Consider the following 144,179-nt stretch of genomic DNA (forward strand, 5'->3'; position numbering starts at 1 on the left):
GGAGCTCTCGGCCTAGCGAAGGGTCGAAGGTGGTGAGTGGGATGTACAGTAAGTGAAGACTAGTTTGGGAAGACATCCTGGAGATGAAACCAAAGAATCTTAAACAGAAAGACTTCATCATGCAAAGAAAGAGGTAAGGATAGTGAAGAGTATTCCAGTTAGAAGTGCAGCACCAGCACACAGAAATGTCCAATGGTTTGGGGTGCTATTGCTAAATATGAAGTAGGAGGACTGTCAGGAGGTGGGGGGGGGGGTGCGTGCAGAGGCAGGCACGCAGAGTCTTGGCTTTGGCCTTTGGGTGATGTGGCCACAGTGGGTGTTGCGAGGAGTCATTCTCAGATTTTCATTTCAGAGAGATTACTGGGGTGGCAGCATGAGGTTAGATGTGAAGAGGTGAAAGGAAAAAGTGTAGCCAAAAACGTAGGCCTGCAAACAGGACAGTAGTGGGCAGTAGAAACAGGTAGTAGGAATAGTTTCAAGAAATTACTTGGAAGTCAAATTGGCAGTACTGGGTGGGTGACTGGATGGGGAAGGTGAGGGAGGAATCTAGAATAGTGTCCAAACTTCTGGCTTGGATGATGAGGTCATTAGCCGGGGTAGAATAAACAGGAAGCATCACAGGTGGGCAGTGGCGGGGAGAGTGGGAAGATCTCCAGTTCAGTTATAGTGAAGTGTACTTTTTTTTTTTTTTTAAACGTTTTATTTTTATTTTTGGGACAGAGAGAGACAGAGCATGAACGGGGGAGGGGCAGAGAGAGAGGGAAACACAGAATCGGAAACAGGCTCCAGGCTCTGAGCCATCAGCCCAGAGCCCGACGCGGGGCTCAAACTCATGGACCGCGAGATCGTGACCTGGCTGAAGTCGGACGCTCAACCGACTGCGCCACCCAGGCGCCCCTGGTGAAGTGTACTTTAAGGTACCTGTGGGACTTGAAAGATCAGATGTGCAGCAGGTACTTGGATATTGAAGCCTGCAGCTTAAGGCAAAGGCTGAGGAGGGAGTGGCATGGAGGGAGCGGACTGTGAGCTTAAGAGTTGGCTGTGGGGTACGCTGCGAGGGACCACCGTTGGCAGGGTGGCCCTGCTGACATTCTTTGCCTTCCTACCTCCCTTGGTACTTCTCTTCACCTCCTCTCCCTCCTCCCCTAAAATGTGGTGTTCTCAGGTGATTGCACCACCTGGGTCCCCTACTATGCATCCATCAAGGCTTTATCTCCAGCCCACAATTCTTAGGTACAATTAAGACCCATGTCTCCAACCACTTTCTAAGAGAAAAGAGGTAGTTGGCAGTGTGGACCGATTGCCCAAAGCACCACACAAAGGCTTTGTGCTCTCTGTTCTGTTTAGTTGTGCTCAAGATTGGCACTGTGAATTGGAACTGGCTGTGACTATCTCTTGTTTCTCTGAAAAATCAAATTTGGATATCAGGGGTCAGAGTTCAGATCTGTTAATATGCATTCATATGTAGAGTACCTCCCCACCCTACCTTAATCCTGTACATGCCTTTCTTAACTTCCCTCTTACACCTATTTTTTTCTTTTCATCAGGAATTGAAATCTAACCAAAATAGAATAAATTTAAATATTTGTGATATAGAGGCACCCCGCTGGCTCGGTCAGTAGAGCATGGGACTCTTGATCTTGGGGTTGTGATTTTGAGCCCTATATTGAGTGTAGAGATTACTTAAAAAATAAAATCTTTAAATATTTCTGACATAGAATAAAAATAACTGCTCAGATCGTAAAAGAGGAAAAACCGTTTACATGGATCCACTTCTATAAAACAAAAATCACAACTCTTATTTTTGAGAAAGAGTCCTTTTTACTCTGTAATACCTTGTTTCATGATCACTGTTTCAATGATGAAGGGACTCTGAACTCATAAGCAAACCATGCCCTGATTGAAGCTTTTTATGTAGAGAAGCTGGTTAGAACACAAAACCAGTATTTTGATAAATTCACTTTAAAATGTTTTTCATACCCACTTAAAACTAATTACAACAATATGGTCTTCTACTCCCAAGGACTTGGACTGGATTAGGAACATTGAAAACAAACACACAGAACCAGTGGGTCTGGCTGTGTGATCTACAGAAATACTTCCTGAGTGTGTGTGAGGTCAATCTGTTGACCATCAATTGTGCCAGAGTTCACCAGCAGCTACAGTGTTGTTCTTTCGTATGTTTCCATTGTGAACTTATTTCTTTAAGTTTAAGTCTTTGGGATGATTTCTGCAAGATGAGTCTTTAGCATCTTGAAATTTTTCAGAGAAGAGATTAAGAAAGTCTCAATTATTCCAGAAGCCACTGGTATAAAAATCATGTTTATTTTATCAGATCGACTGCTCAAAAGCTATAAGGTCCTCACTCGGGTAAGCTGCATTAAGTGGCCCTCAGCCCAGGGCACTTTATCCCCACACACTCAAGGGAGTTGGCTTGAATGTCAGGAAACACTGAGTTGCATAACAACAAAGGAGGGCTCAGGAAAACTGGGATTCACTTGACTGGTACACACACCCTCGTAGATAGACCCACACAGACAGATGCTTAAGAATAGAATCATTTCTGTTCCTCACAAAGTACTCACAACTTCAACAAGAAAAGTCACAGGTTTATATAAATGCCCATTTTCATATCAGTTTATGAATTCAGAAGTTCTTTCAAAAAGAATAGGAGATACTGCTTTTAGTAATCAGTTTGGGATGAGAATACTTCTGACACCATAGGAATAATAATGGTGTTCTCCCTAGGTTTAAATTCCTCTTATCCATTTATGACATTTTTCTCCATCATGTACTAAATGCTACCCATCCTCACAGTAACTTACTATTATTACCAACATACTTTTAAACTAGGTGTATACATACATATACATGTACATACATATCTACTAAATTGAACCTTATGAAACTGTTAATACTTGACCTTTTCTGACCTATGAAAACAGCTTTTTTTCACATGGTTGTACCTAATAAAATATGAGCTTTCGTTGGAGGACTATATCTCCATATATATGTATAAACTATCTCTCCCTCTCTCTCTCTCTGCACACACACACACACACACACACACACACACACACACAGTGCAGGACTTTCTGTTTACTTCAACAGGAAGAATGAAAATGCTTCCTCTATTCACCAGTTCTAACACAGCCTTGCAAAACTGTACTTGGTGACTACTGGTAATTTTTAATGAAAATATTTAGAGGTGTAGTAATTTCCACAAATTTTGTATTTGACCAAATAAAGTCTGGTCCAAACTGGGCTTGTGGTCTTTGAAAGTACATCACCCAACTACTTAACTGGAGTAGTCTACCCTGGAAGATGGCTTTTGCAGGCTTATGGTCAGGTCTAGAATCAGCAGGCCAAATAATAAAATACCAAAGCATTTTCAATTCTTCCTCTGTGTCCTCAGTAACATTTCACATAGTGCCTACCATGAGACGCTATGCTAAGCACCAGTAAAACAGATATGCCCCAGACCTCGCTTTCAAGAAACTTAACATCTTTCAAGAAATATAAAAATATAAATAATGAGAGAATATTCTAAGGTTTTAAGTTTCAAACTGGGATAGAGTAAAATGTAAAAAGAAGATAGCACTTGAGAAGTTTCAAACTGCCTTCAAACACCAAGTGGCAAGAAGCCAAATACAAATGTGTACTAAGTTCAATGTCAGTCCGTATGATAATCACAGGTGTCCTCCTCCATGGTTCTGGACCCAACAAGTCCTTCATCACCCCCAGAAACAGGGACTAGAGATCCTCTAGGTCAGTTAAATCCACGGCCACTTTCAGGAACACGGTGTCATCTTTAATGTAGGTGTTCTTGGCGCTCTCCAAAGTGGAATGAGCCACGAAGCGGGGGCAGCCAGACGCAATGTTCATCTCTCCATCAGGTCTTTTAAAGCTACTGCTATTGGGGTCAGCCTTGAAGGTCTCCATAATGTGGTTCTTTTTGCCACTCTGGTCCAAAAGCATCAGGGTCACCCTCTGCCTGAATGGCCACTGCAACAGTGAGTCAAACTCCCCTCGCATCACCACGAAGTACAGTGACAGGTGTGTCCCCTTCCCGGACCCATCCCCGTTTAGGTATGCTCTAGCACAGAGCCGGTAGCCGCACCGGCTGGTGTAGAAGGGCTGGCTGAAGATGGACACCGTGTGCCCATCGAGTGCCTCCCTCTTCTTCGTCTTATAGTCTGTCACCTTCCAGATGAGCTTTCCATTATAGCAGGCACCTTCTAGCAGTTTAAATCGCTCTTCGTTTTTATTCAGCTGTGCTTTATGAATATTAATGTGGGCATCATGTTTGTTAGTCTCCCCTTCCAAAACAACTGCAAAGAAAGAAAGACAAAAAAAGATTCCATAGGCCTTAAAGTTGTCTTTAGAATTTGCCCAAAATGGAATTGTGTTATCTGAAGAGAAAAATAAAATTCTGACATCCTAAAGATGAACTGAACTCAATGTCCACCAATGGATCATTTATATGAATAATTAACTCAGTGACTCTCATGTCTTGGCAAAAGTAGCACCAAGGAAACCCAAATACATACTCTTGAACTGAAGCTCACCAAAGCATATAGAAGACACACAGCATTTGACTCATGTGCATTAGCATGGTGAGGCCCATTATTTAATAACTGGGATGCTTTTAAATAGCCAAACCCTTTCAGATTTTCCTATACTTCAAACAATGTTTCCACCACATCTCTCCCTTAGTTTTTTCATTATTTTCCACTCTTCTTAAAAACCACCACTCCCTGTGTTTGGAATTTCCTGGCCCATTTCTACCCTTTGCCTGTTCCAGCCCCTGCTCATCGCCGTCCATCATTTTCCCCCGAGTGGCCAGAATCTCATGCTGCTCTGTTTCACAAATACCAGATTCGACCATTGTTTATCCTGGACAGCTGCGACTCTCCATCTGGCCAGGTGTTTGCTTGTTCCAGAAACATATGCAGACAACAGAGTCATCCAAAGAGAAGTAAAATACGTGCCATACCTAGTCTCTGATCATTGGTTTCTAGCAGAGTAATTTTCTGCTTCACTGTATCAATCGCTTCCACCAAAGGCCTCAGATCAAATTTATTTTGTTGCTGGTTGGCCACTTGTAATAACTGACGCACTTGAGCTTCTAGCCAAGCGGACTTGTCAATGAGACTGGCAAGAGCCTTTCAGTACAACATGGATCATAATGTAAAAAAGAAAAAAAAGTTAATATCTTAGTAATTCATTGATATTGAATTTTTTCAACCCAAACATTTCACATTTAATTAATCAATTAATGCAATGAAAAATGCACAGTCTGGAAGAGAAAATTCAGTGAGGTTCACAGAGAGATGAACTACCTAGTATCTTCCTCCTCCTTCCGGTCACAGCTCCTGTTCCAAATTTTTGAACTTCTCTTCATCTGACTTCTACTCCTCCCTCAATTTCTATCCATTTGGTGCTCTAACCTATCTTTATATCTTTGTTCTCCTGTTGTCTCTCCTCTTGCCTTAATCACTTCCTTCTCAGAGGCTATTCTGATCCACGCCTGCTCTGTTAGAAGGCAGAGAATGAGCTGGAAATAGACCCATCCGTTCTGGCCTGAGCCCTACAAGTGGTCCAGAAGTGCAATGAGGTAAGGCTTGAACTTTAGATTCTCTGCCTGGGTAGAAGAGAGTAAATAAAACTAGACCCATACTTCTCTTCCACACTTGCCCCTCAGGACCTTAACTCTGACTGGTTTTGTGTTAGAAAAAGGTCAGAATTGAGATAATAACAAATAAAGATTTCCTTTTTTTCTACACACACACACACACACACACACACACACACACACACACACAGTATGCTGACAAAGTATGGGGAAATTACATGGCCTGCATTTTTCTGGGATAGTCCACATTTCAAAACTGCTACCCATACCACAGGTCTTAAAATCCTTTTCACCACAGGGGCGCCCAAGTGGCTTAGTCGGCTGAGCGTCCAACTTCGGCTCAGGTCATGATCTCGAGGTTCGTGAAATCAAAGCATATCCCCCCTCCCCCGATCAGGCTGACATGATGACAGTGCAGAGCCTGCTTGGGATTCTCTCTCTCTCTCTCTCTCTCTCTCTCGATCTCTCTCTCTCTCTCTCTCTCTCTCTCCTTCTCTCTGCCCTTGCCCCACTCATACCGTCCTTCTCTCTCAAAAATAAACATTAAAATTTTTTTTACCATAAATTTTATAACTACAGTAAAGATACTATTCATTAGAAATTTGTTTATGGTTACTTAACATTCATGATTTGCAAGTAATTTTTGATATATTTTAGTGTTTAAAGCATTTTATTCCCAGGGCACCTGGGTGGCCCAGTGGGTTAAGAGTCCGACTTTGGCTCAGGTCATGATCTCACAGCTCATGAGTTTGAGCCTTGCATCAGGTTCTGTGCTGACAGTTCACAGCCTGGAGCCTGCTTCAGATTCTGTGTCTCCCTCTCTCTCTGCTCCTCCCCTGCTCATGCTGTTGCTCTCTCAAAAATAAACATTAAAAAAATTTTTTTAAATAAATAAAGCATTTTTTTTCCCAAGGGAATTAATATTTCACTTTGTTGACTATGGATACACTCAATGAATCTTACATAAAGGAACTAATATTGGCCCAACATCAATTATAACCCTAATTGCCATAAATTATATAAAGTATTATGTCAATTCTGTTAATACCTTAGTTATATTATTATAATTAAATATAACATAAATAAATATAATATTATAATTACATAATTATATTAGTTAACTTACTGACATTGTTAAATGTACTGGGGTTATGTAAAAGAAGATCTTTATTCTTATGAAATACATAGTTTAGTGTGTACAGGTACAGGGCCATAATATATACAGCTTACTCTCAAATGCTTCAGAAAGTACATACACATACAGCAACAGAGATGTAGAGAGATATGGGACAAAATACTAACAATGGGTGAATTTGAGCGGAGAATGCACAGATTTTTTTTTTTTTTTTTTTTTTTTTGAGAGAGAGACAGAGAGAGAGAGAGAGCATGTGCACAAGCAGGGGAGGGGCAGAGGATCCAAAGCAGGCTCCATGCTGACAGCAGAGAACCCAATATGGGGCTCAAACTCACCAACTATGAGATCATGTCCTGAGCCGAAGTCTGACACTTAAGCCACCCAGGCACCCCAAGACTGACTGAGCCACCCAGGCACCCCAAGAATACATGGGTATTTTTAAGCACTATCTTATTCTTACAGCTTTTCTTTACATTTGAAATTATCTCCACTTAAGAAGTTATAAGAAAAACCCTGACTGCCAATTGAAGGCCAAATCTTGGCTATGAATAGAGAGGCCATTTCTCACCTGGATGTTTGAGAGGAAGCTTCCATTTTTGCCGAGTAGCTGTGCAAACTGCTTGAACTCCTTTTCGAATTTCTTTACTGTTTCTGCTAACTGCTGGATTTTACTTTCTTTCTGTTCTAGGCTCTTATATAAATCAGAAATCTAATAACAGAAATGGGAATGAGATCATTTAAGTGTATGTATACAAGTTAAAATAATTTCAATACAAGTCTAGAAAAATATTGCAGTAAGAAAGTGTTTCTAGAAAAATAAATATACATGTAAGTAATGAGTCACTAAATTCTACTCCTGAAAGCATTACTACACTATATGTTAACTAACTTGAATTTAAATAAATTTCAATAAATAAATAAATTAAATTAAAAAAAAGAAAAATACATACATGTATTTCTAGGAAAATATTTACAGGTAGATTTCTATATAATATTTGTAGGTGCTTCAAAAAAACCAGGTCCACAGATTTCTCATCAGTCTTTTTCATAGCTTAACCAGCTATGATGGTTCATCTAATGATAGTGACATCACTTGACAAAATTTACTGAACTAGTTCTCTTCATTCATTCAGAATGCACTTATTAAACAACCACACAGTACTGATCATCACAGCACAGCAGATGCTATCTGCACAGTATCAATAGTAATAGCTGACATTTGCTGAATGTCTGTCATACCCTTGTATTCATTAGCTCTCTTAATTCTCAAAAAACCCTATGAGTTGGGTATGATGATCAGTTCCGTTTTATAGATAAGGAAACAGAGGTAGAGAGTTTAAGTGACCTGCCCAGCAGACAGCTAGCTTAGCAAGTGGTAGGCAAAACATGATATGCTCTTAGAATCTGTAATTATTTCAGGGAAATAACCAAAAGCTTTCCTGTGAGCCTAGACAACCCTCCTCCTATCGCCTCATCCATTCAATCAGCAATACTTACCAACTTTAAACTCCCGACACACAACAAAACAAACGATTCTTGTATCTACTTCTCATTTCATCTCATTTCGTTTCACACTCACTGTAGCCTTATTTCTCACCTGGGCTGCTACAATAGCTTCCCACCTGGTCCTACACCATCCCTCGCACTCCCGCCAGATGGGAAGCTCTATGGGAATTGGGACGCATGTCCCACAGTCTGCTGTAACCTTGGCAACTGGTCTGGTGCCTGGCATCAGCAGGTATTTGATAAATATTTTTAGTATGAACGAATGATGCTCTCCCTTTCTTTACACTTGTTTTTCTCCAATTCATCCTTCATGCTGTAACCAGAGACAAATCGGTCTTGTCACCCCCCCCCCCCCCCCACCACCTTAACCATCCTTAGTGGCCTTCTTTTACAGACCCTACAGGGTCCTACATGATCTGCCCCTGGCTACTTTCTCAGCCTGCTGCCTATTCCCATCCCACCTGTGCCCTGCCCTGCAAGCCTACACACTTCTATTGTCCATCGAGTCCTGGTCTCTCACACACTTCCTCCTCCATCTAGAAACTACCACTTTTTAAGCCTCTACTCAAGGACACTTTCTCTCAGAAACACTTCTTCACTAGTATCACCTACCTAGGTCATCTCTCAAGTTCTAAGACCCCCTGACTACACTCTAGCATTTAACTTACCTTCATTACTCTTATTGCTTTTTTGGGTTGTTTTGGTCTTTTCCTCCACTAAACTATTGAGGCTACATCTCCCTTATTTCTTCATCCCCAAAGCCTTGCACAGTGCCTGGCACACAGAGGGCATTGGATATGTGTTTTATAAATGAACAAATGGTTGCAACAACCATCTGCTCTCTGGCCCCAGAATCTTCCATTTAGATCCTGAGAGCTGATTTCCACCTACATGGTAGACATATCTCCCTGATAAGTGTCTTCTCCCTCCACCTTACCTCTACTTGTCCTGCAGTGTCCATCTCAGATAATAATTCCATGTTCTCCACCTTCTAAACTTACAGCTTGCCATTGTGACCTTGGAGTGTCTCTCAATGCCCTTCCCATCCCCAGACACAGCCTTGGCTGAGCCACCAGCACCATCACTTCCAGTATCTTGCCTTCACCTAGTACTGAACTGCTTATTACATTGCCACTGTGCTAAGAGCTTAAATATATTAGCTCATTTAACTCTTCCAACAACCCCATTTTATGAATGAGGAAATTGGGGAAGAGCGGAGTTAAGTAGCTTGTCCAAACTCATACGGCAAGTGTGGGGCCAGGTCTCAAAACCAGGCATTCTGGCTCCAGAGCCCTCACTGTTCAATTGCCAGGCTCTACTGCTACATTGCCTAGTTCATGACAACATCCTTCTGCCTGGTCCCCCTGTCCTCATGCTCTCCTCTCCCTCTATCCATCTTCTGTGCTACCACCAGCTATCTTACTGTTTAAAGCCAAACAATTAGCCAGCCAAGTAGTGGTCTTCGCCTGCCCCCACCATCCAAAACTTTGCTTCACGCCACTTTGCTTTCATGAAAGACCTGCGTTAGTGCCTGTTTCACTAACCGAAAGAAATCAAAGAGGATCTTCGCTTTTATGAAATGGTAGTTGCTTCTTTGCTTTACACGACATTGGCTTATGAAAGGTTCCATAGGATTGCTCTGTTTCCCATTGTGTGGGAAACTTGTATTTTCTTATCTCGAAACCTCCATTAGCTCCCCTATTACTGACAAACATTAGTTCAAACTTTGGCCCTTAAATCCTTTCTGAAACAAAGCAGATATGAATGAATAAAAAATAATAATTGAATGTACAGTATCTGCAACCTCTTAGCTTACATGGACGGCCACTGCAATCTGCACCCAGCACACCAGTCTCCAGCTCTTTCTGGCTCATGTTCAGGAGCCTCACCACCCCAAAACCCCAGTTCCCTGAACCATCAGCCTCTCTCATAACTCCTGGTCTTGGCACAAGCTTTCCTTTTCTGGAACGTTCTTTCCCCACAACATTTAAGTTGACAAATCTTTTCTTCCTTCAAAATGAAGCTCGGATGTGCTACCTTGAAGAGCTTTCCCCAAATCCCACAGAGCAAACTGCTGCAGCCTCTGTACCCCGGACTGAGTAACAGCATATCCTATGGCACGGCAACTTATCTATTTGCATTTTTGCGTTGTGAGTCCTTCAAGGGCAGAAGCTGTGTGTTTCTTGACTCAGAGCCCCTAGCAACGCACCTCATAGCTGATGTATGGCAGGTGTTTGTTGAATGAGTGGATGGATGGATGGATGGATGGATGGATGAGGCAAGTGGTACAGAAAGAACTTAGGAATGGTTATCAGGCAGTGTGCCCTCTACCAAAGTCACGGTCTGAGTGGTCTTCGCACTTTTCTCCAGGGTCTGACCTTGGAACTCACATACCTACTTTAATATGGAATTAGACACCATAAACTAATTGGCAATAATAGAATTCAGCTCCCTCTCTTCCTGACATGGGCTTGAGAAGTCTGATCCTCTGAGATGTTCTAACAAAATAATTAACTTTTATAATAATTACTCAATAGAATCAGCATTTGGAGTCCATTATGAATATTCCAGGGACTGTGGCAGGCATTTGCACACATAATTTCACTTGGTAATCACAACTCAGTGAAAAACATATGTATGTATGCATTTATCAGGCTGCAAAGCTTTTCATAGGCAGGAGTTAAGACTTACTACAAAATATATAAAACCCAAAATGCCTAGAACAGATAGTTAACTATTGCTTCATGGTAAGATTGGTCTAATTAAAAAACATCAAGCACCTGCTAGTCATCTACTAGGTGCCAGATATTAACCAAAAGGCGTGTGGATAGGCTGCAGAGACAGTGTGGTATTTCTAGACTAAGAATCAGGGGACATGGGTTTGAGAGTAAATTCTACCACTTACAAGTTACAAACACATCAAAATTTCTTTGAGCTTAGTTATTTCATCTGCTGAATGAAAGGGTTGGGTCCAGAGATCTCAAAGGCACCTTCCAGTTCTAATATTCTATAATCCTATGGGTCTGCCTGGCCACTTAGTAGAAAACCATCTACCTCCAGTAGACATGTACTCAAACAGAGGAGACTATAAAAAGCCAACGATTACCAGCCCCAGTGGTTGTGATGCCTCCCTTATATCTGAATTCTTGAATATTTACCTGCTCTTCTAACTGGAAGTTCTTTTCTAAAACCAGAAGCATGTGGTCCCGTAAGGCTGAATGCTCATGCTCCAGCAGGTTCCCCCGTTTATCCTTCAATGTGAAGAGGAAAGGAAGTCAGGCTGCTGAAAAGCTCCAAACATGAAGGTGGTGGCGAGATATTCTGCTAAAGCAGACCTTAACAATTTTGCTTGCTTGTCTGAAGCTGAGTTGCAGAAGAAACAGCCCCTCCAGGTCCCTTTCCCAGCCACAGGATTCTACAGTGCCCATGAGACAATTTTAAACTTACAGAAACAGAGAATCGGGCCACTGTCAAAATTTCAATGCGGATTTCCTTCCTTGTGCTGGGAATGTGTGACCGTGGGTCAAGTGTAGTTATCCTCTGTCAACTATTCCCACACAAAACCTATCTCTTTGGCGGGTTAGCTTCAGATCAGTTTCAAGCCTAGGTTAGTTCTCTCTCCTACCAAGCACACATTTTCATGCTGTCTTCTATCAAAGGCCACAGGCATGCAACCTGATTGTAATTTCAGCCCAGGCAAATTTGTTGCCCTCAAAATCAAATAACAGGTTTATAAGAATAAAGGGTTACTTCTTCCCTGATTATTAAAATACCGAATTGCAAACTGCCTATATTACTAGTAAAAGCAAATGGTAGATGTTCTGGGTGATCTGTGGACCAAAGCATACATTTATCAACAATTTTCCTTCAGTTTAGGATTGGCCCCTTTTCCAGAGAATACCTTTCCTCCTCCTTTTCTTCCTTTTCATCCTGGAAGGTCTAGACTACAGCCCAACTGGGAGTTTAGGCCTAACTATTAGGAAGATTCCTTTCAGAGCTGGAAAGCAATGCCATATTTCATGCACTAAAAAGGTAAACCTTATCCTTTTTGTAGCCAAGACTGTCACTGGTTTGATATGTGAAAATCTGTGGACTCCGATGATTTTTTTTTAAAGGTTCCCACAATATGCATTTTTAAAAATAGGTTCTTAAGATAAGAGAAATGTAGGGGCACCTGGGTGGCTCAGTCAGTTGGGCATCTGACTTCAGCTCAGGTCATGATCTCACAGTCCGTGAGTTCGAGCCCCGCGTCAGGCTCTGTGCTGACAGCTCAGAACCTAGAGCCTGTTTCAGATTCTGTGTCTCCCTCTCTCTTCCCCTTCCCTTCTCATGATATGTCTCTCTCTGTCTCTCAAAAATGAATAAACGTTAAAACAAAATACTACATGGCAATGAGAAAGAATGAAATATGGCCTTTTGTAGCAACGTGGATGGAACTGGAGAGTGTTATGCTAAGTGAAATAAGTCATACTGAGAAAGACGTACACCGTATGTTTTAATTCTTATGTGGGTCCTGAGAAACTTAACAGAAGACCATGGGGGAGGGGAAGGAAAAAAAAGGGGGGGTTAGAGAGGGAGGGAGCCAAAATATGAGACTCTTAAAAACTGAGAACAAACTGAGGGTTGATGGGGGGTGGGAGGGAGGAGAGGGCGGGTGATGGGCATTGAGGAGGGCACCTGTTGGGATGAGTACTGGGTGTTGTATGGAAACCAATTTGACAATAAATTTCGTATTAAAAAAATTTTTTTAATAAAATTAAAAAAAAGAGAAATGGATGCTCATGTGAAACAATACAGCAAGATATAGAATGAAAAGCAAAAGTCCTCTTCTTTCCAGCACCGCATCCAATTTGCTAAGTCTCTCACTCACCAGAGTCAGTGAAGATATATACACATTTTTAACTCAATGAGATCATAACCATATTTAATTTTTAAAAATACATACCTCATTCTTTTTATCAGATGCATGGTATTCCAAAATATAAATAATATATTATAATATATAATAAAAATTATATAGCCAGTACTTTAGTGATGGACTTAGAGGTTTTTAGTTTTTTGTTGTCTTTTGCTACATAAACAGCTTCGTGTGAGGGTTTGTATATGCGTGTAATCATTGCATACTTATGAAAGAATTTCTGAGATAAATTCCTAGCAATAGAATTACAAGGCCACTGTATGGGCTCACTGTTTTTTTTTAACAAAAAATTTATTTTATTGTATTGTATTTTTTTATTAAAAAAATTTTTTTTAACATTTATTTATTATTGAGAGACAGAGACAGAGCATGAGCATGGGAGGGGCAGAGAGAGGGGAAGGCACAGAATCTGAAGCAGGCTCCAGGCTCTGAGCTGTCAGCACAGAGCCCAACGCGGGGCTCGAACTCACAAACCATGAGATCATAACCTGAGTGGAAGTCGGACGCTTTACTGACTGAGCCACCTAGGTGCTCCTGTATTTTATTTTTTTTAAACTAAGCTCTGGGTGCCTGGATGGCTCAGTTGTTAAGCATCTGACTTCCACTCAGGTCATTATCTCATGGTTCATGAGTTCAAGTCCCACGTCAGGTGAGCTCATGCCCCGCTTTGGGTGACCCCTGCTTCTCTCTCTCTCTCTACCTTTTGCTCACTTGCACCCTCTCTCTCTCTCTCTCAAAAAAGAAAAGAAAAGAGAAAAGAAAAGAAAAGAAAAGAAAAGAAAAGAAAAGAAAAGAAAAGAAAAGAAGTAAGTTCTATGTCCAACGTGGGGCTTGAACTCACAACCGTGAGATCAAGAGTCACATACTCTACCAACTAAGGTAGCCAAGTGCCCCTCACTTTTCATAGATATAACTAAACTATCCTCAGAAAAAGCTGGGATATTGTAAGTTGTTTTAATCTTTGTCAATTTGATGGTGAAAGTTATATTTCTTGTTATAATATACATTTAGGAGTGAGATTGAGTGTCTTTTCTTACATCTGTTAGTCAATTGAATTTTTTTCTGAAACTACTCATATATTCCTATGCCTACTGTAATGATTCTTAATATATTAAGGAAAATATCCTTTTTTGTCTTGTCATATGTTGTAAATATTTACTTCCAGTTTGTGGTTTGCCATTTGATTTTATTTATGGTATTTTTAAAAATCATATAAAAGTTTAAAATATTTGTGGTTAAACATCAAAATTATAGCTCCTGGTTTTGTGTTAGTCATCTAAGAAAGACTTTTATATCAAGAATAAAAAAATCCACTCACCTTTTCTTCTAGTATTTTTTATGATTTTTAAAATAAACTTTTTTAAAAGTTTATTTACTTATTTTGAGAGACAGAGTGGGTGGGGGAGGGGCAGAGAGAGAGAAAGAGAGAGAGTCCCAAGCAGACTCTGTGTTGTCAGTGCGAGGCTCCATGCAGGGCTTGAACCCACAAGACCATGAGACCATGACCTGAGTCAAAACCAAGAGTCGGGTGCTCAACCGAGTGAGCCACCCAGGTGCCCCTAAAATAAACTTTTAATTTGGAGTAATTTTAGATGTACACAAAGTATGAAGCAATACAGTGCATGGTATATCTTAATGCCTAAAAGTTTGATCCATCAAGAATCTGTTAAAATGAGGTAGAAAGCAAACTTTCTTTTCTTTGTATATTTTATAAATTTATTAAATAACATTTTTAAAGGTGTTTAACAGGTAATAAAATACATTTTATTTTTTTATTTAAAAAATATATTTTTTTAACATTTATTCATTTTTTGAGAGATAGCACAAGCAGGGGAGGGGCAGAGAGAGGGGGAGACACAGAATCCAAAGCAGGCTCCAGGCTCTGAGCTGTCAGCACAGAGCCCGATGTGGGGCTCGAACTCATGAAATGCGAGATCATGACCTGAGCCGAAGTCGGACACTTAACCGACTGAGCCATCCAGGTGCCCCAATACATTTTAAAACATGATTTCAAATCAATTCCATCTCAAAATATGTGGTAATAGAAGGGGTACCATAAAACCAAGATTTATAATCATCAGAAGGATGACTCCAGAAAGTCTCAAAATCTGGTAGAGGCAGTGGAGTCTGAATTAGAAATAATTACCATGATGGTTAATTTTATGTGTCAGCTTGGCTAGGCTACGGTGCCCAGTTGTTTGGTCAAAACTAATCTAGATGTTACTGTGAGGAACTTTTGTAGCTGAGATTAACATTTACAAATCAGTTGACTTTAAGTAAAGCAGATTACTCTACGTAATGTGGGAAGTCCTCATCCAACCACCTTTTAAGAGCAAAGAATAAGGTTTCCTCAAGAAGCACTTCTCCTCGGGGCGCCTGGCTGGCTCAGTCGGTTAAGCGTCCGACTTCAGCTCAGGTCACGATCTCGAGGTCCATGAGTTCAAGCCCTGCGTCGGGCTCTGGGCTCAGAGCCTAGAGCCTGCTTCCGATTCTGTGTCTCCCTCTCTCTCTGCCCCTCCCCCGTTCATGCTCTGTCTCTCTCTCTCTTTCTGTCTCAAAAATAAATAAACGTTAAAAAAAAAAAAAAAGAAGCACTTCTCCTTAAGACTGCAACATAGAAACTCCAGCCTGAGTTTCCACAGTGTTGGTCTGCTCTGCAAATAATCAGATTCACCAGTTCCCACAGTCACATAGGCTAATTTCTTAAAATAAGTCTCTATATGTATATGTAGGTATGTATCTCCCATTGGTTCTGTTTCATTGGAGAACCCTGACTGAAATGGCCAGTCTAAAAGTTCTCCGAAGTGAATGTCCTTCTGCATCCTGAATGGAATCAAAGAGTGAAATAAGCCCGCCAAATAAACGATACAGTAGAAGGCAGGGGCAGAAACAAACCGGCATTCCATACCTTTACAGTACAGCCATAGTGCTTAAAAGGACAGTCTTGTTCAGCTTCAGGACACACAGCGAGGTGTTCATCCACCTACGAAACAGACAGCCTCACGCCACAGAAATTCATCACCAATTCTCCAACTGCCTGATAGAACTGCAGCGTGCAGGGGACCAAGGGTGGCTTGGGAAAAAGGGAGGGAACAGAACGGGAAAAGCCATGCTGAGGCCTGGCAGAAGGAGAGCTGTGGTAAAAACCGAGAAGAATTCTCAGGGAAAAGGGAAGGGAACACAGAGATATGGCTGTCGTGGGGTTATTTAAACCTTGGGCTTCTGCCTGTGGGATTTTATCAAACACATACCACGTTGGTTACTAAAACTTTACCTTACGTAAAATCTAAGAGAATCATTTACAGTTACCTCAGATCTTGGAATCATCTGCAAACACTTGTTAGGACAAGATACTGGGTACTCAGGACACAAGTTTTCCTCATGATTCTGAAACAGAGAAAGTGTGATGAAACAGAGCCAAACTGTGCTTCCCAGGGTTCCCTACTGTGGCCTCACAGGGTTTATGCATAGGTCTCTGGGGATCTGTGTTATGTGGCTTGCCCTCTACAGGAAGGTACAGCCTAGTTCCAAAAAGGACTAAATAAAGATGGCCTCTTTCTTCACGTAAATTAATTCAATTTTCCAATTATTCCAAAAGGTCAGAGGGCGCAGGACTCACTGAGGGCAAACTTTGTGAGTCATCAGTATGGCTCCTCTGGTACATGTGAAAAGTACAGCACACTCTCTTTTTCTGCCTACGTCCTGCCACTCCAGATGGACTGAAGCACCCTGAGGACACAATATCGTCACCTCCTCATGACCCAGCACCTAGCACTGCTCCTTGCACAATCACACTTAGTAGGTGTTCAAACAGTGCTTTCACCAATGATAAATGAGTAGTGTCCTACCAACAAGGTTTTCGGCTTTTTACAGAACTCTAAGATAATTCTTTGGACCTATTTCTGTACAAAAATAAATTCACTGTGACCACTCAGGTAGAATTTAGTCCCATAAAAGACAATCTTTCTTTCTTTCCCTTTCTTTCTTTTCCTTCCTTCCTTCCTTCCTTCCTTCCTTCCTTCCTTCCTTCCTTCCTTTCTTTTTCTTTCTTTCTTTTTCTTCCTTCCTTTCTCTTTCTTTCTTCCTCTGTCTCTTTCTTTCTCTTTCTTTCTTTACCTGTAGATTGATTACTATCACATCTTTTTTGCAATAAAGGCATTTTTCCTCTCGAAACTGGCAATATGCGCTCAAATGTTCTTTCAGATCTTTCCGAAGGACTGGCTTCTGACAGTTCTCATTAGAACACTGCACGGCTTGAAACGGGCATTGCTGGAGGTGGTCCTGCAACAGATAACACAGGCCAGTGGGCCCCGCTGACCAGGGCGGCGGGAGGGGAGCCAGCTGGAAGCCTAGAGAGGGAGGGAGGACACTGGGGGCAGCTGGGCAGACAGGGCTGCAGAGGAGAGGGCACAGATGGGGCTGCCCAGAAGGAGGCTGTGATGGCTAGCCTTGTTTGGTAGGAGTTAGGAGGACAGGGAAGATGGCTGAAGAAGGAAGCAAGCTGAGTCTATTTCAGATCATCTAGTAACATGCCCGAATTTGCAGGGTAGTTCCTAAACACTTTCCTTAGGCTTGCTGAGTAATTTACCAGTCCTGCAAGGGCATTTTTAATTTCTTCTGTGCACCCTCCATCCCCACTGCCAGCACCAAGTACTAATCTCTGCATGGCAGATGGCAAAAGGTGGGACGGAGGGAAAGAGCAAATAAGACTGGGGCATATCCTAAGTACATGAAGGAAGGAAAAGGATTAAAGGAAGAAAGGGGAGGGAGAGAGAGCTGTTCCAGAGTGGTCAAAAAAAGCAGATGGGGAAAAAAAACAAAACCAGAATCACAGGCCCAAGAGAAGCTGAGAGTGGTCAAGCTTGTTAGTCAGGAAATGTTCTTAATCAGAATACGAGACAACAATAACATGGACAGTGTTCGTTCCAGTATTCTTTATGGTATCAATTTTGAAAAGCAGGTGGTATATCTTTTTTTTTTTCTTTTTGAATGTTTATTTATTTTTGAGAGTGAGGAAGGAAAAGGGAGCTAGTAGGGGAGGGGCAGACAGACAGCGAAACAGAGGATCTGAAGCAGGATCTGAGCTGACCCTGACATGGGGCTCAAACTCAGGAACTGTAAGATCATGACCTGAGCCATAGTTGGACACTTAACACACTTAGCCATCCAGGCGCCCCCAGCAGGAGATATATCTTAATAAACACTTTGGATCACTGCAAGTTATTGTGATGCTAACAAGTTATCAAAACCCTATTGATGTTATTCCCAGCAAGACCCCTTACAATACTGTTGGCAAGCTCCGGCCTGTGGGGCAAATCTGGCCTGTTACTTGCTTTTGTAAATAAAGTTTTTCTGGAGAACAGCCATACTTATTTGTTCACATACAGCCAGAGGCTGCTTTCCATCTGAAATGGAAGAGGTGAGTGGCTGATACACAGATTGTATGGCCTGCAAAGCCTAAAAAATCTACCGACTGGCTTTTGACAGAAACACTTTGCTGACCCCCTTCCTAAAGGAGAAAAACCAACCAGTTTTTCTACAGGAGGTAAATGAATATTACAGCTACTCTCCTTTACCTTTAGTAATAAGAAACAAATAGTGACCGTTGAAATCCGTATCTTCTCCAAAATTCACTGCTGCTACCCCTCCGCTCTCACCAGAATAGTGAACATCCATCAGGATTCTCCTGCCTGAGAACCTTCACCTCACCTTTGGAAGCCAGCGTGGTGGTGGGGGGAGGCAGGAATGAGGGGAAATACAAAAGAAACAGGTGAAAAGACACCAGCCACTCTTCTCTAGAAAGTGTGGATCTGGTCACAAAAGCTGATGGATGGATGGTCCATTTGAGCCTCATTTCCTTTTCAGCCTTAGTGACAACAAAGCTGGAAAAGAGGCCTTGCTCCAGGGCCTATCAACCCAGGAGAAGTTCAGTGAACCTCCAAAGAAATCCTGGGGTTAACAAGGAAATCATTTACTCATTTATAAGCTCAGTGCCCGGGGGGTTCGGAGGCAAGGTGGAGAAAAGGCTGAATCACCTGAAATGTGTTCCAAAAGATGTGGGTGGGAGAGCAAAATTTCAGCAGCCCCCAAGCAATTCTCTGGAAGCTAGAGATGCCCGCTTCTTATTCCTGCACAGTGTGATCAAACCTGATACGGGCCGGCCGTGGCACAGCCACATTTCCAGCTTCCCATTTATCGAGCTTCCCCAGCTGGCTGGAAGAACCAGGTAGGGCAGTTCCATGTGAGAGAAACTCCCCTTCGCTACCCCTACATCTTGTGTGTTTGCAGCTCACACCAACGCTTCCCCTTTAAATCACATCCTAGTTCTGCTCTGCTCTATGTTATATGCCTTGGATCATAAACCAACGGGCTGGGGCCCACAGCTGCTGGAAACACCCACCAGCATCTGCCAATGCTTTGGGGCAGGGACCCTTGTAAACGTGTCTTTGTGCAGACTGCCCTGGCTCCCACCCTGGGGACCCCAAATCTTTTACAGTTCCCCAGAACTGGCATGTCCTTTTGCTCAGCATGTCCCACAGCTTCTCTTTTGGGTCAATGACCCCTAACCCACAGTGTAGGTCTAGCCCATATAGTATGCCCTCCGTGCATTCCATATGAGATGGACCTCTTCACCCACACTTAGCTCTTGGAGTGCTGCACTGTAGCCAACTGTATTGCTAGACAGGAATTCTCTGAGGGCAACCCAATGAACCCCCTATCATGCTTTGCCCAGTAACTGTCATATAAAGGTGTTCAATACATGCCACTGGAAAGATAGCCAAAGCAAATATTGCTCATGAGTAACACCCACCTGGTATCGCCCCAGAATAATCTTGGCATTACATGAAGGAGCATTTTTGCAATACACATATAAGTTCAGGACTTCTCTTTTGCAGCAATTGTCTTTAAACACCTAAAAGAGAAACACAACAGGTCTCATACACTCCAAAGCTTCAGAGCAATGTGAATGAAACTATTATTAATTTGGTCTTCAGATACATCTCAAAAGTCAGGTGGAGGGGCGCCTGGGGGGGCTCAGTCAGTTAAGCATCCAACTTTGGCTCAGGTTATGATCTCACTGTTCATGGGTTCAAGCCCCATGTTGGGTTCTGTGCTAACAGCTGGGAGCCTGGAGCCTGCTTCAGATTCTGTGTCTCCCTCTCCTCTCTGCCCCTCCCCAGCTCACACTCTGTCTCTCTCTCTCTCTCAAAAATAAATAAACATTAAAAAAAAAAAAAAAAAGGGGCGCCTGGGTGGCGCAGTCGGTTAAGCGTCCGACTTCAGCCAGGTCACGATCTCGCGGTCCGTGAGTTCGAGCCCCGCGTCAGGCTCTGGGCTGATGGCTCAGAGACTGGAGCCCGTTTCGATTCTGTGTCTCCCTCTCTCTCTGCCCCTCCCCCGTTCATGCTCTGTCTCTCTCTGTCCCAAAAATAAATAAACGTTGAAAAAAAAAAAAATTTAAAAAAAAAAAAAAAAAGTCAGGTGGAAACTTCCAGACAGTGGTTGGAATGGAAAGATCAGATTCGCCACCATAAAAGAAAAGGCTTTCTCAGATACGTATTTCCAACAGGCCACTGAACATACAGGCCAGGAAATTCAATGCTCAGCACAGTAGGCTGCAAGAGAATCTCATGGTGCACTTGACCTCATATGCTCAAAGGTCAGAAGGTGGGCTGTGGATGAGGGTGACGCTTTCAGCTTCCTGTCACAGTATAAAAGTTTGTATTAGTCATCAGTTACTGTCACTGAAGCTGTGAGGACTTGCTATTTCAGCACACACCAGGGGTTGGCAAACTTTCTCCATAAAGGATCAGATAGTATTTTCAGCTATGCAGGCCACAATGCAATGTTTTCTTTTGCAACTATTCAATTCTGCTGCATACAATACTTAAATGGATGAGCTTGGCTGTGTTCCAATAAAACATTATTTATGGACACTGAAATGTAAATTTCATGTAATTTTCACATGTCACAAAACGTTATTCTTCTTTTGACTTTTAAAATAAATTTTTTGTTGGGGTTTCTGGGTGGCTCAGTCGGTTAAGCATCCGACGTTGGCTCAGGTCATGATCTCGCGGTTTGTGAGTTCGAGCCCCATGTCGGGCTCTGTGCTGACAGGTCTGAGCCTGGAGCCTGCTTCAGATTCTGTGTCTCCCTCTCTCTGTCCCTCCCCCGCTCAAACTCTCACTCTCTCTGTCTCTGTCTCTGTCTCTGTCTCTCTCTCAAAAATAGATAAACATTAAAAAAATTTTTTAATGAAATATTTTTTTGTTTTGAAATAGTTTACACACTCATGAGATGTGCAAAAGTAGCATAGAGTTCCTGTGTACACTTGTTTGGATTTTTTTCAATGATTTATGTGAAAACCATTCTCAGCTCATGGGCCAGACAAAAACAGGTGGAAGGCTGGATTTGCCTCAACATATCTCATGTTGTAGTATGTCAACCCCTGGTCTAGTGCGTGAGGCAAACACAAGCACGGCACTGTCCTCTACTAGGCCTTTGGAAAACACAACGTAAGAGCATAGACAAGGAGCATGTACATTAGACCAGTGCTCAGGGAGCTTCCTGGAGGAGGTGATGCTTGAACGTCCTGTAACAGAATTGTAGAGGAAGAAAACTGAGCTTAAAAGAAGTTTTTTTTTTAATTTTTTAATGTTTATTTATTTTTGAGAGGGAGAGGGAGAGAGAGAGAGAGAGAGAGAGAGCACACGTGCACAAGCGGGGGAGGGGCAGAGAGAGCGGGAGACAGAATCTGAAGCAGCTCCAGGCTCTGAGCTGTCAGCACAGAGCCTGATGTGGGGCTCGGACTCACAGACTGTGAGATCATGACCTGAGCCAAAGTCAGATGTTCAACTGACTGAGCCACCTTAAAAGGAAGTTTTAAGGTAGAAAATCTTCATGATCAGGGGTTAGGTAATGGTTTCTTACATGCAACTAAAAGAACAAGTGACCAAAACAAACAGAAGACAAGTAAGTCCTCATCAAAATGAAAAGCTTTCATGCTTCAAAGGATACCACCAAGAGTGAAAAGACAGCTCACAGAATGGGAGAATATTTGCAAATCATACATTCGATAGGAGCCTTGTATCCAGAATATATAAAGAACTCCTAGAACTCGACAATAAAAGACCAATAATCCACTAAAAAATGGGCAAAGAAATTGAGAAGGCACTTCTCCCAGAAGATACACAAATAGACAAAAACATGAAAAGATGCTTAATATCATTAATCATTAGAGAAATGCAAAGCAAAACAGGTACCCACTAGAAAGACTGTAATCAAAATGATGGCCATTAACAACTTTCGGCAAGGATCTAGAGACATTAGAATCTCACAGTCTGCTGGTAGGAAGGTAAAATGGTGCAGTTGCTTTGAAAAATCGTCTGAAGAAGCTCCTCAGAATGTTACACATAAAGTTACCATTATGGCCCTAAACAAAATTACCATATGACCCAGCAATTCCACTCCGAAGTATACACCCAAGAAACATGTACACTTTACTTTATGTTATTATTTTCCAAGAAACACATATACTTTAAAGGTAAATGTTATGGCATATGAATTATACTTCAATAAAGCTATTGTTAGACATAATAATAAAAGGAAGTTTTAGAAATTAACTAGAGGAGAAAGTGAATTCCAAGAAACAGGATGTTTAATTTCTCCAAGCAACTTAATGTACCTGGAGCTGGTGTTGGAAGGGGGTAAGGAGGGAGCAGAGTAGAAATTTGGTTGGGGGCAGGGGGAGAGGCATCAATAAAGACCCAAACAAGCCTCTGAAACAGTGGTAGGAGTAGGGTTTGGCCTGACCCCACACCAGAGGAAAGTGGACTCTAAGAAAGGCCCCCCTCTCCCGCTCTACTGCTCCAACCTCTATATCCAGTTCAACCCAGGACACTGATTTCTCCATCACTCAGAGAGCTGCTAAACCAAAGCGGTGATTTTCTTACCTCCTGAGATTTGATAACCTCCTTATCTACAGGGCAGAGTGGGACTGCATTTAATTCTCTGGAGAGAAAAATAAAAATAGAGCTGGAATTAAGAGTTGACCTCAAACGCTCTTCCAAGAGCAGCCCCAGCACTCCAGCCATGCTTGATCCCTTTCAGCTCCCCCGAACAGACCTGGCCCTATCTTTCCTCCTGCTGCTCCCTCCCCCAAGAAGGGCTGTATCTCTCCCCCACCTCCCACTGCAGTTTCAGCACCTTCCCAGTCTGCCAAAAAACTCCCATTCATTCTCCAAGATGCAGGTCAAATAGTCAGTCCCCCAGACAGAGTTAAATGTCCCCTGCCGGTGCTCCCATGGCAGTCTTTTGCTTATCACACTGTGCCACAACCTGTCTCTTCACTAGACTGGAGCATTCTGGAGGGCAGAGAGTGGGTCCTGTTCCACACTGACCTCCAGCTCTTCCTCTCTGTACACTGAAGCTTAGTTTAGCAAGGTGCCTGGAACACACAGGTGCTGAATAGACAAACCCATGAATAAACGAGAATGTGCTGTAATAACCCTCTTTCCAAGCTTGGTAGGAAACAACCTACTTAGTGCCCTAAAAAAAACCCCAAAGCCTGCTTCCATAGCTTCCCTGGTCTTCTCCCTCAAAATGGTATGACCCAGGTTTTCCCACTGCCCTAAGTGGACAGCATCCATTGCAGAGAGGTCCATTCTGGATGCGACACCACCTCTGCCTTAAGGCAAGGAAAAGTCGGAGCAACAACTACACGACCCCTGTGAGATGCAGGTCCTTCCCAACACAGACTGTGCATCAAGGTTTGCCTCGCATGTGGTCTGAATGTCAAGAAAAGGTGACTATCACGAGCCCTGAGTAATGTAGGGGATTGTTGAATCATTACATTGTACACCTGAAACTAACAGAACACTGTACGTTAAGTATGCTTGAATTTTTTTATCTTTTTACTTATCGTTCATTTTTCATTATTTTTTCACACCATCAGACTTATTATTCTTGCTGATTTAAGCAGAACATAAAACAAATATGGATCCCAAGGCTTACTTTCAGAGCTACCAGCATAGATAAATTACTACAGCGATCCAATCTGGAAATCCCTAGTTACCAGTAAATCACTGCATGAAAGAGTAAATGAGGCCCTCTTTCCTCACGGGTAGGATTATAATGTTTCTTAGATTTTCTTGAAAAAGACTTCACATTTTCTCAAATATACAGGAGAAACATATTTCCTCTCTAAGCCCTACAGTACCATTTATGTGCTTTCGTCTGAAATATAGAAAAATTACAAATTTTGAAATTGATTTTATAAATGTCCATATTCTAGATAGAACTCTCCAACCTGTACAATATTAGATATTAAACATGGATTCAAAAGAAGTTAGTAGGAATTGAATTTTTTTTTAAAGGGAAAAAAAAGGTGACTATCAATAAGTGAGAGGCCAAAAAAAAATGTTATTCCTCAGGCTCTCAGAGAGAGCCCCTGGGAGAGCCCCTCCTCGCGTTCGCGGTTCTGCGGCCAACCACAGCAATTCCAAAAACCACAATGACAGCCGAGTGGCCACGTTCGACACTTCCATCCCAGGAACAGCCACGCCTGGTCTGGCCAGAGCTGCAGGCCCTGCCCACTCACCTCAGGGACAGGATGCAGTGCTGACAGAAGCGGTGCCCGCACCCCGTCTGGTGCGGGTTGTGAAGCACTGAGTGGCAGAAGGCACATTTGTAACGTTCTTCCAGCTGTTCCACAAACCGGTACTCCGTGTTGGGCTCAAAGTCCAGGGAAATGGAGTTGCCGGAATTCTGGCGGATGAAACCACAGGGGACCCCTCCTTGCTCCTCAGAATAAGCCATTCTGGGGGAGGGGGGGTCGAGAGAAGGAAAGTTAAGTGTGCAATTACCAAAACAACTACAGCCATCAGGTGTTGTAGTGGTTGGTTTCCTAACTAGTGCACTGTCACCCACATGGTCATTCTGTTATGACTTTGTAGCAACAGTGACGACCTCCAGCCACTGGAGGGCTCCTGCACAGGGGAGATGTCTCCGGGGGTGGTCAGGAGGGAGGCTGGACCAAAAGACTTGTAGCAAGATTTTATGAGACTTCAGCCCCTCGTCCATCAACCTTTTCCAGATGTTAAATTATCCTGTCAGTTTGGCCACATGCTCGGACCAAATAACTGTGTTCTAAGCAAACTCATTATGGAATTTTCTTCCGCTCAGTTGAGAGAACTGAAACAAATACTTTGTCAACATTTTTCAGAAGCAGGAACCTTTTATACCAATACATTTCTTGCAATATATGTAGCCACATCATTTCTCACCTGCACTAAATAAGCACATTAACTGCTCTCTCGTCCAACCCATTCTCCATACTATAGCCAGAATAGCATTTTCAAAATGCAAGTATGATTGAAGGTTCTCTCCTCTCATCATTCAGTGGCTTCCCAGGATCTTAGGGGAAAGTCCACAATGCTAAGAGAGCTACAAGACTGCATGCTCCCCACCCAGCATCATCCCAGGCCTCTCCTCCCCTTGCTTTCTGCACTCCAGCCATATAGGCTTTCTTTTCATTTTTCTAATACATCAAGCTGTCTCCTGCTACAGGGCCTTTGCATAAGCTATTGCCTCTATCTAAATGCTTCCCCTAACCCTTTGCAGTCTTCTTCCCTTCACATTCATGCTTCAAACTTCAAGCATCATATCCCCAGGTAACTTTTCTCCTTTCCGCCCTCCTCTCCCCTCCCTCCGTCTAACAGCAGAACACCCACTCATCAATCTATAAAACATGCATGGCCTCCAGGGAGAGGCTAGGGAATAATGGTAGGTGGGTGGCCAGGGGTGAGTGTGTTTCACTGTATAATTCTTTTGAATTTTTGAACATGAGTATATTACCTCTTCAGAAATAAACATTCAAAAACAAAAACTAAACATCCACTGTTCTATCTGTCATAGAATCAAGTTCTGAAATTCAGAACCGCATTTGATTTTAAATCAGACATGCAGGTCACCTGGGTGGCTCAACTGGTTAAGCGTCTGACTCTTGATTTTGGCTAAGGTCATGATCTCATGGCTTGTGGCTGTAAGCCCCACATGGGGCTCTGCGCTGACAGTGTGGAGCCTGCTTGGATTCTCTCTCTCTCTCCCTCTCTCTCTGCCCCTCCCCTGCTTGCACTCTCTCTCTCTCTTTCTCAAAATAAATAAACTTTTTAAAATAATAAATTAATAAATAAACAAGTAAATGAATTAGACATGCATTTGTGTATTTCATTTATATCTGTGCCCTTCAATGACACATAGGTCACATCTGATCTTACTCATTGTTGTGTCTCCAGCCCTTAGCACTGAGCCAGGCATGGAGAACTCAACTCTTTGTCGAATTATTATCATTGGAAGGACTCTTTGAAACTCTTCAGCAGGACAGTTATAACTAGTGTTGCTCTCTAGCACAGTGATCCTTTTAACTTTTTATAAGGATTTTCTCTACGTTTGAAATCTGATGAAAACTCTAGACCTTCCCCCCAGAAAAGAGCACACATACCTGGTCTCGGGACCTTTAAGGACCCTCTGAACCCACCAGTGGTCCCCAGGTTAACAACAGCCTTGCCTCCCCTCAAGGCAAGCCTTGCCTCCCCGGGAGTAAGAATACTGTCACTTTTGGCACAGTGCGGGGAGTGGTGCTTCCAGGGTGCCTGGCAGTTGGCTAAAGGATGGGAGGCAATCGAGGGCGGTCCCTGGAGGTGACAGCCTTCCACATGGCTAGGGAACAGGAAGGCTTGACCTTCAGGCTTGCTTGCTTTGGCTTGCTCTTGAGATCCCTCAAGATTTCCCTGCAGCTGATGAAGTCAACTGGGCCTGAGAGCAGCTGTGCGGCCTGACTGTGCGGGTGGGAGATGGGTGCCGTCCAACACCCAGCTCGGCTTGAGTCAGCTGCGGGCCTCTCCCCGGGCTGGAGCGGGCTGATATGGGGTGTGGCCGCCATGAATGGAGCAGAGTAAGCAACTGGCCTCTTTCAGCAAATAAAGCTTTCTCTTTGGAGGAGCCCAGCTCAGCAGAACAGGGTTTTTTTTTTATTTTAATCCTGGGGTTTGAGACCAAAGCCCCACCTTTTCCTCTCTACGTTTCCTGCAGAACTTCAAAGGTGGTAGGTAAACAGCACAAGATGTGATTGTTCCCCTTTTAACAGGGCTTACTCTTGAGATTTCACAAGCCTTAATTATGAAGGTGAAAAGGCATAGTACTTGATTTACATGCACAACCCTAATCCCCAAGACTCACCTTTCTCTCAGAGAAATGGAAAAACCAACTCCAAACCTCCCTAATCTGCCCTGAGTTCTCTGGTCCCAAGGGAAGACAACAACTCATGTCCCACGCCCATCTAGGATTCTCTCCTAAGACCAGGCTCATGTCTGTGTCACAAAGCATCTAAATTTGGACTCTCAGAGATGTACCCTAAAGCAACGGGCTTGCTCAGCTCCCAAAAGAGGGCAGTTAAGATGTAGTCTGAGTTCAGTCTGAGTTCCCTTCCACCACATTCTATCCTCTTTCCTAACAAAAAATTTAATACACTCTTCTGTGTGTCCATCTTTCTCTACAATAGCAGTTCTCAAACTTTTTGGTCTCAGGACCCTCCCTTCCCTGCCCCCCCCCCCACTTTAGACTCTTAAAAACTGAGGACCCAAAGACCCAGAATAGCCAACACAATATTGAAGGAGTAGAACAAAACTGGAGGATTGACACAACCTTACTTCAAGACTTACTCTAAAGCTATAAAATCAGGATGGTGTAGTAGTTGTGACAGAACAGACAGATAAGTGGAACAGAACAGAGAGCCCAAAAATAGACACACATAAATACAGTCGACTGATCTTTGACAAAGAAGCAAAGGCAATACAGTGGGGCAAAGACAGCTTTTTCACAAGTGGTGCCAGAACGACTGGACATCCACATGCAAAAAAAGAATCCAGGCACAGACTTTACGCCCTCACAAAAAGTGACTCAAAATGGACCACAGACTTAAATGTAAAATGCAAAACTTTTAAACTCCCAGAAGACAACAAGGGAGAAAACCTAGATGACCTTGGGTATGGCCGTGACTTTTTAGAGACAACACCAAAGATGCAAACCATAACAGAAAGAATTCATAAACTGGATTTCATTAAAATTTCCTACTCTGTGAAAGACACTGTCAAGAAGACGAGAAGACAAGCCACAGACTGGGAGAAAATATTTCCAAAAGACACATCTGATAAAGGACTGTTTTCCAAAATGCACCTCACCCGGGAAGAAGACAAAGAAGCACATGAAAAGGCACTGCACGTCGTATGTCATCAGGAAAATGCAAATTAAAACAACAATGAGAGGGGTGCCTGGATGGCTCAGTCCACTAACATGGTTAAGCATGTGACTCTTGATTTCGGCTCGGGTCATGATGCTGTGGTTTGTGGGATGAACCCTTGCATCAGGCTCTGCACTGACAGCATGGAGCCTGCTTGGGATTCTCTATCTCCCTCCCTCTCTGCCCCTCCCCCACTCGCCTCTCTTTCTCCCTCTCCCTCAAAATAAATAAATAAACATTAAAAAAGAAAAGCAATGAGATACCACTACTCAACTACTAGAATAGCCTCAAACCCCAACACTGTCGATCCCAAATAGTGGTGAGGATGTGGAGTAACAGGAACTCTCACTTGCTGCTGGTGGGGATGCAACACTTGGGAAGACAGCTTGGCAGATTCTTACTAAACATCTCTTACCATCCAGGAATCCCTCCTTGGTATTCACCCACAGGAGCTGGAAACTTATAAAACCCTGCACACGGATGTTTATAGGGACTTTATTCCTATAAACACATAAAACCCTGCACACGGATGTTTATAGGGACTTTATTCCTAACTGCCAAACCTTAAAAGCAATCGAGGTATCCTACAGTAGGCAAATGGATAAATGGTGATACACCCAGACAACAGAATATTCTTCAGCACCAACAAGAAATGAGCTACAGCGGTGCCTGAGTGGCTCAGTTGGTTGAGCATCTGACTTTGGCTCAGGTCATGATCTCGCGGTTTGTGAGTTCGAGCCCCACATCAGGCTCTGTGCTGACAGCTCAGAGCCTGGAGCCTGCCTCAGATTCTGTCTCCCTCTCTCTCTGCTCCTCCCCTCACTCGCACTCTCCCTCTCTCAAAAATAAATAAACATAAATTTTTTTTAATGAGCTATTGAGCCATGAAAAGATGTGGAGGAATCTCAAATACATATTATTTAGTGAAAGAAGCCAATCTGAAGAGCCTACATACTGTAAGGTTCCAACTATACAACACTCTGGAAAAGGCAAAATTATGGAGGCAGTAAAAAGATCAGTGTTTGCCAGGGGGAGAATGGAGGCAGGGAGAGATGAATAAGTGGAGCACAGGATTTTTAGGGCAGTGAAAACACTCAGTATGATACCATAATGGTAGATACATATTCTACAATTGTCCTGAAACAACACCTTATCTGACTAAGGACAAATCCTCCAAGAGAAACTCAATTATTATAAACCATCTCTCCAGAAGTTTCATCAACCAGGAAAGAGTAACTCATCACAGGAGAAGAAACTAGAAGGTGATACCCAGACAAACCTGGTCACAAACTATCACAACTCTTCTAAGGGATCATTCATCTTTTCCTAAAAATCACTCACTCCCCACTAAAAAGCCTTCTTCCCCCTCCCTTTTCCCTCTTACAATGAATCCTGAATTCCAAGCCACCTCAAAGAGCTATCCATTTTTCCCTGGGTATCTCCCATGCATACATGAGTTATATATGTTAATAAACTTGTTTGTTTTTTCTCCTGCTAATCTGTCTTTTACCACAGGGGTCTCAGCTAAGAACTCAGAAGAGTAGAGGGAAAATTGTTTTTCCTCCCCTAAACAATGTAGGTTCATCAGCTGTGACAAATGCACCTCTCTGGTGGGGGATACATGCACAATGGGGGGGCTGTGCATGTGTGGGGCTGGGAGATCTGTAGGAAATCTCTGTACCTTCTGCTCAATTTTGCTGTGAATCTAAAACCACTCAAAAAAATAAAGCCTCTTAAAAAATTGAGGACCCCCGAGTTTTTGTTTATGTGGGTTCTCTCTATTGATATTTACCACTTTGAGATTAAAACTGAAAACTAAAAAAATATATTTCTTGGGGGGCCCGGTTGGCATCTGACTCTTCATTTTGGCTCAAGTCATGATTCCAGGGTCCTGGGATCAAACCCTGCATCGGGCTTTGTGCTAAGCATGGAGCTTGCTTAAGATTCTCTCTCTCTCTCTCTAAAATAAAAAAATAAAAAATAAAATAACATAACATAACATAACATAAAATAAATAAATTTAAAAATAAATATTAAAAATGTCTACTTCTTTATTAATTCACTTTAAGATAATGAGCCAATTATATGTTAACATAAAACATTTTTATGAAAAATAGCCATTTTTCAAAACAAAAAAAAAAGTGAGAAGAGTGGCATTGTTTTACATTTCCACACATCTCTGGGCTTAACAGAAGATAGCTGGGCTCTCATAACCAATTCTCCCACGCGCAGTGTATTACAGAATCACACATCATGAAGCTTTTGCAAAACACCACTGTATGCTCAGGAAAGCAGAGTAAAGATGGCAAATGATATCTTAGTAGTATTATGAAAATAGTTTTGCTCATGCAGATCCCCGGAAAGGGTCTCAGGGAGGCCAGTTTGTATAATTTGCCAATTTCTGTGCCCGAACATACCTGAACTAAGTAAGAGCCCATTAGCTGCTTTCCTGCTAAGAATTGCCCCAGCACCCCCAGGGGCCCTTGCTCTATCAGGCTGCTGGGTGGGCCCATGTCTTGTCAGTCTCTGTGCTGGGCGGCCCAGCACAGTGACCTCACAGACCATCTCCTTGCTCCTGCTGATTGACCAGCAGAGTCCTGAGGACCCGATGCCCCACGCTCCCTCTCCCCACCTTTGTGTCTTGCTCAGCTGTAGTCAGCACGCAGAGGTCATCTACTGACCCTGTGCACTCTCTAATCTGTTATCTTGCCCAGTATTTGTTCTTATGAAATTGAGTTTTTATCTCATTAGATATTTTTTAAAAAATAAGCACTTATGTTTTGCTACACCATAGGCACTAGATGTTTTTGGACAGTATTCTTGTATATAAACTGAACTGTGGTATCTCCCAGGACGGGGTCTGTCTCCTGCCTCTGAAGCTTTTTCAGGTGCATGACCAGTCCCCAAAATGGAATCAATTCAAGGTGTTTGTTCACTGACACAAGACAGTCCCAATAATAGAACTATGAGGGCTGCTGTTTCTTTGTCTAACAAATATATTTCTCTAATTAATTGAACATTTCCAGTGAGTACTCTGTCATTCCCAGGCAGCTATTTAGTGGAAATAAATAAGAGTTACATTTTATTAAAATCTTTCCCCTTTGGGTATAATAGCTTATGTAACAGGAATAGTAAAAAGAGTTCAGTTCTCGCAAATAAGAAAAGAAAAGTCATCAACATCACTATCAGGGCTTGTATACCTCCTTATTGGAGTAAACAGTGCCTTTTTCCTTGGGAGAAGATATTTGCAAATGACATATCTGATAAAGGGTTAGTATCCAGAATCTATAAAGAACTTAGCAAACTCAACATCCAAAAACCAAATAACCCAGTGAACAAATGGGAAGAAGACATGAATAGACACTTTTTCAAAGAAGACATCCAGATGGTTAACAGACACATGAAAAGATGCTCAACATCAGTCATCATCAGGGAAATACAAATCACAACCACAATGAGATACCACCTCACACATGTCAGAATGGTTAAAATTAACAACATGAGAACAACAGGTGTTGGTGAAGATGTGCAAAAAGGGGAACCCTCTTGAACTGTTGGTGGGGTGTTCTCTCTCTGGAGAATAGACTGGAGGTTCCTCAAAAGACTATAAATAGAACTACGCTATGATCCAGCAATGGCACTATTAGGCATTTACCCAAAGGATACAAAAACGCAGATTCAAAGGGGTACATGCACCACAATAGCCAAACTGTGGAAAGAGCCCAAATGTTCACCAACTGATGAATGGATAAAGAAGATGTGTGTGTGTGTGTGTGTGTGTGTGTGTGTGTGTATACATACAATGGAATATTACTCAACCATCAAAAAGAATGAAATTTTTGCAATGACATGGATAGAGCTAGAATGTATTATGCTAAGCAAAATAAGTCAGAGGAAGAGAAATACCATATGATTTCACTCATATGTGGAATTTGAGAAACAAAACAGATGAACATATGGAAAGGGAAACAAACCACAAGAGACTCTTAACAACAGAGAACAAACCGAGGGCTGATGGAGGGAGGTGGGTGAGGGATGAGTGATAGGTATTAAAGAGGGCTTGTTATGATGAGCACTGGGTGTTGTACGTAAGTGATGAATTGTTGAATTCTACTCCTGAAACCAATATTGCACTATATGTTAACTAACTAAAATTTAAATATTAAAAAAAAAAAAAAAAAACAGTGCCTTTTTCCTGCCATTGATGGAACTCACAGTGTGGGCCTCCTGCTGAAAAGTTATTTACTCAAACCTAAAAAGACAACAGAAAATCACATACAATATGCCTTATAAACCTCATTTTTTAGCTTCATAAATTACTGCATCTTTTTCTCAAGAATTTTCTAGATATTCCAAAGGCAAAGCTGTAGATGTCAGGATTTAAGTTCTTTACTTACAAATTTCTTCTGATTCATTTTTGGGGAACACATAATGAGCAGTCTAACATTCTGAAGCAACAGGAGTTTAGGTTCTAGTTACAACAGAAAGGACACACATCTAGCAGAATTCAGTCTCAGGTTTAAAAAAGAAAAGTAGGTCCTTGTCTACTTTTCTTTAAAAAAGAAAAGTAGGTCTGTCTGTCTGTCCACACTACTTCCACAGGACCCCAGACATCTTGTTTAGAAGAATGAAAGAATGTTTTTATAAATCATTTCAGACTTTGTAAGATATAAGGCCAGGAGCTATGCCTCCAGAGTTTTCAAGATCTGATTCTTGGGAGTTACTAGTTACTATGGATGAAATTCCAGAGTGAAAATGGCACAGGCCCAGAGACCTGGGCTCCATCCCTGCTCTGCCACTCACCAGCTACACAACCTTGAGCAAGACACCCCGCAAAGCAACCTCATTTACACATCCCTGCATGGATTCAGCATGCACATGTCCTGGTTTGGGTCCCAAGAGTGCAGAGATCTGTGATACTACATCTGCCGTTGGAGGGTCTCCAAGTCAAGCAGAGGCAAACAGACACAAGAATGATGCATTATAACACCCTTGTAGCAAGTACCACAAAAGAACTGTTTGAGCCCAGGTGAGGGGTAGCTAATGCTTTCTGAGGTGCTGATTTCACAGAGAAGAAAACATCTCACCTGGTCTTGAAGAAGAGGGGAAACATTTTCTACATGAAGGAAGATAAAAGAATTTTTCAGAGGCTATCATAAAAGCTCTGGAATGGTTAATAATTAACTGTAGGTGAAGTGGAATTAAGGGAACATGCCAGTTATTTGCCTATTGGTTCTCAGGTCCAGTCTCTGCTCCCCTGCCCTGGTCTGCATCACCACGTGGGGTGAGGGTTGGCCCCCAATGCTCCCTGGCTTCTGGCTAGATTCGGATAATAAGAGACACTGTCAAGACATTGAAATGTGGAGGGAGAAGCCAGAGTATTTCTCTCCCATCTCTTGGAGTTGGGTAGCATCTCAACAGTGACTGAGTCTCCTCCATGGCTGAGGGTGGTCTCCAGCTCCTAAGCTCTAGAGGGGGTGGGCAGCCTCCCGCATGACTCATCTCCAAGTTCCCTCACCCCGAGTCTCCTGTTCGGCTTCCCAGCTTACCTGTATAAGTTGATTCCTGTGTAACTAAATTCCTGTCAGAAACCCCTAAAAAAGTCGCTGTGAGATGTAAGTGTGGAGAGAGAGGGAGAGAGAGGAGGAGCATGGCATGAAGAGCCCTTAATGAATGCCAGTCAGGAATTCCAAATTTTACCCCAAGGTTTAGATCTTTTTAGGGATGCTGAACATACAGGACAGGCCCAAACAGGGAGTTCAGGGGAAGAGGCTGATCTAACAGATGAAGAAGGATGACAATGGCCTGATCCAAGGCAGGGGCAAAGAGAAGCCATGTTTGTGAGGCATTTCTGAGATAAAATGCAGAGAAATGGGTTAGAAATGGGTTCCGTGGAAGGGCCAAAGGAGAGGACAGTGGAGGATGACTCCCAGGTTCATCTGATGACACCAATGGGAGAGGATGAAGGAGAGAAGCAAAGAAGCAAGGATGTGGGTAGGGGGTATATCCAGGTTGAGGTCCCTTAGGGACAGTCTTAAGAGAGTAGAGGTGAGTCAGAAGACAGGACAACTAACATCTCTTCCAGAATAAATGACGTGATTCCTAGGAATGGCCACATTTCCTTTGTGGTATCAATAAGTGGTTTTAAATTGCCCAGGGTTGGGGCGCCTGGGTGGCGCAGTCGGTTGGGTGTCCGACTTCAGCCAGGTCACGATCTCGCGGTCCGTGAGTTCGAGCCCCGCGTCAGGCTCTGGGCTGATGGCTCAGAGCCTGGAGCCTGTTTCCGATTCTGTGTCTCCCTCTCTCTCTGCCCCTCCCCCGTTCATGCTCTGTCTCTCTCTGTCCCAAAAATAAATAAACGTTGGAAAAAAAAAATAAATTAAAAAAAAAATAAATTGCCCAGGGCATTAAATTTTTTTTTTTTTTTACTTCACAAATAATTCAGTTGTCATTTTAGTGATGGCATTTGACATAATAGGTTTAGATCTATGTCAGGAAAATAAGATCTGGAGAGAGAAGACATCCCAGAGAGACAGCAATGGGAAAATTCCTTGGAGCCAGTATTGAAGTCTGCCCTTCCCACTTATACCTGTGGCTACGGCGCAGACCTTGTTTCCTCCCTCCTTGGGATTGAACGGGTGCTAGTTCCCCCAAAGTAACCCCTGTTCAGCCTCATGTGACCCTCCACACCTTACTAGGTCTGAGATCCTTCCTGCTAATGACTTTTGGGGTCCAGGGGGGTTGATAAGTGTCTAGCAGTGATGGGGAAGGGTTTGAGGACTGTGGGAGAGGCCTACAGCCTTCCCCAAGGCTCCTTTGTAAGGGAGGGTCCTGAGATCTGAAGAGTCAAGAGAGGCTGCCTTCTCTCACAGGTGGGACTTACAGGGCCAGGTAACAAGGTGGGGGCACAAAGGCTGGGCAGGAGCCTCAGGATGGTCCTTGAGCCATGGGCAATGGAGGGGTAACACTGCACTGGCCAATGAGACCTACCAGTCATAGGATGGGCTGCTAGAAGGCAAACTGCCCATTTCTCAGCTCTGTTCAGGCTTCACCAGCATAAGGAGCCAGCTCCCTGATGGATGCTCACATTCAGCAAGAGGGGGCAGGTGCAAGGATGTTATTCCCCAAACCCACCTGAGAGCCAACAAAGTGTCCTGGGCTAAAATTAAAGGAGAAGAGATGTGGTTAGTAAGGAGGAAAAGTTAAAATGTCAAATCCCAAGACGCAGCAACCCGAGGAGACTCTGGAATCTGTGCCCTGGCTCAGACAGCCAGGTGCCCACCAGTTAGAAGGATAGGCAGCTCCCTCTCTCAGTCACCTGGCCTTTGAATTCTGAGATTCTGCTCTTCCAAGAAGAACAGCTACTACCAGGAAAGTGAAAAAAGAAGAGGAGGAGGAGGAGGAGGAGGAGGAGGAGGAGGAGAAGGAGGAGGAGGAGGAGACCAAAGAGGAAGAAGAATAAAGGCATTTTATCTAGTACATTATCCTCATTGCACGAGGGAGAAGTGAGATGGATTTCAAGTGCTTACCAAAGCCTGCATCTTCAATGGCTCAGAAAGATCTTTCCTTGGAAGATGAAACCCCTCAAGAAAACTGCTCAGCCTCAGCTCCAACCCCTGATCTTCTCTTCCTCTCCACTGTTTCCATAGCTTAACACAACAACAGTACAACTGCACTGTGACCTCTGGGAGAAACTGGTTTTATTTTCATTGACCTTTCACCATGCAGGCTAGGCAAAGAGGAAGGGCCTTGGAGAAATACAGAAGTAATGAGGCCATTTTCCATCAGGCATAATGTGGGAGGGAGACCATGCAGAGGCCAGGTGACACCACAACAGCCAGATAATTTGTGACAACAGCTCACCAAACCCACCACCGATCCACGTGACGGCTGGCGTTGGCACTGCAGAAGCAGAAGCAGAAGCAGCGTGTATTTTCTTTTCCTTTTCTTTTCCTTATGCTTTCCCAGAAGAGGGTTTTCTTGGATACAGGATGAATGATGTGGGTAAGATTTTAATTCCTGTGAAGAGAAGTATGACTTCTCTCCAAGTTGTCAGGAAACTCCTGGTTCCTTGTTTTCCTGGGAGTGCAGCAAAGCACCGCTGGTGAAGAAAAGGGGGTTCAAGGGCTGAAGGGCATCCCCGCGCCCTTCCTGGGGCACCCATCTGAAGGTACCCTGTGGCAGCTGCTCCCTGAACATCAGTCTCACTCACAGGGAAGCCTCAGAACCCTCCAGAGTCCACCTGGCTCCAAATGATGCTGAAGCAGACCTTTCAGATTTGCTCTCAGAAACTTAGACCAAGAGAAAAAAAATAGAGAAAACACTACTGCTCTTCCCACGTGAAAGCTTCCTCTTTAGGAAGCTTTGACTCTATCTCTCTGCCCCTAGCCTCACCTCCCACTCTTTCAAAGCCCTCCCTGCTGTCGGGGTTCAGCTCCTGGGCGAGCTCCTAGGGAGAGCTGTCTTCATTGATCCCCAGATACTCAGAGCTAGCCCTATGCCTGGCACACAGCACTCAGTGTTGGCTAAATAAGGGACATCTAAGATTAACGTGAGGCCTTATTGGAAAGGGGCTGTCAGAAGGAGGGCCACAAAGACAACCTAGGACAAATCTGAATGAGGTAGACAGAGGGCAAGGGGACAATATGAAAAGATATGAATGGGACCTAAGGGCTGGAATTGGATCTGGGTCAGGATTACACGCAGTGAGGCTATGTCTAGGCTCAGAGCCAGCTAATTTACATGCATAGTCTTGTTTTAATCTTGACAGCAGCCCTAAGATGTACGTACATCATTAGCATCCCCAATTTGTTGAATGAGGAAACTTGAAGAGGTCCTATGGCCAGGAAGCAGTAGAGGCCTTCAGGGGATAAGGAGGAGCTGGGGGTTCCTCTCTGCTTCTCCAAAGTCTGACAAGAGGCAGTGTGGTATGTTGGCTAGCACCATGGACTCTGGAGTCGACCTGCCTAGGCAAAAATCTTGATTCTATCCCTGAATAGCTGTATGACTTCAGGCAAGTTACTTGGTCTCTACACTTCTCAGTTTCTTCATCTATAAAATAGTGATAATGATAATGATAATTACCTTGTAGAATCTTTAAAGATTAAATAAGTTAATACTATACATTAAGGATCAGCTGGCCCCACCACTTGTTTTTGTGAATAAAGTTTTATCAGAACACAGCAATGCTCATTTGTTTACATATTGTTTACGGCTGGGGTTTTTGTTTGTTTGTTTGTTTGTTTGTTTGCTACCACAGTGGAATTGATCAGTTGTGCCACAGACCACATGGCCCAAAGCCTAAAATATTTACTATCTGGTTCTTTACAGAAAAAGTTTGCTGACCCCCCTCTGCATGAAGAGCTTATAACGGTGGACACAGGAAATGTTGTGATGACTATTATTATTATTAAGCATTTGTTCCCAGAGTCCCTCCATCAAGGTCCCCTACCCTGGGGATGATCTGACTGCCTGACATGTGGGGCACAGTATCAGGCTCTGGGAGCTGGGGAAGAACAAGACAGAAAGGGTTCAAGCCTGCTCCTGTGGGGCTTACAAGCTAATGGAGGAGACAAGGGAGTAACAAACTACAGTGAGTCCTTTGAAGAAAATAAACAGGATGTTGAGATAGAGAAACAGGAGCAGCCACTTGGACAGGAAGGGCTCACGGAGGAGGGGATACCTGAACAGCGAGGGGAGGAAGGGGAGGAGCAAATGTGAGGAGTAGCAGGAAGGACTCTGCAGGCAGCGGGGACAGCAAGGGTAACGATCAGTTCTGGGAAAGGCCTTGCCATGTTCAAGAAACAGAGAGGCCAGTGTTGCCTAATGTCAGGGACAAGAGGAAGAGCAGCAGGAGATAGGGCTGAAGCCAGATCACATGGGCCTGGTCGCCCACGGGAAGGAGTTGGGTATGTTCTAAGAACACAGCAATGGGAAGCAGCATGAGTACTTCAAGGAGCCAATGGCAGTGTCTGCTTTGGAGCCTAAAAAGACCATTCCAGATGCTGCACGGACAATAGACTTTGAGGCTGGGGACAGGGGTAAAGCAGTCAGGAGGCTGATCTCTATGTGGGGACACTGTAGCCATCAGGGAGAGATGACACAGAACTATGGTGGTGGCAGGGAAATGGAGCAAATAAATGACTGCATATGAAGCTTGGAGGCAGGGAGGACTGGAGGCTTATGCCAGGATTTGGACCTCAATACCTGGGGGGAGGTGGTTCTGTTCAAGGAGATGGGGAAGAATGAGGGCAAAAGGAGGGACATGAGGAGTTGTTTGGGACCAGAGGGAAAGAACCTCATCCCTTTCCTGAAGACAACCCTGCAGGTAGGAGACAATGACCTCAACCACTCCCCAACATCTCTTCCCCTCCCCTATGCAACCTGCCTAAATATTCCCATTTCCTTCCCACGTTTTTTCATGCTTGTGTGTGTTCCCTCACTCACTGCTTTTCTGTGAATGCACTTTGCTTTTGTTGTATCCCTATATTCCTACCCCACTCCAGTCCCCTTGTCTAGGCACAGAAGTGATGGTGATAAATGACAGTTCTGATCACAGAGTTGAGTCTGGAGAGCCCATCCCCCCCCACACACCCCACTGTCCCCTCACCTACAGTCAGCACTCCCATTAAGGCTTGAATCACAACTACTCCCTTGCAGGTGGGCACAGCACCTTGCTGATTCATCTTCACTTACATGCGTAAGTTGAACCCATTTCCATGATTTCTTCAGATACCACGCCCTCCCCCAAACAGGGGGCTACTCCCCCTCATCGAGGACCCTTCACTAAGCTAACTGCTCTCTCTCCACCCAGAGCTGCCTTTCTGTTGTCATTTTTCTCACTTCTCTATTTCCTCCTCCAAACACATTTTCCTCCTCACTTCACCCAGTGCGTTATTCTGAACTCATGCTTACACTGGACTATCTCCCACTAAATGTTCATTCATTCAATCACTTTGTGTAAATCTTTCCCTCGCTGAGGACCTACTGCATGCAGACACTGATGGGGAAGCAGAAACGCAGCACGGTGGGCCTGGATTCCCTCCACCCCCACTCCCACCAAGCAGCACCTGCATGGGCCACTTAGCCCCCTCCCCTCCCTTCCATTCCTGGCTGCAGCAGTGCCTGCAGACCTGTGTCCCTCCTAGGGTCCCATGGGCACGTCCCTGAAGCTTGCCTGCTCTCCCAGTTCATCTGTACCCTGCCCTTGAACAAGGTGGGGTCCCCGAATCATCTGAGTGTTGGGCGGGGACTGGGGGAGTGGGTAGGTAGTTTGGAAAAGCATATTATATTCGTTCCATGACCTAAACTGTAATCACACAATCAGAGCTGCTGATTAGTCTGTTCTAAATCATGGCCGTCCTGCCCTTTATGTGGCATTTGGTACTTCCTCCTTGAAACCCCCTGATCCCTTGGCCCTGACCCCCCCACCGACCACACTTCTGCAGGGCTCCATGTGGGAGTCCCCTGAGACTGGATCAGCCTCTGTCCCTCATTCTTGCCAAACTCCCACCTCTCCTCATGGGAAAGGCCTCCTCATCCCAACCGGACTTACTTCCACATGTGGGTGGGGATCCCCACTTCATCACATGCTGGGGTGTCAGCTCAGCCTCACAGCTCTCTCGCCCTCTCCCTTCCCAACCATCCTATTTTCTCATAGACAGGGAGACCGCGATTCCAGGGGCCGGACAAGCAGAGCCGCATGGCAGTCTGGATACATGGCCAACAGACAATAGTTTAGATCAGGCTGGGAATTTAGAAATCTTCACCTGGCCTCACCCTTCTTAGCCCAAGGGTGCTCAGAGGAAAAGGGAGGGACCTGAGATCATCCTAGACAGGCTACAGAACAGACGTGCCAAGCCACCTTGGCTTGACCTTTTAGTGATTTTTAGCTACCAAAGGCCAACATCATTCTAGCCATGCCTCATCTCCCACACATGCTTGCGCACAACTGCCTCTGTGCGAGGTTCACATCTCCAAAGCTGACCACAGACGTGTGATGCACTGCCCACTGTCTGAGAGTTGGGTGAGGCTGTGGCCGGGACATGAGCTGATGTTCTGTGAGAGGCAGACAGAACAATCTCTCCTGATCAGCAGTGAGGCCAGCTCTGGCCCAGGCCCAGGGAGGAAGCAGATGGGACCAGAGATGGCCCTCTCACCCAAGCTTGAGGGGAAAAGCTTCCTGAGGTCTGCTACCCCAGGTATACCCCAGTTGCCCCACCCACACATGGGTGGGCACCCTAGAATCTTGGTCACAGAATGCTGTAGTCCCTAGTATAACACTGGACATCAGGTTCTTGAGATCAGGACCGCAGAAGAGGGAGAGAAGGAAAGGAGCCCAGGGAGGAGACCCAAGAGAAAGAGAAAGAATTTGAAAGAATGGCTTTCCCCCACAAAACCAAGCCAGTCAACTGTGACAGGGTTTAAGAGATGAGTTAGACAAGAGTGTCACAACCTTTTAAAAACAGTGAAACTCATCAAACCAAATCTTATGCAGAAATATCAGTAAATAAAAAAGTATACAGGGGCACCTAGGTGGCTCAGTTGGTTAAGCATTAAACTCTCAATTTTAGCTCAGGTTGTGATATCCCAGAGTCGAAGACAGCCCCATGATGGGCTCTGCTTAAGATTCTCTCCCTCTCTCCCTCTGCCCCACTCCCCCACTTGCACTCTCTCTCTCTAAAATAAAAAAAATAAATAAAAATTGTACAGAGGAACTATTTTGGTTGAAGCAAGGCCTGTGGGGTTTCCTGTGGTCTATACCCCTCTGGCAACTTTTTTTGGGCAATCTTAGGAGTTCCACAGTTTGATTTGTCAAGATGATAAAAATAACACCAGTTACACACACTCTGGTACTTAGCAGTTTCTACTTTTTTTTTAATTTTTTATTTTTTTAATGTTAATTTTTGAGAGAAAGTGGCAGGAAGGGGCAGAGAGACAGGGAGACACAGAAGCCGAAGCAGGCTCCAGGCTCCAAGCTGTCAGCACGGAGCCCGACGCAGGGCTTGAACTCATGGACTGCAAGATCGTGACCTGAGCTGAAGTCGGAAGCTCAACCAACTGAGCCACCCAGGCGCCCCAGCAGTTTCTATTTTTACATACAACATCATACCCAGTCTTCACACTAACGCTGTGGCAATATCAGCACATTTCTGATGAAGTTCCTGAGGCCCCAAGCTGTCAATCGAATTGCCCCAAATCACACGGCAGGCACATAGTGGTGCAGGAATGTGAACCTAGGCTTCCTGACACCAAGTCCAGTGCTCTTTGCTCTGTGTCATAGCTAGAGGGAAATGGACCACATCCCAACCAACACCAAGATGGAGGTCTCGAGGAGAGGCAGGACAGCCTAGAGACCAGCTCTGGACCCAGACCGCTGGGTTCAATTCCTTCTGCCATTCACTTACCTGTGTCCTCTTTTCCTCATCTAGAAAATGGGAGAATAGTAGCTGCCTCTATGGCTTGGAGTTAAGATTGAAGGTGTTGATCCACGTAAATTACTAGCACACAGTGCGTGCCACGTAAATAAGCACTAAATATCCATGCATGTCCATCCTTCACTCCTAGTCAGCACTTATTCAGTGCCTGCTGTGTGCATAGGCCTGTGCCTCATTCTACTGTGGGAGAGGGTGGAGTGGGGGTCGACCCCCAGTTACCAGACAGTTCCTGTCCCCAAGAGGTTTTCAGTCTAGGTGGGGGCCATGCCTGTATACAAAGTACACCAACAATGTGCTCTAAGAGTGTGCCCGGGAGCATGACAAAGATGCTGACTTGGATACTTTACCCCAGAGAAACAGACCTCTGTTTCAGAAGCCTATTTGTTACAATCTTTTAGCCTACCCTAGTTAACATATTTCAGAATCAGGATCTCTCAGTAGTAGCCAGATTCTACAGCCAGTACCGTGTGAAATGCACAGAACTAGACCATTGGGCCAGCTTCTAGACTCCTCCTCCTCCTCGGCACTGGCTACTCCTCATGTCCCCATCTCTCAGAGGGCCCAGGCTGGTGCTGGACCTCTTCTCTCTGGTGAGCTCATCTTGGCTCCTCCATGAGATGCCATCCCTGACAGTGCCCTGATGTCTACCTGCAATCTGGACCTCTCCTCATTCCAAGTGCCTAGTCCATACCTCTGTGTTTGTTTACCTGGCGCCCCACCCAACCTGCTCCTCCCATGGCCTTCCTCCACCTCAGTAAAATGCTGTCACAATCACCCCATTGCTTGGACCAAAACTCGGGAGTCACTCACCCTTGACTCTTCTTACTCTGCACCCCACAACACAAATCCTCTCGGCTCTTCTTCCAAACATACAAACCCTGTTCCCTACTTTCAGCACAACCGCCCTGGTCTAAGCCAGTGTCATCTCCCAATGGGGAACAGCATTAATCTCTTAGCTGGCCTCCTGCCCCTGTCCTTCCCTATACAGCCCAGTCATACCCCAGCAGCCAGAGCTATCCTTTTAAAAACAGAAGTTAGACATGCCACTCCTCTGGGCTCCAATGGCCCCCATGTCACTCAGGGTTAAAGCCAGTGTCCGTTGAGTCCAATGCAATCTGGCCTGTCCTCATTTTGTAGCACTCTCCACCTGTTCACACACTCTAGTCTCATGGCCTCACTTTTTCTTGACTAGTGCAAGCGCCTTAACTTGCTGTCTGTCCCCCTGACACCTGAATGGCTTGTTCCTGCACTTCAGGTATCTGCGCAAACGCTCACTCTCAAGTGAGGTCTCCACTGATCTCCCCAACTGCAAACACAACCATCCCTGACCACACGCGCCATCACCTGATGCATTCTTTTCCAGAGCACTCCCCACCATCAGGCATGTTGAGGTTTACTTCTTTACTGCCCGTCTTCCCCAGGCAGAGCGCAAGCTCTCCAAGAGGCAGAGGTGTCTCCTTTGTTTACTGAGGTGCTAATACTTAGAAGGGCGCCCATGACAGGCATACCATAAACACTCACAGAAAGACTGAATGACTGCCTTACCGTATTCTGCAAAAAGCAGGAAAGCTTCTCTCCTACCTATGCTGCTTCCCAGTACCTAAAACTTCCCATCTTAACTGTTTATTAGTCCTAAAATTCCACCAGTTACAGCTAGACAGAGGAAACTTGAGGGGAGCCTGGGTGGCTCAGTCAGTTAAGCATCTGACTCTCGGTTTCGGCTCAGGTCATGATCTCGCAGTTCGTGGGTTCGAGCCCCACATTGGGCTCTGCACTGGCAGTGTGGAGCTTGCTTAGGATTCTCTCTCTCCCCCTCTCCTACTCACACTGCCTGTCTCTCTCAAAACAAATACATAAACTTTTAAAAGATTAAAAAAAAAAAGGATGGCTGACTTGGGGAGAGGTAGTCAGTGTCAGGAGGGGAGGGTCTAGCCATACAGGGCTGGAAGAGCCAAGTCTGAGCCATGGTCCTTAGTCCTACTAACATGAACCCGTCCCTGGTGAGATGTCATAGGGGAAGCCAGGTACCTGGGAAGGAGGGGAAAATGTTGAGGAGGATTTTTAAAGGTAGACAAGGCCAACAATTCAACTGAAGAAATATGTATAGGGCCCTCACCCAGGTGCCTCACAAGGTGCTAGACAGGTGAAATCTCATTTGCCAGAGTCCTTTTCTGGAGGCTTCACCATGTGAACAGGTAACAGAGTTGGAGGCCAGGTTTTCCTTTTCAGCTCACTCTCTTGTTTTCACTATCTATTTCAAACCTTTCTCTTCTCTGCAAACCGTGACCACGCCCCCCCCCCAGGCCTCACCCAGAAACTTCACTTCCTATTGCACACAGAAAATAGAAGTCTTCAGACCAGAAAGACCTCCACTTCCTGCCACCAGACCTATGTGTCTCCCTGCACGGGGGCCCCTGCTCTGCCCTCTCCCTCTCAGAGCGTGTTAGAGGTGACCTCTGAATGAAGCCAGCTTCTCCACCTGTCCTGGACCCCTGCCTCCTCAGGGAGCTTCACATCCACTGTCACCCACCCCCCTTCCTCATCGCCAACCTCTCTCTTTCAGCTGGCTCCTTCCATCACTCTCACACAACCACGATCTCTCTAGAGATCAAGCAACACTAAAAATCCTCACTCTCACATTTCTCGAAAGTTCGAGCTCTCCTTCCTCTCACAGCCAAACTTCTTCACTCACCCTCACCCTCAACACAGTAGAGGGACTGTCTCCACTGGCCTCTCTTCAGTCCAGTCCTCAGCCAGCTCGGGCCTGGCTCACACCCTCACCAAGCCACCCAAATCGGTGACTGCTGGCTCACTAACGCCAATGGTCCGTTTTCAGTCTTCATCTTACCTGGCTTCTAAGCAACATCAGACATTGTTGCCCCCTCCATGCCCTTCCCCAAATACACACACTCTCCCTTTAGCTTCCCTGAAACCACACTGTCCAAGAACAGAGACAATGTATGAACTAACAACTCCCAACTCTCTCTCTCTCTCTCCAGCCCAGACCTCCTCTGCATCTAGACCCACATGAAGGCTGCATGCTGAGTGCCTTCTTCCGATTGCCTTGCAGGAACTCCAAAGCCAAAGCATCTCAAACTGAACCGATTTCCCCTCTCCTAAGTTGCTCTCCCCAGAGCTACCTCTTGGTAAAGACCCAACTCTTTTATCTTCCTGCTGTTGCCAGATAACTGGCATCATCCCGGCGATGCCTTCTCTCTCCTCCCCCACATCCCATCAGTCACAGAGGCCCCCTGAGTGTACCTGACAGAGACACTCCGCCTCCTTCTCTCCACCCCCATGACCAACACCCTGATTCAAGCCACCATCCCTCTCACTTGGGCCACAGCACAGCCTCCTACAACTGGTCTCCCTCACCCACTCACTCCTCCAGAGCATTTTCCACACACCGCCTGACTGAGCTTCTGAAAACACCAAGCTGTGTCACTCACACGATCTTTTCACAGCCTCCCATTCCTCTTAACGTTCCAAAGCCCTAATGCATGCTGCAATGGTCCTGTCCAATCTCTAGGGTCATCTGGAGGCCCCCCTCCTCCCCTACCTTTTATTCTCCATTCTCCCTGGTCTTTTTGCCATTCTTTTTTTTTTTTTTTAAGTTTTTATTTATTTATTTTGAGAGAGAGAGAGAGAGAGAGAGAGAGACAGAAAGAGAGCAGGGGAGGGGCAGAGAGAGAGGGAGACAGCAAATCCCCAGCAGGCTCCTAACAGTCAGCACAGACCCCAACCCGGGGCTCGAAGTCACAAAATATGAACTCATGACCTGAGCTGAAATCAAGAGTCAGATGCTTAACCAACTGAGCCACCCAGGTGCCCCTGTTTGCCATTCTTCATACAAGTGGCAAAACTGCCCTCTTTACAGCGTTCACCCCTAAGGCCGGTCTCCCTTTGCTCAAGCTGCTGTCTCCACTGGAAACATCCTGTCCTCCCCTTCCCCTAACCTCTTTCTGAGCGAAACTCACTGAGGCCCAGCTTAAGCATCACATATTCAGCCAGGCCTTCACATGCCTCCTCAGCCACGCTAGGTCCCCTCTTCCAAATTGCATGCTATTTACCATGCTGTACTTCTCCTTCATAGCATTTACTATGACTGCAATTCATTTTTGTATGTCATTATCTGTTCACTATTAACCTGAACCAGCAAACAGAAAGCAGGCCTGGGGCCACGTATTTTTCAAGTTGCTGGCACACAGCAAGCGCTCAACTATCTGAGTGAATTAATAGCTGCCATTTTGGGGGCCTACGACGTGACAGATACTGTGGCTAGAAGCTTTACATGGGTTGTTCCACTGTGCACAGCAACCCATTGAGGTGTGGGCACCAGTTTTATTTTCCTATTCACATTCTACTGATCAGGATTATATAACGTGTTCAAGGTAACACAGCTGGTAAGTGCTGGGTTTAATATCAGACTGGTCTCCTCTCGAAGCCACTACACCACACTTCCCTCTGTACTCCCACAGTGTTCACTCAGTGCCTGACACACAGTAGGTGCTCGACCAAGAGGGATAGATAGAATAACCCACTATCAAGGGTGTAGGCCTCACCCTTGAGGTCTACAAAGAAGAATTACAATTCCCCTCTTCCACAGGAAAGAAGAAAATGGAGTGAGAGCTTCAAAGGGTCACCCAGCAGTAGGTGGCCATGCTGGGCTGGATCCTAGGTCTCCTGGCTCCTATCTAGAGTGATTTTCTCTACAGCATAAGCATAGCTAGGCACTATCGGGTGGAATTATGCAGGCAAGCTGTGCAGAAAAGAGGTAACATAGCAGGCCTGAGACTGCCATCCTTGGGAAGTTCTGTTTCCAAGGATGGCCCTTGGTTAACATCTTAGAAGGTGGATTTGGGGCCAATTCTCCTAACTAATTAGGGTGGCTCACTGTCCCCAAACTGTTTTGCAAACAATGTGGTTATTCCTAAGCACCTGTTTTTCTTCTGGAAGTCTGGAATGTTGGTATACGTTAGGCAGAGGGTGCCTACATGACCAGTCCTCAATAGAAACCCTGGGCACCAAGTCTCTAATGAGCTTCTCTGGTAGACAACATTTCACATGTTGTCACTATTCAATGCTGGAGGAATAACGTGACCCTATGTGACGTCAGTGGTGGAGAGGACTCTTGGAGCTTGCGCCTGGCTTCTTCTGGACTTTGCTCCATGTGCCTTTTCCCTTTGCCAATTTTGCTTTGGCTCCTTTCATTGTAATGAATCATATCTGTATAACTATACGCTGAATCCTGTGAGCCCTCAGAGAAAATCATCGAAGCTGGGTATGGTCTTGGGGAAGCCTTCTTAACAAGAGATGAATTCGGGTTTTCCTTCAAAGGCAGGGGGCATGAATTAGTAGATTAATACAGGAGGCACTCTAGGCAGAAGAAATGATGTGAAGAAAGTTAGGAACAGGGAAGTCAGGTGTAAAAGGCCTTACAGCTGTTTAACACAGCCTAAGCAGAGCTGACATTGAGAGAATCAAGCACTATGATTGTAAGGTGGAAGAAATGGATGCTAGAGAAGTCACATTTGCTCCAATGATCCAGCATCAATGAAGTGAATCAAGTGAAGTCACACATATGGAATTAATACCAAGAAAAGAATGAAAGAAGGTAGTGTCTGTCTGTCCACGGCTAATATCCATGGCATTGGACATTTCTCAGAAAGGTCTGCCAGAAGTGTCACTGAGCAGTTGAAGTAACAATCCAAATTATTGGCTTTTCAAATAAACCACTTCAATATGGGGGCTCCAGAATAATCTACTTCCCATCCATTAAAGGCAACTATTCACTCCTTCCTTTATCCCTTTCAAATGCCTTTGCCCAGGGTCCAATATCCCCTCCCATCTCTCTGGCCCACTTCTCCTCACTCCTCAGGAGGGCTTCCTGGAATAACCCCACCCAACTGGTGAATCACTTCTTTTATTCTGCAACTACTGAGCACTTAGGCCTTCACTTTATGTTAAATTATTTGTCTTTAACCCAGGGGAGCAGGGTAAATTTGCTAGGTTGTAGCGTAGGTATCTGCCCAGCCTCTTCCTCAGAATCTTAATGTCATGAAGGCAGAAGAGGGACTTTCATGACTGTTTAGCTTCACTCCACCCACTTGCCTCCATCCTCTGGCCTCAAGGGCCCTCTACAAATGCAAATGGAAGGCTCAGAACACAGCCTGGCTGTTCCCAGCCACCCTCCTTAGTAAGGGAGTGTGGAAAAGGCTCTGGCTGGCAGTTCTGTACCCAGTCAACCTCACTCCACATTTTGCTCTGCTTGCATAGTTGGATCCCATTAAAGGACTTCTCTGCTCCTGGTGATCAAGCCAGTGCCTGTATTTTGCTTCCCAAATCCATTGTATTTCTTCTGCCGGGACCCTGTGTCACCTTATTACCAGCACAACTATCCCTCCAAGATGGCGGCTGCTGTGCCCACACATTATTCTAAAGGCTGAAATCCTGCCCCTGAAACCCTCTCCCTGGGCCTGGGCCTCCATTATCTTATGCCTCCTGCCCTCCTCTCTGCCTTCTGCCTGCCAAGGGCTTGTCCCAGCTTATCCCCACCATGTCCAGTCCCATCCCAGCCCACCTACCTGGCTGCTGAGCTCTGCTCAGTCTAGATTGCCAAGTGTCAGCAACAGGCTAGTTTAAATGATGGGCTCCCTCGGAACTTGGCAGTTCTTTTGTTTGTCTGTTTTTAATTTAATGTGAATGCCTTTAGGCTCCACACACATTTTCCACCTCCCCAGAGACCCCACAACTCCCTATTGCTATCAAACACATAGAAGAAAAACAGCTTTACTGAGTACCCGCCAGACACTAGGCTCTGTGTATATATTGGCTCATTTAATCCTTCCAGCAACCCCAAGTGGGTGACATTACTATCTCTATTTACCATTGGAAACAGAGCCTCATGGAAGTTGGGCAACTTGCCCAGATCATGCAACTACAACCAGCAAGTCATAAATTCAGATTTGAACACAGCTTCTGAAGTCCACACTATTTCCACTATGCATTTAGGCGGCCCCTCTGCAGCAGTGCAGGAGAGGAAACGGAAAGGCAGGAAAGTGAGTGAATGCACAATCAAGGTAATACAGGAAAGAGGTCGAATGGATGTGTCGAATGGATGTGAACTCAGGGTGCCGCCCTGGGGACCAGAACCGGCCAGGGGAGACAGGCCAGAGGTGACTGTGGGAGAACAGTGATGTCTGCACAGGTGAGGGAGAACTCAGAGGAAGGCACGGCTTGGGATGCATGTCTGAGGGGCTCCGGAAACATCACAGCGAAGATTCTGTGTGTCACAAATCAAACTGGCCAGGAACAGAGCTGGGTGAGAGACAGAGCCTTTCCTGAAGAGTGTTGGTTTGAGCCATGGGAGGACAGGAGGGCTCTAGGGAGAGGAGCACAGGGGTTAGAGGCCCAGCCTGAGGACACAGCCTGGTCCTCATATGGGCACTTGCAGGGAGGGAGGAGGATGAGAAGCTCAAGGTCAATGAAGGGAACGTCAGTGGGGAGAATGGGGCACCCTCCAAGGAGATGGGCAACAGCTGCAGAGCAGGCTGGCGACTGAGGATTACCAGGCCCCAGAAACCTTCGGGCAATCTGAGCGGCAGGGCAGGTGCACAGCGCGGAGCGAGGAATACATAAGTGCAAGTGCTGGCTGCTCTTTCCAGAAGCTTTTCAGTGAAAGGGAGAGAAGAGGGGTTGCAGAAACATGGGCTGTTCCTGTTTAACAGAGGCTGAGCTAGTGGGGCAGAGGAAGAGGTCAGTGGTAAGGGAACGATGGATGGAGCCCGTCAGAGGGAGAAGAGGGCTGCATCAGGGGCATAGGTGGAGAAGGTGCTCTCCCTCCCATGGGTCAGGAGAGTACCTCTTCCCTGAGAGGAAACAGACCATGGGGGAAATCCCAGGGATGTTCTGGACTGGAGAGGAGAGAAGCTGGTGGAGCGCATGTCCAGCAATGAGGCATGGGCAGCTGCTGAAAGTGAATGGGTCCCCCTTCCCTGTTCACACACTCCGGAAGGGGCGCTCCCTGGGCTCTGTCATTCAACACGGGGACCACAGACCCTGCAGGTACCTGCAGAGGTACCCAGTTCTGGCCACGGCACCATCTAATCATGTGTCACCACCTGCCTCCAGATAACAATACGCAGAATATACTCCTCACTGCCGCTTCAAGCTGACTTTGAATTTTTCTGTCAGGACTGGTGAGTATTTTCACTTTTATTTCCTCTCTGGTCCTCCAGTCCACTTCCTCACAAGACAGGGCCTGCCAGGGGCCATGTGGGTCAACTACTGTCTGACCCTCCAAATAAAGCTTTCCTCTGGGCAAAGCAACAAGCTCAGTGGGGCCCAACCCTGGCCTCAGCAGGGGCAGGAACCCTCCAGCCCCGAAGATCGCTTCTGCCCTGGTGCCCTCTACCCTCAGCACACACACAGATGCCCACCTCGCTCTGCTGGGGTGATGACTCCTGCCCCAGAGTAGCCCCAGTAAAAGCCACCATCTGCACAGAAAAAGCTCCTCTGAGACTGGGTCTGCCACAGCTCCCCCCTACCCTTGGTCTATTAGCCCTTAAAGACCCCCAATCAGTGACAAAGGTGTCAGGTGGCCTTTGATGAATGCCTTTCTGGTTCCCTCACGTTCCTCCTGCCCAGAATTCTGGCTTCCTCTAGCCAAAATACCAGGAGCAGAGCACAGGAATTAGAGTCAGGAGACTTGGGCTGGGGTCCTGGCTGGTCCCTACATTCTGTGAGATCTTTCCGGTCACTTCTGTGCCCTAGCTTGCAACCAGGGAAGTGGAAGGAACAGCAACCTGCCTTTCCCTTCTCTCAGGGAGGCCATGAGAAGTTAATCAGGTCAGAAACGCTATTTTCAAATCAGGGCTGTTCTGATTCCTGGGGTCTAAGCAAGTCCTGCTGACAGCTCAGCCTCTCTGTCCAGAGCCCCACCAAGCACATGTTCCCCAGCCATCAGTCCCAAGGGAGACACATCTCAAATGAATTCGACACAGACATTTGTTTAGGCCTACTCTGTCAGATTCCAGGACCCAAACCAGAATAGACACAGGTCTTGCCCCGAGTTCACTGAGTTGGGGTAGAGCTAACAGAGCAGATGTCTGTCCATGTGGCGCCCCAGGCAGAGCCTCCAGGGGACTCTGCTCTGTGTGGTTGGGAGCACACCAGACATGTGTTACCAGAGTCCAGACTGAGGAGGAGGTGGGTAGATTTAGTTGTCTGAGAAACCAGGGTGGGGGCCTGGAGCAGAGGAACCAGGCACCTTAGAGACACAGGCCCGGCCCAGCAGTGGAACCTAAAGGGTTATTACACTCGGGACTTCACCCTCACCATCTGGGAGACGAGGAGAATAATACTGCATTGGCCTGACTCACTAGAATATCAGGGAGAACAAAATGAGAACAGCAATGAGAAGACGCTTTAAAAAGGAAAGAGCTTTACAAACATGGAATTATTTTTTCTTCAGGGTCCTCTGCTGAGAAGCTGAGATAATCACAGAAGGTCTGATTGTCTAAAAGCTGACGAGCCTAACGGGGCTGACTCAGAGGCATCCAGCTCCCTCGCTCTGCAGATCGCCCCCAATGAAATATCCCAGTTACAGACTTAGTACTTCAGTGGACGGGGCCTCCCTCTCCTTTCCGTACTCTTTCCACTGCCCTGCCACCCATAGCCAATGGGTGCTCAGGTGATGCTTGCTGACAGATGGAAACGCTGCCCATCCTACCCTCACGGCCACGGACCTCAGCCCAGAGGACCTGACAAAGTCACCTCCTCCATCATTGCCCCTCCAGCAGGTCGTCCAGAGCTGGGCTCACACAGGTGACTTTCTCCTGCTTGTGTCCAGGATCTGAGGGCCTACCCATCCCACACAGTTCAAAACAGAATGGTAACGAAAACAAGAAAGCCTCGACAGGGGCTAGATATTTTCTGCTTCCATCTCACAACCAGCTTTCCTGCAGCAGTGACTTTACTATGCAAATCAGAGTAGACCACAGGGAGGAGTGGTCAAATAGTTTTCACCTGACCATCAACTGCACTAACTCCCTTTCATCGGCCATGTGACAAGGGCAGACAGCCAGCAGCAGCACCCTGGGTTTGAGAGGCCCTACCCAGCCTTTCCCGGCCTAAAATTCTCTCTCACACACGTAACTGTTCTATTCCCAGAAGCACCTCCATTTCTTTGCATTTTGTCTTCCAGAGCTCTTTTAAACCGTGAACGTCTCTAGAGGAAGAAACCATATTCCACTGGCCTTAGTCACACAGCACCTGTGCCCAATAAATATTTACTGAATTAAATTGGTTACTAGATGCCTGTCCTTAGGGACACGGGTCACGGCCCAGGGCTGTGGAGGGTGGGGTTGCAGGGGCAGCCTTTTCCCAACCTCACCGCTGGCCTAGAGCAGCCCTGCTAGCCACGGGGGCGATAACTGAGTTCGAGAAAGTAAATCTGAAATAGCCAAATATGGAAACTCTGCAGGAGGGGGCAGAACCAGCCGAGAAAGTCGGCAGCGGGCAGAGCAGCCCAGTGGAGTCAGCGACAAGAGTGAGGCCCCGGTATTCACAGAAAATCTTCAGAACTGCCAAAACCCTGCAGAGCGGCGGCAAGGGGGAAGCGATCTGTTCTGGAAAACCCAGATTCCACCAATCCTCTGGGTGTCCCAGGGCAACTCACCTCCCTGAACCTTGGTATCTTCCAAGACCCCTCCGAGCTCGGCTTTGGGTGGGTGGGTGTGTGTGTGTGTGTGCTGTGTTGTGTGCTGTGTGGTGTTTCTAAATGAGCACGCTCAATCGAACAGTTCGTGGAGGTTTCCATTCATTCCAATATTAAAGTTTCATTCCAGAGGGCTCCGGGTGGAGAAGTCCTGCAGAAGTGGAGGGGGCGCTGAAGGGTGCGAACGGAGAGCCTGGGGTTTGCAGTGCGTGCGTGCAGGGCACGCCTGGAAATCACCCCTCAACCTGAACCTGGTCCTTCCAGGCCACAGCCGCGCTCTGCAGCAGCTCCCCAGCCCAGACCCCCGGTCTCCGTCCACGACACACCCTTCTCCTGCAAAGAAAACCCGCTCGGAGCCGCGGAGCCTGGCTCTGACCCTCAACACCCAACTGCACCCCCTCGCCCGCAGCAGCGGCCACCAACCCAGCAGGCTCCCCCGGTCCCCCAACCCCCACCCCGCGGCCGCCCGGCGCTGGTCCGGGACGCGCTAGACGCGAGCGCGGCGGGCGGCCAGGCCCGGGACCCCCACAGCCGAGCGCCAGGCGCCAGGAGGTGGTTGCGGGGCCCCTGCCGCTGTGGCGCTTTCGGTTTCAAAGCAAACGGGACGAGCCGAAGAACGCTCCTCGGTCCCCTCACTCCAGCTCTACAGCCTCGGGGCTTATCACCGCGGCGCGGCCACCGCCCCGGAGGCGACCTGCCGGGACTCACGTGTGGCTCGGCGCGGGGGTGCTCAGCCGGCGCTGGTCCGCAGGCTCGCGGCTACTCCAGGCAGTGACCGGCGACGAGGCGGGGGCCAGGCTCTCAGCCCCCCAGCCCTGCTCGCGGAGCCAGACCGGGGGAGGAAGGAGGGCGGGCCCGGGACCCGGGAAGGGAGGGGCCTGGGGCGGGGCCCGAAGCAGTCCTGGCGAGGGGCGCAGGCCCCAGGGGAAGGGCGGACGGGCAGGAAGGTGTCGGGTAGGACGCGGAGAATTACTGAGCAGTTAGAAATCTAACCTAACCACACTGGAATCACAAGTACCTACAAATAAAAAGCATCTCAGATTTTCCTCAAGTGCCTTTGAACTGTACACATCTTACCCTTCAACCTGGGACAACCAAGCTGAGCCAGTCCTTTCCTGCTTTGACTCCCTTAGCTCAAGGTCTCAGGTCTGGTTGGAACCAGTCCTTCCCCATCTTCCTCAGCAGTAGCACAAATTTGTCCGCCCTCCTCCTTGCTGCGTGTCTAGCAATCCTTTAGAATTGTTGAGGTTGACCTTGGACCAAGGGCTCCCCAGACATCTCTTTGGATCTTCAAAACAACCTTGTGAAGTAGGCCTGTTCCTCCTCATTTTACCTATGAGCTGAGGTCCAGAGAAGTGACCTGAAGTGAGGTGCCCGAAGGTGGACACTCAGCAAGGGCTGTAGTTACAACTTAAATCCAGCTCTCCTGACTCCTAGATACAGGCCTCTTTCTTAGAATACTTCTCTCCAGGAGCGTATGTTCTGAATGGTATTTGTAGGCTATATAAATCTCTGTGGAGGTTGATGGAGCATGAAGAGCGAGATTTTGGAATGAAATAGATCAGAAGTCCAATTCTAGCTTCCTCACTTTCAGTTAGGCAACCGTGGGCAAGTACTTGATTGCCCTGAGCTTTGATTACTCATCAGTAAAAGGGGAGAATTAGTAAAATGCACAACCCAGAGATGCATGGGAGCCAGGCAGAAAGAGACAGGAAGGAAGCCCAAGGCTGCAGTCATGGAGGAGGGGGAGGGACACTGGTGCACTACAGAGCTTGTGTGGGATCTGGAGGAGCAGCCAGGCTCCGGCTCAGGCTCAGGTTCCATGCCATCCTGTCCTCCCGTGGTCTCCATTTTTCAACAAGAGCCAGAAATCCAGATTCCAACTTTTGGGTTGGTGAGCCAGATTAACCACTCCAGTGGGCATTGCTTTGGGACTCTAGACCCACCTCACAATCCTGTGTGAAATAAATGAGATAGCATTCCTATATTCCTGACACAGAGTAGGCACTCCACGAACCTTACTGTCTCTCCCTGTTCCCTTATACATCTTCTCTTATCGTTGCCTACTTCCTGACTCATTACCCACCACCCCCCCATACCCTGACCAGCATCTACAAGTCATTGTTGATATGTTTTGTAAGGGTATATCTCCTTTCACTGGCTAGAAACATTTGCAGGTGCGCACTGGGCTCCTTGTACTGTCATTGACTATGATTCCATGGTTTCTCCCCCCTCTTCTTCCCTATCAACTGAATAAAGCAGGCAATTTGTCCCTAGAATCATATCTGAGCTTTAAATACAATGAAATCAGATGCTGGGACAGATAGAGAATCTTTAGTTGTGGGGAGTTGGGGCTGCATGACTTCAGGGCTAGGAAGTTGAGAGAGAGGAATTTTCAATAGGTGTTACTGTTAGTCAGAACTAAAGGTCATGTTCCCAGCTCCCCATGTTGATCACAGAATCCTGGGCAGGGTGTCTGGGAGAATAGAGAAGACAGACCCTGGGAATAGACCAGTCTGATGGAAGAGATATGATCCCTTTCTTCAAGGATCTTGAGGATGGAGGGGAAGGACAGAATGTAAATGTACATAGAAAACCAATATTAAATACTTGCAGGTTATAGCTAACATTTATTGTCTTATTATACACCAGGTACTGTGCTCAGTGCTTTGTTGATATCAACCCATGTAATCATCAGCCCTATTTTATAGATAAGAAAACGCATGTCTTGAATAATTTGCTCAATTGCAAAATTCTTAGTTTGGGAAAGGTGGGATTTTAACGTTGGAAGTCTCGTTCTAGGGCTCATAACCACTACACTGCATGTAAATTCAAACAGAACAATTTTTAGAAGGAGATGAATGTTAGCAATTTTATGTTCTGAAAATATTTGCAATGTTACAAACAGAATCCAGTCTTCAAACTAAATCCATCTAATAAAAATAAGGGCAAGATTGGTATATACCAACTTTTTACACCGAATAAAAGAGCTAAACTTTTTATCTATCTCATATAAACACTCTAAATTTACACCCAAACTTCAGAAAGACATGGCTTTCAGCTGTTTAATTTGCTGGATAAATTAATAGGGTAGGTGATTGTAGCCCTGGTTGTCAATGGAAAGATTGTGTTGATGGAGAGGGGAGGACGCCACCTACTGGAACAATAGATGGATGTATTACCTTCCTCAAGCTGCCCCTGTGTGACAAGACTGATCAATACAAGCAGTTAGTTAGAGCAGAGTAAAAGGTCATACCTTCCAACACCTAGAGATCAGTGAGATGAGAAAAAAGGAAAAAAATTCTTCTTGAGACCTAGATTGCATCTTTAACTTCCATTGTAAGTTACCATGGAAATTCTTTGCCCATAATGGAACCACACGCGGAAAGTGTGATATAGCAGCAAACCACTCTCAGGCAAAAAGCAAAACCTCAGGGTACTGAGCACATAGAACGCTCACTTGCTCGCTAAGTAGGTCCTGCATCGAGGCAATAAATGAATGAATATCTGTGGGTTTTCTGAATTTAAATTCTTGACCCAGTGATATGTGGTCCCTTTGCTTTCATCAAATAACCTTTACCTCAGTTCTGCCTGTCAGTGAGCCCAGCAAACACCACAAGAGAGGCAGGAAGTGCTGGGAACAGGGAGCTTCTCCCAGGATGGATATAATTTAAAAAAACAAAACAAAACAAAAGACTTGTTTTCCAGATACTGTTTTTCCAGAGGTATATCCATTATCTGGTAGTACCAGAATTTACTTATCCATTCACCTAATGAAGATCATCTTGGTTGTTTCCCATTATGAAGTAGAATTAATTGGCAGTTATGAATAAAGCTGCTATAAATTAGTATGCAGGTTTCGGTGGGATATAGATCTCCATATAGTCTGTATTTGTTCCAGAGGATCACTCTCTCAATATACACATTCCTCCCTCCCCTTCTCTGTTCGTGGTTTGATTGTGTAATTGTCAGCTCTTTTGTTGCAACAATTAGATTTTTATTGTTTTAAAATTAGGCCTGCTGTCTTCACTGTTTGCTTGGCCAAATGTGGATTCTGTCCATTTTGACAGTTCCTTTAATAAGATTCACACATGCAATTCCTATCAGTGCTTGGAAAAACATTTTAACATATTAACTCTGCATAGTCACTGTAAAGTATTAAATATATATATGTGTGTGTGTGTGTGTGTGTGTGTGTGTGTGTGTGTATTAAGGTTATTATTTAGCCTTAGGAACCATGAAGTAAGATTGTGGGTTTGATTGGCACAATCTGGTTTTGTTAGACCTTGTAGTAGGTTGGTAACAAGGAAGACCATTCATTATTTGATATTTCTCTCTCTCTTTTTTTTTTTTTTTTTTTTGGAGAATGGCGCCTACTCTATATGGAGAGATTTTAAACAATGCTCTTGTAACCCTGGTTATCCACATCCTCTGTTTTACAAACAGGACAGAAGCATTAAGACAGAAAGGTATATGCTCAGAAAGGGTTTAACATGGGGAAAACTGACAAATTTCAAATGCCTTTGACTCTTACAACACCTCTGTAGTCCATGACCTTGCCTCTCTATCCTGAGAAGTTCCATATGATCCTCAGCAGTCACAATAAGGGCCTCTCATTACAGTACACCATTCTGGGGCTGCTGCATCCACTGCACACACTTTGGTTACATTTCCCCCCCCCCTTTTTAAACAAATTTACTGTCATACTTTCAATACCACAAAATCCACCCAATCAATGAATTTTAGTAAATGCATACAGTTATGCAACCATAAAATTTTAGAACCAACCCATCACCCTATGTGTCCTTTTGTGTTCCATCCCTACTCCCAGCCCTGGACTCAGGCAAGAGGGGATCTGCTTTCTGTTTCTATAATTTTGCAGTTTCTGGAAAATTTATTTAAATAACTACACAGTATTTTGTGTCAACTGGCATAATGGTTTTGAGATTCATCTAGTTTGTTGCATATACCAATAGTTTCTCCCTTTTCGTTGCTGTTTAGTATGCCATTGTATGGATACACCACATTTTCTTTATCTCTTCACCATCTGATGGGCATTTGGATTATGTTCGGTATTGGGATATGAATAGCGCTGCCATGAACATTTAAGCACAAGTTTTTGTATGCACATACATTTTCATTTCTCTTTAGGTAGATACTGAGGAGTAAAATTACTGGGTTGTATTGTATGTGTACCTTTATTTATTTCTCTTTTAATTTTTTTTAACGTTTATTTTTGAGAGAGTGAGAGACAGAGCACGAGTGGGGGAGGAACAGTGAGAGAGGGGGACACAGAATCTGAAGCAGGCTCCAGGGCTCTGAGCTGTCAGCACAGAGCCCAACGCAGGGCTTGAACCCACGAACAGTGAGATCATGACCTGAACCGAAGTCGGACGCTTAACCGACTGAGCCACCCATGTGCCCCTGTATGTGTACCTTTAATCTGTTAGAAATTGCCAGCTTTCCAAAGGGGTTGTATCACCACATCATACTGCATTTCTACCAGCCATATGAGAAACTTTCGGCTTCTCTGCAAACCTGGCAATGGTTAGTACATATTGTCAATCTTTTTAATATTAGCCATTCTAGTGGGTATTCTAGGTACCTTATTGTGGCTTTACTTTGCATTTCCTTTATGACTAATGGTGTGACATCTTTCCATGGACTCATTTGTTATTTGCATAACTTCTCTATCCAAATGTCTATCCAAATTTTCCGCCCATTTGAATTGATTTTTGTTGTTCTTGTCTTCTTATTGTTGTAAGAGTTCTTATTATTGGGTTCTTAAGAGTTCATTATACGTTCTGGATACAAATCTTTTATCAGATACATGTTTTATAAATATTTTCTCCCTGCCTTTTTATTCTCTTAGTTGTATCTTTTTGAAAAGATGTTATTAAATTTTGAAGAAATCCAATTTATCATTAATTTTTTCTTTTATGGATCATTCTTTTGATAATGTATTTTATTCCAGGAGTTTATAGTTTCAGTTCTTACATCTAGGCCTATGATCCATTTCAAGTTAATTTTTTTGTGCACCGTGTGAAGTAAGGATCAAGGTTTTTTGTTTTGGGGGCGGGATTCTTTTTGGCATACAGACATCTTATCCTTTCTGCCATTGAATTACTCTGGCACCTTCACTGAAAATCAATTAACCATATATGCGTGAGTGTACTTCTGGACTCTATTCTGTTCCATTGATCTATATGTCCATCTTTACACCAATATCACAGTGTCTCTATTACTGCAGCTTTATAACAAGTAATCAGTTAGTGTAAGTCCCCAGTTTTGTTCTTCTTTTTCAAAATTGTTTTGGTTAATCTAAGTTTCAGGTTGGCATTTGTTTGTATAAATAAAGTTTTGTTGATAAATAGCCATGTCTGTTGATCTATATATTTTCTTTAAAAATGTTTTCTTCTTATTATTATTTTTTTTTATTTTTAAGAGAGAGACAGAGCTTGAGCTGGGAAGGGTCAGAGAGAGGCGGGAACACAGAATCCGAAGCAAGCTCCAGGCTCTGAGCTGTCAGCACAGAGCCTGACATGGGGCTTGAACCCACAGACCACAAGATCATGACCTGAGCCAAAGTCACATGCTTAACCAACTGAGCCACCCAGGCACCCCTGATTTATATATTTCCTATAGCTAGTTTTGAACTACATGGGTAGAGATGAGTAGTTGCATGCAATAGGTGTGGACTGCAAAGCCTAAAATAGTTACTGTCTGGCCATTTATAGAAAAAGTTTGCTGACCCCTGGTCTAGAGCCTTTACATCACCATGTAAATTTTGGAAATAATCTGACGATTTGTACAAAACAAACCTGCTAAGATTTCAATAGAGATTGGGTTGAATCTATGAATTTGAGGAGAATTACCATCTTAACAATATTAAGACTTCCAATCCATAAACATGGTGTATCTCTCAATTTATTTAGGTCTTCTTTAATTTGCCTCAGCAATATTTTATAGATTTCAATGAATAGGTCTTCACGTCTTTATTAAATTTATTCCTATTTTACTTTTTGACACTATTGTCAACAAAATTGCTTTCTTAATTCTATTTTTAGATAATTCATTGCTAATATATATGTAATTGATTTTATATCGAACTTGTATCCCATGATCTTCTTAAACTCATTTATTATTCTAGTAGGTTTTTGGAGATTTATTTTTTACATGCCATCGTCCACAAATAGACAATTTTTTAAAATAAATTTTTGTTCTTCCAATCCGTATGCCTTTATTTTTCTCACCTTTTTGCATTGCTAGAAGCTCCAGTAAAATGTTGAGTAGAAGTGGTGAGAACAGACATCCTTCCCTTGGTTTCAATCCAAGGAAAAGCCTTCAGTTAAGTGTGATGTTACTTATAGGCTTTTTGTGGATGGGTGCTCTTTATCAGGTTGAGGAAGTTCTCTTGTATTACTAGTTTTCTGAAAGTTCTTATCATGAATGGGTGTAGGGTTTTGTCAAATGTCTTTTTGTGTCTACTGACATGATCCAATGGTTTTTTTTTTTTCCCTTTGTTAATATGATATACTACAGTGATTTTCAGCAGAGGGTGATTTTGCTCTCTGGGGGACATTGGGTAATGGCTGGAGACATTTATGATTGTCGAACTGTGGAGGGGGCTGGTGCTACCGACACCTGCTGGATAGAGGCTGAGAATTCTGCTATACATCCTACAGTGCATAACAAAGAATTATCTAGCCCCAAATGTCAATAGTACTGAGGTTGAAAACCCCATTACATTAATTGATTTCTGACTGTTAAATGAGATTTGCATTCCTGGGATACACAGGAATGGGTTATGTCATGAAATTCTTTTAGGATACTGGTGATTTTATTTAATATTTTCCTAAGGATTTTTGCATCTCTGTTCACTAGAGATATTAGTCTGAAGTTTTCTTATCTTCATTTGGCTTTGAATCAGAATAATAATGCTCTTATAGAATGAGCCCTGTATTTTCTGAGTTTGTGTGGGTTTGATATTATGTCTTTAAGGATTTTATAGAATTCATCAGTAAAGCCATCTGGGACAAGACTTCTCTATGTGTGAAGATTTTTAAGTTACAAATTCAGTTTCTTTACTTAATTCAGATTTTCTCTATCTTCTGAGACAGTTCTGGTAAGAATGTGTCCATTTCATTAACCTTTCCAAATTTGTTGGCATAAAGTGGTCATAATATCCCTTTACTAGTTCTTTTAGTTTCTGTAGGTTATACAATGATGACCCCTCTTCCAGTTTAGATTTTGGTAATTTGTGCACTTTTTATTCTTGATCTAATGTATTTTGTTGATCTTTTTGAGAACTACTGGTTTCAGAGATTTTTCTCTATTATTATTTCATTTATTTCAACCATCTGTTTACTCTTTTCTATTTCAGTTGAGTTTACTGCTTTTCCCCCCGAGCTTTCAAGGTAGAAGAAAGCTTAGATGACTTATTCTTTCTTCCTATGTAAAATAAATACTTAAAGATATAAATTTTCTCCTAGGCACAGCTTTGTTGCATCCAAAAGATTTTTAGATACTATGTTTTTACTTATTTTCGGTTCAAGATATTTTCTAATTTCTCTTGTAGTTTATTTTCTGACCCATAGCATATTTAGAAATGTGTTTCATTTCCAGACATTTGGGAATTTCAGAGATTTGTTGCTTTTTTAAAGAATGTTTTTAAAAGTTTACTTATTTATTTTGAGAAAGAGAGACAGAGTGTGAGTGAGGTAAGGGCAGAGAGAGATGGAGAGGGAGAATCCCAAGCAGGCTCCACACTGTCAGCGCAGAGCCTGATGAGGGGCTTGAACTCATAAACCATGAGATCATGACCTGAACTGAAACCGAGTCAGAGGCTTAATGGACTGAGCCACCCAGGCCCCCTCTGTTGCTTATTTATAATCCCATTGTACTTAGAGGACATTCTCTGGATGATCTGAATCCTTGTCCACTTATTAACACTTGTTCATGGCACAGAGCATGGTCTATCTTGGAAATATTTCATGTTTATTCTGTTGCTGGGTAGAATGACCTATGAATTTCAATTAAAGGTAAAGATGTTGATAGTGTTGTTCAAGTCTTCTATATTCTTACTCATTTTTGGTTTTCATGTTGTCAATTTATGAGAGATGGTTATTGAAATCATGGACTTTAATGAGGATTTGCTTATTTCTTCTTGCAGCTCTAAGAGGGATCCTCTGATGAATGGGCACCTTTTCATTATTAAATGACCATCCTTGATAATATTCTTTGCTTTGAAATCTTTGACATTAGTCATTCCAATTTTCTTTTGTTAAGATGGGAGATAGTCATCTATTTCATTAGTTTTCTATTGCTGCATAACAAGTATTGCCCCCAAACCTAGCAGCTCCAAACAATACGAATTCAGTTTCTGTTGTAAGAAATTAGGGCACAGCTTGGCTGAATTCTCTGCTTCAGAGTCTCTCATAGGAGGCAATGCAACCAGAGAATGCAATCATCTGTTAACAAGACATAAATCACAATCTTTTAGCCTAACCATAGAAGTGACATTATCACCTTTGCCATTTCTTATTGGTCAGAAGCAAGTCACTACATCCAACCCACACACAAGGGCATGAATACCAGGAAGGAAATCTTTGGGGGCTGTTCCATATCTGTGCCTCTAATCTGAGGTTATTATGGGATACTTCTGAGACTGTTTTCCTGTACTTTTGCCTTCATGGAGTTGGGAAGTTCCTTAATTCTATGAGGTTTTGTCATAATCTGTCTCCATCTGCTGGTCGTACCTCCCCTGGCTTTCTAGCACTGCTAAGTGTTATTTTGATTTTTGTTATTTCCTGTCAGTTCAGTAAGATTTTGGAAGGGAAGAAAAATAAACTGAGGATTGTAGAGGTGAAGTAACTTGTTCAATAGAGTTGGAAAAGAGTCATCACAGTAGAGGGAGGATTTTTTTTTTTTTTTTTTTTTTAACGTAAGTCAAGCAACAAGCCCTTCAACGATCGATTGTTTTAACTCTTGGAAAAGCTACAGCATGTGAAAAAAAATGGTCTTGGGAGTAGAGGCCTCTTGAAGCCAAATCCTGCCAATCATGAAAGCTGTTCTGGGCAGTAAGCTAAGTAGATAGTTCAAGAAGTAACTTTTGTTGTGGTGTTAATTCAGGACCTCCTTAGTTTTGGTAACTGCACCCCATATATTTAAATAAGATTAGACCATATAACAGAGAAAAAAGACATTATATAAAGCATCCTGGGAGGTTAGCCTTTCTGCCATTTTTATTGTGAAGACTGCTCCTAGATCTCTACAGTTTGCATTCCCAGCATCTTTTCCTTAGAGACTCTGCTCACCCAAATTCCAACTTTAGGATTCTCAAGTTTCAATTAACCACATTGTAAACACCCATTCCCTTATCAGTAAACAATGGTCTACTTTAAATCTGGAAAACATCTCAACCCAACACTAATTCCTGGTCTTCATCATTCTCCCTTAGGTGTGCCAGACTTTTGCAAGTAAAGGAAGGGCAAATAAAGCCACATGGCCTTTTGATACAAACACACATCCAGGAGCAATTCAGTAATTTACTTCCCAACTCCATTGCTACTAAAACTTATTGCTGCAGAACATTCCTTCACTGAGGTAAAGTTATGATACGGATTGAAGTTAGGAGGGGTTATAGGTGACCTATTTTGTCCTAGGAGAAGGCAGTTATGTACTCCCAGTAATGCTGCGAGAAAATGAGGTCGCTTCTTACATTTTATATCACGTGGTTTCTCAGACTTGATTATTGGATTCTTTCTGCATTTACTTATTCGGTTATCTTCTTATGGATATCTATAATGAATGCCTAACTTAAAAAACTAACAGACGTTAATTTCTTTTTCTTATGTTTCCTAGTCCAGATGTATTCGTCATTTTGGAGAAACACAAAGAGAAACATAGATCTTGCTCTGAGTTCTAAGTTGGATTATTAGTAGCTTTGAGGAGACCTTGATACTCTAGTGTTAAGTGAGCAGCCATTATTAACATGTCTGAGTAATATTCCTTGGATAGCAGGAAGAAACATTAAAATACTATAACATATTTACCAACTAAACTTGGTACTTCAACAAAAAACTTGGAATATTATTTTTTTTTAAATCATGACTGTTACTTTTTGCTTATTCCCTACATTTATTCCTAAAAAGAATGCTGGCCTATACTAATACAGAATTTTATATTTCATCTTTATTCTACATTGTTACTCACTTAATTGTAAAATTATTAAGGAAAAGTTATGATCAAAACTTACCTTTACCTCCATCCATATTACACTGGAATTAAAGAATATATAAAAAATATTTTTTCATTAATATTACCAGGCATATCAATAGTGTGATTTATTTTTAGTTATGTAATGAAAAAAAATACTTGGGTGTAGATTTTTCAAAAATGATAACCTTGACATTATGAAATGGTCATTAAAATATTTCTAGATTTTGCTTTTTTATAAAAACCAATAGAATTTCACAGTGAAGAGGTCCTAAATTCCTCATACAGCATGAAATTATATAAAAATAGAAGACATAGACACCTTTAACTCTTTAATCCTTTGATTAAGCAGCAAGCATATCACTCTTCCAGGCCAAACACTGCTTAAACAAAAAAGAAAATTAATGGCGTGCAAAATATTTACAAAATATGCAAAGCACACAATAAGACATCTCACTATATACATGTGTCATATTACTAATGAAGCTCAGATTTTTCTACTGTGTGCTCTAGTGTACGTAAATAAAATCACAGCACATCCCTCAGATACAGCATCTTGGCCCACGGGTGGGATAGAACAGATTTTTAAATGAATCATAATATACTTAACAGCCGGACAGATGCTGGTGCTGACCAACGTGACTGACATGTCCCACACACTGTATACTGAAGGTCTACTGACGAGAGACAAGACAATAAGAGCTGTATAATATGCACATATGCAAGACAATCTTTAGAAAAATGCTTTAGATATTTTCTTTTAAGATATATAACTGCCCCCCCTCCCCTCGTGGCTTTTAAAGTAAAAATAAGTATAAATTCTTGAATATTAAGGATTTTAAATCAGATTTTTATCTAGTTACAATCCAGGGGCAGGAACTATTTAAGATGATCCAATGAGAAAGAAAAGACACACCCTGGAAAAAGTTTGTGCCAGAACTTAAGGTCCTTCTGAAGAAGAGTGATCTAAAACTTCAAAATTGAAACTAAACAATGAATTTAAATCTACAGCTCTTTTAAGGCTTTAGAGCCAATGGTAAGGATTATTTTTCCAATATTGAGAATATATGACTTCTCAAAACATAAATTAGGGCCTTAGATGTTGTCAAGTAGTTTTAAATATGAGAATGTAAATGTGCAAACATTTAGCCTTATGTTTCACTAGGATAGTAATCTAAGTGATCTGTCCCTTTGCACAAGTCATGATTCCAATATGAAATCACTGTATCAAAAATATTAGTAACACATTGTTGAAATACTATTACTTGCAAAATATTCTTTGTAGGTACTTAATGATTTATGAGTTCAATTAAGACTTGAAATGTTTTTGCTTCTTTATAAAAAGGGGTCTCAGCATTTTAAGTTAACAGCACAATTGTGACAATATACTGATACATCTTTAGATGACACAGAACAAATTCTTAAATTTATTTTATGAAATAATGTTGATGATTTAACCCTAAACCAAACCCACAAGCACAGGTCGGCTGCAAGGAATACACAAATGTATCCAAATAGTACAATAGAGATTTATCAAGAAAACATCCTTTATATTAAATGCAGACCATATTAATAAGTATGAGGGCAATTTTAAGTCGGAACCTAAACACAAAAAGGGTACTGTAAATAAATGCTTCCATAACCACTATCTCCACGTTACTGACAAAATATAATTCTCTTCTAACGTCCCCGAATATAGGCAACTAGTTAAAAGCAGATAGCATTTAGAAACATTAAAAAAAAAAAAAAAAAAAAGTCAAAATTAACTCCATCTTCAAGGAACTTAAAGACACCGTACTTCAACAAATTAAGTCCTCATTTGTACGTAAAATTATTATTCCGATCCTCTTATTACTGATAGATGATGGGTCAATGACCTTTAAGCAAGGACTTTGTACTAGGACCCTGAAGTGTATGTTAAAGGGTTAGTAGGTTCAGTACATTCTTTGTGGTTTCATATAATTGCTTTGCAATTGATTAAATTGCTTTCTTTTAAAGGAATATATTAAAATTCCTTTGGAAAAAAAAGCAAGATTTTTTGAAAAAAGGGATATGCACTATAATTTCTTAAATATGCATTAAATGAACATATGTCAAAATCTGAAATGCAGGCTATTTATTCTTGCACTCCTAACATAGGAAAATGTTGTTAAAAATTAAATTAAGGAAGAAAGAAAAAAGTCAAACATCCTTAAGAAACTTAAGGAGTTTTCACAATTCCTAAGTCAATATTCCTGTACTAAGAGCCTTGACTATGAAGAGGCAGAAATATAAAGAATCTCAATAAAATAAATACAGTAAAAATAAAACAAGAAAACCTTGGTATATAGAATACTTAATCTTTTTTTTCTTTTAATGAGATCATGTCACTGAACGTATACTCTACAAAGGAGGCTAACCGTAGGCTTTTTATCATATAACATTTAGTTCAGTTGCATGAACTAAAAAATTTCTTAGACATCCACTTATGCTAGCCCACTGCCACAGAACTAGTTCGCAGCCTCAGTATCTAGGAAGGATTATTCTGTCCTCTTTTGCATCAGTCTGATGAGCACTGGTATAACGGTAGGGTGAAAAGTTACTGTAGCTCTGTCCAATTTAACTCTAGTGCAGTGAGGACTGTGAATCTGTCTGAATTCCGATAAGTGACGGTGGCTGTTGACCACCGACCGTGGACAACACTGGTCTTGGGTTTAGACGGGGTGGCATAGAATTAGCAGGGCGAATGAGAGGTGGTGGAGGCTGATTTAAAGTTGGCCGGGGTTGGATGAACCGAGCCTGCTGCTGGAGTGGAGGAGGCTGCCGGTGAAGAGCAGGGGCAGCAGGCAGTGTTGGACGAAGAAGTGGTGGAGGCTGGTTCAGAGTGGCAATGGGGGCTGTTGGTGTTGGAGTGGATGATGGGGCAGGAGGTGATGGACCCAGAGTCCGAGGAGCCTGTGGGGTCTGTGCCTAGAGGTGAGGAAACAAAAATACATGTATGAGATGATAGTTCCTAATGAACTTAATACAACATAGTTTGGGCTGTCACAGGAAAAACAAAACAAATCAAAACAAAACAAAAACGTAACACCAGTGTTTTTTGGAAGCACAAGCTTCTTTTATTTTAAACAAAACAAAACAAAAACCAAAAACCGAAAAAGCAACGAAGCTACCAAACAGGCATCTTTATTAGTAAACAGCTTAACACTGGAAATAAAAATAAAGACTATGAAAGAACAATACACTCTCCATTCTTCTGGGATCAGAACTTAGCATGTCATTAGGACTTAAGAGTCACGAGAGAGGCACCACTGAGTAAGTGTATTGTCAACCGTTCATGCTCATTTAGCTAGTCCTCTGACAAATTAACCTTACAGAACACCACACAAAATGATTCCTCAACTCATATGAGCTCAAATTCCATACACAAACACACCTCCTCTTCTTCATCAGTGCTCTTCCCTGATGGCACATTAGAAGCACTTTTTGTCTCCTCCCCTAAAGCAGAAGCATCACCATTAGAAGCCTGGGTTCCTTGTTCTGCTTCCCACTCCTGCAATACCTCCTCTAAGTTAAACCGACGCCTGTAGTTTACAAAGAAGTTCTTCACTTGGCCAACAGTCTTGTTGCCAATTACATCTGCAATAGCTTGAAAATCTTTACCATATTTGCGGACACCTGGAAGGCAAAGTAAATAATACACCTGTGAAGGATCAATAAGGAGAGCTGTGTGTACTACACATCATGCACACACAAAAGATACCAGCAATGAAAATCCTTTCTCATAAACTCTGCTCATTTCTCAATTCTGAGATAGAGACTAAGATATCAGGGTCACAGATGAAAACTATCAATTACGTCATTTCATCGAGCCAGCCACTTGCCTTCAACTGAACAATCAGGAACTTACCATTTTTTACATACTCAGTTATTTTCTCCAATCCTTTCTTGAACTCTCAAATACAGTCCATTTATTGTAAAGCATTGAATTCTTTGTTCCATCCTCAATTCCACATTCATTTATTTCCCTAGTAGCCAGTCACCTAAATTTGAGCAACACCGTTTGTAAACAAAACTGGATGGGAATAAGCCATCTCTTTTATCCCCTCAATGGACTGAGTGAGTAGTCTTAGAGTTCCCCCATTAAGAAAAGCGTTATAATTTGGTTTTAATATTGGCTTCACTAATGATTACTTGCCTAATCTCACCAGGGTACCAACGTATAGAAATAAGAATTTAAACACACACAAAAAAGAATCATCACAGTGTGACGGACAAAAACAAGGGAAGCTATTTTTTGGAGGTAGCTGGATTTCAACTCCTCTAACAGTTGCAAAGGCTGTGCATGTGGAGGAGTCCCAGCGGTACTGCAGAGGGGGCTTGTTGGGCTTATCGTCACTACTGTAAATTTAGGAAGGACTGCACATTCAGTTATTTGAGAACTTAACTTTTCACTATGGAAGTTTTACTATAACAAAAGATTACATTTGATTTATGAACTTGAGATAGTCAATTATACTACAGAATTTGAAATGACTTTCTGTAATCAGATGGGTAATAAATTGCTCTTAAGGGAATTGTAAAAGGAGGTTCACTGACTCATTCTAGAAAGAGATGCACTTAGCTCAAAAGATAAAAGCTGTCAAAAATTTTGATTTTACAATTTGATAACTACTGTTTAAAATACAGAAACAGTAACTCATTAATTAGACATGAGAAAGGAGGAAAAAATGATACTTATGATATTAAAGTCCGTAATTTAACCTAAGCAACCAGAATCATGGGGCTTTAAATAAATTCAACATGTACACAATCACAGATGAGAGAATAATATGGGGATATGTTAACACCCCAGGAAAAACGCTAGGCACGTTCTTAGTGGTACCTATTGGTATCATCTCCCCAATTATCTTCTTAAAGCAGCATCATGATATGACAAAATTCTTGCTTTTAATTTCTGCCCTTCTTTTATATGGAGAACTTGGGAATGAGTATCTCCTGCTTACATTCAACTAGCTAGGCTTGACTCCATGGTGCGTTCCTTTATCTTAAAGGGCATTCTGGGCAAGAAGTTTGAGATTATTAAGCTATAGTGATTTTTAATATAGAGTTCTGGGTTTATAAACTATGCTCATTTCCTCTGTTCTCAAAGGCGAAGACATATGCATGATAATAAATTATGACACTTGACGTTCTTTACAGCATTTAGCAATATAAATTCTCTTTAAATCCATGAGCTAATGTCCAGTTTAAACTCTGTAGTTGAGTATAAATTCTAATGGTGACTAGGTTCCACTGAGGGCTTATTTGGCAATAGAAATCCAAGGTTATTTAATATTAGAAATTACTTCTATATATTCAAGTACTTCTCTATTACTTATACTTTGAAAATAACAAATTATTTCAGATTGCTGCACTTGAAAATAACTACTCTTTAGAAATCAGACACAGTGTTCTATCGATGTACTAATTTTCAAGGGATATTTAGTTTACATTTTAGAAATGACCAAATCTACTGAGTACATGCGTTTAGAAATGAAAACTTCAAATAAATCTAAGATTAGTTCTTCTGTATTCTAGCAAGAAGTCACATTAAAATTAACTGAGTCCAAGTATGAAGATATTATAACGCTCAGAACACCTATTTCTTTAGCAAAATATATTCCAAAATCTACCAGTAAGTTGTCCCCATGTCTGATTCCATTTTATAGCTGTCCCCTTTTTTGATTTCCCATTTTCTCTTGCTCAATGGACTGTACCGTGTCACCAACATTGTCGCACTTCCAGAGTTACAGACCCCTCAAAGCAAAACTACTTCCTATAGGAGCCTTAGTTTTCCCAGATACTCTGGATACCAAGGACCTTTTCCAAGTCACCTAGGTTCTGAGTCACCCAGGTGTGTTTATTATTAACTCATGGATGCCAGTCTTATATAAACTACTTTGCAAAATTTTAAGGCTCAGATCAGACCTCTGGAGTCTGGTTGAGGATCCCACTCATGCCCTGAGAACAAGTGGGCCTTCAGGGATATTAATCCCCTCAGCCTGCAGGACAGCTGGGCAGGTTCTGGAACAGCCAGAGCTCTTTGGCAGTCCCTTCTGGACAACAGTAGTCTCATCTGTTTTCCCCAGTGTGTTGTGACAAATTTTGTATTTTTTTTTGTATGCCATGATGTGAGAAAGGTTAGGAAGTACTGTCCAATGAAATATAAGTACACAGAAAGTGTTCAGGAAATAGAATTGATTTTTCTTCCCCAAACAAGAGTCACATATAGCTAACTTCTTTATCACCTTTACACTCCCCATGATGCCGGCTCAACAGCCTATTTTGGTTAGAAGGTGGAATTCTTAAGTTTATACCGTAGCTGATTAACTAGGTAAACTCTAGTGAAACACCAACTGAAGACTTAATGGGGCAGCTCCTTCAGAAGAATCCCCAGCTAGCCTTCTGGAGGAAAACCTAGCAGGGGCAGTCAAAGCAGAGGAACTAACTTTAACAACACAGGACATCAGAGCTACTGTTGTGCCAATTTGTACTTTGAAGAAGGGTGGTCCATTTGTTTTTCATAATTTATAATAGGCAAGGCCATCTGATTGATTTATCAGCAAGGGAATTAAACACAATGATTAAATCTCTCTCTTTCTATAGATGAAAAAGGCTTATTAGGTCCATCTGAACCATGGTTTTAAATTAAACTTCTCACCTTTAGGGCAAAAAGTCAGTTTTTAAAGGTTACTAGAATGAAATTTTAGAAAATCCTGGATGATGTAAATTGTAAATTTCCCAGGAAGACAAAGAAAAGCATTTTCAGTCAAATTTCGAAAGTTCATTTGAAAGTTACAGTGAACAACTTGGCTTCCTATGCTGGCAAATGATACTTTAGAATCTTTAACATACACTTTTAAAGTTCTGTTTGGGAATTAATATAAAAATATGACTGATATTACATTTTATAAAAGCCCACATTTTCCAAACAGTATTCTTCATTCCACCCCCCAAAAACCATATTCGTATATATTTTTTAATTTGGCTAGTAAGATTGTAACTTCAGAAGCATTTGTAGCGTGGTGTTTCCCAGGTTTGGACATGAAATTACAGACTTTTTTTTTCTTCCTGAGACAGAAGGGATATCCTGAGACCGCATTTGGTACGTTTAAAAAGTTATTTTTTAAAATCTGATTTTGGACTACAAAAAAATAAATCAAAACATTACAGTGGCAAGCTGCTTCTGGGTAGTAAAATTTGGGGGAGGCAGGATAGTTTCCTGCTTCTTGTAACAAAATTTCTTAAAGTGAGCATATACTTAGTATAACCAGGAAATCCATTTTGAAATAAGAACATAGTGACATCCAGAAACTCCAGGGATACAGCTCTTTCCTATCAAAAAAAGATTAATTTTAAACTCAAACCATTTGGGAACATGCACTTCTTTCTATCTCCTGCAAATCTCTTCAAGAATTCATATTAAGGTGAAAAAAAAAAAAAGATTATCAATAGCAGTAGGACAGTGAATGGTGCCATGTAGGTGAGGGCTAAAAGTCAAAATCATATATTCTCTTTCTAATGTCTACCCTTTCTCTTCTGAGTCTTGTGTTCCAATCTTCCCTGTTATAAGTTAAATTCTATCACAAAAATGCTGGAGATTTTGAATCAATTATTTGAAGTGCATGCATCAGAGGGCTGATACTTTTGGGTCTCCATTCTTATGATACCTTATGATAGAAGAAACTCTGTAAAGCAAACAGGTGTTTTTTAGATGGAAAAATATGAATCACTTATTTCCATTTCCTTTTGATCATTCATGTACTGGGTTACAATCCCTATGTTTTAATCAAGTGCCGAATCTGTTTTCCCCTCCTTTAGGAACCATTCTAGCTTTTTAAAAACGTATGAGATAAAATTAGAAAGACAATTTCTAGACTTGCTACTTAATTTCTCCTAAAAACAAAAGAAACATACAAACTACAGGAAGAGAAGGTAACATTTAAGTGTAAAAGCATAACTGACTTGAACAGTTTTGTCGTTTCCTGTTTTAGAAGAGAAGGCAGGCAATATGGAAAAAAACAACTAAAAATTGAAGTTGACATCTTGATAAAACTGGAAAAATTTCTTGTCATTTACCTTAAAATAGCACTAATATTTTAGGTGGGGGATGTATTATTTTTTAGCACTAATGATTAACACAGTTAAGAGAAGGTCTAAAATAAATATTGAATACCATGCTCTGCCTCTACACACTTTAAAGAGTCAATGGTTTGTACTATCATTTAAACGTATTATTTTTTGAAAACAGCTAATAATTGTTCCATTTTACATGAAAAAAAAACACACCGAGAATCTAATTCCTTTCTTAATTCTTGTTATGAAATGTTTATCATATGAATATCAAGATTGATTTTAGGATAATTCTAAAAGCACTATAGATTAGAAAAAATATTTATATGTAGATGACACAAGCCATAAACAGAGATATTTCCATTAACACAAACTGTGAAGACTATAATTAATTTCACTGTTAACTAATTTGTTATAGTAAGAAAACACAGACACATAAGGCTGGAACAGATTACAGAAAATGTAGAAATACCAATCTAAGCAAGTACTTTTAGAGGTTTAAGTTAGTTGGTGTTTATAATATCCTACCTGTGGACTCTTGAAGAATGTTACTCAAGTTTTAACATAGCTAGAACTAAAATTAACATTTAGTAAAGTGATAGATTACACAAGTATAAACAGATATTCTTGTTTGGTCTGAGCATGACTTCCCCCCTTCCAAATAAGGGAGAAAGAAGGAAAAATAGTTTATTATTTATTTAAATATTTATTATTTAAATGGTAGTATTTAGTTAACAACAATATGAGTATATGGTAAAAAGAAAAAAGTGGGAAATATATGTTTAAGCCCTAGGAAATGATCTTAATATATTTATGTGGTTTTAAAAGAGTTACAACAAAAAAGTTTATTTAATAGAATTATAAATCTCACTAAATGACACTAGAATTTACAAATTTCTCTTTCCAAGTCACTCTAATAGTCAACTATGAGCAAGATTTAAAAAAGCATTTAACAAATGAGTATCCAATCAGAATATACACACAGAATGTCTTAAAAATAAAGTGCTTATAAACTATTAATATCAAAATATAAATGATTTACTTTGTGAAACTGAAACAGTCATAAGAATAATATCATCTAAAGGTTTATCACAAATAAAGATTAAAGAGAAAAAAACCCCAAACAACTGCCCGCTAAGACAGGTACTTCTGAATAGCAAACTCTAAAGTTAAAAAAAAAAAAACTGCAGTTATGTACCCTACCTACACTGAGACTCAGGTTCAGGTGACATTACTATGTGATTGCACTGTTTATAAGACATACTTCTAAGAATTTTATAAACGTGTGGGCTCATTAGCAAAAAAGGCACTTTTTAATATTCCCTAAAATAACTATTTTGGACACAAATAGCTCTATATTATTTTATTTTATGAAACAAAAACCACCCAAAATGAAAAAAAACAAAAACAAAAAAACCCTTAACAAACCCAAAGAGAAACAAAAATTCCACATACAGAGTTAAAATAAATAAAACGATGACATTAACATATTAAGAGAGTACCTTCAAAATCCTAAGACATGCATATTTCTGTACAAATTGCCACATCAGTATGATTTATTTAAGGATTACTTTTTAAATGGGCATAAGAATACAATACTGAATATATCTCAGCAGGGGGGAAATGTTTGATTATATTCATAACTATTCTTTTAATACATATAAGCTGAGATAATGTCCACATAAATATATAGCTTAAACTATAAATGTAAACCTTGCCATTGTCCCTCTCCTTGAATGCAGCTCTGCATCACATCCAGCCCAGCCATAAGACTCAATGGTCTCTACCACTTAAAAACAGTGCTGCAGAACAGTATCAAATCCTGAATGCTTTGGAAACATCAGCCCAGATTTTCCCAAGTAAGTCTCTTCAGAAAATCCTTTACTGGGATAATTTTCTTATACTAGAGTACAGGGTTAATATACTAACCTTTAAGCAACTGAAATACTGGAAATCAGGGTTAAATTCTCCAGGCTTTATACACACACACGCACGCACACGCACGCGCGCACACACACACACGCACACACACACAAGGACGGACAGAGAACACAGGCTTTACATCAATAAAAGCAATGCCTCCTCAAATAACTATGTTAGAGCTATTAAGTCACAGATCCAAATCAGTATGAAGCAGCCTCTGGGAAAAAAAATTTTTTGTTCAAGTAAGCTCTACGCCCAACATGGGGTTTGAACTCATGACTGTGAGATCAAGAGTCACATAACCTACCAGATGGGCTAGCCAGGTGCTCCTGCTAATTTTTTAATCTGAATTTTAAATAGTTTCTAATTTAAAACTGGCTACTACTGAAGATTATAAACTAATTAAGCTTTGTTCTGACTCATTCAGAAACTTAGTTCCACAATTATAGATGTGCTCAATGCACGTCCAGTACCCTGCCTCCGTAGGATCAAGCATTCTGTTTATGAAATGCCTATTTTGTGCTGTATAGGCCAAAGAGAAGGATGATATCACCGTGTTGGCACCGTCCTGTGACAGTTTCTAATCACAGTGGCCAGGTAATTCTTACTCGCTCTAATCCAAACTGCAGAGTTGTCTATTAATCAGTTTTTAATTACATTATTCTCATATCCAAATGATACCTGCAGATCATTTTTGAGTTAAATATGTTCTCTATGCTTGAATACCTAGAAATATTTTTTAAAGTACTTATATGTTTCACGGGGGCCCAACTTTCTTAGATAAAAAAAAAAAAAAATTGCTAGTAGCTACTGACCTAGCAGCTATTAGCGCTCAACACAAAGAGGGCTCAGCCAGGAAAACGAAATTATAGACCAAACTTACAATTACACAATCAGTCCTGCAGACAGTTTATCTTGAAGGGAAAAGAAAAAAAAAAAAAACAACACACAGCTACAACACTGAATAAAAAATATACATTTGCCCTTCCTTAATTCAAACATGGGAAAATCCAAGTTTATAATGCTTCCAATTTGCCGACAGGCATTCATAATACAAAAAGTGTTCTGTCATATAATTCAACAAAGCATTCTTATAAATAGTGCATTTTAAATGCTTTATGTATATTTTTAAAAGCATCTCTTAACTCTCTCTTTTGTTTTACATATATATGTATTTTTTTAAAATTGGGTTTCTAATCATTCAGTGTCACATATCTCAAGTTACAATACGTTGAAAGTGTATCACTAATATTTTCAGTACCTGACATTTATCAAGAGAAACACTATTATACAGAGTAATTAGAAAAACCAGAAACATAATAGTTTATGCTCTTAATGATGAATTATCAATGACTAATATAAAGAATGAACCCAACTGCAGGAACACAGAAGCAAAGGCACAGAGAAACCATATGACTTGTTTGAGCTTGTCATCACCGTCATGGTTAAGGCTGAGAATGTGTTACACACTGTACAGGACCCAAAATGCATATAGGCTCAGTAAGTCACATCCACAAGAACAAAACAGAATTCCTGATTATCAGGACTTTGTGGTAAACACAAGAGCTCTTTCTTGATCCATTTCTAAAGAAAGGGAAGAACTATGGTCGTCACCTTTCATGACAGGTTAAATAGTTAACAACAATAACTGCTTATCTTTAATATACCTTGCACTGCTAGAAGCTGCTCCTCTGTGGTCCAACGGGCATTAATTTTCTGATTTGACTACAAAATTAAAGAGAAGTTTCCTAATGAGGATATGAAGACAGACATTTTTCCAAAGTGCTTATTTTTTTTTTAACTTTTCACCAAATCACAGACATGAGATTACTAAAACTCTGATTTACGTAGATTCTGTTTTTATAAGGATTAAAAAAATATATTCTGAGTTACCTTTTACCCACACAAAAAGATAATGAAAGTGAAATGTACCAATTTGGGAGCATGAACAACATTCACATTTATACTCTAGTCAGAGGCATTAAAACTGAGAAAATCTATTAGTCACCCATTTTCCAACTACAATGTTCCTACCACACATGGCAAGTGTTAATTTTAGCTTGGTTTTAAACATTTAAGAGAATTAATCTTCTTTAGAGAAGATCTGTGACTCTCTTTAAAATTTTTTCTCTTCATATTTAGAATAAACCTAACCTTGCTCCACCAAAACCAGTGTTACAAATGAATATAGAACTAGAGACGAGGCCTAACTCCTAAAATATTTCTTTTAATTTCTGAAGCAGAGAGTGACGCACTATAAGAACAGATTTTTCCCCCAAGACCTCCCCACATTTCTCCCAATATTTTTGTTTAAAAAAAAAAATCCAAGTTTAGGATTTTTATTATGACAAAATTACAACATTAAACACCTAATCAAATTTCATTAGTGTATACTCACTGATTAGTACAAGGACTTCTGGCAGAAGAAGGAGGGACAGAAATAAGTACACCAGCCTACAGAGGTTTGCAGAAGAAACTACCAGATAAATTGTCCTGGTGTAATACATGGATGGATAGGCTGTAATACATGGATGGATAGCAAAACAGAAAGAAATGCTTTCTTTGAGAACAAGTGTTTAGGTCTTATCTCACTCAAGGTCTTAGCAATAAGAGTTTCTACAGTACAAAGAGGTTCTGGGTACATCTACTTTCTCACCATGAGGAAGATGTATAAAAAGCAAGCATTCAGAAGAAAGACTAAAAGAAAAAATTTAAATTAGAAAAAAATTATTAGAGAAGAAAGGAAAAAAGTTTAAAAAAAGACTGAATAAAGGAGGGACAAACCTAAACCAGAGAGCACTGAATACCAGGTGATGAGATTAAAAGAGATAGCAAGGCAAGGCCAGACAGACAGTGGATAAGCCTCAAGGTTAGGATACTGGCAATGAAACAAAAGAACAGCAAAAAGGTCAAGAGAAAGAGGGGGCTATAGCATAAAGAAGCAGTAATAAGAGCGAACCACAGTTTAAAAGCGTAAAAACGAAAGAAGGAAGGAAGGAATGGAAAAGCAAAAGGAGACAACAAAAGAAAAATTCAAAATTTTAAACATATGTTCCCCCAAAAGAGGGCTAACAAGAATGGAATGGGAGCTAATATTTGAGGTGGCAATCTGATGCCACCTGGGCTGTGAAAGGTAGATAAAAGAGGTCCTTGGTACCCAAGGATAATTGTTCTAGAACCTTTTTAAAAGGTCCAGGTATTTCAGAATAAATGGTGTAAACAAGAATAAAGGGTTGACTACAACTTAATCTGAAATATGAAACTAAAACTTACGAAAATTATTTTTTAAATAGTTAATGATTTCACTCATATGCTTTTATTTATTTTTTTATTTTTGGCATATAATAGTATAATGGCACAACATTCACCAGCTTTGAAATTTGTAACATGAGCATATAATAGGTAATTCTGTTTTGAAAACTTCCAACAATTTTTTCAAGGGCCTCCCTTAATTCTTTGCTACTCAAATTGTTCTTTGAAATGCGTATGAGTCATCAACCTTTTTTCAATTGTTAACTCTGCTAAATACCCATCTGTCAACAATTTTGCAAGTGATTAAAGCCATTCTCTTGTACTTTCATAGACTTTATGAAGTTTTGCATCTTTTGCAAGGTTTATAATTTCATTTTGGTTTGTGCTGTATTCGCATTAGATTAGCAAGGAAGTAATAGAGAAGGATGCTGATGTGATGGATGGGAAAGATAACAGCCAGAGTTAATGAGGGATAGCTGGTGAGCAGAGCCTAATTTTAGAAGTGCTTAGTTCATCAGTGAATATTCTCTTGTTTGGCAAATTTGCTTATCCATGAATCCTTTAGATTAATGAACATTGGATACTGAAGATCTCCTGTAATACTACATTACAAGTGTTCTGAAGATTAAATTTAGGATAAATGTAAAATTTTTGTAAAGCTACGTTTAGAACATATGTTAAAAACCTCTAGCACAATGCCTGAGCCAACTGAAGTTGAAGTTGATTAACTGATGTTTGTTAAACCTGAAAGGCAGAAACTGGGAGAAAAGGTACCATTAATGAAAAGGGAACAAAAAATAAAAGAGCAGTAACACGCACTATGAAAACTTATTTTCAGCTTATAAGCAAATCAGGACACAGGAAAAACACAAATAGCTATTAATAAAATTAAAAGTTCAGAGTATATGGGGAATTTAAAGCTGAGAGGGAAAAGTCACAATGACTAGAACAAAAAAGAAGGAAAGTTGGAAGGGCTGGACATTGAGGTGGGTTTAAGAACAGGATAAGTTTCTGAAAGGCAAAGATGAGGAGAAGGCATATCATGTATAGGCAACAACAGATCAACAATTAGGAAGAGCTAATAAGTAATCCTAGAAAGTTGGTGATATTTAACTAAACTAAAATATGGTAAGGATCATTTATGGAAGGGCAGTAAATATCAAGGTTAATGAGTTCACACTAAATTTAATAAGCAATCGTTTCTTGCGGGAGAGGGAACAAGGGAGAGAAAGAGGATTCTAAGCAGAATAAGACTTTAAGTCCACAAAGCTGGGAGAAGGGTGGTGCTGTAAAGGACCTAAGAAGTTCTGAATTGCTGACTGGGGAGGTGTGGGAAGGCAAGGCTAAGATGGTGACAGTGACTGGGGATTCACTGACAATGAGGTAATTAAGCAGGACATTCAGGTGGAGCTCAGGATCCACTTGAGGCTAAAACAGGTTCATCCATGTAAACACAGTTTTTAAGGGTATGGAAAAAGTTTGAGGGAAAACAATGGAGCCATAGCTTACTTAGATGAAGGTTCTAGAATCAGCCCATGAATTAAAGAAAGATTTTTGCTTTTAATTCCAAATTACTCTTGAAATATTCTTAAAGGTGGTAACGGAGACAGGCACACAATCTCTCAGTAAGTCCACATGGCCAGGTATTCCTCCAGCACTGAAATGGACCATTAGTTTTTCAGTGAATCCTAGATGAAGCCTTTGGTTGAAATTTAGGGTAGTAACGAATGAACAACATGAATACATACATAAATACTAGAATTTCAAGTCAAGGAAACTGCTCACACAGGAGGCACACGGAAGCTGAAGCTGACTCAAGAAACAGTGGATTCACAGTTCCACCTCCTAACTGCTCACTCTGGGGGAGATGCTTGACAAATGGAGTCCAGGCAGGACTGCCAGCATTACTCTACTTGCTATTATTAAACATTCTTTTTCATTTGGCTGAGTATCTGTGGTTGAGTTTGTGTCATTTACATGTACATATGATGTAATTTTAATATATTGAAGTGATGAGCTTGTATGCTGTCTCCAAAGAGAAGAGAAATGAATGAGGATAAAAACTTGGGAGAATGCTTATATTTATGTACAGAAAGGAAATTACAGCTGAGATGGGAACATAATAGTTATAAAAGACAACATCACCTCTGAGAAGTTAAAGGGAGAAAGAGAGGCTGTCATCTATGTCAAGGGCTCAGAAAAAGGCCAGGGAAAGGAGTGAGAGCTGTGGAATTCGGTCACTAGCACCAGTGTTAGCCTTTAAGCAGCAGCTTCAGTTGAAAAATGTAGGGAGGGGGATTGAAATTGCATGAATTAGAAAGTCTGTGTATGACAGAAGGGAAGCAGTGGAAGAAAGGGAAGACAAAGAGAAACAGGGTCAAAATTTTTTAAATATACAGGATTCCTTTAAGTTATTGATTTTCCTGTTCTCTTTTAAACTCAAGAAACTTTGGTAGAGATTTAACTTAAGGAAAGGACAACTAGAATGTATCTAGCAATCTAAAACTGTGTAGTAACTGTGGCTAGCTAGGTAGTAGCACAGAGAACATACTTCTACAGCAAAGCCCCAACTGAAATGCTGTTGTTTTAAAAATAACACATTACTCTAAACTAAAATAATCCAATGTATAATGTCATTAAACTAATAAAAGGCCTAAAGAGCCTTCTAGAAGAATCTATGACATCCTTAGAAGATCCTTCAGAATCTTCACTGCATCCTTTCCCTGTTAAATCAGTCTTCATATCTTTCCCATTTTTGTCAGTAGCAGATTCATACTATCTCTGACTTGAAAGAATTAGGAAAGGTCACCAAGTTAAACCTTTCATCCAATGCTGAAAACTCCATCCAATATCTGTAATGAAAGGAGGTCACCCACTTATGCATGAAAATATCCACAGATGGGGAAATTTCTAGCTTCAAAAAGCACTTTTTTAAGTTTCTTCCTTCCTGGATTCATTAATCTCCTTGTCCCCACGCACCTACCTCCAACTAAAACAAGTCAAAGCATAACCCCACATGTCACCACTCCTCCCAACACTCTTACACGGTTTCAAATAGATACATTAATTTCTATTTGGCAATGTTCTTTGGATTTATCACTTGCTGGCCACTCCTACAATTAATACCTGACCCTACCCAAAACTCCTTTTACCATTTACTTTATCACTCACGTGCTTAGTATTTTAGCAGCTATAAAGATTCCAACTTAGCCTATGCAATACTACCAAGATAATCTTCCTAAAATTAAAAATTCCCATTACATCCTTCCTATACGAGGAACTTATAGGTCTTCCCATTTGACTTAATTTAAAAGGCAAACTTCTCTTCCTAGCTCTCAGACTTTTATACTCCTGCCCTTGCCCACTGCTCTCTATCATAAAGAAGTCCCTGTGAAACCCAATCTTGTTAATATCTCTCTCATACACCATGTTTACTCATCCTCTGCATCCAACTTTGCCTTCCTAAGTAGACAACATGCTTCATGAGAAAAAACTGTTTTATGTTTTACACTTCCACTGGATTCTGAATAGTAATCAGCACTACAATGAGCACATCCTAAGTGCTCAGGGAATACCTGTTGACTGGTTTTTCCCCACTGGATTTATACATAGTTTGAATGTACTGTTCAACACCAAGCCAGTGTTCATACTATTCCCTCCATCTCCCCTTTCTTTATGTGTAAAACTCCTATTCATCCTTCAAACTTCAGCTAAAACATCTCCCGTTAGGAAGTCTTTCCTGATTATCCTAGCAAGAATGAATATTACCACTTGTTTTCCTGTAGCATTTTACTTGTAAATCTATCACAAAACTTCAGTCATTTCGTCTGATAACATCTAGACGGTAAGGTGGTGTTTTTTGTTTTTTTTTTAAAGCAGATGAAAAAATCCATCTCTTCCTCATTTTAATGTGTCCCCTCTTTCCCTTACGCACTTCCCCCAGTGCCTAAAACAGTGCCTTACATGAAATAGGTGATCAACAAATACTTATGGGAGTGAATGGACTTTCTTCACCAAATATTTTCCTAAATGAAAACAACAAATACAACCAAATGAGTAAGTAAAGCATCTTAATAACTGTTTACTTCCTGTTGAGTTACATCATTTAGTAGCCTACTGTTCCAATGGTTAATGAAATTCTTTTGTTAGGTATTAGGTAGAAATCCTATTAACTAACCTAAAGAAAAGGGGATAGATTAATTTTTCAAGGTGTTTACTGTGACTGTTAATCTAGTATTTTGAAATGTATCTATTCAGGTTATTCTCCCCTGCAAAGCAACAGAAATTATATGATAAATATAAATATATCCTGGGTATTTTCTAGATAATAAAATACACATATTTTTTCAAGTCATCTGAGTTCAATAAATCAATCTCAAAGTAATATTCAAACTTCACTCTATGGATAATAGAATGTTAAGATTTTGGTAGTTTCATTTTATCATTATTTTTACCAAAAAACCCCAAAAGATGTAATAAATGTTTGATAACTTCTAACCCCAAAACTGCATTTAAATGTGAGAATCAATATACAATTTTGCTATTAAATGAAAACTTTCAAAAGTAAGAGGGAGCATGATATTAATCTAGGACTTCAAGTGAACTCTAAGATTTTGAAATATAGCCAAAATTTGACTATTTATTAGATGTGTGGCTTTGATCAAGCCAATTAACCTCTCTGAGGCCCAGTTTTATCGTGTAAAATAATAGTATTTGCTTCATCTACTTCTTGGGATTGATATGAGCATCAAATGAGATGGCATAAAGTTGTAAGTGCTATTGCATTTTCATGTCTTACTTTATATAATGTTCATGAGTGAGGGTTATCCTTCAATTTTCTGGAAATACTGAGGTCAGAATCAGTTTCCTTGAAAATTTGGTAGATGTTTTCTGTAAAACTGTCTGGGCCTGGTGTTTTCTTATGAAAAAAAATGTTAATTGTTCCTTTATCACATTTTCTTTTTAAAACAATTTGGTGAGATAGATTTTCCTATGAATTTCTAAGTTTTATTTAAATTTTCAAATTTATTGACAAAGTTCTTTAAGGTACTCCCATGTTTTCAGTATCTGCTATTTTTTTAAGTTAATTTATTTTCAGAGAGACAGAGAGAGAGAGAGCACGCATGAGCATGTGCACAAGTAGGGGATGGGCAGAGAGAGAGGAAGACAGAGAATCCCAAGCAGGGCTGGAACCCACGAAACCATGAGATCATGACCTGAGCCAAGATCAACAGTTAGACATCCAACTGACTGAGCCACCCAGGCACCCCTATCTACTGTATGTTTTAAATTTAAGTTTTAAGTTATGAAATTGTAGGCATTTAAAGTTTTTGGCTTTTATGCATTTAAAGGCATAAATATAAAATTAAAATAATTTCAGTGTAAAATTTAAAATAAGTTTTGTTACAATAATATAAAGTAGTATTCTTTGTATTACTATTTCTAGATAAATAGAAATGTCACTAGAATGTTTGCCGGATAACCTGTGGTTTTGGAATGAGATATTTTATTAGTCTATATATATCTTATTCTTTTCCATTATCTAGCCTTCTTGAAAGAGGCCTTTGAAACAAAAATACAAAAACAATTTTATTCCTAATGATTCTTCCTTTCTAAAAGATTCAAATGAGACAGAATATGGTGCATTAGCTCTGAAGCACTGTTCTTCTGCCCTCCCCCCACCAGCCCCTCACACATATTTCATTTGTAGATATTTCAGGCAACCTGTGATGGGGCGTGGGGGTTGGGGTACGGGGCATCACATTAGGACCAAATAAGATTATTTGATTATTACATACATAGAAAGGCAAGTCCAGGATATGAAGCATAGCATAGGAGTCTTAAAAAGAGAGAATGGAGAAAAGATTTAAAATAGAAGCTTCTGTAGAAAGATTTGATTGGACTTTATGGGCATTTAAATACTCCTACAATTGTCACAAATATCAAAAATATATTAGATTTCAGACGAAATACAAGACAGGCTTGAGAAAAAGGTTAATCTATATCTTGTTTTTAGATTTCACATTTTCAGGGGTATGAGTATAAGAATGTTAATTAAGTCCACATACTAAAATCCTAACACAAAATCTGAATCAAAAGACAAATACCTTAAAATAAAAAATTAAAATTGCTAAATGAGCTCCTTTTATTGTAATCTTTTTCCTGTTGTATTACCAAGTCACACACCTCGAGCAAATATTGCTGTAGACCCAGAGATGTACTGGCTTGCTTCTCAATTACCTTCTACTCTCAGTGCACTGGGCCTATTTGTATAACTGTTTTTCCCTACTTCGCTTGATATGAATTGCTAAGGGCAGGAAAGAAATGAATTCACTTAAATCACTAGCCAAGTCTCAAAAGACTATCTAAATGACAAAATAGAGACATGACAAATTACCCACATTATGACATCTTCAAAGTATTAACAACGCATGTGACCAAAATAGTAAATACTGGATAGATAATTCAAAGAATAAGGTTTCACCACACTTAGTCACATATATTCTTCAATAACATACCTCAGGAGGTTTGAATTCTTCAATTCCACCTTCCATTTTCTGTTTAAGTGCACTGTTTACTTGCTTAGCATTCTGAACCTTCAACAAAATAACCCAAAGTATGAATCAGATCACAGACTTAGGTAAATGTATGAATATTCAATAAATGAAAAGGATATAGGATATATACCAAAACCTGCTTAAATTTTATTTCAGGAGGACAAACACTTATACTTTATCACACTTGGGGCCATTCAACTAATACCCACATCAACTAATATATGTATCAACTAATTATATATATATATATCTAAAAAACTAATAGTCTACAAATCATAGTATCTGAGTATCTTTTAACAATATCGCCTCATAAGAAAAATGGTATATAAAGGAATTAAATTCCATTACTATTTCTCATTACCATAATGTTTTGATCAAATAATTATTCCAATAAGAATGATAATTTTAATAATTATAAGTATCACTGTTGGTGCTTCACATGTAATAAATCATTTAATTCTCAACTATTTTGTGAAGTAAGTATAATCAGTTCTGCTATAACCTGACATACGCATTCTCAAAAATCAGCCCACTACACAAAGTTGCACAATAAAAAACCACAGGACTTATGGGGAAACAGAGTTAGGGACACAACACTGAAAAACCTCATCGATGACAAAAAAAAAGGAACCTCATAAAAATAATAGCTTTATACATTCTAAATAAGAAATAAATTCACAAATGCTACAATAAAGATGGTACTTCACCTTGGAAAAGACCTGAGGTTGCTTATAGAAGGTAGTGTCAAAACAGTTGCAGCTTGTGAGTTACTGGGAAGTGGTAGAAGGAGGTTATTTGAAATCAGATGCAAAGTTTTAATACCACATGTGGATGTGTGTGGTTCGTAATATGCAGTGAACTGAGGGAGATAGTACACATCTCAAGTGTGTGGATATATACTCAGCTAGGTACAGTTTTTCACTGACAAAAATCAAACATAACCAAATGCAAAATGCACATTATACTCAAATTGTTTCCTAGTGTTATCAGTTGTGTTGGAACAGATTCATGTTTTCAAAACAAGCTTTATAGCAGAACTGACTCTACTTTTACTGTAACCATTTTAGAGATGAGGAAGGTAGGGCATAGAGAAGTCAAGAAACTTTCCCTAGGCCACAGCTCTAGGAGGCAGAACATGAATTTGAACCATGCCAAGTTTTTAACTACTATTCTACTAGAAATATTATTAACATTTACTAGATTATTAAGGGTTAGGATTTTTTTTTGCTCATTTGGTTACATTTTTTCTTGGTTTGCTCTTTTTTTTTAGTTTGGACAATATTTATAAAGTGATTTGTGGAAATTTTTTCCTCAGAAATCATTCAAATGTGGTCAGCCATGTTAGACATACAAAGATAAAATGTAAAAGTCTCAGTCTTTAAAGATTTCATAGATTAGTGGGGAGATAAATATAAAAGTATAGTAAATGCTAAAACACCCAACCTAGACTTGGAGGAAGAGAGAGAAGGGAGTTAGTGTTAGTGGGTGTGGGTAGTGGGGAAAATAGGGTAAATTTTCCAAAGGAGATGACACCTAAATTTAGTTTTAAAGGATTAACAAGAATTAAGCAGGGAGATAAGGTTGGAGCAGGAAATGCCTTCCAGGCAGAACAGCAGGTAGAAAAGACAGGAAAGCAGTTAGGTTGGGCCAGAACAAAGAATTTGAATCTTGCCTAAAGACTAAAGGAAACTTTCTGAAGAACTTTTAAGCAAGGGAGTAAATGTAACCATATTTGTCTTTTTAGAGCAATAATTCCAGTTGTAATTTGGAGAAGGGGATAGAGTGAAGACGAAAATTAATCTAACAAGTCAGAGAAGAAATACTGAGGACTTCAATTACCACAGCAGGAAAGAAGGGGTGATGGTGGTGGCACACAGACGGATAAAATAAATAACTTGGAAACAAAATTAAGATGTGCTTGTGAAAAGCTGACAGGGGAGACTCAGGAATCAAGGGTAACTCCAGTCACTGGCCTGAATAAGTGAGTGTACATGGTGCTGAGACAGGGAATGCAAAACGAACAGGTAACTGGAGTGGGTAAGGGAGAAGTCCGTTTGGACACTAGGAGATGGGTCTGGGATATAAAAGTAGTAGAATTTATAAACCCAAGAGTGCAAACCTTTACTACGTCACACATCAAAGGACTAACCGAGAAAGGAGTTTAAAGCTTTAAAGAAGGTCCTTCATAAAAATCAATAAATATAAGCTATAAGTGAAGTAGTAGTGTCAAGGATAAAGTATAAATACAGGTGACTGAGTACATTTTATCCCTTCATTATTTAAAAAAATTTTGAGCACTTGGGCACCTGGGTAGCTCAGTCAGTTAAGCATCTGACTCTTGATCTCGGCTCAGGTCATGAACTCATGGTTCGTGGTTCAAGTCCACATCAGGCTCTGTGCTGGCCGTGCAGAGCCTGCTTGGGATTTTCTCTCTCCCTCTCTCTCTCTCTCTCAAACTACATAAAAATAAACTTAAAAAAAATAAAACAAAAAATAAAAAAACAAAAAATTTTGAGCACTTTTTAAAAATTTTAACCATGTTACCAAAAAAAAAAGTCGAACGACTTTCATACATCAAAACCGGGTTTTCCTTGGCTTTAATACATTAAAATGACATAATCCAATCTAACTCATGTTATCACTTTCAGAGACACAATGCAACTGGAAATACTTTTGCCATTCCAGTGGATATTTCCAAAAAGCAAATGCCTATGGGTGCTCCTGCATCTTCAAAAGAAAAAGAAAAGAAACAGAACCACATTTCTCCAATGATGGCTGTATTTCCCACACTGCAGAAAAACAATAAAAATCATCCTCAAGAGTTTCAATATGTGTTGTAACAAAGATTTCACTCCTTCAGTTTCCTTGCTGACTTCTTAGATCACTTGATTAGAAGACTGCTTTCATTGCTTTTTAACTGCTATTGGTACTTGGTGGGATCTAAGTTTTAAACTTCTGTAAAAAACATTACAAGCTATTTCATGTAATTTAATTTTGGGCTGAATATTCTTCAAAGGACTTTATAAATAATACAACATTTTAAATGAATCCCCAATTCACTTGTCTTTCTACCATATTGTTGCTTTCTCCAACTTTATCAACAAATGATCTAATTCCATGTAAATTCAAGAGGAACCCAAGGACTGGCACTCTTCTAATAAAGCCAATGACCAAAGGAAAGAAGCCCCTGAAAACAAGAAAAAAATCAATAAATTTCAAAGATCATGCCTACCGAAGGGCCAACCAACAAGGACAACAAATATACCACCCAGGAAAAATCCTGTAGCTTTCATGTTATGTTTTTGGAAGAAGACTCTGAATGTTCTTTGTAAACCAATTGCAAAAGCCAAGCTAGTCACAAATAAAACATTTCCAATAGCCAGTAGTGCTTTGTCAAATAAGAGAATCATTCCAAAGAACAGGAAAAATACTCCATATCCTGTTAATCCCACTCCAATTCTCTGGGTGTCCGGTAAGGAGATCATGGCTGCAATGGTGAGAGCAGTTGCAACAGAACCTCGGGGTGCCCAGGGCGTGAAGCAAAGTCAAGAGAAGCGCCAGGAAGCAGCCCAGGCAAGAACCACCACATCTTCTGGAAAGATGCAGCCACTCCTACCCCAGCTTTAAGACCATTCAAGCCATTTTTAAAAATATTACAGACAAAGTGTTTTAGAAGTTCTCTAAGGAGAAGGGGTGTTGTAGTTTGGGAGATGGGAGTCTTACATACATTCACTGTTCAACTAAAGGCTAAGCATTCAGTCAAAAACATGCTACCTATATTAGAGAGTCCAGCGTCAGAGCAGTCAAAGGAAAGGAAGTCTAAGAAGGAAGAAGTGGTTGTCAGTGTCAAATATTATTGAGCAGTAACAGATTCAAGAGAAATAAGAACCAAGAAGAGGGCATGAGATCTGGCAACTTGTTAATAAATAAACTTGAGATTGCTTTTGCAGAGGTAGAATTAGGATAGTGTATGGGGCAGAAATTAGATTGGGATGGGTCAGAGAATATGTGATGATAAGAAAGCAGAGGAAGCTAATATGGTAGATATTTATTCAAGAAGTCTGTTGGAGAAGAGAAGAGGAATGTAAGAGCAGTTTGGGGAAATAACAAGGGTCAAAAGATAGAGAAATCTGAATGTTTGGGATACAGAAAAACGATCTTGCTCCCACACTATACTGCTGCAAGATTCTTACATTTTATATACAGTGGTATAATATTAACTCCAAGGACGCATATTGTAATACTTAAGCAAGGACGATTATGGTAGGTTGAAGAGGCATACTGCAATCTCTAGGGCAACTACTTAAAAGATGCGAAGAGATATAGTTGAAAAATGTAAGTAAGATCATGTCACACTTCTCTTTAAAATCCTTCAGTGGTTTCCTAACTCATGATTAATTTTACATTTCTTAACATAAATTCCTGTCTGCCTGTGCTGTAACGTGAAGGCAAGTAGAAATTAACGAAGAGCTTTAAGATGAATGATTCTGATCATACGAGTATTTTAAGAAGATAACACAGACAGCAATGTATAACATGGAGCTGCAGAGAAGTGGATAGTAAGGACAATCAAAAGACAGTTAGGGTTGGATAAGAGGTGGTAAGGGCCTGAACAAAGGTAGTAGTGATGGGATTAAAAATGAGGGGACTGATTTAAAGAAAATTTCTCAGATAAAACTTACACAACTTGGTTACCACTTGGGTTTGTGTGTACTGGGGGATGTGATAATGGCAAGGGATAAATCAAAGATGATTCTCATGTTTCAGTAAGACAGAAAACAGAAAAGAAATGTTTAGGGGATAGATTAGATGCCTAGCAGGTAGCTAGAAATACAGCAATATAGAGCTTGGGAGAAAAGTCATAGCCTGAGAAGTAGATTCAGCTGTCACTGGCATGTAGTGTATGGTTGATACAGACCAAGAAAGTACAGACTTGGAAGAGTACCTAGATCTAAGAGACAGGGAAAACAACAGAGACAAATAAAAAGAGGAAAAGGTGACCGAGAAAGGCCAGAGACCTAATGACAACCATTAACTGAGTACATACTATGTGCGAGGCACTGCTGTAAGCATTATCGTGTATTTTCTTATTTAATTCTTCCCAAGCATCATATTGTTATCCACATTTCAAGATGAAGAAACTGAGTTAAGAGTTAAACAGCTCCCCTAAGGTTACACAGGAAGTAGACGATGTAGGTGGGGTTAAAATTTAGGTTCGCTGACCCTATATCCTTACTCTTAACCATGATTAACCTAATTATGATGAGAATACATTTATAATACCTCGGCTGCTACCACTGGTAATAATGATGAGGAGGTGAGAGCAGCCAGTACTCACTGAGCATTCAAAATGTGCCAGACGCTGCTCAACAACCTACGCGTAAAATCTCAAACAATTCCCAACAACTTGCAAGAGAAGTAGGATTATTACCCCCAATTTCATAGATATAAAATTGAAGCTCAGAGAGTCTATTATTTCCCAGTATCACAGAGCTAACAGGTAGTGATGCTGGGATTCAAATTTAGAATAGACAGAAGCATCTTTGAATTTGGAAGCAAAGTAAATTTTAAAGACTGAAACTTATGTAGCTGAGAAACAGGTAGCTGAAAAAGGTAGCTGAGAAAACGTGCAAAGAGCTGAAGTTCACTGAGGTTTCAAAAGGGGATAAACAAAATGGATAGGATGGTTAAAAATGATTTTTATGAAATACCTGACGTTTTAAAGAGATCAGCTCCATGTCCAGTTGCCGCAGGATGGTGTTGGCTGCATTGGGACTACAGGAAACTGCTACCACATCCTCCTGGGTTAAATACATGCCCTTAGGTGGACGGCACTTGGAGCGCTGAGAGTGATGGCGGTGTTGTAAACTCTGATACTCTCTCCTTCCAAGTCCAATCTTGCTGGTTTGGACAGGCTGTTCAGTATTGCCCTAGAAGGATAAAGGTAGAGTAACAGGTTATTTCGTTTTCATGCACAAATAACCTGAAAACAGTCTATTACTAGAAGTATCTGCTGCACTAAGTACACCTAAAAAAGACTTCTAACCCATTACATCACGTATGAGTACACACGCAGCACTTACCAATGGGGGGAAAAAAGTATACAACATAATGCATCCCTGACCCAATCTACTTAATAAAATGTTTGGTTTCCAGCCCAGAGGCCTATAGAGGACTATGAACAAATGAAAAAATAAGTTGGACTCTAAACTATTCTTGTTTGCTTCAAAATAGAATACCATTTCCCTCAGCAATAAAGGGCCAAAAAAGCTATAACTTATTAAGTGCAAAAGTATTTTAAGAAATTAAAAAGAAGCAAGTTAGGAATTATGACAAGTGGCCAATAACATTTCATTCTCACTTTAAAGTTGTTGAAAGAGAAGTAGGCCCCTAAAGATTAAAAAGGACACAGAATTATCTTTTTATTTTTTTATTTAAAAAAATTTTTTTAATGTTTATTTTATTTTTGAGAGAGTGAGAGACAGAGCATGAGTGGGGGAGGAGCAGAGAGAGAGGGAAACACAGAATCCAAAGTAGGCTCCAGGCTCTGAGCCATCAGCACAGAGCTCGACGCGGGGCTCGAACCCATGAACCATGAGATCATGACCTGAGCCGAAGTCGGATGCTTAACCGACAGAGCCACCCAGGCACCCCTCTTATTTTTTTAAATGTTTATTTTTGAGAGAGCGAGCGAGTGAGCATAAGTGGGGGAGGGGTAGAGAGAGAGAAGGAGAGACAGAATCTGAAGTAGGCTCCGGGCTCTGAGCTGTCAGCACAGAGCCCAACGCAGGACTCGAACTCAGAACCGTGAGATCATGACCTGAGCCAAAGTCGGACACTTAACTGACTAAGCCACCCAGGTGCCCCGACACAGAATTATCTTAAACTTGACATTTCTAAACTCTAAATCTATTTATCTGTGAATAAAATATGATGTGAATTTGTATTTTGGAAGAGGTTAAGACAGTCCTAATAATAATGACCATGAAATGTTAAGTAGGATTTCATTGTTACTTTCAATATTCTTAAAGTGTGACATAAAAATACAATGTTATTCTGTGCTTCTGAGACAGGAATCCATTTGAAACTGCCCATTAGGTTGAATGGCACCTAATTTCAACTGAACAGATTTAATGCTCCAATTCTTTAGAAAAGGAATCCAAGGGGATAAGTGAGTATGCAGGAGCTGGCACTTGCCTAACACCCATGCTTCAATGGACAACAGGTGTCTCACACTGGGGGACATCTATGTGGCTCAGTTGGTTAAGGGTCAGACTTCAGCTCAGGTAATGATCTTACTGAGTTTGAGCCCTGATCCGGCTATGTGCTCTCGGTGCAGACCCTGCTTTGGATCCTCTGTCTCCCTCTCTCTCTGCCCCTCCCTTACACTCTCTCTCTCTTAAAAATAAATAAATTAGAGAGAGAGAGAGAGAGAGAGAGAGAGAAAGAAAGAAAGAAAGAAAGAGCCTCAGGTTGGTAGGGCCTTCAGACATTTAGCAAAAACAAATGCAAAGTGTCTCTAGAAGAATGCATTTTATTTATTTTTTCTTAAAGTTTATTTATTTTGAGAGAGAGAGAGCATCCATGTGCATGTGGGGGAAGGGCAGAGAGAGCGAGAAAGAGAATCCCAAGTGGGCTCCGTGCTGTGGAGCTTGAACTCACAAATCCGTGAGATCATGACCTGAGCTGAAACCAAGAGTCGGATGCTTAACCAACTGAGCCAACCAGGTACCCCTTAGAAGAATGAATTTTAAACCCACATCTCAAAAGTTTTCCACAAGTATGTTCCAAGGAAAATGAGCTCCCAACCACAAACTGCAAACAAGTCCCATGAGTGACAGCAGAACAACAGAATTAGATCTGCAAAGATTGAAGATATTAGAATTACTGGATAAAGAAAATACAACGTGTTACATGTGCGTAAAGAAATAAATGACAGAATTGAAAATATGGAACATTCTTTTATGAGTCTATCAGAACTGACTAAGCAGATATGCAAAAGAACTGAATAGAACATCTAGAAATAAAAAAAAAATAGTACAAAGAAGATTAGAAATTCCGTGATTAGAAACTCAGAAAATTAGACAGAGCTCAGAAGAACAGCAGCAACTGCACACATGTAAAAATGACCATAATGCAGTACAGAAATATGGAAAGACAAAAAGATGGAAAATGAGATGGTTAAGAGACATGTTAAAGTCCATTAAAATGATTCCCAAAGGAAAGAATAGGGAGAATGAGGAAGACATAATATTCAAAGAGGCAACCAGTGAGAATTTTACAGAACTTAAGACATAGGATTCAGGAAATACAATGAATCCAAAACAAGTTTACAAAAAACAAAACAAAACAAAAACAAACAAAACAAAACAAAACAAAACACAACACAACAAAAACACCAACAACAAAAAACCCCAGCTCCACACAGATACATTAAAGTGAAACACCACTGGGGTGCCTGGGTGGCTCAGTTGGTTAAGTGTCTGACTTCGGCTCAGGTCATGATCACCTGGTTGACAAGTTCGAGCCCCGCGTCAAGCTCTGTGCTGACAGCTCAGAGCCTGGAGCCTGCTTTGGATCTATGTCTCCCTCTCTCTGTCTGACCCTCCCTGCTCACACTCTGTCTCTCTCTCAAAAATAAACATTAAAAAAAAAAAAGTGAAACACCGTTAAAGACAAAGTAGACATGTGCCTGTGTGGCTCAGTCAGTTAAGCATCCGACTTCAGCTCAGGTCATGATCTCACAGTGTGAGTTTGAGCCCCACATCAGGCTCCGTACTCCTGGTGGTGTGGAGCCTGCTTGGGATTTCTCTCTCTGCCGTCTCCCACACCACACACGTGCCCGTGTTCTCTCTCTCAAAATAAACTTAAAAAAAAAAAAAAAAAAAAAAAGACAAAGAAGAGACCATAAAAACAGAGAAAAAGACAAATTACCTCCAAAGGAATGATAATTAGCCTGACAGCAGACTTCTCTGCAGCAACAATAGAAATGAGAAGCAGTAGAATATTATATTCAAATAATTAACTGTCAACCTAGGAGTCTAATCCCAGCAAAACCAGGGTTTCAAGAACAAGAGAGATATAGACATTGTAGACATACCAAAACTAACTGTGTTTGTAAGTAACAGATTCTCACAAATTTAACTTGTAGAAGATACATACACTTCAGGACAAGGGGAAATGATTTTTGAAGAAATGTCTAAAATTCAAGAAAGAATAATGAGTAAATTTTAAACACGTGTATAAATGTAAATAAAGAACAACTATATGAGATTTTAAAAAACAAGATGTAACTTAAATTAGACAAAAACAGCATATAAATGAGGAGGGTAGTGAATAAAGTCAACACATTCTAAAGGCCTTGTATTAATCAGAAAGTCATTAATTTAGATGTTAAGTTAAATATGCAGGAGAGTGTCTGGGTGGCTCAGTCAGTTAAGCGTCTGACTCTTGGTCTCAGCCCAGGTCTTGATCTCAGGGTCTTGAGTTCAAGCCCTGCATTGGGCTTCACACTGGGTGTGTAGCCTATTTCAAAAAACAAAAAACAAAAAAGCCTCCACCAAGTTAAACATGCAGGAAAATTTTCCAGGGTACACAATAAGAATAGAAATATAGAAACATCCCAAACTAGCAGAGACTAAAAAAATGGAACAGGAATTGCAGTCTTGATGCCAAAAAAAAAAAAAAAAAGCGAGCCATGAAGGAAGAGAAACAAAACTAGAAAAAACAAGTCAAAAGGTAAGAACAAGAAAGAACAAAAATACACATAGATCAGTGATTCACAGAGAACACTGTTGAAATGCTGAAAGAAAATAATAGAGAGATACCAGGTAAATACTTAATAAATGAAAGATACCAGGCAAAATAATCTTTAAAGCAGAACACATTACAAGAGATGAAAGGGTCATTACATATTGATAAAAGGTTCAATTCAACAGCAAGATAAAATAATTCTAGACTTCTATGCACCTAATAATAGCTTCAAAACATAAAATATCACAAAAACATCACTTCTCAATTAATTGATCAGTAAGCAGATAACAAAAACCATGCTAGCAAGGAAGCAAGCAGTAAGAGAACATAGACTTCAAGCACAGAACGGACAAGCTACAATTAATAGACACAGACAGAATCCTGTAACCAAAAGGGTATATATTCTTCTCAAGCACATAAGGAAAAACATTTCTGAATATTCCATATTCTAAACCTGGAGGTTTCAAAACATGTCATCAAAATCCTCAACATTCCAGTCATTGAGAAGTGGGGATCTATATCCTCTCCCCTCGATTCTGGATCAACTTCAGTAACTCACTTATAACCCACAGAAGTGATGCTGAATAACTTCCAAGGCTAGGCCAGAAATGGCTGGGTAGTTTCCACTTAGTGCTTTTGGGATGAATGCTTTGGAGAAAACCAGCCCATGGTAAAAAGCCAGATCACTCAGATCACTCACGGGCCATCAGGCTAGAGAGGAATGCCAGCTGACAGCTAGCATATCAACTACCAGTCATGTGAGCAAGTTGAAAACCTTCAATTATACTCTAGTCGATGCTGAAACATAAAAACCATGCCCTCTACAATTAGGAATAAGGTAAAAACATTTGTTATCATAATGTTCTTTTCAACATAATAATGGTGAACCTAGCCAGTTCAATAAGGGAAGAAATTAAAAGGTAGGTAAGAATTGAAAAGAAATAAAACTGCTATTATTCTCAGATAACATAAATACCTTTGTAGGAAATGTAAACTTATCTACAAATAAATTACACAGAAGTTTGGGGCGCCTGGGTGGCGCAGTCGGTTAAGCGTCCGACTTCAGCCAGGTCACGATCTCACGGTCCGTGGGTTCGAGCCCCGCGTCGGGCTCTGGGCTGATGGCCCAGAGCCTGGAGCCTGTTTCCGATTCTGTGTCTCCCTCTCTCTCTGCCCCTCCCCCGTTCATGCTCTGTCTCGCTCTGTCCCAAAAATAAATAAAAAACATTAAAAAAAAAAAATTACACAGAAGTTTCATCTCTCCCTATTTGTATATCTCCACTTCTATATGTAGATTCAAAGGAATATCTAATATGGCTTTTCTAGGAATTGTTAAGCCTCAAGAGCAAAAGTCAAAGAACTTACTCTTTTTGTTTTATTTAGTTTTGAGAGAGATTGAGATCGTGCACAAAAGCAGGGGAGAGGCAAAAAGAGAGAGAGGAACACAGGATCTGAACACCAAGCAGTGGGACTTAACCTATCAGCTAACAAGACTTATTATAAAGATATAGTAATTAAGACATTGTGGGACAGGGGATATTTAAGTGACAAGCAGACTAGATAGCCATGTATATACAAAACCTCATATATGATAAAGCTGACACTGCAGACCAATTAAAAGAGATAAACTCACTTCCATATTAGAAAACAAAAATAACAATGGATTTCTACCTCACAACATGAACAAAACTAAATTACTAACAGATCAAGGACTTAAGTGTAAAAAGCAAAACTTTAAAATTTGAAGAATATAAAAGAACATTGAAATTTGAATATTTACACGCTTCTGACAAAATAGGTGTTCACCAAAACACGTAAAGAGAGTTAAAAGATAAACCACAAACTGCTAAAAGATATTGCAACATGCTTAACTAAAGGATTAGTATCCAAAATACATAAAGAATTCAATATGAAAGAAAACTTTTATATTCTGTCTTAAAAGACAAAAACCCAACAGAAAAGAAGATAAAAAACAAACACAAATAGCATTTTTTCTAAAAAAGACACAATAGACAGAAAAATATTCAGCGTCATTAGTAATCTGATGAAATTGAGAAGACAACACCATTTCATATTACCATATCTGTAACATTTTATAAGTGATTATGCCACATATTGGCAAGTGGCTAATTAGTACCCTATGGCCCAAAAGAAATACAACTGAACTTGAACAATGTAGGGGATGGGTGCACTGACCTTCCTTGTAGTCGGAAATCTGTATGTAACCTTTAACTCCCCCAAAACTTAACTACTACTAATAGCCTACTGTTGATCAGAGCCTTATTGACAATACAATTAACACATGTTTTGTATGTTGTATATATTATACACTGCATTCTTAAAATAAACTTGGCTAGAAAAAAGAAACTGTTATGAAAAAAATAAACGTTACAGGACTGGATTTATTGAAAACATCTGCATGTAAGTGGACCCACAGCGTTCAAAACCCATGTTGTTCAAGGGTTGACTGTACATCAAATGTGGAAAATGGTTTGCCATTACCCAGTAAAGCTGAACATGGTTATACCCTAGAATAATTCCATTCCAAACACTGCTAGGGTATTACTTACTCCGTCAAGTCACTGGTGGCATTTTGGTGGGAAAAATCTGTGCTGTGCATTGCAGGAGAGCTGGTGGGCATGCCTTTCCCACCACATACCGGCAGTGCTCTACAATCATCGTAATAACGAAAACCCCTCCATAATTTCTACATGCCCCTTATGGGTGCAATATTAAAACCTGCTAAACCTGAGAAGCTCTGTTCCAAAAGAACGCTTAAAAAAATTTTTTTTAAGTGTTTATTTATTTTTTGAGAGAGACAGAGCATGTGGGGGGGAGGGGCAGAGAGAGAGGGAGACACAGAATCTGAAACAGGTTCCAGGCTCTGAGATATCAGCACAGCTAGGCAGGTTTGGGAAGAAAGAGAATTCCAGAAAAAGAGAGAACCAACATAACCACAGGACAAAAGCCAGGGAACTAAAAAACTTATCTAAAACACTGCTAGTAATTTGAAATATGTGGGGTGGGGTAGGGAATGCCTCACTAGAGAGCTTTGTGTTTTATCCTAATCCTACAAAGCCATGAAAAGGTTGCCAGCAGTAAATTTGGTTTTCAAAAGATTGCTTCAGTAATAGGGTTAAAGAACAGACTGGAAGGGGTGGTGGGAAAAGTCTGGAAGCAAGGAGAGAAGACAGAACATTCCAGTAATTCAAAGAGATGAAAACCTGAAAATAAGGCAATGGCATACAACATAAAGAAAATGACAAAATTTATACTTGAGAGAAAAAATTAAAAACAATGACAAAACAAACAGAATTGAGAAAGTATAGAATAGTATAGTTTAAAATAGTAACTGAAAAAGAAAAAAAGTCACCAAAATTGAGACACAACAGTTTAAAAAGTAGACAAGAATCGCGGAATCGTGTTACAAAAATCAAAGAACAGATTTTCAGGAAGAAGCGAGGGGTGAGTTACTTGAAATGATAAAGAAAGCACAAGTAGAATACAATGAACAATCAATCACTGGATATGGCAGTTAGGTCACTGATGACCTCTGTCCATAGTTTCAGTGAAGTGAAAAGACAGAAGCCTGACTGAAGCAAAGTCAAGAGTGAAGTAGTACTAAGGAGGAGAGTTTCTTCTAGACTGGTAGAGAGATACTTATGCTTTTCTATTATTTTTTACTTGAGTGAGAGCGAGCGAGCGAGCGAGTGCACACAAGCAGGGGAGAAGAGCAGGAGAGAGAGAGAGAGAGAGAGAGAGAGAGAGAGAGAATCCAAAGCAGGCTCCACACTCAGTATAGAGTCTGATGTGGGGCTCGGTTGTGGTGGGGCTCAATCTCATGACCTCAAAATTGTGACCTGAGCTGAAATCAAGAGTCAGATTCTTAACCAACCAACAGAGTCACCCAGGCACCCCAAGATAGTTATGCTTTTAAACAGAAGACCTGGACATACTTTTGAGCTGCAATGAAAAAGCTGAGGGGCATCTGGGTGGCTCAGTTGGTTGAGCATCAGAGTTCAGCTCAGGTCATGATCTCACAGCTCGTGAGTTCGAGCCCCACATCGGGCTCTGTGTTGACAGCTCAGAGCCTGGAGCCTCCTTCAGATTCTGTGTCTCCCTCTCTCTCTGCCTCTTCTCCACTCATGCTCTCTCAAAAATAAACATTAAAAAAATTAAAAAAAAAAAAGAAAAGGCTGAAAATATGGCATAGAGAGGGATAACTAATGGGAAAAGTTCTAGATGTGACAAGAAAGGATAGACGGGATCAAACAAGCAATGGAATTATATAGCACAAGGGAAGGGACCTTTGTTACTGTGTGAGACAGGCATTTAGGCAGACTTCATTCAGTAAATGTTCCTGATATCATTTCATACTGACAGATCTGTAACATTTTTTGAAAGTCTGATCACCTCAAATACTGACAAAGAAGTGGACAATGAGTACTGTGTAACGTGCTAGGAGATACAAGATACACAATATAACTCAGTCCCTGACTTCAAAAACTTTGCTGGAATGTAAGGGAGCTCCTGCTTGATATTTTCTCTGTGGAGTAGATGAAGTTCTCTGCTGAGATTTTGGGCGGGGGAGAAGCGGTAGATGATGTATACAGAAAACCAGCAACTTTTATTCAGGATTTATTATGTCCTGGGTACTCTAAGTGATTCTATACATATTACCTCTCTGATTCCCAGAACAATTCTTTTTCATTTTACCAATGGAAAACCTGGAGGCTGAGAGGTTAAAAACAGGCATTAAGGACTACACAGAGACCTGAAGCTATTTTTTCTAAGTAGCAACAATTTACATGATTGTGCCATGTTCTCCTGCTGTGCCTCTCAGACCAAGAACAGCAACTGAAGAAGCAGTGTGGGTTTACAGGGTTAGGGAAGGTATGCAAAATAGGGACATGGGGACTTAAAAGATACTAGGAAGAGAGCAATTTAAGTAGTTGATCCTTGGGTCTATAGCTCAGGGAAACAAGGCAGACTTGGAAAAAAATTAAGGAATCAAGTAATTTGAAAACATTTAGCAGTAGTAAGAAAATTAGTTACATATCAAATTGAGGCAAGAGTAGGATCCTTAAGTTGTCACTGATGAGAATTTAAGATGATGGCCAAGGGCCAGGACAGGCCACGGCAGTGAGTTCCTTAAGAGGAATAGGGGTCATTAAACAGGATGAGGTCACATTCTGTCTCCCAATTTCAATATTCACCATTCCACAGCTGTCTATAACACAATCTTTTACCCTTCAATATTGGGTCTATTTTGTACAATTACATAATTCCTTGCTTTTATAAATGAGTGTGTATAACAATTTAGCCTTTGCTTAGTAACTTTAAGTCATCATTATTATCATTTTGAGGAATATGGGTGCTTTTTTTTCTAGCTGGGGATTCTTCCGTCTCTTCCTTTGAGGCCGCTTTTAATTTTCACTGCTATCAGTATACCACTACTACAGACAGTCCCCAATTTATGATGGTTCCAGTTACAATTTTTCAACTTTATGACGGTGTGAAAGCCACAGGCATTCAACAAAAACTGGACTTCGAATGCTCCTTTTCCCGAGCTAGTAATACGCAGTATGATGCTCTCTCGTGATGCCAGGCAGTGGCAGTGAGCTGCAGCTCCCAGCCAGCCACGCAATCACGAGGGTAAACAACTGATTCACTGACAGCCATTCTATTTTGTCCTTTTGGTACAGTATTCAATTACATGAAATATTCAACACTATATTATAAAATAGGCTCTGTACTAGATAATTTTGCCCAACTGTAGGCTAATGTATGTTCTGAGCATGTTTAAGTTAGGCTAGGCTAAGGGATACTATTCGCTAGATCAGGTGTATTAAATTTCATTTTTGACTTCAATATTTTCAACTTACAATGAATTTATTGGGATGTAACCCCATTACAGACTGAGAAAGATCTGTAATTTCTAATTTGCTATAACATGGAACAAAAAAAGTATTTTCAAGAAAAACTGTGTAACAAAACCAGAAAGCGTAATTTTACACTATACTATACTCATATTATATCATCTGAGGGTGGTTTTCTTTTCTCTGGATTAAAGACTAGGGATTGTGGCAGGGCTTTTATACTTCTAAGTGGATGAGATAACCCAGCAATTTTTTTTTTTTTTAATTTACTTATTTTAAGAGAGTGTGCACAGAGGAGGGGCAGAGAGCAGGAGAGAGAGAATCCCAAGCAGGCTCCTTGCTGCCAGCACAGAGCCTGACGCAGGGCTCGATTTCACCACAAGATCATGACCTGAGCCAAAACCAAGAGTGGCATGCTTAACTGACCGAGCCACAAGGTGTCCCCCCCTACCAACAATTATTTAAACTACTGGCTAACTAGGAGTTCTAGATATTACTTTTTTTTTTTTCAAAAACCTCTAACACTGAAACTTACTACTTCCTATGCCATTATATAAAAATGTTTTCCTTAACATGAAATACGATTCATTCTTTTTTGTATGGATTTGTAGAACAACTATAAGCACTCTAATGATCATCATTACCTCTTTCTTGGCTTCTTTTTTTGGATCATAATCACTATCATTTCCATCCATTGGGTGTGTTTCTTCCACATCATCATCGCTGAGAAGAAACAAAGATCAGTAAACTTAATTCCATTTTTATTCTATTCCAGGGCTCTTATCAAATTGCAATACACCTTGCCAATAATCTCACTAAATATTCCCCAACAAAACATGAGCTGTCTTTGGGAAGATGAGCTTCTATAATTTAAATTTCTGTAGTATTTGGAAACATTGATCCTTTTGGGCGCATATAATCATTTTAGCAAACATTTCTACCTAAAAAGCAGAGACCCAATAGGAAAAATATTTAAAAAGAGTATCATTGGGAAAGAAAACACATATATTAATTTGATATAATACTCATGATTTCAGTTCTCCAGTTGGAGGATAAAGACAAACACCAGGAAGCAAAATGATTTTATATCACCAGAAAGTGGTGAAATAATGTGGATTTCAATTACTCAGGTTACTGTACTCAGGCAAGCCATGTTCTAGAGAATATACTTCTTAATGTATTCTAAGATATGTATTGAATACAGCAATACTAAAAGAAAGCCATCATGAGTACAGTTAAACACAGCTCCAATATAACTCAGCTGCAAGTTTGCTGGCTATGACTAACAGTGAAAGAGTTGCAGAAAGTTCTTGCTCTTAAGACTTCTGATCACTCAACTCTTCCTGTCAGAGCAGAAACATGAATGTAAGGTTAAAAAGTATTTACAATGTGTTGTGATAATTTTTCTTCCTTGGGAAATGTAAGCAATCCAATCCAATGTCCCTAACAATATAACTATATAAAAGCATCCAACCTACCTGTCACCCTGATTATGTCTATTCGCTAGTTTACGAGCCTGGCGATCCATCAAGCTTGTCCTAGATCGAGTTTTTTTCCAGGAATAGTAATATTTTACAAGGCTAGCAATTGTCTTATCTGGAAGCTTGAAAAAAAATCATGTCAATATCAGCAAGTTTAATTCATGAACTGATTAACAGAATGAATAATATTTCTGACATTATTCTTTGATACTTAAAGTGATAGATGAAAAATATTTTCATGGGTACCTTTATGAATTATAGAACTAAAAAGTGCTGTTACAGTCACAGGAAACCGTCACACCTGTGTCACTGACATTTCTGAATGACTATTCCTATTTGTTCTGGGGGGGAGGGGAGAGAAGAATGTCACAAACTAACATGGTAACAATGCACCTAGATGTCCCTCAGTATGATGTTAGCATTTCATACATATTTTCCTTAAAGAGTTACTTTTTCCCTCCTCTATAAATTGGAATTTTTAAATTGATACATAATTAATATACCAGGAAATTCACCCATTTAAAGTTTACAATTCAGTGGTTTCTAGTATATTTGCTAAGTTATGCAACCATCACTCTTTAATTCCAGACATTTCCATAACTTCAAAAAGAAACCCCATACCCATTAGCAGTTACTCCTTGGTCTTCTCTTATCCCAGTCTCTGGCAACTAGTAATCTACTTCCCGTCTCTATGGATTTTCCTATTTCGGACCTTTCATATAAATGGAATCATACAATATGTGACCTTTTATATCTGGCTTCTGTCACTTATCATAATGTTTTCAAGAAAAGCTATTCAATTCTTAACAATGAATTCTTTTAATCATTTTGTTTTAAATCCAGGTTTTAAGATGATAAATAATACAAACAGACTTTAGCTACCAAATAAAGTCTTTGGGTATTAAAATGACTAATGATCATGCACTGATTTGTCATCCTAGCAAACAAGGATACGCACTCCCAATCAAAAAGGCTCTCTTCAGTTAATGGAACACACTTATATACATTTGTAAACATTATATAATTTTTCATCCATTCATCCACTAATGCAGCAACTTCTCAGGTTTATATTATTTTGACACCATACTAAAAATTTAAAAAATAGAAATAAAGGGTTTTTCTCCTTAAAAAAAGGCAACAGCACCTGTGCAATATTGAAATACAGAACTTTAAAAATTGATTTTCATATCCAAAGGAATATAAATTAGAAAATAAAATCCTAATGTTAAAAAATGAAACATTTAAAAATAAAATTGAAATTATGATTTTTTCCCTAGAACAAGCACATTTAATAACTCTATTACACATACATTTAAGCCAAAACAAAACATGACTTATAATGAAATAGCACATTAACTGTCATGCTTTAGAATGGCTGTAGAAAATAGGACCATAAGCAAGTATATAGGTATTTTAAATGTCAAATATTTTTAAAAATGGAAATTAGACTGAAAACTTTTTTGTATTTAATAATCAGAAAGTGTTTAATGATAGCATAAGATATCTTTCAGGTATGAAACACAGTAAAACCAAAATTACCATACCATTTGCTGAATCCTGTGAAAGCTTTTCCCATGAAAACTAAAGGCTTGTTCAAACAGGACTTTATCTTCCACTGTCCACTCATCCGGAAAGGGAGTGAAATTAGGGAGATCAGCAAGGGACTTCTCAATGTTATGTTTATGCCAGAACAACATGCCAAGTGCCTTTGAAGAGAAATCATTCCCCTTTGGTTTTAATGGACTTATGTTCCATCACACTTAAGAGAGTTAAACACAAATTAGGTTAAAATCTTAAGCCTAAGACTTCAACTGAAAATACACTCACAGTTTGGGGCTTTTAATCAAGGATGCCCAGGTAGCAGACCTCATTTATTTATTTCTTTTAAAACAGGGCCTCAGAACAGTGAATGTTCTACATACCACATTTGCTGCATAATCTAGGAAAAACAGTGAGCTGAGGAGAGTGACTATAATTACTAAAGCAGGTTTGTAGGCTCATATCAAGACTCTGACCCACATTTACTCATTTGTCAATGTGTAGAGAAAAACATGCTATAAGGAAAAATATCTAGTAAATACAGGAATGAAACTAACAATCATAACACAAAACTAGAAGTGTTCAGTCAAAACATAGTCATGTTTTAAGTATTAACCTTTTAAAAGTATATCACCGGCTCAATAGTTCCAAGGAGTACCTCAATTGCAACCTTATTATTTACTATATTTCTTAAAGTTCTTCATTATCATAATATACACAAAAAATTTTTGAGGCATATTAATAACTCCAATGACTTGTTTATCAAATCATAAGAAAGCATGAAATGGGTAATTTCTAACTATTGCACAACTTTCCCTTCTATGATTAAAGTAAGTCACAGACCTTTACCTTTACTATAAGGTACTAACACATTTCATTTTTTAAGAAGAGATATAGCAACTTTTTAAATAATGAGTTTTAAAATTAATTTTTGTACTTTGGTAATACTCCTTTAAAATGAATAAGAAAATTAACATATGTGCTGTCACATTTTCAAGGATTAATGCCTCAAACATTAAACAAAAAGTCAAGAATTAAAAACAAAATATATAATCAAAGGCTTCAAAATTCATAAAAAAGGTAACTACATTTAGATAAACATCTCGATTTCACAGAAATGATTTCTTAGTATTTAACCATGTTAGACTATAAAGTTAATTCTCAAATAATACAGGTTATCAATAATTTGTTTGTTTTACTATTAATTCTGATAAAGGTCATTCCAATAATTAGCTGAAGAGATTTAAAAATCTCTTATTTCATTTTTAATTTTTCATATTCTTCATTCCCTCATTATTAGAGATAATGAACCATCTGCTATATAGATCTTTTATTTTTTTTAATTTTCTTTAAAGTTTATTTCTTTATTTTGGGAGACAGACAGACAGAGAGAGCAGGAAAGGGGCAGAGAGAGAGGGAGAGATAATCCCAAGCAGGCCTCGAAGTGTCAGTGTGGACCATGAGATCGTGAGATCTCGTGAGATCGTGAGACCATGACCTGAGCCAAAACCAAGAGTCAGACGTTCAATCGACTGAGGTACCCAGGAGCCCTGTCCTTTTAAAGCTATCTGATTTTTAAAAATGTTCTTTATGAATTATTTTATTCAAAATTTAAAAGTCTTAAACATTTCTTTCAATAAAAAGTTTAACTTGTAGGTCTTTTAGATTAAAAGATCACAGAAAATTACCTGTACTCAATAAATAAATAAATAAATAAATAAATAAATAAATAAACAATTCCATTTTTTGGTAAACATTTGTCAGAGTCATCCTAAAGGCTTTCAGATACTTTTAGAACTCACAGTAGAGTAACAAACAGAAACACTGAAAGAAAAATGTTCAAGTCCTTGAGACAAAAGTGTTTATAAAAGCAAAATCCTTTATTCTGAAAGGTCAGACTTTGCTAGGACTTTTGTGGTATCTACAAAATTGGTTGAACTACACTTTCTTAGGACAGAAACAACCAGGAGATATTCTTTGGATTCAGCAAGTATTGAGGCAAGCTTTAATATCAGAACATTTCTCTACACACCTGTTCCACGTTGTAGCCATGTTTCTCTTTTGCAATTGCAATATATTCATCCACTGCAATGAAACAATATTACACAATTAATTATTATTTACTTCATTTTCTCAGGTCTACATTTTTTAACAAAGTGAAAAAAATAGCTGAATTCATTTTCCATGAAGTCATTACAAAAAAAAAAAAAAAAGACTTTTACTTCTAGGAACAGGATTAGAAGCTTACTTGGTTTAAAATTTTACCTACTATGATTTATAGCTATGATTATACAGCACATATGTACTAAATTCAATGACATTACACAAGTATTTTTGTGTACAAAAAAGACCAATTGGTATGTAGTCTATAGAGCCTGATACATGTAAAATATTGGATAATTTCTTCATTTTCTGTTGCAATCTTTATTTGAAGAGACTTAGCTGTTTCAGACCCCACCTCGTAGTAAGAGTTGGCCCAAGTCTTTACCTTCCCCTTTCTGATCGCTGTACAAAGGACAGTTTATCTATGGTTTTGCCAGCTATACATAATAACACATTTAAGTGTGCTTCAGTATCCCTAAATTTTCTTCAGCTCTTCCTGCAGGCCATATAGAAGGTGTCTAAATATTCCATTTTCATTCAACTTCCATATGTAATCAAGCCAACAGAATTACTTAGATAAGCACAGCTTCAATGATTATGTACTAGGTATTTCAAGGCCTCATTGCTGAGACATCTGCCATTTCACATTCAGCAGGACTCGGGTTTATGTGAAATCCATATAGTCACTCCTGTTTGATCCTTTTTTAAGTATATTATATATTTTTTAATATATAAAATTCTCCTTTAGCATATTTGGAGAAGCAGAGGTTAAGAATTCTGATCCCAGAACAGCTAGTTTACCAGGGCTTGATTCTCAGCCTTGCTGCTAGTTTTTTGACTTTAGGCAATTAACTTGACCTTTTCGTACCTTAATTTCCTCACTTTAAGACAGTATCTTCTTCCTAGGATTAAATGAGCTAATATACATCAAGTGCTTAGAATAACAACTGACATAATTTTAGGTACTTTATATGAGTTTGCTATTATTAGTAGTCAATATAATATAGCTTAATATATAAATAAGATATTATAACAATAATGTTGTTAGAATAACAACTATTTTTTATGGATGCTACTATATAGTTCCCTAGTGCAGGGATCCAAATATTGGTGCAGAAAACCCAAATATTATATTTCATTTAGAACTTCACGTAGCATTAAAACACAAGACAGGTCTAAATACATGCTGATTAACTTTAACAAAAATGTCTTGCAGTTCTATAAACAGAAGGCTAACCAATACCAGTTAACTTGTGGTTTTCAACCTGGACTATGCATAGAATCAGTGAGGAAGCTTTTAAAAAGTAAGTCCAGACTCCACCCCTAAAGATTCTGATTTAATTGGTTTGAGATAGAGACTAGACATCAGTACTGTTTTTTAAAAGTTCCCCCAAACGACTCCAATGCACAGCCAGGGCTGAAAACCACTGCACTAGATGTTCAGTCTAGGACATTCTACATGGATACCACACAATCAGGATATGGTGGCTTTCTGAATTTTGTTTTCCACTTTGCTAAGAAATGCACCATTGTATAAAACACTGCTAAGACAGCAAAAGCCATTGATACCCTGATGCTCAGTTTATGAATGACAACCTTTGCTTGTAATGAGAACTGAACCAGAGAAACCTGATAATCTCCTTCAGGGTTCTCAGTATACAGTCCCAGGCCAAATGTACAATTTTGTGTTTTCTGTTAAGAATGCCTCAAGGGCATGTAATTCCTAGATTACCAGCTAGACTTTTTTGTTGGTATTCCAAAGCTCTCAAATAGGAATTATCAGGTATGCAACATAATACTCAATTTTCCATTTTTAGTTCTCTTATTGCATCAATAAGTATGCTTAGACTTATGCACATGATATATAAGACATCATTAATTTTCATGGGACTAAATAAACCATCATGGGACATCTTTAAGATTTAGCAAATATTTTTAAAAGACAAGCTTATTTTATAGCTGCAAGAATAATTGTGTGGTGGTTTTTGTTTGGGTTTTAACAAATTCAATGATAACTGAATGGAGGGGTGGGTATCTTAGTTTTGTTACCTGCACGTTTCCTATATCTGATGTGCCGCAAAGGATCAGGTCCGCTACATCACATTGAAGTCTAAAGCCACACCATGATTCAAGAAGTGCATGGTCAATGATCCAGAAGGTCTCCGTCCAGAAATGGAGAGCTCAAAGATGACCTGATTGATGGCTGCTGAAGTCAGTTCTTTCCCCTTTCCTCTTTAAAATGGTAATGATAGTGGGGTCTTTGAAGTTTGAAGGCATTTCTTTACAGCTCCATATACTGAGGAAAAGCCTGTGCAGATGTCTACATAGTAACTCCCTCCCCTGCTTGAGGATTTAAGCAGCAATGCCATCAGATCCTAGGTATTTTCAGTCTTCCTGGGACTGACACAAATTGGAACGATCAACCCACTATCTTTCAAAAGGAAAAACATTCTAATATAACAACCTCCATCAAAACACAAAACAAAACAAAAGCAAACCATTTTCTTACGAGAATCTAAGCAACCCAAAACAAATATAGGTTGGATTTTGAATTGGTTGATAGATCCCTATGGACATAACATTCAATTTCAGAAAACTTACATTTGGTATCTGGGATACTGTGATACGGAGACCATACAAGCATTCCTCCATTGTCTTTATCTGTGTATTTTGTAGCACCTGGGGAAAAAATTGATTACTTTAAATATGATAGATTTTATTTACATTCAAAATAAATATAAACAAAGCAAGCTTTATCTCTATTTTAGTATAGTACCTGCAAAAGGACAAAGAAAGTACAGGGAAACAGAGAAGGAAAACAGGCTCACATTAAATATACTAAATATTTCATTTATGGAATTGAAGAAAATTTCACAAACACTAAAATTTACCCCCAATAAAGTTTACACTCTTTAAATTAAAAAAAAACAAAACAAAACTTTCTTAAGTACATTATATAGCCCTAATTCTTGGCAGGTAATAAACCTGGTTTGATCTTCTGTACATTACTTAGGGGTCATTAAAAACTCTTTTTTTTTTTAAGTTTATTTATTTTTGAGAGAGAGCATGAGCGGGGAAGGGGCAGAGGGAGAGGGAGAGTATCCCAAGCAGGCTCCACAATGTCAGCAGACAGCCCAACAGGGGGCTGGATCCCACAAACTACAAGATTATGACCTGAGCTGAAATCAAGAATCGGGCACTCAACTGACTGAGCCACCCAGGTGCCCCAATTCTGACGTTAAAAACTAGAGAATACATCAGGTGGTAACTTATTTCTGTTTTGCCCCATATCTAAATGGGCCAAGATTACCATAATTTAAAAATACTTATGCCTGCTTTTTAAGGTTTTTATTTAGTCTTATTCCTTGTGAATCTGCCAGCTATTCTTTTTCGGCATTTTCATTTATTAGTTTATATTTATAAAAGTATGTACTCTGTGTAAGAGGAAAACAAAGTAAAAAACTGTAAAAGTTAATAATGCTGTTGAAATGTAACCTGAGAGTCTACCTCTAACATAGATGCACGCCATTACTGTTTATTTCTAATCTGTTATCATCTAAAAAGTCAGAAAAATCAAGCTCTATTGGAACTGCATGTAAATTAAGCACAGAATGGATGTAAGGCTGACACAGCTATGCCAATGCCAAGTACACGCCCGTGGGTTCTGTCTTTTAATTACTTGGTGGTCTTTTTCTGGCTTCTAATTCCTAGGTGCATTCAAGTTAATTAAAACCATCAAGAAATGAAGCATTGTTGCCACCTACTCACTTGAAGACTTGTGTATGAATATGTCATAACTGACTTTTATGAGGTGTTGATAGCTACCACCACTAATGGCAATAATTCCAAAATTGTTCACATAAAACATTAACAGAATTCTCAGGTTCAACTGTAATCATTCATAAAGTTATAAGATATTTGGAATAAACAACATTCACTTCCAGGGGTAAAGAACTACTACTACAATCTCAAACTAGAGAAGTTATCTACCCAACAATAATTTAATATAGTTCAGTAGTTTTTAATTTTTGGAGAATCATTACACATCACTACTGTATATGTATAATCAACAAATTATAGTTAGAGAATGATATATGTGATATATATGAAGCTAAAATTGTTGAAAAAATATATGTGTTTTACTGCAAGGAAAAATTAAGGATGGAGAAATCTGAAATGAGGGAACACTACCAAAGTAGTAGAAAAACCATAATTACAAGTGAATCGAAAAGTAAAACCTACTGCATTTTGTCATAAAGGTCTTCAAAAAAAGGTTTTTTTAAAAATCTTTATTCATTTTTGAGAGAGAGACACACACACACACAGAGTGCAAGCAGGGGAAGAGCACAGAGACAGGGAGACACAGAATCCAAAGTAGGTTCCAGGCTCCGAGCTGTCAGCACAGAGCCTGACGCGGGGCTCAATCCCACGAACTGTGAGATCATGACGTGAGCCAAAGTTGGATGCTTACCCAACTGAGCCACCCAGGCATCCCTGTCAGAAGTATCTTTAATAAAAGAGGACAAAAATAAAAGCTGAAAATTTACAAAAATGCAAGTTAGGAGTACATTATGAAAAATTCATATTCAATGAAAACAAATTCCAGGTTTTTTTTAAAAAAAAAAACTTCAAAAGTAAGATCTAAATTAAATTTCTAACCACATAAAATACAAACACAAAAGCAAAACAGGCAGCCACTTGATGGAAATAAAACAGACATGCTATCTAAGTGTTAGAAACCTTTTATCTACTGCTATTTCTAGTGAGTATTCTAAATTTCAAATCTTTAACATGGCACTGATCCTTTTTCACAATGGATTATGACAATAAGATAATTTAAATCCTACTTAATAGAATAAGGAATGCAACAAAGGTTTCCATAAGTCTCAAGTCTTAAGAGCACATCATGGTTAATATTTAAACATATTTCCTTGCATTTGATTCTTGCATTAAAGAAAATCTTAATTAAAAATATCTTCCTGAAATGTCTCTCCTTACACAGATATAAACTTTTTTTTTTTTGTATTTTTCCCTATGAAGAATAACAGTTAAGTTTCCAAAAAAATTCTTAGCACTGTAATTAAGGGCCTGATCTGACAAAAACTGACATCCAAACTGTGGGGACTAACAGCTCTTCTAATATGGGGGTAGGGGGGGGTGGTGCTAATAAGGGAGAGTAATCATGTCTGGTAGTAGAGAATGCTTAATTAGGCATTTCACAATGTTCTTTTCCTAACCCTTGAACTAGACTTCACCATTTTCAATCATGTATGTGTCAACTAGGCTTAAGAGATGATTGATGTTCATAGGAAATGAGATATTTTAGCATAATGGTTAAGAGTGTAACCATTATACAGCCAGACTCCAAGTTTGAATCCAACCTCTGCCACTTCCTAGCTTTATCATCTTGGAGAAATTTATCTATGCTGTCTGTGCCTCAGTTTAAACTCTTCTTTAAAACATGGATAATGAGGGTTGCCTGGGTAACTCAGTGAGTTAAGTGTCCGACATTGGCTCAGATCATTATCCCGTGGTATGAGTTCAAGCCCTACATCAGGCTCTGTGCTGACAGTGCAGAGCCTGGAGCCTGCTTCATATTCTGTGTCTCCTTCTCTCTCTCTCTCAAAAATAAATAAAACATAAAAAAAAAAAAAAAGCCACGATGATGAGAGTACCTACTTCACAGTATTATTTAAACATTAATGAATTATGGGGCACTTGAGTGGCTAAGTCAGTTAACCGTCTGACTTTGGCTCAGGTCATGATGTCACGGCTTGTGGGTTCAAGCCCCCATGTTGGGCTCTGTGCTGACAGCCCAGAACCTGGAGCTTACTTTGGATTCTGTACCTCTCCTTCTCTTTCCCTGCCCCTCCACTGCTAGTGTTCTCTCTCTCTCTCTCTCTCTCAAAAATAAATAAACTTAAAAAAAAATTACGAATTAATGTATGCAAAGTACCCAGCATCTAGTAAGCTTTACCCAGGACATTTCTAAGCATAAGTATATGCTTATTGAAAACAGTTCTTTCTTGAGTTCCCTTCTATCTCTGAAACGGCTTCTAGTCACCGTATCAATCAGATAACAACATAAATGAACACAAACAGCTGATGCCTCCTCTCACCAACCCCTTGAAAATGAGATTGGATAGCTGAAGTGACTAGCAACTCAGACCTGACTCCTCTCCTACAAAAGAAGAGGAGAAAGTAACTTGTATTATTAAAAACAATGTACCCCTCAGGATGCTTTGTATCCCATAAAGTTTTATCCTTTCCATTATAAAAGTTGAACAAAAATATTAAAAGGACATAAACTCAATGGTTATTTTTCTTTTATGTGTACTAATATTTAACATTATATCCCCAAACTGTCTGGTACTCAGAAATAATACTGAGAATCAAACTTGACTCACCACAAAATAATCCAGTCTTAGAAGTATCCTATCTTCTAAAGAGATGAAAAAACAAATAGAAACCTAGACAGCAAGCTACCATCATGTAAAAAAACTATATAGTAGCAGGACAGTTCTGAAAACAAAATTATTAAACGGTTTTTAAAAGCATGAAACACTTAAAAACTTAATCCTTTTGAAATGTTTTAGATATCCTTAACTGCAGTTGATAAAGTACATTTATGAGACCAACTGGGAAAAACCAACAACTAAAAACCAAAGGTATAATTCTGATAAGCCAGGATTTCGACATCTATAGGACATTTCAAAATAGGTACAAAAATAAAAATCTTCTATTTCTTCTCAGATTTAAGACATTTAAAATAAGGATTTTGACTGAAATCCTGGGATAAATAGTCTATATAAAGAACTTAAATCCTGGGGTGCCTGGGTGGCTCAGTTGATTGAGCATCCAACTCTTGATTTCAGCTCAGGTCATGACCCCAGGATTGTGGGATTGAGCCTGATGTCAGGCTTCATGCTAAGCATGGAGCCTGCTTAAGATTCTCTCTCTCTCTCTCTCTCTCTCTCTTTAGGGGTGCCTGGGTGACTCAGTTGGTTAAGTGTCCAACTTCAGCTCAGGTCATGATCTCATGGCTTGTGGGTTTGAGCCCTGCATCAGGCTCTGTGCTGACAGCTCGGAGCCCGGAGCCTGCTTCAGATTCTGTGTCTCCCCCTCTCTCTGCCCCTCCCCCTCTCTCTGCCCCTCCCCTGCTCATGCCGTCTCCCTCAAAAATAAACATTAAAAAAATTTTTGTTTTGAAGATTCTCTCTCCCTTTGCCACTCCTCCCCATTCTCTCTCTAAAATAAGAATTTAAATACTGAGAATATTAAGACATACCAAATATATATTTTTAAGAATTTTTTAACGTTTATTTATTTCTGAGACAGAGAGACAGAGCATGAGCAGGGGAGGGGCAGAGAGAGAGGGAGACACAGAATCTGAAACAGGCTCCAGTCTCTGAGCTGTCTGCACAGAGCCCGACGCGGGGCTCGAACTCACGGACCGCAAGATCATGACCTGAGCCGAAGTCGGACGCTTAACCGACTGAGCCACCCAGGTGCCCCCATACCAAATATTTTTTAACATTCTGCAATTTATAGATTTAATTCACCACCTTCAAACTGGGATAAATAAAGACTTTCCAAGGAGTACATGAGCATAAATAGATTTTATGGGAATCAATTTTCCCTTTAACTTCCCTATGTTCCCTTTCCCACAAAATCTGCCTAAGAACTCACCTGCAGTCTAAGCTGTATACTCATTCTACTCTGACCCTCTTCACAAATACCTTCTCTCACTTAAAAAAGCAGCTCTCACCCCCTCCCACATCTGACAAGAGTACACTGCCTAAAATCTTAAACCTCCGTAGTGCCAAACAAAGGGTGTTTGCAAGGCTCTCCTTTACTCAAGGCATCATAGCTATTACAATTTCAATCAATTACACAATAATTGTAATCATTCAAATCAGAAGAGACTTAACACTTAGAACCTTAGGTTCACAAGAATACATATTACAGTGGTAGAGATCAATAAAGCACTTCAAGCAAAAAAATATAAAATCCTGTGGGGAAAATGCACGGAAATGATGTAAAAGATAAAAAGGAAAAATGTAAACTTTCAGACTGTGAGCCTATTCATTCTTTTTTTTTTTTTTTTCAAAGTAGGCTCCTCACCAAGTGCAGAGCCTAATGCGGGGCTTGAACTCATGACACAGAGATCTAGATCTGGGCTGAGGTCAATTGGAAGATTAACTGACTGCGCCACACAGGTGCCCCATTTCATACTTTTCATAAATAGATATTATCATATTACTGCAGTAAATTTAATCTCATACACTTAAAATAAGGATATAACAATTTTATTTCAAAGTGTTAATATTTTCAATACACTGGAGATAATGTTTTTCAACTATTTAAACAGAGCAACAAGTGATAGATGTCAAAAATATGTAAGAAAATCTTTTTTTTGAAAATTCTTTTATGGATATACAAACAAAACATCTGTAGACCGCTGCTTTATAGACATTAATTTTCACCTAATCTTATGATATAGTTAACATTATCTCCCATTGACACATGAGAAAACAAAGGTCTGGATACATCAGATGGGTCATCGAAGTCACTAGGCCCTATTAACTAAGAGGCATACAATACGATTTGAGGCTATAATCGCCACAGGAAACTGCTCCTCCTTGATTGATGAATAGTCAGGAGGCACTAAATAAAAGTTGGGAAGACCTAGCGAAAAATCTAAAAAAAAAAAAAAAGGCACCTAAGAAAATAATCAAATCCAATTAGTAAATTTTTATAAAGGTCTTTTTAGCAATGATCTGTTAATTAACATAAACTATTCCTAATCTCCTATATTCAGTAATTCCAACTTAAATCACACTTCTTCTCATATTTTTTATTTTTTTTTTTATTTTAATTTTTTTTTTTCAACGTTTATTTATTTTTGGGACAGAGAGAGAGCATGAACGGGGGAGGGGCAGAGAGAGAGGGAGACACAGAATCGGAAACAGGCTCCAGGCTCCGAGCCATCAGCCCAGAGCCTGACGCGGGGCTCGAACTCACGGACCGCGAGATCGTGACCTGGCTGAAGTCGGACGCTTAACCGACTGCGCCACCCAGGCGCCCCTCATATTTTTTAAAATACCCATTTTGGTAAGTCATTCTGTGTTTGATTTCTACCATCACTATCATCTCCCCCAATAAAAATATCCTCCAGACACACACGAATCCTCTTTTAATTTTCCTATATTCTGATCATAATAATCTTGGTAGCTAAGGAATTTTTCTTCCAAATAGCTTGCATGGTTACTGGTGAATAAACTCTATGAAGTGGTTAACAAGACTAAAGATGATGTCTCTGAAGAAGAGAAAAGGAGACAGGAAATGACCATTTCTCAATTTCTATCACTAATTAATGAAGATCTCTTTTCCTTTTTCCAATGAAATGTTTTAATTTCTCAGCGAATTACACTGAATTGATATGAAGTAGAAACTTCACACAACAGTACAACACTCAGAATAAAATAGACAATGGTACTATGTTGAAAGGTGTAGAGGTTCAATACTTCCTCATAAAAAGTATCTAACAACTGATAATCTTCATTTGTTTGACAAGATTTGCTTACGATGGCTATAGAAAAGTCCACCTAGGTTTAAATGATAACTGGTTTTAGTTGTGTCCTTGGGCTCAGTATTCTTCTGCAGATGATTAAGGAGAAAACTTCTAGATGAGGTTTTAAAATAGGACATATATCCTTATTCTAATAAAGAGTATCAATTGTAACCTAAGTAGATTGAAAATATGACTAAAAAGCAAAAAAACAAAAGAAAACCTTTACAGTGGTCTATGCCATGGCATGTATAAATGGGTTCCAGCAAGAAGCCTGGGTTTTACACACAAGACCACCTAATCTACCTGTGTACAGCTGTCTATGAAATATAAACCTACCTAATGGAGCAAAAAGATAAATGTTTATTAACATATGAACAGTTCTGACTGTTGAGTTCTAATTTGTAAGTTTATCATTTCCCCAAAAAGCAGAGTACCAACGAAAGCCCCAAATCAGAAAGGTATAAGTGTATGCAGAATCATTCTTCCTAATTATGAAATTTAACCTTTACTGAGTAACTCCCACATGCCCAGTCATGTATTCCTTATAAGAATTCCATGAAGTTTTTTTATTTCCATTTTACAGCTAGGAAACTAAGGAACAGGGAAGGCCACTGGCTTGCTCAGAGCGCAAAAATTAAACAGCTGGGAACTGAAATCAATGTATCTTAAGCCAAAGCATGCTTTTTCCAAATGTCAATACCTGAGGCAGCATAGTAATGTGAAAGTGTCATCCACCTACTAGTTGCATCAATAAACAAAATTAATTTCACAAAACATTTAAAATTATTTAAGCCCACCAGCACACACATTTGATAGCTTCTGAATAAAATCTATTAACAGCTATGTCATTTAGAAGGCAACCCAGATCTAGTGAGAGCTCTTGTATCATTGTTTTTACCTACTGAAAAACAGACTGCTTTGACAATCCTTTTAACACTCATTATTTTATCCTCTCCCCTGGGACAGGAGGAGCTGCTATCTAAAACTCTTCAAATGGTTGGTAAATAGCTCGCATTGCCGTAATGGGCAGGGGAAGAACGATAATACCCATCTACACCCTATAATGAAGCAAACAAGCTATACCCCTTCCCCAAAATACAAGTAAGCCATATTAATTAATATCTAATACAGAACTCGAGAGTTCGACACAATGTTATTGTAAGCGGGCAATGGGCAAAAACTGATCAACTGTAAGGGAGAAGTGAAGAAAAAAAAAAGAAAAACAAAAAAGAAAAACAAAAAAATGGGGGAGCTCCTTCAAAGTCTGTCCAAAGCCTGCACTGAAGAGGGTCTGGGGTGGGGGGAAGGAAACCCGCTCCACTCCGGGAGGCTCCAGCAAGGGCGCCTCCATATGCGGAACTCTCGCCCAATCCCCGTCCAGACTGAAATCCCGTGACCGCCAGAGAGCCTGTTTGGAGAAAAGTAGACAGGGAGCCCGCAAGCTGGGTTGGCAGAGGACGCTGGAACCTGGCTGCTCGGGAGAAAATGTCTCCTTGGCAGCTGCAGCCACTGTCCTGTGGTCTGACTTCCTAGGGCTGGCTCGAGGGCGAGGTGTGCCTCTGGCTTCTCCCCACCCCCTTCCCCCATCCCTTTCTCTCCGCGGCTCCTACACTCCGCAGGGCTGTCTCGACCTAGCCAAAAAGAAAAAAAAAAAGAAAAAAAGAAAAGAAAAGAAAAGAAAATCCCGTGTGCGCGCGGGTCGGGTAGGGCTCGCCCTCGGCTTCGGCCGATGACAGCAGCCCCCGGCATCCGCCGCCCTTGCGGAGCGCGGCCCTCCGCTCCCCGGGGCCGGCGGTGTGGCAATTGACATTTGCATGGCTCTTCCACACGCAGCCCGCACACCCTCTCTTCCAGCCTTCGGCCCAGGAGCCGCTCCTTTCCCAGCCCCGGACCCCCGAATCCGCCGAGGGCCGCCTCCCTCTGCTCTCTCCGACCTCGCCCCAGGCTCATGGGGGCAGAAAGGCGATGCCACCAGCGGGCAAGTGGCCTCCAAAGGAACCATGTTAACCTTGCAATGCACACATCTGCCCACACGCCCTGTGTCACAGCCCTGCCAAGCCTGACAGCCTCCCCGCCAGATGCCTGCCCATCCCAGCCCCGCATCCCCTCCCAACCGCACACCCGGACCCCTACCTCGCCCGCCCTTCCACCCTAAGCCATTCCCAGAAAAGGGGAGAAAGGATTTTGCTTAAAACAAATATATCTACCTGGATCAAATTCAGGGATCCGAGCTTGGTATTCAGCTCCGACTCTCATCCCAACATCTGCAAAGCAATGCCAAAAAGAAAAAAAAAAGAGAGAGAGAAAGAAAAAGAAAAGAAAGAAAAGAAGAAAAACGAAGAGACACTTAATAAAATATAAAAATTGCTGGAGGGAGGAAAGAAGAGGCGGGTGGATGGGAAGATATTAACTCCGGGCACTCCGGGAGATGGCAGCGGATGGGGGCGGGGAGCGGGGGGGGGGGCGAGGGCGGAGGATTGGTCGAGGGCGGAGGGACGGGGGTCGTGGGGGGTGCTGCTGCACTGCACCGGGAGTTCGAGGCTACCGCAGCGCCCGGGCTCCGAGGGGAGGGAGGGCGGGAGCGCGGCGAGGGGAGGGGGCTGGGGGAGGGGAGGAGGGAGAGGGGCAGGCGGGCTGGCGGGGAGGAGTTCGAGGCTACCACCGTGCTCGTCGTCGCTGCTGCAGCCGCTCTCGGGCTCCGAGTAGTGCAGCCCGCCGTTGGTGGACGAGGCACCGCCGCCGCCGCCGCCGCCGCCCGCCGGGCTCTTGGCGCTGCCGTTGGCCGATCGGTTCTTCCCCAGTAACTCGGGCCCTTTCTCCATCATGCCGGGCATGGTAGAAGAGGGGAGGGGGAAAGGTGAGGGGAAGGGGTAGGCGTCAGGGTGAAGGGGGAGATGGCTTACGAGTGAGGGCGGGAGGGAGAGGAGGAGGAGGAGGAAAAGGAGGAGACGGCGGCGGCGGCGGCGGCGGCGGAGGCGGAGGAGGAGGGTGTTAATACGGAGCCGCCATAACCGCCCCGGTCCGGCAGTAGCGCAGTCGCCTCACAACAACCCGCCCCGGCCCCGCCTCTCTCCCCTCCTCCCTCCGCCCGCCCCGCGCAGTCCCGGGCGCCCCTGTCGGCCGCGCCGCGCTCTACGCCGCCGCCGGTATCACTCCGCCCCGCAGGGAGGTTCCGGCCGCGGGGCGGGGAGGGGCGGAGGGGAAGAGGGGGAGGGGCGGGGAAGCCCGGCTCGTCGACTGCCCGGGCAACCCCAACCGTGCGCTAATAAAATCGCCGCAGAGGCGCGGCCGCCTCTCGGGCTTCCTTCCTAGGGGGCGCTCTGGCTCGCGGGCGCAGGCAAACGCGAGGGCGTGGGACTCTTTGCCCTCTTAGGGCGGAAGGAACGCGGCCAGGCTGAGAAAGGGCGGCCGCGACCCGAGGCGCCCGAGTCAAAGGAGCGGCCCCCCTCTCTCCGAGGGGGTTGGGGGTCCGGACGGCCGGGCGGGTCTCGGCGGGAGCCTGGGCCCCTTGAGAGACTGTGGCGGTGCGGCTGCTCGGTTTCGCGGCTTCTCCGCCGCCGTCGAGCTGGTGTTGCGCCCTTGCTCGCCCTGGAGTCGGACTGTGTAGCGGGGCGCCCTGCGAGTTCCAGGCCCAGTGGGCCTGAGTACCAGACGCGGTCATGGTTATCTGGACGCTGCTGTTATTGTTTCTGAATCCCGGAACTGGGGCCTGACTCCCTAGAGAGACTGAGGGTGCCGAGATGAGTTTCCAGTGCTGACCAGTGCAGCTGTATTTTGCTAAAAGGTGTTTTGGGGTGTTTTTTTTTCTAACCTTTCCCCCGTTTTCTCTTCTCACCTTTTTATTTTTACCCATTTTTCGTCTTGCTGTTTTTTCAGTTAGAAGTGGGTGCTGTCAGTGGTGAAATAAAATTAGGACCGAGGCCTTTCCAGTTGGTGCTTACTCAGTCCGTGCTGACCCATGGTCAGGGCTTGGAGCAGAGCTGTAAGGGAGGGCGGAGTCCTCCAGTAGAGGTGAGGCAAGAGCTGCATTCTGGCAGGGTTTCCAGCCTGGCAGACGACGTGCTCTGTAATGCTTTTCTGAATTGCCTTAGCCAGAAGGAATAGGGAACTGCATATTTCGTTTACTAGATTTGAGGATGTCTGCTATGTGCCACGCTGTCTGGCATTGGGAGCGATTTATGATTTGCTTCTCTATCATTTACTTACTGTTTTTGCTCAGCAGTAAGAATTGAGGACTTCCTGTGAACATCTAGCATGCAAACCTATGCAAAACAGTATTTGGGATCTATAGGTAAGGTCTTCTCCAAATCCTTAAAGATTGTCTTGTATGAATTCTGTTATAGGTCATTGCGGAGTGGATCAAAGCAGAAATAAGCCTCTCGGGCCAGCCCAAGACTTCACTGAAAGCAGTAACATACCTAAAGCAGGAATGCCTCAATCAGGAATTTAGCCAAGAAACAAACAAACAAAAAAAGCCTGGGAAGTAAATAATTTGGCAAGATCCCTGTCTAAAGGGAAAGTCTCCTGAGCAGGTACAAAACCTATCTTGTTCTAATAGTGGAGGTAGTTTGGTCTATCAAAGTTTTATGTGATTCTATTAAGTCATACAACTAAACCTATTATTCCTTTACTTTTCTCAATAAGTGCAGTTCTGAATATTATTTTAATTTCCATATGGTTTTTCTACAATGAGAGAACGGCTTGGCCAAATGAAATAAATAGCCATTTCCTATGACAATTACATTTTTCACTGTAAATTAATACATTGGTATTTTTATTTTTATACACAAGCTTCTAATGAACATGATTCAGCATGTCTGGTCCAGTAATGCAAAGGCTGGACCCTAAACTAAGTGAATTCACAAAAGATAAATACTGCTCTGAGGCCTTTTGGCCAGCATGTTTTCTAACTCCCCAATTTTGCAACACCTTCCAACCTCTTTTGCACTGAAAGGAATTTCTGCATACAGTCAAGGATTAAAACATGGTGAAGAGGGGCACTTGGGTGGCTCAGTCGGTTGAGCGTCCGACTTCAGCTCAGGTCATGATCTCATAGTCCATGAGTTCGAGCCCCACGTTGGCCTCTGTGCTGACAGCTCAGAGCCTGGAGCCTGTTTCAGATTCTGTGTCTCCCTCTCTCTGCCCCTTCCCTGCTCATGCTCTGTCTCTCTCTGTCTCTCAAAAATGAATAAACATTAAAAAAAAATTTAAAAAGAAAAAACATGGTGAAAATTTGGGGACTTTTGTAACTTATTTCTAATTATTAGTAAAACCCTTAAAGAAGATTCTGCACTTTATTTGAGTAAAGCAAAGAGGGCAGAACAAGGGCATTCCACTCTTAGGAAAAGAACCTCAGGGATGGGGGCTTTTCTTTCTATTCTGCCCCTGAAGAAAAGGAAAGCACCTGAAGCTGGCCTGGTTCTGAAGAATAATATTAAGCCTTAAGATGACTTCCCAACAGTTAACAAGAACAGTATTTTAAAAAAAGGAAAAACCTAAGAAGAAAATCTTGGGGATGTCTGTATCATCAAGGAAGAAAAAAGCTTTAAGAAAGCATTAATAAATAAGGCCCAATGATGCAGAATCATGAGAAGGGTTTAAGAAAAGGCCTCTCGATTTGTTAACTAGAATAATATTAGTTATTTTGTTTGGCTGCTTGTTATTTAAAAAATTTTTCTTTTTTTTTTTTTTTTTTTTTTTTTTTTTTTTTTTTTTTTTTTTTTTTTTTTTTACTATTTTCATTGTAGTTTAAATTTGGAATAGATGATACATTCTCATACTTCCAAAACCAAAAATTGTAAGAGGAGGGGCGGCTGGGTGGTTCAGTTGGTTGAGCATCCAACTCTTAATTTTGGCTCAGGTCATGATCTCACAGTTCCTGAGACCAATCCCTGAGTTGGGCTCTGCACTGACAGCTTGGAGCCTGCTTGGGATTCTCTCTCTGTCCCTCTTTCTCTGCCCCCACCTGCTTGCGCTCTGTCTTTTCTCTCTCTTTCTCTCTCTCTCTCTCAAAAACAGACATTAAGAAAACAAAAGATATAAGAGGAAATACTGAACTATTGTACTGGACATCCAGCAATTGTAAAAAGGCAAGGGAAAAATGTATAAAGATAGGAAAGAAATACATAAAGCTGTTATCTGGAGAAATCTTGATAGTCTGTAAATAAAGTTATAATCTATAAACCTTTAGTATTAATAATGAATTTAGTGAATTGCTGGATAGTATATAAATCAACTATATATATATATTTTTAATGTTTTTTTAAATTTATTTTTGAGAAAGAAAGGAAGGGACAGAACGCGAAGTAGGCTGCAGGCCCTGAGCTGTTGGCACAGAGCCCAACACAGGGCTTGAACTCAAACCCTGAGATCATGACCTGAGCCGAAGTCAGATGCTTAACTGACTGAGCCACCCAGACACCCCATAAATCAATTATATTTTTAAATACTAGCACTAAGCAATTAGAAAATGAAATCTTAAAAAAGTGGTTAACATACAAATGCATCAAAGATATCAAATACCTAGTGTATTAGCTTCCTATGACAGCTGTAACAAATTACCACAAACTCAGTGGCTTAAAACAAACTCCTGTCATATTTCTGGAGACCAGAAGTCTGAAATCAAGGTGTCAGCAAGGCTGCACTCCCTACAGAGGCTTTAGGGAGAATCTGTTCCCTGCCTTTTCCAGTTTCTGATTTCTGCTGGCATTCCTTGGTTTGAAGCCACATCACTCCAATCTCTGCCTCTATCTTCACATTGCCTTCTCTTCTGCGTGTGTCGTGAATTTTCCTCTTCTTCTATTACATAAAGACACTGATAGCATTAGGACCCATCTGGATAATCCAGGATCATCTTCTTGTATCAGGAGCCTTAACTTGATCACATCTGCAGAGACCCTTCTTCTAAATAAGGTAACATTTACAGGTTCCACAGATTAGGACCTGATATTTTGGGGGCACCATTTAACCCATGACACCAAGGAATAAATCCTAATGAAAGACATATAAGAACTATATACAGTAAAACCTTAGTTTGCGAGCATAATTCATTCCAGAAACATGCTTGTAATCCAAAGCACTTGTATATAACAGCGAATTTCCCCATAAGAAATAGTGGAAACTCAGATGATTAAATCCACAACTTAAAAATGTTCATATTAAAATGATTATAATACTCTAATATAATACAAAATAAAGAAAATGCAAAATGTAAAGGAAAATAAAATTAACCTGTACTTACCTTTGAAAATCTTCGTGGCTGGTGTGAGGGAGAAGAGAGAGGAAGGTTATCGTGTAGGACGACTTTCCCTGTCACTAACGGATCACTGCTGTCTGTTGGCTCAATGGAATCTTCTTTTTGTGCAGCTAAAATGAAGAACCTATCCAATGACACTTGCTTTTGACTCCTTTGGAGGATTTTGTGGAAATGTGACATCACATTGTCGTTAAACAGTACCATCACTAACTGCTACAGCCTTATTCGGGTGGTGCTTTTCTACAAAATTTTGCACTGTTTCACACATTTTACGCATCTCCCTAATCTCATTTGAAGTGAGGGATTCTTCTGCCTTTTTCTCCTCCTCTGCAGATGAGATGCAGACATAGACTTCTTATAAAATCTTACAGTTTCAGCCATTCGCATACCTCATTCATATTTCTCAATGATTTCCTTCTTCCACTGTAATCATCCCTTTCTTACCGCCTTTCTTTTGAACCTTTTTCTGCAGGGGGGTGGGCATTGTAAACACTTGCACGGATGTTGACTACAGTACAGTATTAATAAACTCTTGTCATATACTGTATTTAATGTAACTGACAAGCAGCAGAGAAAAGGGTCTATATCTGCAGGCAGCCTGACCTAGAAAAAAGCATTCCTAAGCTTACTCTTACATAGAAAAGCAAAGGACTATCCATAGGTGCTTTGGAGTGACAAAAAATTCACTAGTGCAAGTTGTGACAACATTCTGAAAAATCACTGATTTCTGCCAAACACCACGTCTCGTGTGACCAAGCATGGGAGATGATCACCCACAATCTCGCAGAGAGAGGGAGGGAGAAAAGAACCATTGGCTCAGTTGTGAACATGTGACATTTGGTGTCTCGTACTACTCATATTGCAAGACATTGCTTGTTTATCAAGTTAAAATTTATTAGAAATGTTTGTTTGCCTTGTGGAACACTCACAGAACAAGTTATTCTCAATCCAGGGTTTTAATGTACTGAAAATTATAGTATTGAGAGAAATTGGAGGAGGCCCAAGTAACTGGTTAGATACAGTATGCTCATGGATTGCAAGACTCAATATAAAAATGTCAGTCACTCCAACTGATCAATAGATTTAGTCTGATCCTTATTAGAATCCCAGCAGATTGTGTGTATGTCATTTGACAAGTTGAAACTTCTATGAAAATTCAGAAGATCAAGAGCAGCCAAGACAATCTGGAGGAAGAACAAAGTTGGAGGATTTATGCTACCAGGTGTTAGAAAGTAGATGGATGGAACTAAATAGAACTCGTGAACATTTTATGCAAAGGTGACCCTACTAATGTGGAGAAAACAATGGATGCTTTAATAAATGCTGCCAGGTCAATTGACTATGTGGAAAACAAAAAACCTTGATGCCTACTCATACTAAAATAAAAAAACAAAACTCAATAGATTGTGGGCCTAAAATAAAAGGTCCTAAACAAGGACCTAAAATAAAAGGTGAAACAATAGTGCTTTTAGAAAATACCATAGGTTATTGTCTTCATAACTTTGGGTAGTCAAATTATTTCCTAAGCAGGACATAAAAAACATGAAAATGTTGAGGATTCCAGAAAATAGTATGGGGATTGCCTAGCTGGCTCAGTTGGTAGAGCATATGACTAAATCTCAGGGTTGTGAGTTTGAGCCCCACATTTGGGTGTGGAGATTGCTTTAAAAAAATCTTAGTATAGGAAATGTAAAGGATCTTGAATTATGTCAGGAAACTACAAATAATTTTGTATTCCTGGAGCATGGAGTGAACTCAGAATGAGCCTAGAGAGGCAAGGACTGAACCACATAAAACCCTTGATAGTATTCAAAGGGTTAAGCAATTTATAGACAATGGAAAAGTATCAGAGGGATCTAAGCAAGAGAGTGATTTAGTTCAGTTGGTATTCTAGGTGAAAATTAAATGTGGCAAAGAAATCAATTAGGCTGTTGAATTAGGAAATTATGAGGTTTCAAATTATGGCAGTGATAGCATGAATAGAAGTGGGGACTGATGAAAATAGGAAGTAAAATTAGCAAAATTTGGGGATTGGTTGAATATGGAAATAAAAAGGGGATAGAGGAGTCTAAGCTGATGCCAGGATTTTGGCTTCAGTGTCTGGGTGGATTGTGTCAACAACAGAGTTGATGGATACTGAAGGCTTATCAATTTGACAGACAAGGAAAATAAATTCATTTCCAGATATGTTGGGTTCTCAATGGGGAGATATCCAGCATGCAGTTAGATATATAATTAAGATCACGAGTGCAGAAAGTGTTTTATTACCAATTGATTGTAGCTAACTGAGGTCATGAGACCTAACTAGATCTCACAAGAAGAGGATGTAAAATGAGAAGTATAAAGAGCTGAGAATGAAAGCAAATGAGCACCACTGTTGAAGGGCTATAAAGAGGAAAAGAAATCCATAAAAGAGACTAAGCATAAATACAGAAATAAGAGAACTCGGAGAGTATAACTTCCTGAAAGCAAAAGTATAGAGAGATCTGAATAGAAACAGGATCACCAGGACAGCAGAGAAGTCAGTTAAGATAAGGCAACAGTGTGTACAATGCTTCAACAAGTAAGAGAACATGAATGATTTTGGAGAGCAGTTTTACTGGGATCATGAGCAGAAGAACTAAACTGCAGTGGTTTGAGAAGTAAAGAGGTCCTTTAAGGAAATGGGAACAAGTAATATGATCCTACTCCAGAAAAGTACTCATATGGAAAAGAAAAACACGGAACTACACTTAGCGTCTTAAAGCCAAGTAGCTATAGAGTTATAGGCAAGAGTATGTATATATGTAATATTTCAAAAGTTGAAGTACCAGAGATGCCTGGGTGGCTCAATCAGTTGAGCGTCCAACTTTAACTCAGGTCATGATCTCAGGGTTCGAGCCCTACATTGAGCTCTGGGCTGACAGCTCAGAGCCTGGAGCCTGCTTGGGATTCTGTGTCACCCTCCCTCTCTGCCCCTCCCCTTCTCACATTCTGTGTCTGTCTCTCAAAAATGAATAAACATTAAAAAAAAAATTTTTTTTAAGTTGAAGTACCAAATGCTATTTCTTCCCTGTTATCAGATGGATATACACAGCTGGAACTTTATGCTAAGGAAAAGAGAGAATAAAGGTTATCTAGGTCTCTGTACATAGTAGATGCTTAATAAATGTTTGCTGAATTGAACAAAACTAATATCCAGGCCATAGCAGTATGTATCTCCTTTCTAATAAACACACAAGTAAATATATCTGCCTTTATATGCTGAGAATATTTCTGAAAGTATATATAAAGAAACTTTACTGTTGGGGAAGGGGTGTCACAGTCTGAGATGGAAGGGGGATTTTATTGTTTGTATATTCCAGTCACAGTTGGTCTCTTTTGCCGTGTATATGTATTACTGTTCTGAGGAAATAAATGTTTAAAGAATCAATAGACAAAACAAAGATAAGTATAATTTTTAAAATAATGTAAAAGTAAAGTTCCACCTAATAGAAGTTGAAAAGTAGAACGGAAGAGGAAAGATGGAAAGAGGATAGACATGTTATCTTCATTTTACAAAAAGAAAAAAAAAATTAAGCAGGGAAGTAATTGTGGACTACGCCTTAATTCACCAACTAAACTAGGCACACAGGAAGGACATCAACAGATGTCCTATTTTATTCATATTATCAAGGCTTATAATGATTTTCTTTATGACACCAACTTTGCTGAAAAGTTTATTGGTTTTTGTACTCTTTCACTATTACTTTAGAAGTGCCTGTCTCAGAATAAGTTTAACGCCAAAAAGGAGTGAGATGATGCTGTGCAGCATTGGCCCAATGGTGGGGAGAGCCCAAACATTTACATATTTACCACAGGAAGGAGCTTTATGTTTTTGTTTTGTTTTGTTTTTTGAGAGCCATAGATTCCTAAGGTGGGATGGGGGTGGGATCATATCATCTTAAAGAGCTGACAGGACATTTAGAGGTCTGGCAATGCCCTTTTTTTTTTCTTCACCGCCAGGAATACTTACCATTTCTGAAGCTGCTCCAACAAACTCCATTTAAACAGATACAGAGAGTAAACTGCAACACAAAGTAGATTATTTCATTTTTTAAGATGTTTGAATCTTAGAAAACCTCTTATTTCTCTTTTCTTTTTTTTTTACCCAAAGTTTAACTATATCTAGAAAACCCCCAAACAACTGTCTTAAACAAAATGAAAATTTACTTTTCATAAAAAAGATATCCAGAAGTAGGCAGTCCTGGGCTGAAATGACAACTTCAGCGATCCAGGCTCCTTTTATCTCAGCCCTCCACCTTTCCTAGAGTATCATTTTTTCCCTTGTGATCCAAGATGGCTGTTAGACTCCAGGAAGGAGGAAGAAAGGCAGAAGGGCATACCCCTTAGCTTTAAGGAGATTTTCTAGAAGGACCGCGTACAATTTATGCTGATATATTGATGTTCAGAACTTAGTCACGTGGCCCACTAATTTCAAAGGAGGCTAGGAAATGTCAAAGTGCTCCACTAAAACTCACAGTTCTATTGCTGAGGATAAAGGAGGAAATGGGTACTGAAAGGCAACTAGCAAGCTCTGTCACACTACTCTCTTAAATATTTGAAAAGAACAATCATGTCCCACTTCAGCTTCTTTTTCAGACTAAACAGCATTATTCTCTGAGAAATCTTCAATGATACTGTTTTCAGTTCCAACAGCTTTTCTATTATCTTATTAAAATGCTCTGGTTTGTACTTAAAGTAAGACACTCCCCTCCACACCCCCCCCCCCATGTGAGGTCGAATTGGTGCAAAATCAATTGGAAATACGTTGGCCCCTTTGCACCTTTTTAAGATTAATTAATCTCAGGGGTGCTAGGTGGCTCAGTCGGTGAAGCATCCGACATTTCTGCTCACTTCAAGATTTCATGGTTGTGAGATCAAGCTCCTGGTTGGCTCTGTGCTGGGGGTGGAGCCTGCTTGAGATTCTCTCCCTTTCCTTCTGCCCCTCCCCCGCTTGAGAGTGCGCGCGTGCGCGCGCGCTCTCGCTAAAAGACAACAAAAGACACATTAAAATTAATCCATCCTGAAATAAGCTTTATTGGCAATAACTGCACATGGTTACTAAATCTGGAGTCATCTCTGTTCTCTGTATCTTTTACATTTATTATTGTTTAGCTTGTCTCTCTTAGACTCCAGGAGGTTTATTTCCCCTTTTCCCTCTTTCCCCTCCTGAGCAAATGAATATAAATGTATTGTCATTTAATTTCACCTGGTTGTTTTAGCTTATGTGAACCTTTTGAGAACTTTTTGAATTCTAACTTTCCTACTTAGCATATGACTTAGCCCTGGGCATTTGCACCTATGATAAAAAGAATTTCTCTTTAAGGACAGAAATAGTGTCAGGGGGTCTGGGTGGCTTAAGAGGCCAACTTCGGCTCAGAGTCCTGATCCTGTGCTTCGTGGGTTCAAGCCTCTCGTCGGGCTCTGTGCTGACAGCTCCGGGCCTGGAGCCTACTTGGGATTCTGTGTCTCCTTCTCTGTCCCTCCCCAGCTCATGCTCTGTCTCTTAAAAATAAATAAACATTTAAAAAAATTTTTTAAAATAGTGTCTTAATTTATATTCTCAGCATTGGGTACAGTCCCTGTGCATAGTAGATTTCAATATTTGTTTGTGAATGAATCCTGCAGTTAGAAGTAAAGGACATTTTCCTGAAGGTTTTTGTTTTTTTTTTTTTAATTCTGGAATTGTTTATGAAAGGAGACTATGAAATCTCCCTGCCTTTTAAAATAATATAGACATTTATGTGTCTGGGACAATTATATTTGAACACATATCCTGACTTTTAAAAGTGGGAAGGTGATTTAAGCAGTTTTGCTAAATTTCTAGATCATACAAATATGATTTTGTAAAGACTTATTTGGTTAAATTAAAAAAAAAAGGAAAAGACTAGACACTGACAAGTTTAAAGTTTATATCTTAACTCTGCCCCTAATCCATATTATCCTTTCCTTACACACTTCTTTCCCTAAGTTTTACATATTACAAAAAATAGAATTCACAAATCAAAATTTGTTTTCAATTGAAAAAGGCATTTAAAGAACATATTCACTAAAATCAGTCTAGGATCCAAATTCTGAGCTATTTTGAAGATTTGGGGATAAGATTAGGGGCACCTGAGTGGCTCAGTTGGTTAAGCATCTGACTATGGCTCAGGTCATGATCTCATAGTTCGTAAGTCTGGGCCCTGCTTTAGGTTCTGTGCTGACAGCTCAGAACCTGGAGCCTGCTTTGGATTCTGTGTCTCTCTCTCTCTCTCTCTCTCTCTCTCTCTCTCTCTCTCTCTCTCTCTGCCCTTCCCAGGTCATGCTCTGTCTCTGTCTCTCTCTCTTAAAAATAAAATAAGCATTAACAAAAAATTAAGATTTGGGGATAAGATTAGATAGGGCAACCTCTGAAATGGAAACAAACTAACATTAAATTCATTTGTGGAAATAACCCTAGAGAGTGACTTGAAAATGTTTTAGAAAAATGCTGCTCATGAAATTAGGGGGCTTCTAATATATATTCTTATAGACTGGAGATAGTAATCTAAATGTAATGTATAGAATGATCTATAAATTTGGCACTTAGACATTAATCACACACACACACACACACACCAGTAACTGGCACATAGTAAATATTCAGATGTTAATTATTATTATTAAATGTATAGATTAGAAATAAAATCAAAGAGCTTATTCAGAAAGAGATCAAGGAAATGGCACCCCAAATCTATACAATTTTCCTTTACTTAGAATACAATATTTCTAGAGGTAACAATACAAAGAAACAGGTTCCCTAAAGAAACTCAATTTACTGGATATATACAGGATTTGTTAAAAGTAACTTACCAACTGTACTATGTTTAGTCCCCCTTTCCTTCTGGTTACAGGGTGTCTTAGCTACATCTTGATCTGATTTCATTACTTTTGGTTACCAGAATAATGTGATTCTATTTAGCATGGGCCAAATTTGTGGCTCTCAGGCTTGCAATGGACCCTTATTGCTATTAAGTCTCTCTGTCTCTCACACCTACACACGCACACACACACATGCACACACACATACACACACAGACACACTCAAGTACACATCTCATTTCTCATCTCTCAGCTCTATTTTCTCTGTGTTTACCTTCATTCTCTGTTACTGCAAGAAGCCACTTCTAGATAGGAACTTCCTTTAAGCCTTATTAAACAGCAAGGAATGAAGGAGAAACGGGGTGCTTTACTAGACCAGTGGCTTTTCAAACCTTTTGTAACCCAGTGCAATACAGATTATATTGTCAACCCAATAGAGACAGACATAAATGTGTACCAGTCAGCTGTTTCTGCATTATAACAACAAGAAAATCTCAGGGGCATACAACACTAAGCATTTATTTTCGCTCAATGGTGTATATTGGTTAGGGTCAGCTGATCTATGCTAGACTCAGCTGGGTGTCATGGCTAATTCTTGGCAGGGTTTGCTCATGTGTCTGGATTGGTTGGTGGTTAGCTGACATAGGCTTCTCTTACTCAGGGGAGGGTCAGCCTTTTTGTTTTATTATGTTTTCAACTGACTGGACAAGGCTCACCCACATTAGAGAGAGCAACCTGCTTAATCAGTCTAAGGATTTAAATGTTAATCTCACCCAGAAACACCTTCAAAGGAACACTCAGAATATTTGACCAAATATCTGGGCACCCTATGGACCACTCAAGTTGACACGTAAAATTAACCATCACAGCCTTTTTATGCTTTGCTTTCCTAGAATAGTAATCGACCCCAATCTACCTCTTAGGTTACTCCTTCCCCATCCTCCTTCAGGAAGAAAAATCATTGTAACACTCTTGTTTCTGGAAGATATATCATATTTATCTGTGGTTTTGTGAACTCCCAATCCACCACTGAATACTCTTTGGGGTTTAATACCTCACTGTGAATAATACTATTTTACACAAAATTTGTCTTATATGATTGTATATTTTTTTACAAACACACATAAAGCTATTTAAAATCCTTGTGAAATAGAATGGAATATAAATATGCATACATTGCTTTTACCAACCAAATTTTTTACATCTTTAACAATTTCTCTTATAAAGTGAAAGCTGTGTTTTAAGAAAGGTCTTAAGTTGTTGGGTTTTCAGACTAACTCAGTTTTCTCTTTTTCTTCCTTTTTTAAAAATGTTTATTTATTTTTGAGAGAGAGAGAGAGAGCGAGCAGGGGAGGGGCAGAGGGAGAGGGAGACACAGAATCCCAAGCAGGCTCCAGGCTCTCAGCTGTCAGCACAGAGCCCGATGCAGGGCTCAAACTCACAATAGTGAGATCATGACCTGAGCCGAAGTCAGACAGTCAACTCACTGAGCCACCCAGGTGCCCCTTTTTTCTTCCTGTTTTATTAATAAACCAGAAAAGGCTTTCCTGGTTCTTAGTTTTTTTCTATTTTTTTTCACAGTTTCTTAGTTTGAAAGAACAGAGATGTTGTAGACACTAGCTGATAAACCCATAGTCTTTAAAATTCATTCCATCATGATTTCATAAACATTTACCCATCATAATTTTGAGATATTTGGAACACATAGATGAGTAATTTATAGTCAGTTGCTTTTAGGGATTCATAACCATATGAAAGAGGGGGGGAGGGAGAATGATCAAAAACATAATCCTGGAACTTAAAGCCCCATGCTTCTCCACTTTACAGGTGAACTAGATGCAAAAATCTATAACCAGTTGGGCAGATTATATTGAATGGTGTAACCCAGTACAAGAGAAAACACTGAGGTGACACCCACTTTTATAAATCTGTACCTGGGTTTGAGCCTGGCTCAAGAGAATTAAGTCACTGGGCAAAATGCCAGTCTGGTGACTGACTGGCATTAGTTCAATATGACTTGCCATACCTCCCAACAATCCTGTTGTTTAAAGTCCATTCCTTTTCTCATTCTCAACAAGGGCTATTTCAGATATTCTCCATTGTTTTCATTTCTCCATCTCTACTACTCACTTCTCCACTTTAATAGATGACCTTTTTTTCTGACTTCAACCCTCTCCCCCAACCATAAGCTATTAACACTCAGCCACCAAATTATAGTCCGAGCCTCTACCTTCCCTCCCCTTCCAAAGGTCAGTGTAGAGATCATGGGGAAGTTCGGACTCACATTGCCCTTAAGCTGCCTACTCAGTTTCTTTTCTAGGTACCTAGTCAGCTGTGTGTCACTGTTTTCTGTACTGCTGGTCCCTGAGAGGAAATCTGGGACAGGGTATCCTTCAGGGAAGACATGAGACGGGGGAAGACTGCCACTCCAGTTTATCCAGGATCATCAGTTAGACTGCAAATACACATGAATCTCTTTACTGATGCGTTGGGCCAATTTTAAAAGTGGATTTGCAATGTGGAAGAGAAAAGGCCAAAACTCTGCACTGAATGGGCTTCTCCCTGAATCCAAAGGAAAACTATCTGTAGCAAACACTGTCAGTATCCTGCCTCATATCCCCCTGGGCTTAAGTTCACGGTGAGTATGGTTTCCACACACACAGTTTCTTACCTCAAGCCTCCATGTCTTTTTCCTTTGCTTGAAGGGTCTCTTCAGTCCCATGGGAGGTTGTTCTGCTACAGCAGGTATGCAACACACAAATGTGGAGGGGGAGTTACACCTTTGGGGGCAATCTTCAACCAATAGGGATTGGGGTGGGTGAATAAATGCCCCAGCTACCTCACCACCACAGGGATGATTCTGTGCTGTCCCACCTGGTTTCTCAGAAGATTCTCTGTGGGATTGAGTCCTAGTTGTCTACTCATTAACAATGGAAAACCACTCATTGCTAACCCATTCATTAACGCCACTCAATAAAGCACACTTGCTGGCTTTTCTCCCTTTTCTGTCTCACTTTTCCCAAGTCTTCTTCTGTGCTTCTTAGAATCACCTCACAAATAAACTTTCTACACCCAAAGCCTTGCGCCCAAGAGTTTGCTTTTTAAGAAGCCCAAACTAAGATGTTGAACAACTTAGGTTTTTCAGAAAGGGATTCCCATAACTAGAGTCACCTACACTGACTATGCAGCTTTCAGATTTGTTTCTGTATCAGATACCTCTTGTGAAACTTCTTGTGAACATTTCAGAGTGTCTTGGCCTCACTTATCTTTTATTCCAGCTCCTGCTGTGGCAACCAATTCTCTGCATATTCTTTCAGCTTCCTCTAGGTGCAACCTGGCAATATCTCACATCAGGCCCATGGAGCTTGCTTCTCACTCTCCACCTGGGCTTTGTCTGATGATTCCATAGTGAAGAACAGTGTAGAAACTGATTGTGGTTCTCATGCTTAAGCAACTCAGGAGTACTGAGCCACGCAACTCATGGCTTTGGGGAGGGGATCTTTGAGCAGTGGGGTATGGGATCCAACTGATAAATACTACCCCCATTTTATCTCTAATTAACAGCCTGGAGATGCATCTCAGGCAACTCCTTGGAAGCCCCAGTGGATCCTACAATAAATCACCCACAGTAGTGTCCAACTTGATAATGCATCTTTGCAGTGGTTTTTTGTCTTCCCTGTTCCCCCACATCCCTTGATCCTGCTTCCTGGTTCACACTCCTCAATAAAGAATCTATACTTAAGCCTTTGTTTCAGACTCTGTTTCCTGGTGAATTAGGGTAAGATAGTACCTTTCTTCTTATCAGCCTCATTTTTTAATTCTTCCCTATGAAAATTTTATCAACCTTTTGGTAAACCAAGAATGGTGGTGGCTCCCTGGATTCATACTTCTTGCCTCATTTGTACTATTTGTACTATTCTGTAAATTTGCATTATTTAGTCTGAAATGATGCCCTGTAGTTTCAGAGCCTGGTGAGGGATGTCAAATCACACAGATACTTTTTTCCCCCTTTTTTCTTTTTGCTTTGGTGCACAGCTGTGGGGAGATTTGACACACCGGCTCTCCTAGTGGGTCCAAAATAGGTTAGAACTTGTGAGTTGGGTCCTTTCTTTGATGTAACTATCAGTGTAAATTGCACAACTGTTGCTCTCCTGCTGTACACGAAGAGACAAACATGAATACACTGTGGTGGTAGTCACCATCTAAAATGGCTCCTGGTGGCTTTTTCCCTGAGATCAGGAACACGACAGGGATGCCCACTCTCACCGCTGTTGTTTAACATAGTGTTGGACGTTCTAGCATCAGCAAGCAGATAACAAAAGGAAATCAAAGGCATCAAAATTGGCAAAGATGAAGTCAAGCTTTCACTATTTGCAGATGACATGATACTATACATGGAAAATCTGACAGACTCCACCAAAAGTCTGCTAGAACTGATACACGAATTCAGCAAAGTTGCAGGATACAAAATCAATGTACAGAAATCAGTTGCATTCTTATACACTAACAATGAAGCAACAGAAAGACAAATAAAGAAACTGATCCCATTCACAATTGCACCAAGAAGCATAAAATACCTAAGAATAAATCTAACCAAAGATATAAAAGATCTGTATGCTGAAAACTATAGAAAGCTTATGAAGGTAATTGAAGAAGATTTAAAGAAATGGAAAGACATTCCCTGCTCATGGACTGGAAGAATAAATATTGTCAAAATGTCAATACTACCCAAAGCTATCTACACATTCAATGCAATCCCAATCAAAATTGCACCAGCATTCCTCTCGAAACTAGAACAAGCAATCCTAAAATTCATATGGAACCACAAAAGGCCCCAAATAGCCAAAGTAATTTTGAAGAAGAAGACCAAAGCAGGAGGCATCACAATCCCAGACTTTAGCCTCTACTACAAAGCTGTCATCATCAAGACAGCATGGTATTGGCACAAAAACAGACACATAGACCAATGGAATAGAATAGAAACCCCAGAACTAGATCCACAAATGTATGGCCAACTCATCTTTGACAAAGCAGGAAAGAACATCCAATGGAAAAAAGACAGTCTCTTTAACAAATGGTGCTGGGAGAACTGGACAGCAACATGCAGAAGGTTGAAACTAGACCACTTTCTCACACCATTCACAAAAATAAACTCAAAATGGATAAAGGACCTAAATGTGAGACAGGAAACCATCAAAACCTTAGAGGAGAAAGCAGGAAAAGACCTCTCTGACCTCAGTCGTAGCAATCTCTTACTCGACACATCCCCAAAGGCAAGGGAATTAAAAGCAAAAATGAACTACTGGGACCTTATGAAGATAAAAAGCTTCTGCACAGCAAAGGAAACAACCAACAAAACTAAAAGGCAACCAACGGAATGGGAAAAGATATTTGCAAATGACATATCGGACAAAGGGCTAGTATCCAAAATCTATAAAGAGCTCACCAAACTCCACAATCGAAAAACAAATAACCCAGTGAAGAAATGGGCAGAAAACATGAATAGACACTTCTCTAAAGAAGATATCCGGATGGCCAACAGGCACATGAAAAGATGCTCAACGTCGCTCCTTATCAGGGAAACACAAATCAAAACCACACTCAGATATCACCTCACGCCAGTCAGAGTGGCCAAAATGAACAAATTGGGAGACTATAGATGCTGGAGAGGATGTGGAGAAACGGGAACCCTCTTGCACTGTTGGTGGAAATGCAAATTGGTGCAGCCACTCTGGAAAACAGTGTGGAGGTTCCTCAGAAAATTAAAAATAGACCTACCCTATGACCCAGCAATAGCACTGCTAGGAATTTACCCAAGGGATACAGGAGTACTGATGCATAGGGGCACTTGTACCCCAATGTTTAGAGCAGCACTCTCAACAATAGCCAAATTATGGAAAGAGCCTAAATGTCCATCAACTGATGAATGGATAAAGAAATTGTGGTTTATATACACAATGGAGTACTACAGGGCAATGAGAAAGAACGAAATATGGCCCTTTGTAGCAACGTGGATGGAACTGGAGAGTGTGATGCTAAGTGAAATAAGCCATACAGAGAAAGACAGATACCATATGGTTTCACTCTTATGTGGATCCTGAGAAACTTAACAGAAACCCATGGGGGAGGGGAAGAAAAAAAAAAAAAGAGGTTAGAGTGGGAGAGAGCCAAAGCATAAGAGACTGTTAAAAACTGAGAACAAACTGAGGGTTGATGGGGGGTGGGAGGGAGGGGAGGGTGGGTGATGGGTATTGAGGAGGGCACCTTTTGGGATGAGCACTGGGTGTTGTATGGAAACCAATTTGACAATAAATTTCATATATTGGAAAAAAAATAAAATAAAATAAAATAAAATAAAATAAAATAAAATAAAATAAAATGGCTCCTGGTGATCTGTGATCCTGATATTCACTCCCTTGTACAATCCCCTCCTCTTGAGTGTCAGTGGGATCCAGTGACTTGGTTCTAACAAATAGAATACAGCAAAAGTGATGAGATGTCACTTTCAAGATTAGGTTAGAAAGGACTGTGACTTCCATCTTGCTCACACATTCTCTCTGGTTCTTCTCTCTTGTTCATTCTGATGAAGCCAGCTGCCATGTTGTGAGATACCCTATAGAAAAGCCTACATGGCAAGGAACTGAGAGAGGCCTCTGGCCAACAGTCTGCAAAGAACTGAGGCCTTCAGTGCAATAGTCCAGGAGAAGCTAAATCCTGCCAATGACCAGATGGGTGAGCTTGGAAACACATTCTTCCTTCAGCTGATCTTTGAGGTGACTGCAGGCAGCCCCCAACTTACTTATAATTTTTTCACTTTACAATGGTATGGAAGCAACACACACGCATTCAGTAGAAACTATACTTCAAATTTTGAATTTTAATCTTTTCTGGGGCTGGCAATATACAGTACAGTCTTTTTCATGACAGTGGGCAGAGGCAGTGAGCTGAAGCTCCCAGTCAGTCAGGCAATTATGAGGGTGGACAACCATTCTGTACCCAAAACAACCAGGCTGGTTTTCACTTTCAGTACAGTAGTCAATAAATTACATGATATATTCAACACTCTATTATAAAATAAGCTTCCTGCTAGATGATGTTGCCCAGCTGTAGTATAATGTAAGTGTTCTGAGCATGAAGGTAGGCTAAGCTATGATGTTTGGTAAATTGGTTGCATTAAATGCATGTTCAACTTAATGGCATTTTCAATTTATGATGGATTTATATGGATGTGATCCCATTGTAAGTCAAGGAAGATCTGTATAGCCCCATCCAACATTTTGATTGCAGCCTTGTGAGAGACCCTGGCTCAGAGGACTCAGCCAAGCCATTTTGTGATTCCTGACCCACATGAACTGTGAAATAATAAATGTTATATTAATAATATATTGCCCTCGGGGCACCTGGATGGCTCAGTCAGTTCAATGTCCAACTCTTGATTTCGGCTCAGGTCATGATCCCATGGTCGTGGGATTGAGCCCTACACTGGACTTTGCACTGAGTGTGGAACCTACTTAAAATTCTCTCCCTCTGCCACTTTCACTCACTCATGCATACACACACACTCTCTCTCTCAAATAAAAATAATAATAATAACAATATATTGTCCAAAAACAAACATTAATTCTCTGGGACAGTAAACCTAAAGCCATAAAGAAGAAGAACATATTTTCTGGTTACATTTGATTTGAAATGGGTTGCTTTCCACAACTCACCCTCTATTGGAATCAACTAGTTACTTTAAACATTTTATTTACTTACTTATTTATTTATTTATTTATTTATTTTATTTATTTATAGCATGTGCATACATGTGAGCAGGGCAGAGAGCAGAGAGCAAGGAAGAGAGAGAATCCCAAGTAGGCTCCAAGTTATGAGTGCAGAGCCTGACACAGGGCTTGATCCCACAAACTGTGAGATCATGACCTGAGCCGAAATCAAGAGTCAGACACTCAATGAACTGAGCTACCCAGGCACCCCTACTTATTTTTTATTTGAGAGACAGAGAGCAAAGGCAAGGGAAAGGGGCAGAGGGAGAGAGAGAGAGAGAGGGAGAGAGAGAGGGAGAGAGAGAGAGAGAGAGAGAGAGAGAGAGAGAGAGAGAAAGAAAGAAACCCAAGCAGTCTCCACTCAGTGCAGAGCCTGGAGCAGGGCTTGATCCCACAACCCTGGGATCATGACCTGAGCTGAAACCAAGAGTCAAACACTCCATCAGCTGAGCCACCCAGGTACCCCTCTACTAGTTATTTTAAACTGTAGAGTAGTTAGTTCTTTTTATATTTTCTCTTTCAGCCTTCAGATATAATAACAGAGTTGTAAGTATACCTACCTTAGTTGAAACCACTAAAATGATGGTTTGAAGTGTTTCCCTTCAAGAAAAACAAGTTTCCATCCTGTTTTTATGGCTGCAAGGCCAAATCTCTCTCTCTCTCTCTCTCTCTCTCTCTCTCTCTCTGTCTAAAGTATGTATTCAGCAAACTTTGAGAACCTACTACTGGGTGCACCAAGTCCTCTGACTAAGGTTGGGGGTTACAAGGATTAACTAGACTTGGTCTTTAGTGAGGGAGTCTAACAAGTCGACAAGGCCATTAAATACGGTAGGATAAGCCTCAGTCGCTTTGGAAACTCAGAGCGGGGATTCTGTAAGATTTTTTGTAGGACTTGATTTCTGAATTGAGATCTGAACAAGTGGTAGATGGCCAGATGGAGTAAATGGAAGGGAGTCTGTGGTAAGAGTGGAACAGTATGTGCAAAGCCTTGGAATCTTAATCATTAGGTTATTCTACTTCACTTTTTCTGTATTTTTAGTATCTCCCTTTCCATTTGGCCTCTTCTTCTTGGCCTTTAAACATCTTAATATTTACTAGAATCAAAAACAATGAAAAAGAAGATGGCAGAGTAGGAGGACCCTAAGCTCATCTTGTTCCACAGATAACAACTAGATAATATACCAGTGAATAACCCAGAAAATGACCTGAAGACAAGGCAGAACAAATGCCACAACTAAATATAGAGAAGAGGCCATATCGGAGAGGGTAGGAAGAGCGGAGATTGGAAGCTAAATGGACCTGCAGCACTGTCCTTGGGAGGGAGGGAGACTGTGGGCATGGAAAGGAGAAAGAAACATACCCTTACACTGAGGAGCCCACACAGGAAAATGAATCCCCATAACATTTGGCTTTGAAAACCAGAGGGGCCAAATTTCGTGAGTTTTTACAACCAGTAGGACTTAAAACCTGGATTTTAGAATCAACAGGCTCAGCTCTGGGAGAGCCAGGAAAGTCAAAAGGAAACTGACTCCCCACCCTTAAAGAGACAATACAAAAAATAGTCCATGGAGATATAGCATAGAAGCAGCAGTTTGAAAAATGCCTGGGGTGTACAGGAGGGAGAGTAGTTTACTCATCTCAGAGCATGTCCCAAAGGGGCAGAGATCCTTGGGAGACCTCTCCAGGAATAAAGGAGCAGGTAGGGGCCAATTTCCTCCTTTATCCCCTAGCATAAACACATGGCCACCTATAGGAACCACCCTAGTGCTGACACTACCTAACTTGCTAACACCAGTCCCCTATTCCTCTCTGTCCCCTTGTGCTGTGTTTCAGTCAAGGCTTGTCTCCAGCCAAGCCTGCCTCAGTCCTGAAACTGCAGGGCCACTCCCACAGAGGGCCAGTGGCCCAAACCTTGCTAATACCGCTGGACTGCTACACTGCCCAACACCCCCCCCCCCTTCCCGCATATTGCAGATCTGCTCCCTCCAATATGTTCTTGGCTGGAGCCCATCAAGGGAGGTGCCACACACCTGGCAGTGTGCAAGCAGCCCCTCACTGCTTAGCACCACTCCAAGATGACTCCTGCCCTGGAGAGAGGGGAAGATAACCACACACACCAGTCAGAGGCCTCAGCAGTGTGCTGAAGGCTGACAACTGGTCTGACTGCAAGCCTCGCACAATAAGGAAAGCCTTTGGGCTTTGGGAAAATACCCTGCAGTTTGGTGCTACCACATCTCTGGTAAATGCTTAGTCTGACTCAAACCCAAGGCAGCTCCAGACTGGCCCACTAACAGCACAGGGAACTAAACACTGACCACAAGAGGCAAAGAGAGCCACTGCAGATAACAGGACTGAAGAAAAATGTGGCTGAGCCACAATAGCAGGGCACATGCACGTAGGAGACACACCTGAAGAGCCAGATTTCAGTAAACAGGGAACGTTGCACTGCAGGACACTATAGAACCTCTTCTTAATAAGGCCATTATTTTCAAGAGCAGGAGACATAGCTGACTTTCCTAACATAGAGAAAAAGACACAGGGAGTTAGACAAAATGTGGAGACAAAGAATAAGTCCCAAATGAAAGAAACGGACAAAAATCACAGCAAGATATCTGAGCAAAATGGAAATAAGTAATATGTCTGATAGAGAATTTAAAATTATGATCATAAAGATACTCACTGGACTTGAGAAAAGAGTGGAGGACATTTGCAAGACCCTTAACAAAGAGATTAAAAAAGAACCAATCAGAGATGAAGAACACAATCAAAGAAATTAAAAATACACTAGATGGAATAAATAGTACATTAGAGGAAGCAGAAATACAAATCAGAGACCTAGAGGGCAGAGTAATGGAAAGTAATCAAGCTGAGCAGGTGAGAAAAAAATTATGCAAAATGAGAATAGACTTAGGGAACTCAGTGATACCATCAAGTGTAATAACATTCACATTACAGGGACTCCAGAAGGAGAAGAAAGAGAAAAGAGGGGCAGAAAATTTATTTGAAGAAATAATAGCTGGAAACCTCCTGAATCTGGGGAAAGAAACAGAAATCCAGATCCAGGAGGCACGGAGACGCCCAACAAAATCTCCCCAAGGAGGTCCACACCAAGACACATAGTAATTAAAATGACAAAAAGTAGTAAGGAGAGAATTTTATTTTTTTAAGTTTATTTATTTGTTTGTTTGTTTGTTTATTTATTTAGAGAGGGAGAGAGCACACATACACATGTGAGCAGGGGAGGGGCAGAGAGAGAGAGACAGAGAGAGAGAGACAGAGAGAGAGAGAGAGAGAGAACCCCAAGCAGGCTCCTCACTGTTGGCGCAGAATCCAATGTGGGGTTCAATCCCACGAACTGTGAGAACATGACCTGAGCCAAAATCAAGAGTCAGATGCCTGACCTAATGAACCACCCAAGTGCTCCAGGAGAGAATTTTAAAAGCACCAAGAGAGAAGAAAATAGTTACATACAAGGGAAACTCTGTAAGGCTGTTAGCTGATTTTTCAGCAGAACCATTGCAGGCCATAAGGGAATGGTATGAAAATATTCAAAGGGCTGAAAGGAAAAAATCTACAGCCCAGACTATTCTATCCACGAAGGCTATCATTTGGAATAGAAGGAGAGGTAAAGGGTTTCCCAGACAAGAAATGTCAAAGGGGACTCTGAATGAAAAGGAAAGACCGTAATCAAGAATAAGGAAAGTAGAAAACACAAAAGTAGTAAAGATAAGTATACCTGAAAAATCAGTCAAAGGACTCACAGGATAAAAGGATGTAAAGTATGACACTGTATACTTAAATATGGGGAGGAGAAATGTAAAAAATGGGTTCAAACTTAAGCAGCCATCAACTTAAGATAGACTACTATATGCAGAATAGTAACCACCAATCAAAAGCCAGTAATAGAAATGCAAAAAATAAAGAGAAAGGGATCCCAGTATATCACTAAAGAAAGCCTACTAATCATGAGAGAAAAGAGCGAGGGAAGAAAGGAACAAACTACAAAAACAACTATAAAACAATAACAAAATGGCAATAAATACATATCTGTAAATAACACTTTGAATGTAAATGGACTAAATGCTCCAATCAAAAGACATAGGGTGATAGAATGGATAAAAAATAAGACCCATCCCCATGCTGCCTACAAGGATTCATTCCAGATCTACAGACACATGCAGATTGAAAGTGAAGGAATGGAGCAGCATTTATCATGCAAATGGATGTTAAAAGAAGCTGGGGTAGCAATACTTACATTGGACAAAATAAAAAAAAAAAAGATTCACCAAGATCAAATGGGATTTATCTCTGGGATGTAGTGTGGTTCAACATTCTCAAATCAATGTGATACATCGACAAGAAATGGATAAAAACCATATGATCATTTCAATAGATGCAGAAAAAGTATTTGACAAAGTACAAAACAAAGAGGGTAACAAAAGGCAAAGAAGGATACTATTTAATAATAAAGAGAACAATCCAGGAAGAAGATTTAACAATAGTAAATATTTCTGCCCCCAACAAAGAAACACCCAACTATTTAAAGCAGTTAATGACAAACATAAAGGAAATAATCAGGGGTACCAGGGTGGCTCAGTCAGTTAAATGTCAGACTCTTGATTTTGGCTCAGGTCATGATCTCACAGTTCATGAGTTTGAGCCCGACATCGGGCTTTGCACGGACAGCACGGAACCTGCTTGGCATTTTCTCTCTGCCCCTTCCCTGCACTCTCTCTCTCTCTCTCTCTCTCTCTCTCTCTCTCGATAAATAAATAAGGTTTTAAAAAAGGAAGTAATTGATAATAATACAATAATAGCACCCCACTTACATCAATAGACAGATCATGCAAACAGAAGATCAACAAGGAATTAGAGGCTTTGAATGACACATTGGACCAGATGGACCTAACAAATATATTCAGAACATTCCATCCTAAAACAGTAGAATACACATTCTTTTCAAGTGCACATTGAACATTCTCCAGAACAGATCACATATTAGGCCACAAAACAAATCTCAACAAATTCAAAAAGATCAGTCATACCATGCATCTTTCCTGACCACAATGTTCTGAAACTAGAAATCAACCACAAGAAAAAAATCTAGGAAGAGCTCAAAACATAGAGGTTTAATAACATGCTACTAAACAATGAATGAGTCAACCAAGAAATCAAAGAGGAAATAAAAAAATACATGGAGACAAATGAAAAAGAAAACACAATGGTCCAAAATCTTTGAGATGCAGCAAAAGCAGTTATAAGAGGAAAGTTTATAACAATATAGGCCTTCCTCAGGAAGTAAGAAAAACCTCAAACAACCTAACCTTATACCTAAAGGATCTAAAAAATGAACAACAAGAACAACAACAAAAAACCCAAATACAGTAAAAGGAAGGAAATAATAAAGATTAGAGCAGAAATAAATGATATAGAAGAAATACAAAACAAAATGAACAAACAAAAAGGAACTAAAAAACAATAAAACAGATCAATAAAACCAGGAGGTGGTTCTTTGAAAGTAACAACAAAATTGATAAACTTTTAGCCAGAATCATCAAAAGAGAGAGAGAGGGGATTCAAAGAAACAAAATCAGAAATGAAAGAGGAGATGGGAATGCAAGCTGGTGCAGCCACTCTGGAAAACAGTATGGAGGTTCCTCAAAAAACTAAAAATAGAACTACCCTATGATCCAGCAATTGCACTACTAGGCATTTATCCACGGGATACAGGTGTACTGTTTCGAAGGGACACAGGCACCCCCATGTTTATAGCAGCACTATCAAAAATAGCCAAAGTATGGGGGCGCCTGGGTGGCGCAGTCGGTTAAGCCTCCGACTTCAGCCAGGTCACGATCTCGCGGTCCGTGAGTTTGAGCCCCGCGTCAGGCTCTGGGCTGATGGCTCAGAGCCTGGAGCCTGTTTCCGATTCTGTGTCTCCCTCTCTCTCTGCCCCTCGCCCGTTCATGCTCTGTCTCTCTCTGTCCCAAAAATAAATAAACGTTGAAAAAAAAAAATTTAAAAATAGCCAAAGTATGGAAAGAGCCCAAATGTCCATCGATGGATGAATGGATAAAGAAGATGTGGTATATATATATACAATGGAGTATTACTCGGCAATCAAAAAGAATGAAATCTTGCCATTTACAACTACATGGATGGAACTGGAGGGTATTATGCTAAGTGAAATTAGTCAGAGAAAGACAAACATCATATGACTTCACTCATATGAGGACTTTAAGAGACAAAACAGATGAACATAAGGGAAGGAAAACAAAAATAATATAAAAACAGGGAGGGGGACAAAACAAAAGAGACTCATAAATATGAAGAACAAACTGAGGGTTACTGGAGGGGTTGTGGGGGGGGGATGGGCTAAATGCGTAAGGGGCATTAAGGAATCTACTCCTGAAATCATTGTTTCACTATATGCTAACTAATTTGGATGTAAATTTAAAAAAATAAAAAATAAAATTAAAAAGAAATGAAAGAGGAGAAATAACAACTGACATCACAGAAATACAAAGGATTATAGCAACAAATTGAGCAACCTAGAAGAAATGGTTAAATTCCTAGAAACATAACCTTCCAAAACTCAATCAGGAAAAACTAGAAAATTTGAACAGACTGATTACCAGTAATGATATTGAATCAGTAATCAAAAAACTTCCAACAAACAAAAGTCCAGGGCCAGATATCTTCACAAGTGAATTCTACTAAACATTTAAAGAAGACTTAATACCTATTCTCCTCAAACTAGTCCAAGAAATAGAAGAGGAAGGAAAACTTCCAAATTCATTCTATGAGGCCAGCATTATCCTGATACCAAAACCAGGTAAAGACATTACAAAAAAAGAGAACATCAAGCCAAAATCTGTAGTTGCAACAATCCTCAACAAAATATTAACAAACCAAATTCAAAAATACGTTAAAAAATGATTCACTGGGGTGCCTGGGTGGCTCAGTTGGTTGAGCGTCTGACTCTTGGTTTTAGCTTCAGGTCTTGATCTCAGGGGTCATGAGTTCAAGTTCTGCATTGGGGTACATGTTGGGTGTGGAGACTACTTTAAAAAAAAGATCCACTAAGATCAAGTGAGACATCTCTGGGATGTAAGTGGGGTTCAGTATTCTCAAATAAATCAAAGTGATACATCACATCAATAAGAAAAGGATAAAAACCATATGATCATTTCAATAGATGAAGAAAAAGGAGTTGACAAAGTACAATATCCATTCATGATAAAAACCTTCAACAATGTAGTGTTTAGAGGAAACATACCTCTAAGGCCATATATGAAAAACCCACAGCTAACATCATATCCAATGGCAAAAAACAGATCGTTTCCTCTAGGAACGAGACAAGAATGTCTACTCTCACCAGTTTTATTCAACATGGTACTGGAAGTCCTAGGCACAGCAATCAGACAAGAGAAAGGAATAAAAGGCATCCAAATTAGTAAGGAAGAGGTAAAACTTTCACTATTTGCAGATGACATGATAGTATATATAGAAAATCCTAAAGACTCTAACAAAAACCTACTAGAACTGATACATGAATTTAGTAAGGTCACAGGATACAAAATCAATGTGTAGAAATCTGTTGCATTTATATACACCTAAAATGAAGCAGCAGAAAAGAGAAATTAAGAAAACAATCTTATTTACAACTGCACCAAAAATAATAAAATACTTAGGAATAAACTTAACTGAAAAGATGAAAGAAAGGATTGGAAGAACAAAGTTTGTTAAATGTTCATACTACCGAAAGCAATCTACACGTTTAATGCAATCCCTATCAAAATACCAACAGCATTTTTCACAGAATCAGAACAAACAATACTAAAATTTGTATGGAACCTCAGAGGACTCTGAATAGCTAAATCAATCTTGAAAAAAAAATAAAAACAACGGTGGATGTATCACAATTCCAATTTCAAGTTTGCTACAAAGGTGTGGTAAGCCAAACAGTATGGCACTGGTACAAAAATAGACACATAGATCAATAGAATGAGACAGAATGCCCAGAAATAAACCCATGACTATATGGTCAATTAATCTTCAATAAAGGAGGCAAGAATACGCAATGGAAAAAAAGACAGTCTCTTCAACAAATGGTGTTGGGAAAACTGGACAGCTACATGCAAAAGAATGAAACTGGACCACTTTCTTACACCATACACCAAGAAACCTCAAAATGGATTAAGGACCTAAGTGCAAGACCTAAAACTGTAAAAATCCTAGAAAAGAACACAGGCAGCAATTTCTCTGGCATCGCCCATA

At 40.7% G+C, this 144,179-nt stretch overlaps 3 protein-coding genes and 1 long non-coding RNA gene across 9 annotated transcripts; 1 reads left to right on the forward strand and 3 right to left on the reverse strand.

Annotated features, from left to right (window-relative positions):
- Positions 1-2,306: 2,306 nt before the first annotated feature.
- Positions 2,307-53,482, reverse strand: TRAF5 (TNF receptor associated factor 5). Of its 2 annotated transcripts, XR_003965936.1 has the most exons (12): positions 53,354-53,482; positions 24,794-25,012; positions 23,148-23,205; positions 20,006-20,107; positions 17,311-17,475; positions 16,504-16,581; positions 16,103-16,177; positions 11,435-11,527; positions 7,339-7,479; positions 4,997-5,165; positions 3,446-4,331; positions 2,307-3,410 (listed from the first exon to the last, which is right to left on the reverse strand). XR_003965936.1 is itself a non-coding variant. In XM_030302624.1 (11 exons), the coding sequence occupies exons 2-11, from the start codon at positions 25,009-25,011 to the stop codon at positions 3,754-3,756; spliced, it is 1,677 nt and encodes a 558-aa protein (XP_030158484.1). In that variant the 5' UTR covers position 25,012; positions 53,354-53,482; the 3' UTR covers positions 2,307-3,753. The 2 variants fall into 2 exon arrangements, 1 of the variants encoding a protein (XP_030158484.1); XM_030302624.1 differs by having other exon boundaries at positions 2,307-4,331.
- A 10,699-nt stretch (positions 53,483-64,181) lies between these two features.
- On the reverse strand, positions 64,182-117,054 carry RCOR3 (REST corepressor 3). 5 transcript variants are annotated; one of them, XM_030302626.1, is made up of 12 exons: positions 116,680-117,053; positions 116,225-116,281; positions 107,045-107,122; positions 104,373-104,425; positions 102,346-102,507; positions 100,799-100,923; positions 99,965-100,043; positions 89,400-89,618; positions 83,650-83,727; positions 75,547-75,604; positions 67,278-67,519; positions 64,182-66,811 (listed from the first exon to the last, which is right to left on the reverse strand). In XM_030302626.1, the coding sequence occupies exons 1-12, from the start codon at positions 116,849-116,851 to the stop codon at positions 66,467-66,469; spliced, it is 1,668 nt and encodes a 555-aa protein (XP_030158486.1). In that variant the 5' UTR covers positions 116,852-117,053; the 3' UTR covers positions 64,182-66,466. The 5 variants fall into 5 exon arrangements, with proteins under 5 accessions (XP_030158486.1, XP_030158485.1, XP_030158489.1 ...); XM_030302625.1 differs by having other exon boundaries at positions 116,677-117,053; XM_030302629.1 differs by lacking the exons at positions 116,225-116,281; positions 116,680-117,053 and adding an exon at positions 106,493-106,675 and having other exon boundaries at positions 107,045-107,126.
- Positions 86,209-89,382, reverse strand: LOC115505183 (vesicle transport protein GOT1B-like). Its single transcript, XM_032591826.1, is given in 3 exon segments — positions 86,209-86,895; positions 86,897-86,920; positions 86,922-89,382. Coding segments are annotated over 3 exon segments (444 nt in total). The 5' UTR covers positions 87,174-89,382; the 3' UTR covers positions 86,209-86,727.
- Positions 117,055-117,293: 239 nt separating the features above from the next.
- On the forward strand, positions 117,294-119,065 carry LOC115505184. Its single transcript, XR_003965937.1, has 3 exons — positions 117,294-117,801; positions 117,894-118,028; positions 118,361-119,065. It is a non-coding gene; the product is annotated as an uncharacterized LOC115505184 (long non-coding RNA).
- Positions 119,066-144,179: the final 25,114 nt, after the last annotated feature.

This window comes from Lynx canadensis, chromosome F1 (assembly GCF_007474595.2).
Source record: "Lynx canadensis isolate LIC74 chromosome F1, mLynCan4.pri.v2, whole genome shotgun sequence".
Classification (NCBI taxonomy): domain Eukaryota; kingdom Metazoa; phylum Chordata; class Mammalia; order Carnivora; family Felidae; genus Lynx; species Lynx canadensis.

What these genes read in the sequence shown, in the direction of transcription:
- TRAF5 (XM_030302624.1), bottom strand. Translation starts at nt 25,011, where the DNA reads ATGGCTTATTCTGAGGAGCAAGGAGGGGTCCCCTGTGGTTTCATCCGC. An exon ending in AGGTTATCAAATCTCAGGAG is followed by an intron (nt 20,108 to 23,147) that starts GTAAGAAAATCA and finishes TTTCTCTTTTAG; the next exon opens with GTGTTTAAAGACAATTGCTG. An exon ending in TGATAGTAATCAATCTACAG is followed by an intron (nt 16,582 to 17,310) that starts GTAAAGAAAGAA and finishes TCTCTGTTTCAG; the next exon opens with AATCATGAGGAAAACTTGTG.
- RCOR3 (XM_030302625.1), bottom strand. Translation starts at nt 116,851, where the DNA reads ATGCCCGGCATGATGGAGAAAGGGCCCGAGTTACTGGGGAAGAACCGA. An exon ending in ATGGCTACAACGTGGAACAG is followed by an intron (nt 102,508 to 104,372) that starts GTGTGTAGAGAA and finishes TTCTCTTCAAAG; the next exon opens with GCACTTGGCATGTTGTTCTG. An exon ending in AAAAAGAAGCCAAGAAAGAG is followed by an intron (nt 89,619 to 99,964) that starts GTAATGATGATC and finishes TTATCCTTCTAG; the next exon opens with GGCAATACTGAACAGCCTGT.